This window comes from Amblyomma maculatum, chromosome 9, assembly GCF_055883805.1.
Source record: "Amblyomma maculatum isolate TAMU_Amacu chromosome 9, ASM5588380v1, whole genome shotgun sequence".
Taxonomy (NCBI): Eukaryota; Metazoa; Arthropoda; class Arachnida; order Ixodida; family Ixodidae; genus Amblyomma; species Amblyomma maculatum.
In genome coordinates, this window is record NC_139352.1 from 113,823,212 (window position 1) to 113,967,390 (window position 144,179).

The 144,179-nt window shown below is 45.9% G+C and overlaps 1 long non-coding RNA gene across 2 annotated transcripts; it reads right to left on the reverse strand.

The window, feature by feature from the left end:
• Positions 1 to 11,169: 11,169 nt before the first annotated feature.
• On the reverse strand, positions 11,170 to 105,259 carry LOC146180177 (uncharacterized). 2 transcript variants are annotated; one of them, XR_014700787.1, is made up of 3 exons: positions 105,140 to 105,259; positions 77,352 to 77,577; positions 11,170 to 12,016 (listed from the first exon to the last, which is right to left on the reverse strand). It is a non-coding gene; the product is annotated as an uncharacterized LOC146180177 (long non-coding RNA). The 2 variants fall into 2 exon arrangements; XR_014700786.1 differs by lacking the exon at positions 105,140 to 105,259 and adding an exon at positions 104,989 to 105,103.
• Positions 105,260 to 144,179: the final 38,920 nt, after the last annotated feature.

Consider the following 144,179-nt stretch of genomic DNA (forward strand, 5'->3'; position numbering starts at 1 on the left):
GACTTTCCGCTGAACTAGTAGTGGTTTTGATCAAAAATAAAAAAAAAATAAAAAAAACTATCCACGAGTAAGATACACCACATTTCCGGTTCGCGAGGACTCCTTGCCTTTTCGGGAACCAAAAGAAAAATCTGGGGAGAGGGGGTGGCATCGAGAGTGATAGGAACGGCAGAATAAAGGCAGGAGAAATAATAATGGAGAAATGCGTAGATCACAGCAGATTGTGGCAAGCTCTCCAAGAGATGGGAGTTCCAATTCAGCTCATCTGTCTCCTCAGGAACCTGTATGAAGGGCAAGAGGCCACAGTCAGAACTGGGCATGGTCTTACTGATTGGTTTCCGATCGAGAAAGGAGTGAGGCAAGGCTGCATACTGTCGCCCTGCCTATTTAACCTATATGCAGAGTGCATCATGAGGAAGGCCGGTCTGGACGAGTCTTCAGCTGGAGTGAAGATTGCTGGAAAACGTATCAACAACCTTAGATATGCGGATGATACCACTTTAATGGCAGAAAGTGAAGTGGAACTCAAGAGACTTCTGATGCGCGTACAAGAAGAGAGTGAGAAGTTTGGGCTTAAACTGAACATTAAAAAGACAAAGATCATGGCGTCTTGCCCTATCAAGTCCTGGAGCATCAATGGACAAGAAGTGGAAGCTGTGACAGATTTTCTCTTCTTGGGCTCCAAGATTACCTCGGAAGGAGACTGCAGCCATGAAATTAGGAGACGCTTGCTTCTGGGAAAGAGAGCAATGGTTAGCCTTGACCGTCTAGTAAAGAGCAGAGACATTAGTCTGCCAACCAAGATCCGTATAACTCGTGCTATGGTCTTTCCAGTTGTGATGTATGGATGCGAGAGTTGGACTGTGAAAAAGGCTGACCGCCGAAGAATTGACGCGTTTGAATTGTGGTGCTGGCGAAGAGTCTTGAGAGTTCCTTGGACGGCCAGAAGATCAAATCAGTCGATATTGTCGACCATAAACCCTGACTGCTCATTGGAGGGTCAAATTCTAAAGTTGAAGCTCAGCTACTTTGGTCATCTGATGAGAAGAGAGGAGTCGCTGGAGAAAGATTTGATGTTTGGAAAGATTGAGGGTTGCCGGAGAAGGGGTAGGCAGCGAACGCGATGGTTAGATGGCATCCTCAAGGCACTGCAGATGAAGTTATGTGATGTTAGGAAGATAGTGAGAGACCGGAAAGCGTGGCGTGACATGTTTCATAGGGTCACCAAGAGTCGGATACGACTGAACGGAACTGAACTGAACAGCAATGAAACTATATTCACAACTGCACGCGAGGAGAGGACCATATCAATGCAAAGAAAAATGAAATAAAAATAACCACTCGCGCAGTGTTATTTGCAGTTCTGTCTTGTTTGTATGCATATATCTAAGTTAACGAGATCCCCGTTGCAAAGTTCTAAATGGACATTTCTTCCCTGCATCTTTTTTCACTATTTATGCTGAAGTGTTCGCTTCTAGAACTATAGTATGCATGCTGATGTTTTGCACTTTCTGACCGTAGACTAGCCAGGGATTAAGCCGTTTTCATTTCATTTCATTTCATTTATAGGCCCGAAGGCATTACATAAAGGGGGAGGGGAGGGGGCATATATAGTTTTGGAAATGACGGAAACAATGGAAATAAAGCACACAGTGAAAAGTAAAAAAAAAAAAGGAACTACAAAGTGCAACACACGTGAGAACTATGGTATTCATGTAAGAGTTTAGCAAAGGATTATACAGCGCTATAGCACAAGACTAAAATAAGAAGAAAAAGTATAGTACAGAAAATAGTCGATATCTAAATGAAATGAGCTTTTAATTTTCCGCCGAATGTTTTACGATCAGTGCATGAAGCGATGTCCTTAGGCAACGAATTCCAGAGTACTATTGCATTGGGGTAGAATGAGCTGTTATAAGCAGACGTGTGACCGTTTATACGTGCTATCGGTATATCGTGGCTGAGGCGGGCGGACGTTCTCGGTGGGGCAGCTATAAAGTAGTGGCGTGATTTTGTATTATGATAAAAAATGCGGAATCAACATAGCTGGGAAATGACATGGCGTGACTCTAGTGTCGAGAGATGAAAGGACTGCTTGAGGGAGGGGACACTTGATTTCCGTGAGTAACATGAAGTGATTGCACCGAGCTGCGCGATTTTTGCGCACTCACCTCGTCTTGAGGCCAAGTTGTTTTGGCTAGCCGAGTTTTTTGCCCAAACAAGCGCGCACTTTCAGTGCGCTTTACTCTTCTACTTGCGTCAATATGTTTATCTCGTTTATTTATTCCTCCTTGCGTGGGCTGCAGCGTTCTTCGCGCATTTCTTCCGCTGGCCTCGTCCCTCGTTCTGCCCTAAAGACACGTACCCAGCCGGCTGTAAACTGGCGCAATCTCGCCAAGACGCCGTGTCCCAGGAGGCAAGCGTACAGCGGAAATAGGAGACATGTCATTGGCAAGCGTAAACAACGGCACAGACAACAGAAGAAACAACGACGACGCACCGACAGTAACTGTAGTGAGAGCAACTGCGGTGCACTTAGAAGAGTTTTAAAGAAGACAACGCTTTTCAAAAGCAGATACTTATATTCGTGCCTTAAGCAGCACTGATCAGCATTAACCGGCGTCCTCTGGCAGTCGGAAAAACTTTAGCCGCAGTTCTCTCCGTGCAAATTTATGTCATGGTCTTCGCTTTCGTATGGGCATTTGTCTCCAGCAAGGCCGCTAAAATGGACGACGTGCCGAGAAGGCGCAGATTGGGACGAGTACACGTTGTTTTGGGTGGAAAAAGGCGAGACAGGCGAGGGCAAAGACATCTGGGCCCGCTTGCACAAAACAATCTTAGGACTGTCTTAGCTAAGTCCAGACTTAACTGGAGTCTAAAGATATAGGCCACTAGCATGGCCGCTTAAGACTGGAGTTAAGACTGGGCTTCAGTCCTGACTTGAATAAGTCGCTTGTATGATTACGACTCTAGTGCTGTCTTGGTTAACACACAAGGACGCCAGGTGTCTAAGTAGAGAAATTAGGGAAATACAGGGATGCGCTGGCACTGTCCCTGCTTTAATATGTACACATTCCGTCAATTTTGCGTTGTGTAAAATCCGCGCCATTGCTTTTTGCGGCTTAAGATTGTGTTACGAGGATATATGCCCCAAGTGGTTGCTGAGGCCGTTCTGGGAAGCCACTCTGGTGAACATGAACCCGAAGCGTTCGACGTTCGGAACACGAGCCGTCTTAAATAAGCTTGGTCTTTCTAAAGACACCATTTAAGTCTGGACTTAGCTCGGACTTTATCGTGCAAGCCGGCCCTGGTTTGTGCACAGGGTCGATGTCCAGACGCACGTAGGGTGCCAGTAACAGTATACAACGCTTTGAATTAATAACTTCGTGGGTCTCGCGGCTTTCATCTGTAGAGTATGCGTTTGCGAGCTCAGTCTCGGCCTCAGGTGTCTCACTCCGGGAGAGGATAAACGCAAAAACACCTGTGAGCACTGCCTCAGAAACGAGAGGGATAGTACTCATTCCAGAGTGTTCTACTACGGCGTGCCTCGATGTGCGCACCGTTACTTCGTGGCGATGAAATTCGCCCTCAAGTCAGAGAGCGTTCCACGTTGACCTTCAGCATTGTCATTTGCAGATGAACCCTTACGCATATTTTTCAGGCAGTGCACTTGTTTGGTTTTATACAAAGCCAAATTTCCGACATATAAATTCTGTAGTGGAATATCTTCCACTGCACACGTGTTTAATCGACCGGTCGAAAACTTAACAAACATTTATGCAACGGCTTAGCCACTGTTTGCTACTCCTTAACACGAATCTACAAACTGCGCACTTTACTATTATCGGCACTACTGTTCTTCAATGTTTGTTGCTTCTTTTTATTTCCATCTTTTCAAGTTTTCGTTTTCATCATTTGAACGTTTTCCCTTTATATAAACTTTTACTTACACTTTCTGCCGAGTATTGGCCTCTGCCGCTCAATATCTTAGACTTACGCTTAGCTAGGGCTTTACACGAGCTGATTTATATGTGGGGACTGCTTTTACTGAAGGCCGTCGCAGTTTGACATATTCATAACACTTTTCCACTGAAAAAAAAAGTAATTGGCTAACAGAAGGAAGAGAAATTCTCTCTGTGCCTTTATGCCTATGTGGCTGAGAAATTAAACTGACGACCTATTTTTTGTTTAAACACGGCAGCGTTCCAACTGCAGTGCCAATATTAAAGGAATTAGACGAAATACCCTAGCCATGAGGGCTCTCATAAGTTAAACTATTCCTGTTTTGTTGTACTCCTTCATATATGAACATTGTTCTTCATTATTTGTTCCAGATGGTATGGTATGGTATGGTATGGTATGGTATGGTATGGTATGGTATGGTATGGTATGGTATGGTATGGTATGGTATGGTATGGTATGGTATGGTATGGTATTTTTTTTTAATTTATTTATTTATATGATACTGCAGGCGAAAAGCCCAGGCAGGAGGGGCATACAAGATGTAGAGAACGATGAAATACAAGCACAAGATACATAAACTGAATCAATGGTACGTGATCAGGGCACACAAAAAAGCAAAAAAAAAAACAAAAAAAAAATTGATGAATTGATGCGGTGCTACAAAAACAAAATAATGGTATATGGTGTAATGGTATATGGTGTAATTGACATGGTATAATAATGTTGGCTTGCTGTGGTTTCAGGGCTCCACTTTTTTGGAACACTGTAGTGAAGGAATTGTTGGAGCACTTCAGTGTTTTCATTGCGATGCAAATTAATCGGCGGAATAACTTCGACCGGCTGCGTTTATTCATCAAGCTCTAACATCGCACAGCACAGGGACGTTTCCGTACAAATTCTGCCGTCGTGGTCAAAATACAGTCCCCCCGATCTCGAGGGACGCCGCAAATCGCAGTAGTGGCTGCTGTAACTCAAGTTATTAGTTGTAGTATATGCAAATACATGTAGTAATAGTGGCATAAGCACCCGTAACTATGACCTGTTCAGACAATTGTATTGTTATCTAATATGGATAAAATTTTGAAAGTGTGTGTTTGTATATTTACGTCACAAAAACAACACTAACGGCTCAGAAACTTTAGGGATTAAAGCATCGCATGGAGAAAACGACCATCCCGCGGAATTTCAGCGTTAGGAAACACATTTAAGAAAAATTATCTTTTTTTTTTTTCATGCAAGTCTGTTTTCGCGGATATTCAAGTGCAATGTCCTTTAGTAAAACATTTTTCCACGTGAGGGAAGAAAACATTAGTGTGTTTGCAAGATCCCTAGGTCCTGCGCCATAGAACTTTCCGGCATTCATTTTTATATCTCGAAGAGCGGTTCATTTCGGCACGAATAAAATACTTCTGCCATTCTGTCCAGCAACGGTTTCAAATATAGCTGGCACACTTGACGTCGCGAAGATACCTGTATATGCTTTAAAAAAACTACAAAACGAAGAACTTTGAAAAATCACAATGGCAGATGCTGCGGGATCTCGATCACACAAACCGGACTGATACGATGATTCAGTTCAGAATCATGCGGGCATATTCAACTCTGCTGACTGCTCCTCTCATACGAGGGACTGACATTTCTTTTACATTTCTCTACACTCATCTCGTGCAGTGACGCAGCACGAATCTGTTGACTTCGCAAGTCCTTTCTCAACATCCTGGCAGCAAATCCAATCATCCCACGTACACGTCACATTTCCCTCCTTAACTATGCCTCAATGCTGTTTATCTATAGCGCATCTATAACCACAACATTCCAGCATTTTTTTAAGAGGTTGCGTACAACTGGAATGACTTTCCGACTGAACTGATGACCAAAATTGACTGTTTCAATCCGCTGTCGAGGAAGCGCATTCTTCGATATTAGCTGCGTTTACATGACCTGGTCATAAATCGAGACGTGCCACCTTTTGGAGGCAGAGTTTAAAACCACAGAGAGTATAATCAAGTAGAAGGCTAATGAGGCCTTTGCTTGCGACGCCTTGCAAGATGTCTTTGAGGAATTTTAAATTATTAAATAAAATATTTTTAACCTTGTCTACAGCCGCCCTTCTTCCGTGCCTACGCCTGCATGAGTCCGTCCCAGTCGTCCTTGAACACAGGAATGGTGCCGTGTGCACCGATGGCTCACGTGTCCTTTGCATATGCCCATCGTCTACTCTTTCGTCCATTGTGCGCGCACGGAGGCGATCCATTTGTTCCAGAGCGCAGCCGCCGGATCAGTTGACGCAGAGACGACAGAGGGGCGACTTTCAGCGCGATGCGAGCACGGGAAACCGGAGCATAGCGGCGGACGGCAAAAGTCTGAAGCAATATAGACACAATAAACGCGCCAGAAAGCGCCTATAGCAACAGTACGGGCGTGCTTCGAGCGAAACGGAGGCATATACTGTGCTGCTCGACGGAACTCGCAGGAAGAGAAGATATCGGCGGTGCAGTACTCACACGAACAAAACAGTTTTCCTCTGTATTTGAATCATTTGATCAATCAACAAAACAAGAAAACGATGATGAAAGATTGTGCAATGATTTCATGTTTTTTTTTTTTTTCGTTGAGTTTTTTCATGGACATCGCTACAACCGTAGTTACTCACATTACTCAAAGTAATTGGCCAAACAGCTTTCATACACGCAATATGCATGGTCGACATGGTGTTTTATCTCTACGCAGCAGTGATATCGTTAGTGATTGATCTACACTGGGGAGTGGATGATGTATAAACAAAGGTACTTATCTGGTTCAGTGACAGTTGTACTCCAAGCTCAGTCTATGCGACCTGCACTATTCGCTTGCGCACTTCGAAAAGAAACTTGGTTTATTTAATCATTTGTTATGTTGTGTAAATAGATCATAACACCCAGTCTATTTTCCTGTACGTCGCGTGCTCATGTGGCCTGTGAGGATTTTTCTCTCATAGCTTTCCAATAAAAAGCAGCGCGCCCGAATAAAAAATTTAAATCAAAAGCGGGAAGGGGTGTCACTTCGTCATGCTTTAAGGGCATGACCCAAGACCGCGTTGACTGTCTGCTTCCTTCGGTTCCTGGTTCGTGTACATGCCATTTTCTACATTCATTTAATCAGTAATCTTGAATTTGTACTCCTGTTAACCAACATATACTGACTGGTACACAGTCGCAAGGTATACCACATTATTAAAATGACCAGACGACATGGGTATAAATGCTCGTAAAATGTGCCCAGGGGCACATTCGTGTCCGACACGGGATCCGAGGATCCTGGAAGGCTAGATTTCAATCTCCCCCTTCCGTACATCTCAAAGGCGAAGCCCGAGTTGGCAACGCCTGGCAACCCGGCTATGTTACGTGACCTCGTGATTACACACAACCCGACGGCCAATCAGTGCACGGCCTTGTCACCTGCGAATTCTATCACCTTTGCGTATGGCCTGAGCTGAGGCGCATGACCAAGCATGACGCATGTGTGGCTATGACAAGCATGTAAAGTCCGGACTCGTCACGACTGATTTAGTGATGCGCTGAACTAGTAGCCACTGCTATGTATAAAGGTCATATAGCTGTGTATTGGATATGATCCTTGTGATCACGCAATGTCTACGCGTTCGCTTTTCGTCCCTCACTCGAGGATCTATTAATTACCTAAAAGCTGATAAGATATGAGTGACGAGGCTTTCATGCCTAGCAATAGTAAATTCCTAATGGTGATGACAAGCTTAAAAAATAAGAAAGGTGTTAAGCGCCAAATAATCTGGTATTGCATATCTGGTATTCCAATGTCCATATTTAGAGCAAGGTAGAAAAAGCAAAATAAAATTCTGAATATTTTATTTATTTATTAATACTGCAAGCCTTTTGACACGCCCATACAGAAGTGGGTAAAAAGGTCACAATTTTGCAGACAATTTACAATACACCTAGAAGACAAACAAAAAAGAGAAATCATAACGAAATAACAAGAAACAGTGAACAGAAACGAACATTCTGTACTTCGCTTAATACCGACGATGCATGCACATGAAACACACTCCATGATTTGTTAGAGCCACCCGCATAAATGCCTCTGCTCACATTGTTGCAGTTTGCTGGGCAAAAATATTTCCACCTTGGTGTTGAATGCATCTGCAGATATGGAGGAGACAATGTCGAGTGGCAGATTATTCCAGAATTCTATGACGGACAGGAAGAGGGAATGTTTAAACGTGTTACAGCTGGTGATAAATGGCCTGATCGCCCTGTCATGTTTTGTTCTGGCTGAATGTTTGTATGGTGGTTTTAAGTATTCTTGTTTGTTGATATTAACACAGTTATGATAGAGAAGGTAAAAACATTTTAAAGAGGCAATGTGTCGCCGCCTGTTCAAAGTTTGGACGTCTGCTCTGTTGCGCAGAGTGGTTGCTGAGACATGCCGCGAGTACTGCGAGAAAATAAACCGAAGGGCTTTGTTTTGCTTCGCTTCTAATTTATTGTTAAGGTATGCTTGATGTGGATTCCAAATTATACTGCCGTACTCAAGGATTGGTCGTACGAGGGACTTATAACTTGCTAGTTTTACTTTAGCTGGCGCCCGTGCAAGTTTCCTCTGAAGGAATCCAAACTGTCTGTACGCTTTTGTGCACGTTTCGTTGATACGTACATCCCATTTCATTGTGTTTGTGATGGTAATCCCTAAATATTTAACTGTGTCGACTTCTGCTACTTTTACTCCCATTATATCACAAGTAAACATTAAGGGCACCCGTTTTCGGGTTATGCTCATGGAAGCGGATTTTTTTTTTTTCATGCTTATTTCCATTCCCCATTCTTGGCACCACCTGGAAATGTTAGTTAAGGAAGGACTGAGACGTGTCTGATATGGTGTGCACTGTGGTGTCATCTGCAACTATCCTTACCATTATATTAGGTTCGACATGAGAGTGAATTTCATTAACAAATATTAACAAGAGAATGGGGCCCAGCACTGGCCCCTGTGGAACCCCGGAGTAAGAATCTAATTCTTCAGATTCACATTCACCTATTTTAACACACTGCGTGCGGTTTGAAAGATACGCAGCTATCCAATCTATTATGTCAGTGTCGATACCCGTAGCCTTTAGCCTTTTAATTAGTCTCGAATGGGGCACCCTGTCAAAGGCCTTGGAGAGGTCTATGAATATTGCGTCAGCTTGAAGTCTGGAGTTAATCACTGTAGCAAAGTCAAGCGTTATTTCGAGAAGTTGGGTTACCGTAGAAAGACCTTTGCGAAAACCATGCTGTTTGGAGTAAAATAGATTGTTGTCCTCCAAGTAAGTGATAACTGTCTTGCATATTTTATGCTCGATTATTCTACAGATGCAATTAGTAAGTGAAATTGGCCTGTAATTGTTAACATGTAGCTTGTTGCCTCCTTTGTGAACCGGAAGAACTTTTGCACGAAGCCAGTCGGTTGGCAGCGTGGCTGTTTGGAGTGACGCTGCAAAAATTGTGTGAAGAAAAGGGCTTAACTGCTCGGCGTAACGAGGAGGAAAGCATTTGAAATGTCATCAGGACCTGGCGATTTTTAGCGTCGAGTTGTAGCAGTAGCAAGTTAAATATCCCTTGTAGAGTTATTACTACTGGAGGCATCGATAGTGCAGGATCTCTCAGAGGTTCACATCCTGCGATTGCTGGAGTGCGTGTAAAAACGGACTGAAAGTATCTATTAAATGTGTTGGCGAACGTATGTGTCTCGTCGATTACAGCTTCATTATCCTCAATATGTGTCACTTTGTTTTCAGACCTAGATAGGTAGCGCCAAAACTTTTGTGGGGCCTGTGACATAAAAGTTACAAGTGTCGTTGAAAATAAAACGTTTCTTGCCTGTCGGATAGCAGCTCTCAGCTGCTCAGAAATCTGATGAATATTTTCAGGATTGTGTTTTTTCTTTCACAACCTTTGTAGCTTCCTTTTTAGGTGAATCACGCTGCGTGTGACCCATGGGTTTGTACGTTTTGTAAGTTTCAATCTGGTGGGAACGAACTTTCTTTCACAGTGAGATATTGTGTCTTTTAGTTTCAGCCATAGATCGTTTACTGTACCGTGCGTTTCAATACAGAAATTTTCCAGAGAGTTTTCAGGGTAATCAATAATGCTAACATCATCAGCTTTATTATAATCTTTAGCAGCTAGACGCGACTCGGGAGCCGCGCCTCTAAAATCAATATTCGCGCTAGAAACTTATCATCAGCAGCTTATGATCCGATATGCCTTCTTCTAGCTTGACATCGGCTGTTAAGTTGTTGGAAATAAAAGCTAAGTCCAATATTGAATGTGCCTGCCCTTTAATGCGCGTAGGATCTGTGACAAGTTGAGATAACGAAAAACTAAACGTCATGTTCAAGAGCAGGTCAGAGCTACTAACATCTTGACTACCGATTAACAACGTACTCCAATCAACAGTAGGCAAATTAAAACCACCAGTAAGAATTAGCTTGGTACGATCGTTCAACCTACCGCAAAGAAAATCGTGTATTTTCGTCATGTAATCGTCAGATGCGCTTGGCTTCCTATAAATACCGCCTATCAGTACAGGTGACCCATTGACGTATACCGTGCACCACACACTTTCATGATCTGCAATTCCTGGCTCTTTGCGAAGAGATAACCCATGTTTTATTGCGATAGCGACATCGCCCCCACGACCATCGCGGTCAGAGCGAATGAGAAAGTAAGAGGGTGGAAGTATTTCCGAGTCATGAATGCAGGCGTGTAGCCACGTTTCAGTTGTGACGACTACATCAGGTGAGTGAATTAGGATGATATCTTCTAGCTTTTCTGATTTGTTAACAATACTCCTTGCGTTAAAGCATATAGCACACAAAATGGGTTCACAACGCCCTTCTGTCACGCGCTGCTAGCATTGAACTTCTCGGCGTCGTCGTGATCTACATTCTCCAAAGGCAGTCTGCATTTTTCTACGTCATCCCATACATACAGTTTGTTTATTTTAACTTTGTCTCAAAAGCCAAACTTGGCGTAGCACCCTCGTCTCGTTCTGTTTTACAGGACTGCCAAAGTTTACTGCGTATGTCACGCACCGACGCCGAGAAGTCTTCAGATATAGATATAGAGCTGTTTTTAAGCTTCTTATAGTTACGAAGAATGGTCATTTCTTCTGCGAAGTCGTAAAACCTTATGATTACTGGTCTTATACTATTTTCTTCTTTTTTTTTTTTTTTGCCTATACGGTGGACACGCTCAACGAATCTGGTTTCTACACCAAGTTTCTCTCTAAACACACCTGAAACTACTGCTTGTTCCAGATCTTTACTATTTTCATTGCTCTTGTCTTCCAAACCGTAAACAATAATGTGATTCCTGTGACTTTTATTTTCCGTATCATCCATTCTTTTGCTCAGCCTGCCCACGTTTTTGTTCACTTTGGCAACCTGCTGTTCGCATCTTTCTAGTCTTTATTGGTGCTTGAAGAATGCAAGTGTAGCTTCTATCTCAGCCAGTCTGGATTGAACGCCTTGCAATCCCTCTTCCAGAGCACGCTGTGATGACTTTACTTCCGTAATGCCTTTCAAGATGTTACCCAGTGTATCTGGGCCTAGATTTTCCTTAATGTCGCCACTTGTCAACCACAACATCAGACGGATTAATCGAAATGACTTGCAAAAACAACATCACTAAGAAGATATACTTTTTTAACACTTAGCAAAAGGAAATTTCTTTCTAACCTGCAAAACAAGAAAGTAGTTGCTCATGGTGGTCCGTCAAGGTTCCACCAAGCCACTACAGGGGATCCTTGCTTGCTGCGGCCTTTTATACGCTTCCTCTGACATCACTGATGTCACTGCCTGACCAAAGGGGCGGTGTAGGTTAGGCGATGTAATCTTCGCCGGTGCTCTTTCCGTGGACGGGGAAGTCAGCAGGGTACGAATCATCATGCGGTGTCGCTCTTGATGACGTAGGATCGCCAACGTTCCCGATGCATGGTGCTGTATTATTGAAGGTGGGTCGAAATTTCCAGTGGTACGTGTCAGTCCGAGCAGCATCTGTACAAGAAGAAGAAAGTGTTGCTCATGGTGGTCCATCAAAGTGCCACCAAGCCCACTATGGAAACAGTTTGCTGAGAAGAAAACGTCCATAAAATACAACGATGTTTAAGGTAAAATGAAATAACGTACTATATATAGTCAAGATAAACATAAATATATTTTATTTCATCTAAGCCATTGCAGAAAAAAGTATAATTTACATTTGAAACTACAATGAAGCATTAAATGTAGACCAGATCTATATGGATGTATATGGTATATGGCGCTCGACTGCTGAGGCATAAAAAAAAAGGTGGCATGTAATATCAGTGCAGGTTGATAAAACCTCAGATGGTTTAAATTTCAAGCGCTCTCAATCCCGTCTTTATCACAGCCGATGTCGAGAAATCGCAAAGAAGGGCCGTGAATGGGAGATTGCTTGAAATGTGCGATGGTGTCGAGTAGAGCTAAGAGAGAAAATAAAAAAAGTAAGGTGTGATTGCAACCTACCTCATGCCTGAAGTACATCAATAAGCTATCCAAAATCAATTATTTCGCTTAGAAATCGGCATACAATGCAAGTAACGCAACCCCAAACAAAAAAGCTGCTATTCATATCATTTCATAACGTCTCATTTATAAATTCATATCATTTAAGTTCAGGGATAGCACTCTGGCTTTGAAAAAAAAAATTCAAAGAGTGTAAAGTGTCTATCAACGAAGACTTTTGCAAAGCGATGAGGTCGTCCCGTAAAAAGTTGTACATCTTTGCAAATGCCAGCGGATATAAATTTTCCATACTCCAGAATAAAATTTTTATGAACAGTAAATGTTATGTGTACTATTCAGCTACCGATAGCGTTTGGAACTGCCCTTGAGCAATGACTCCGTTACTTCCCATATGAACTCTGGTTCCGCAACAGCGTCAAATACGTCCTTATCCTAACAAAACGTGTACCCCGAAAGTAGTGGAACGCGACCACTCTTTCTTATTCTCAAACGTCAGAAGTATCGTCAACAAGCGTGTAGCATTATCTGCCGTCCTTGACTCATACTCTGCTGACGTTCCTCTTTTCACTGAAACATGGCTTTCTGGTCATACAGATTGTGCGGAGCATTTTGACTGTGTAAATAAGTATTGTATTTACCGCCGGGACCGCGAAGACAAATGTGGGGGCGGTGTGCTTATCGCCGTAAACTCCGAACTAGTGTCTAGCGCCATTGTAATTGACTCTCCTTTAGAAATTGATTGTGTTCGTGTTTTCCCAGGTCACCAGAGTATGCTGTTCTGCTGTGTCTTCAGACGTTTGTGACCTGATGCATGATATTTTAAATAACTTAGGTCTGCGTTTTCCCCGCTGTCCACTGTTATTGCTTGGCGACTTTAATCTACCGAAAATTGATTGATCATAGCCTACCCCGATAGTTAAAGGCGCATACATCGGGAGTAAATATTTTGTGAATCGATTCCTTGACTTTGGCATAACGCAAATTGTATTGCAGCCTACCGAACTGGTCCAGATTCAGCCAATCTACTTGACCTAATTTTAGCAACTGCCCCCGAACTCGTGCACTCGATGACGTTTTTTTCAGGCTTGAGTGACCACGGATTTTTCCACTTTTTAATGACAGCTAACAGCATACTACGCCCAACTTGTGCATCTAAAATAATCAGAAGCTATGGCAAAGCCAATTATAGTGTAAATTATTAAGGGTTAGACATCTGTGTTGACACATACATACCAGATTTCTTCGATCGTTCAGTGGAAGAAAATTGGACTCTGTTCAAGGACAAAGTTATAGCATTAATGAACAAGTATGTGCCATTACATACACTTTCGAAGAAAAGGCGATCTCCTGTGTTCACAACAGCGCTGAAGAGGCTGTTTAACAAGAAAAAAAGGCTGTTCCGTAAAGCCAAACAGCCCAGCAGGCCACGAAACTGGCTTGCATAACATGACGTCATTTCGAAGTATCATAATGCCTTTAAGCATTCCTCGCGAATACACTTCCCTTTCAAGCAACCCCTCTAAATTTTGGACCGTGATCAATCCGCTCAAGAGCCACACCATATCGCTTGTTGACGACACCGGTCTAGTCATCCCCAATAATCAATGCTGTAACGTATTGACTGATACTTTTACTGGGTCTTTCTAAGATGCCACTACTACTTTAGTACTCGTACTATGCCCTCGCTCATTCTTCCAGATGGACTCTATCGTCATAGATTCAGATGGTGTCACGAAGTTATTACAAGGTTTGGAAATTTTGTCGTCCGGTAGTGTCGATAAAATTAATTTGAGATTTTTGAAAAACACTGAAGTATATTCATCAATCAGTTTGTCAAACCCTTTTATGCAGTCTTTACAGCGCAGCGCACTACCACAGGAGTGGAAGGTGGGCAAGGTAGTACCGCTTTTCAAGTCAGGTAACGCTCATTTTCCCCTTAACTATAGACCAATCGCATTAACTAGTATCCTTTGTAAATTATTAGAGCACATAATATATTCCAACCTCATAGCCTTCCTCGAATCAAATTCATTTTTTAGTCCCTCCCAGCATGTCTTTCGCAAACACTACTCATGTAAAATACAGCTATTAACTCTTACTAACAGCATAGCTTCTTCTCTGGTTTAACAGTAGACTGCACATTCCTCGAATTCGCAAAAGCCTTCGATAAAGTTCCTCATAAGTTACTCATTCTAAAATTACGCATCTTTTACATTGATCCCAGCATTATACAATAGATTGAGTATTTCCTCATTAACCGCTCTCAATTTGTAACAGCTAATACCTTTGTATCATCTACTGCTCCTGTAAAATCTGGTGTTCCATAAGGCTCCGCTTTAGCCCCTTTATTATTCCTAATATATATTAATGACCAGCCTGACTCTTTTTCCTCACCCATCAGGTTTTACGCCGATGTCTGTGTTCTTTATCGTGTAAATAACTAACCCTCATGACAATTTGCTCCTGCAGTCCAATCTTGACGCAATCTCTAGTTGGTGTAACAATTGGCTTATGACCCTAAATGCTAGCAAATGTAAACATATGACAATCTCTCGTAGTACTAACACGCCTCTACCCTTCCGCTACACAATACATAAAGTATCCCTTGAAAAGGTTACTTGCTACAAATATCTTGGAGTCCACATAAGGCAGCGCTGCTGTCTGCAGTATTTGGAAATAAATAAATAAAAATAACTTCTCATGGCATGCTCATGTAAAATATATTACTAACAATGCCAGTTGCACGTTAGGTTACCTCCGTAGAAATTTTTCACAAGCCCCAAAACATCTCAAACTGGCCTTGTATCAAACTTTAATTCGACCTAAGCAGTTCAAAATTCATCAACGCATTTCATTCTTTCTAATTATGCCCGTACCGCGAGTGTTTCGTTAATCAAGTCACAACTTGGTCTTCTAAATCTAAACGTTCGAAGAAAATTCTCCCGTTTGTGCCTATTTCATAACATTCATTTCACTAACCCATTACTAAAACGTGAACTTCATTCTGAAACTACTTACTTGTCAGCATGCGTCGATCATACACATTATGTTCATGCCCCATTCTGTCGTACAAATATTTTTTTTTTATTCTTTCCTGCCAAGAACTGCAAGGGAATGGAACCGCCTGCCCCTTCCAATGCCTGCATCGATGATCCCACGACATTCAAAAATGCGATGAAATATCTCGCTTCTGTATGGCCCGGCCTCTTTTTCTTTTCTTTGTTGTGTTTTTATGTATTTATTTCACGTTTGAAAGGCACGTATTTTTTGTTCGTGTCTCGCAAAAGTCTTTGATGTCGATCCCACGTACGCATCCCCTCTGTAACACCGAAAGGCCATGAGGGTAAATACGTGAATAAATAAATTATTACATAAATAAATAAATATCTTCACTACAGTTTGCGTGACCCTTAAAAGAACCATTCAGTACCGCTAGGACTGCACTTACACATGGCCCATTAAACCCCGCCAAAGACTAATTATGTTACTGCCACGACCATTGTCTTCTACTCGTAGCATTCAGTAAATAAGCTAGTGGATGACTGATGCGAAAACGATATTTTATAGTAGGGTGTGCGATGAAAGTTATTTTTTTTTTTTTTGCCTCGTGGTGAAACGCGGTTCGTTATGAAACTCGTCTTTCAGCCTGAAGCCAAATGGTCTTTACGCTTTTTAATGCTTTGTTTAAATGCGGGAAGCACACAGAGAGAACGAACGAGAACAGGACTCGTGTCTGTGTGTTTCGTGCATTCAGCCAAGATGAACTGTTACCAACTATCCCAACAAAACCTTCTGTTAAGATCAATGCGCGGCTGGCTTCCATGCTAGTTTCCTGCTTCACGAAGTCCGGTCGAAAACTGCGCTTTCAAAAACTAAGATTACTGAATATTAATCTAAGACCTTCCCACTGCTGATTCAAAAAATTTGTCTTTTCGCCATATCGCCAAAGATGCACACGTTTTATCAGTATGATATCCAGATATCGCTGCCCAATGTCCGTTGGCAGAGTACCTCGATGCACGTACTCCCCTCCGCTGCCCATGGCTGCCATTGGAGCGGGAATCGTAATGGCGGACGTCGTAGCAAACGACACAGTTGTCTTCATGTACCCTGCAAAGCGGCGGAGGGGAGAGCGCGCATCGGACGGACGGACGGACGGGATGGATGGATGGATGGATGGATGGATGGATGGATGGATGGATGGATGGATGGATGAATGGATGGATGGATGGATGGATGGATGGATGGATGGATGGATGGATGGATGGATGGATGGATGGATGGATGGATGGATGGATGGATGGATGGATGGATGGATGGATGGATGGATGGATGGATGGATGGATGGACGGACGGACGGACGGACGGACGGACGGACGGACGGACGGACGGACGGACGGACGGACGGACCGATGGATGGACGGATGGACGGATGGACGGATGGACGGATGGACGGATGGATGGATGGATGGATGGATGGATGGATGGATGGATGGATGGATGGATGGATGGATGGATGGATGGATGGATGGATGGATGGATGGATGGATGGATGGATGGATGGATGGATGGATGGATGGATGGATGGATGGATGGATGGATGGATGGATGGATGGATGGATGGATGGATGGATGGATGCTTGTACAGCATGACTTGTAAAGCGCTGTGTAACCGCACAATTCCCGATAGAGTGTCGAACAAGTATAGCTCGAAAATATTCGTGCTTTATTATATAAAGTCCCCAAATACAATGATAAAGCTTACCAACAAAATGTACAACAAAGCCAGCACCAGTCAACTTATACAAGTGACCAATGTGCACAAGTAAAGCAGATCACGCATGCAAATGGGAGACCTAACAAGGTCTGCAAATCCCCGCCAAGGCCGATGCAACATCAAGAGAGGGCAAAACAAAATGCTGCAAAATTTTAAAAAAGGAATTAAGAGTGTTTTATTTGAAATAGCTCCCTTCTTTTACAAAACAAAATATGTAAATGTTTTATTCTTATGTTGGTGCATAGCTTTTTAATTTGCAGTAATCTCTACCATCTGCCATGCTCGTGAGAACAGGACTAACAGACATCGGCAAAATTCCCGAGTTAGGATCTTAGCACTAGCACATCGCAAAATTTCAGGAGCCGGGCAGTTTTATGGTGCCATAAATGCTGCCGAGGAGGCGTTATGCTTCAACCCTGCGTGTGAAGTAATAACTACTGGGCTGCTGAAACCTAAAGCAAAACTACCTGAGTTAACGAACATTGGCGGGGTGACATGCTATGACGTAGTTGTTCCGTGTTCACTAATGCCTTGCGCACAATTTCAGTAAAGAATACCCAAGAAAAAAAATGATGTCCGTACCGTTCGCTCAGGCGGCAAGAGTGCCCTTTACATACGAGACAACCCCATTTCCAGGGTGCCGAACAAAGAAACTAAAAAAGATAACACGTTGGAGGGGTAGGAACACCAAGAAGATATGATGAAAGAAAATTGAGAAAAAGGTGCACCCAAGCGCTCACTGACATCGGCGTCGGTTGCGATCTTGTTGCACAGAGCGCCACAAGGTTACGGTTGCCGCACGCGACGATGCGGTAGCACGCGCGCATCGCTTTCTTAAGGCGCCCGCAGCGTCGCGCATAGTCTGGGCCGATTAAAGAAAAGGCGAACGGTACGCCCCCCGCGTACTTCACGCTCAAAGTACATGAGCCCACCGCCATGCTTGGATTACTGCCGGGAGCGTCCGCGTTACGCAACAACAATTGAACATCGACCCCTCGGCGTCGCGTTATCGCTTGGGCGATACCGCATCGAGAGCCACGAGAGAGCGCTAAGAAAGTGTGTGCTAACTTCTTTAAACTTTTTGACTGCGCTGGTAGCGTGAAAGCATAGTGAAGATTTGCACTGGCCTTCGCAGAAATCGAAATAATATCGCAGAGAACATAGGAAATTGAAATGGGTTGCACCATGCAGAACATGATTGAAAGGAAAGGAAAAGCAAATAAGTACGATGCAAACAACAAAGTAACTCAAGTTAATTTTGTCTAGACAAGGCGGTGCTTACCACTACTCATATAAAAGGATGTCGATAAGGTTTGTGGTTGGCCCTACGGTTGGTGCCAGTTTGAAAGAAGATAACAAAATTTTGAGCCTAGTGGTATTGGGGTGCCCAGAAGAAGATTAGTCCTCTTGTCGAAACGTTGGCTGAGCCTGCGAACTGTAAGAGCTGTCACCCGTCAATAATTTTAATTTATTAACTATGCGCCACTATTGGTGCGCACACTCCCAGACACCCTTAGAGTGAGGGGGAGCAGCTGTTGCGGTCTCAAAGATGTCTTCGACATGCGTGGCAAACTCAACCGAAAGTCAACTACGTGTATTCACAGAAGAGGGTGGAAGTTTGGCGCCCAGCTTTTGCTGGTTCAAGCCAGAGTGAGGGTTGGAGTCAGAAGTAACAAACAAAACAAACTTTATACAGCAAGAGACGGTACAAAGGAATACTAACACGCAGACAAGGGGTTTACAGTAAGGCAATGCAAAGCATGCAACTAAAGTGACTTTCAATAAACGCAGATGTTTTACAACACTAAACAATACAGTAGAGAGTCAAAAAAATTAAGCACCAAATTGTTCACCGGGCAGACCGACGTCTGGAGAGTCATGATGTGGCCGTCCTGTATAGACGAACGCCGCTCACTTGGAGATCTCGCAATCTTGCCGCTTTTCTGGGCCGTGCTCTCTACGATGAAACTGATTGTAGGAATTTGGCAAATGATTTCAAACAACAGCTGCTCACGTGACAGCATTTTTGGAGGTCTGTAAATAGGGCAGCGTAAATCGTAGCGTGATGGAAACAACGTGGTCACATATATTGCCATTTCTGTTCTTTTCATGGATCACTGCCTTGGATCACTGCCTTCATGGATCACTGCCTTGTCGTGGCGGAGGGGCTTGCGAAACTCAATGAAGTCGTGAGCTCTGCTGTGTAGGGCCACCCAAGATAGACAGGTCATGGCAGAGACAAAATGTGATTCACTGGAGAAGGGAATGGCAACCCACTCCAGTATTTCCTGCCAAGAAAACCCTATGGCCAGTCACAATACCATTAATGATATGGCGCCGGAAGATGAGCCCCCTAGGTTGGAAGGCGTCCCACATGTTACTGAGGATGAACAAAGGGCGATTCCTAGTAGCTCAAGGACGAATGAAGCGGCTGGGGTAAAGCCAAGAGGACGCTCAGGTGTGGATGTGTCGGGAAGCGACCGGAAAGTCCGATGTTGCGAGGAGATATATCACATAGCAACATGAAATGTAAGATCTATGACGCAAGGTAAACTGGATGTCGTCAAGCGAGAAATGGACAGATTAAACATTGATATCTTGGGTATCAGCGAGCGCAAGTGGACCGGAATGGGAGAATTTAATTCAGGGGACCATTATGTCTTTTATTGTGGGCACGAATCCAGGAGAAGGAATGGGGGCGCTCTCATAGTAAACAGAAGAATGGGCAAAGCAGTGCCAGGGTACAACCCCAAAAACGACCGAATGATTTCACTTCGGATCCAAGGTCACCCTTTCAACATAACAGTTATCCAATTCTATGCACCAACTACTACTGCTGAAGAAGCTGACGTTCTTTAAAGAACGTCAGCTTTTCAACTTTAAAGACTTTAAAGAACCGAAAAAAAGTATTTCGGTCATGCAACTCTCAATAGCCCGAAGCCGGTTTTATTGGGTTAGGACACTTCGACATCTCTGAAAGCTTGCCAACCTGTATGAGACGCCTCAGTTGCAGCCCTCTCTTGTCAAATATAAACGGCTGAAGAGAAGGCCTTGTTAGCAAAAAAAAAAAAAAAAAAAAGAATATGTTTTCTGTGGTAGTGCATTAGGCTGTGTTTTTCAACGCATAAAGCAGCAGTTGAATTAAATTCCCGAGAAGTGAACTTCTTTTTCATCTGAAAACGCAAGCATGAACTACAAACAGGTATTGATCATTTGCCATGGAGGTTGCATTCCGATATGCTCAATAGGCGACAAAAATATCGCTTATTCCCAATATGAATTATTTCTGAGTGTTTGGCCAGCTATGTCATCTCATTTCCAGACGCCCGCCTGTACTGGCGATGGTTTTTGAAATAAGAATGTATCCAAGTTCGTGCACAGCAGCTACAAAACTAAGCCTTGCCCTTTGGGAGGAATTCAGCGAGGATTTCCCAGGGGCTGCTTTCATTGTGCAAGGCCGGGCGTAGGCACGGGCGCTACGCTCACGGCTCCACCTGACAGGCCTTATCAGCCGGCGCCTGGCCGTCTAAAAACGCCCGGCTTCTCTTCCAAGCGACAAGGACGCCCGCGAGCCACGCGTGGCCGCCTCCCTGACCCCTTCGCAGCTGAATCTGCGAGAAAAACAAAACAAGATCGCAGCACTTCTTTCCAAGTGCTCAAGCAACACGTGTCACAGATGCAAAGTGACACGCGCCTCCGGCAGGCATCGCTTCACATTGCACGCTCACGCGCAAAAGAACATTCTTCTGCCCCGTCTCACTTAAAAGAAACCACCTCCGCAGTGCTGCGAGACCTGTCAAGAGGACTTCGCCGCCTCTCTTCGTCGAGAAAGCAATGTGGTGGATTGTTGGGCTGTAGTTTTTTGTTTGTTCGTTATAGCAACGCGAATTCAGTTTAACCGCCGCATAACCGCACTAACTGCTCTGTACGCGGCTGTCAAAAAGCTGTGGCCGTGTCGTAACGCGACGCATTTTAACAAACGAGCCCACACGGAAGATGCTTGGGAGCCGCAGAGCAGAATTGCATAACGCACCCACACGAGAGGACACCCTGTGCATAATTCATCTATTCGCAAAAACAGTATCCGCGCCTGTATCCTCTGCACTCGTGTGGCAAGCTCCGAAAATTGGTAAACCCAGAACTACTTCAAAGAAAGTCGCATGCATATGTGTTCAGGCAAACAGCGTCAGAAATGCATTGGCCAAACGTACTATGACGACTTCAGCGCGCAGTGATCAAAATGGTTTCGTTTGGTTTGGTTTGATTTATGAGGTATAAAGTCCTAACGTTACTCAGGCTATGAAGGACACCGTAGTGGAGGGCTCCGGATATTTCAACCACATGGGGATTTTTAACGTGCAGTGACGTCGCACAACAAACGGGCGCCTTGCTTTTCGCCTCCATCGAAAAGCGGACGCCGAGGCCGGGATTCGATCCCGCATCCTTGGGTACAGCAGTCGAGTGCCCTAATCAATGCATCACCGCAGCGGGCTGATGATCAGAATGGGAGGAGGAGGAGGTAGACTTTATTAAAGAAGAGGTCGTAGGCGCGGGGTGGGTTGACGTTCCCGTCCCCGCGGTGGGCTCCTCTTCTAGGCCGGACGCCAGGTGGCCGACCGACGATGTCGTTCGGCGACCTCTTCGGCCCGCTCCGTGACTCGGAGTTGAACCTCCGGGTCGGAGCAGAGCAGCGCGGCCTCCCACTGAGATTGGGTAGAGAGCTGCAGACTCTGTGATGGCTTGTCTTGATTACATGAGCATAGGATGCCTTTTGATGTCCACAGAGAGAACAGACAGGGTTGAACTGCTCTGGGAACCATATGGAGTACATGTACGGATTAAAGAAAGTGTCTGTTTGAAGCTGCCGCCAGGTGACTTGTTGTGTTTTACTAGAGATCGATGTGGTTCTGGGAAGATTTGTATTTCTTTCTTAAAGTAGGTAGTAATAACAATGAATAACTAAAGAACAGCGCCATGACGACGGACACGAGGACACGAGAGAAGAGAGACAAGCACGTGTCCTCATGTCCGTCGTCACGGCGCTGTTTTTTAGTTATTCAGTATGTACTAACTCGCTCAGTTTTCGGTTCTTCTGCTGTATAACGGTGAAAAGTAAAAACATCTTGTGTTGCGTTTATATAATCATGTATGGCTGGCATAGCATTAAAAATAAAGAATGCTTGCTGTTAGGAAGAAAGGTTGCGTTGCTACTTTGTCGCTATAGACCCTTTCATAAACAAGTCGTGGGACACCGCCACATCGATTACTATGGACAGGACTATGTGTGCAGTACAGAAATGCGTGAAAGCTAAGCTTCCCAGGTTTTTTTGCGCTCTTTCTTTTGCCTGCTTCCAGTCTCGATCGTTGCCGTCGTTCTTAAGATCCGACGCGGCGGTCTCCGCAGCTCGTCCGATTACAATAGTGTCTCCTTAACAGCCAAACTGCGTACAATCTTAGCAAATAATTCAAATTCATGCTTAAAAGAAGTTTCACTCGTGTAACATCCCCCCCTCCCCCCGCTCGCTATTTTTTTTTTCATGCATTCGTGGGAAACCTATATTTTAAACGTCATCTTCACTAAAAATCACATACCCAATATTTGGTCAGGTTGGAGGAGGACGCGGGTTTGCAGGTTTGCACACTTCACATTACCTAAGCATTGCTTATGACGACATAAGGGACCCTCGACCACATAGTTCGGGAATTCCTTAGATCTCCGGGCGCTAGGGGTAATATTCAATGTAGAGAATCTCAGAGACCTTGCTGCGAAGCGAGATCACTAATGGCCAGCAACGAGCCGTCCGCCTGCCGGCTGAGGCCGCAAAAAAACATTGGATTTTCGCCAGTCTTCAGTCGCGGAGGTGCCTGCCCCCGTTCCTCAGGCCAGCGTGCCAGGAGCGAGGAGCAGGGGCCCCTTAAATCGATGGAAAATAAACTTCTAATCACTCAATCAATCAATGGTTTGGTGGAACAGAAAGGACAACTATACATAAAGAGAAATTGAATTACAAATTTTTTACCATGCCCCACCAAAGTCCGCATGGTTTTCTAATTTCAATGCTGGCTTACTCGTCACTATAAACAATAAAACGCACGAAGAACCTGATTCGTTTGGTTTGGTTTGGTTTGTAACAATAAAACGCACAAAGAACCTGATTCGTTTGGTTTGGTTTGGTTTGTAGGGTTTAAAGACTCCGCCGCGACCCGAGATGCACGATTGCTGTGCCGAAGTACCCGGATTCGACTGCCGGCGGCCACGTTTCGATAAAGGCGAAACGGAGCTGCGTCCATGTGCTGAGCGATGTCAGTGCACGTTAAAGAACCCCAGGTGGTCGAAATTTCCAGAATCCTCCACTGTGGCGTCTTTGATAGTCTTAGACGTTTTGGGACGTTTGGTTTGGTTTAGATTGTTACGTTTAACGTACACGCAGACGCCTCTGTTTCGGCCCCGCCGGGGTGGCGCAGTGGTTACGGCGCTCGACTACTGTTTTCAGGGACGCGGGATCAAATACCGGCCTCGGCGGCCGCTTTTCGATGGAGGCGAAAAGCAAGGTGCCCGTGTGCTGAGCGATGTCAGTGCACGTTAAAAAACCCCAGGTGGTCGAAATTTCCGGAGTCTTCCACTATGGCGTCTCTCATAGCCTGAGTCGTTTTGGGGCCCCACAAACCAACCAACCAGCCTCTCTGTTTCGCCCTCCGTAGGAACGCAACCGCCGGCGGTCGGGTTCGAATACAGGTGCTCAGGCACAGTAGTCGGGCATCTTCACCAATGCGCCACCACGGTGCGATCCCAGCCGGAGCGACCGCGTTTCAGTGTAAGCGAAATACGAAGCGCCTACATTATATATATATGCATACTGCGATGTCAGAGCACGATAAATACGGACATGTGGTTGACATTACCGGAGCACAACAGTACAGCGTCCCTCATAACCGACATCTCTCTGGTTCGTGAAACACCTTCCCAAAGAATGATTTGAAATGATTTCACACATTCGAAGAACCTCGGGCGACCGAAAATATTCGTGAGCCGTCCCCTCCGGCGCCTTTCTTTTCCCTTTATTTTTTAGTTCCGCCTTCATACATTAAATCACGGTCTAACGGAAGCGAAAAATTTACCCCTACTTTTCTTTCCCTATAATTCCACCTCAATATTGAGCACAACTCATTGATAACCAACTCAATTTTACTGATGACTGGAAAGGGAACGATAATGACGGCTCATAATTATGGGCTGCACTGCGCGATGCCATGTACGATGTTCTTGCAGTACTGATCACAGGACAAGTACTGAAGCTTTTGTTTTGTTTTCTTTCACCGCTCGTTCTCGCAACATGCACTTACGAGGCGTTGTAGCCGATGCCACCCACCTTCAGCACACTGCAGTGATCCAACGCAACACCTGACCGCGAATATGGCGACACCCCCGACGTGCGCTGCTTAGAAAGCGTCGAATTTCTTTTCGCGCTGTACGTGGGCACGAATTCTGGAGTGTGCTGTCTTCCTAGCACCCTTCCCCCCTTCCCCTCAGCACTTTTCACGCGAAAGGAGACCGCGAAGCATGCAAAAGAGCGCCAAGTCTGTCTCGTGGGTGTTGACCCCGGGACGCACACTTTCTTCTGGCAGGTCTCCGTGCCTCCGTCGTTCGTTAGCTGTTTGCTGCTTTGTTCACTGAAAGCAAGGGTGAGGGTTACGGTCAGAGGAGGAGGGTCGGGCGCCGAAGACGAGCCACGCTGTCTGTGCGCTCCGTTTCCGGAATCGTTGTGGTGGCGGAGAGAGGCGCGCCAGGAGAAAAGAAAAGCAAGGCGCTAATGAGGACGACGATGTAAAAGACGACGACGAGGCGTTCACACACGCACGTCTCAGAGCGAACGCGGCGACGTTGTCTCCGTGCGGCGACACGACATCGTCCTTGGGGGCTTGCAATTGTTCCCCTTGAACGAGGAATTCCCAGTAAGCGCGAGTCATAAGCTCGCGTTGATTACGTCCCTGCCCTTTGTACACACCGCCCGTCGCTACTACCGATTGAATGATTTAGTGAGGTCTTCGGACCGATGTCCGGCGCGGCCTTTCGGTTGCGCCGGTCTGTTGGAAAGATGACCAAACTTGATCATTTAGAGGAAGTAAAAGTCGTAACAAGGTTTCCGTAGGTGAACCTGCGGAAGGATCATTACCGGACTGTGCTTGTCACGCCCGGCGCCGCCCCCACTTATAAGCGGGGGATGGCCTTTCACCGCGGAGTTGCGAGATTCTGAAGCCGCTTTATCCCTGTCTGAAAAGACTGGGTAACCCGTGGAACTTCTTTCGTGATTGGGATAGGGGCTTGCAATTGTTCCCCTTGAACGAGGAATTCCCAGTAAGCGCGAGTCATAAGCTCGCGTTGATTACGTCCCTGCCCTTTGTACACACCGCCCGTCGCTACTACCGATTGAATGATTTAGTGAGGTCTTCGGACCGATGTCCGGCGCGGCCTTTCGGTTGCGCCGGTCTGTTGGAAAGATGACCAAACTTGATCATTTAGAGGAAGTAAAAGTCGTAACAAGGTTTCCGTAGGTGAACCTGCGGAAGGATCATTACCGGACTGTGCTTGTCACGCCCGGCGCCGCCCCCACTTATAAGCGGGGGATGGCCTTTCACCGCGGAGTTGCGAGATTCTGAAGCCGCTTCTCTGCACAAATTGTTACTCCTCGGGGATGCCGCTAGTGGCATGCCTTTGTCTTTTATTGTATTTGTTTTTGCACGTGTATGCGTGTGTCTCAATGATTTAACCTTGTGCTTGCTTGGATGGGCGTGCAGCCAACCGTATACAGAGCTGGAAAAATACCGGGTTTTGGCCGAAATTTTGATTTCTGGAGAGTGAGCTGTCAATGCCAGGTTACAGTATCCGACACCTCTTGCCGTCTGCATGAAATGATGTGTCAAGGCAAGGTCACGTGACCCACATCACGAACAACTAAACGACTTGAAGGGGTTACGTAACACGATTTATCTGAAAGGGAGTCACATTGTTGGGTCAAGCCACTCCTTATTCTCACTGGTTTGGTTTGGTTTGGTTTGTGAGGTTTAACGTCCCAAAGCAACTCAGGCTATGAGAGACGCCGTAGTAGAGGACTCCGGAAATTTCGACCACCTGGGGTTCCTTAACGTGTACTGACATCGCACAGCACACGGGCACCTTGCTTTTCGCCTCCATCGAAAAGCTGCTGCCGAGGCCGGGATTCGATTATAAGTAGGCCATTGGCCAATAACTAACAAGTCCCATTACCCAGTAATCATTTTACCATTAATGGGTCTGAAGCCCTTTCAACCTATTAATGCATATGCATTGTAGAGCTATGTAGACGGGTTTCACATGAGCGAGCCTTTTCGGAGCTGTAAAAGAGTAACTAGTTGGTATATCGGAAAACAGAATGGTACCATCGGATAGAGCTCCGAGCAAAGGTATGCAAATGACAGATTGGTTGATGTAAATTAATTAGGTAAGTTTAGCCAATTAAGTGTGTAATTGGGAGCCAAGATGGCCGCCAGCCAACTTCCGGTTTCGGTTCTCAGCTTCCAGTCACGTGCCTCAGTGGATTCCACGTGCTGTTGCAACTGTGCGAAGAAGGAAAAGAAAATGTAGGGCCAGCTACTAGCTCTGTAGCTGAACTATCTCCGCTGCCTGTTGCGACTGTAGGAAGAATGAAATGAAAATGCACAGGCCTGCTACTGGCTCTGTAGCTGAGCCCCCTCCGCTGCCTCGTGGAGAGACGGAGGGTGGCTGTTCCTCGCCCTGATGGGGCTGGGACAAGTAGCTCATGCCGCCCATTTGGGTTTGCTCGGTACGGTGGCTCCGCAAGGGACAAAGCAACAGAAGAGACGAAGAAAACGGGCTGTTCCGACTAGCATCTACCGCCCCCAGGAGCCGAGCAGCCTAGCGATTAGCGGCGCATGCTTTTTCAATGGGCGTCACGTTGGACGCGGCACTAGCTTGAGAAAGCCTATAATACTGCTACTACTACTACTAAATAATAATAATAATAATAATAATAATAATAATAATAATAATAATAATAATAATAATAATAATAATAATGATTATTATTATTATTATTATTATTATTATTATTATTATTATTATTATTATTATTATTATTATTATTATTATTATTATTATTATTATTATTATTATACACAGTAATATTTCTCTGCTCATTATTAATATTAATATTATTATTATTATCATTAGTAGTAGTAGTAGTATAGAGGAAGACTCGTTTCACGAAGTGAATTGTCTAGTTAACGGCCGAATTAACTGGCTAAATATTATCTTCACCGTTTTAATTAATAATAATATTATTAATTGGTTCACAGGAAGGGAAAGGCGCAGTATCTGTCACACTTGTGTCTCTGGACACCTGAACTACTCCGTAGCCCTGCGCTACGGCTCCTCTTTCTCTCTTCCTCCCTTGTGTCTGTGGACACCTTACCTTCATCCCTTGGTGTCCACAGACACAAGTGTGGCAGATACTGCGCCTTTCCCTTCCTGTGAACCAATTAATATTATTATCATTGATAATTAAAACTGTGAAGATAATATTTAGCCAGTTATTTTGGCCGTTACCTAGAGACAATTCAGTGCCAACTTAGTGAAACGAGTCTTCCTCTATACTACTACTACTACTACTACTACTACTACTACTACTAATAATAATAATAATAATAATAATAATAATAATAATAATAATAATAATAATAATAATAATAATAATAGTAGTAGTAATAGTTGTAGTAGTAGTATAGGCTTTCTCAAGCTAGTGCCGCGTCCAACATGACGCCCATTGAAAAAGCATGCGCTGCTAATCGCTAGGCTGCTCGGCTCCTGGGCGGTAGATGCTAGTCGGAACAGCCCGCTTTCTTCGTCTCTTCTGTCGTTTTGTCCCTTGCGGGGCCACCGTACCGAGCAAACCCAAATACGCGCGGGGGCTAGCCTGCCACCGAATTTTTATCTGTTGTAGGCCGTCATTGCACCCGCCACCGCTTCGGTGGTGGACGACAGCTGTTGCGGCGCGCGTCTTTCTCTCCCTCTTCTTTTATTGCGAAAGCAATACTAAAGCAATACTAACTCTAATCTCGCCCCGTCGGGGTGGTGCAGTGGTAAGACGCCCGACTACTGTGCCGGAGTACCCGGGTTCGAACCCGACCTCGGCGGCTGCGTTTCGATGGAGGCGAAACGAAGCGGCGTCCATGTGCTGTGCGATGTCAGCGCACGTTAAAGATCCCCAGGTGGTCGAAATTACTCCGTAGCCCTCGACCACGGCTCCTCTTTCTCTCTTTCCACCTTCACCCCCACCTTCCTTCATTCCCTTACGGCGCAGTTGAGGGGTCCACAGGAAACAAGTGAGACAGTTACCACGCCTTCCCTCCCTATAAATCAATCAGCAGTTGATGCAGTGGTAAGACGCCCGACTACTGTGCCGGAGTACCCGGGTTCGAACCCGACCTCGGCGGCTGCGTTTCGATGGAGGCGAAACGAAGCGGCGTCCATGTGCTGTGCGATGTCAGCGCACGTTAAAGATCCCCAGGTGGTCGAAATTACTCCGTAGCCCTCGACCACGGCTCCTCTTTCTCTCTTTCCACCTTCACCCCCACCTTCCTTCATTCCCTTACGGCGCAGTTGAGGGGTCCACAGGAAACAAGTGAGACAGTTACCACGCCTTCCCTCCCTATAAATCAATCAGCAGTTGATGCAGTGGTAAGACGCCCGACTACTGTGCCGGAGTACCCGGGTTCGAACCCGACCTCGGCGGCTGCGTTTCGATAGAGGCGAAACGAAGAGGCGTCCGTGTGCTGTGCGATGTCAGCGCACGTTAAAGATCCCCAGGTGGTCGAAATTACTCCGTAGCCCTCCACTACGGCTCCTCTTTCTCTCTTTCCACTTTCACTCCCACCTTCCTCCCTTCGCTTACGGCGCGGTTGAGGTGCCCACAGAAAACAAGTGAGACAGTTACCGCGCCTTTCCATTCCTATAAATCAATCGTTAACTCTATTCTCGGAGAAGTGCGGGGGCTGCGACGGGCAGGTCACCACCGCTTGCGACGGGGGCTAGCCTGCCACATAATTTTAATCTTTTGTAGGCCGTCATTGCACCCGCCACCGTTTCGGTGGTGGTCGACGGCCGTTGTTGCGGCCGCGTGAGGCAGCCGAGGTGGCTCAGCTACAGAGCCAGTAGCAGGCCCGTGCATTTTATTTTCCTTCTTCCTACAGCCACAACTACTCTAGGTTGCCACGCAGGGTGGTGCAGTGGTAAGACGCTCGACTACTGTGCCGGAGTACCCGGGTATTCGAACCCGACCGCGGCGGCTGCGTTTCGATGGAGGCGAAACGAAGAGGCGTCCGTGTGCTGTGCGATGTCAACGTACCTTAAAGATCCCCAGGTGGTCAAAATTTCCGGAGTCCTCATTGACGAGTTCGTTCTTCCGCGGTTAACCCGAGATAGGTGAAGCCCTTGCTAAGTTCCAGTTCGGGGCATTCCAAATTAGTGAAAATGGGATGATCAACACATGCTTGTTAAATGCGTTGAAGAAATCTTTCTACCACGGCATGGGAAACAATTTTGAACGGCAATTGACAAGAATTGCAAAGGCCGGTAATCGGGATTGGGGTATTAATGAGGCCTGTTGTCTTTTACTGAAGAGCCTTAAAAGAACGGTCAGGCAGAAATCTCAGCCCTGCGCGGGTGAGAAGACGAGGAAGATTACGGTGATATCGTATGTGCATAGGCTTTCTCGTGGCCTAAAGAATGTTAGCAAGAGATATGGTGTTGATGTTGCATTGACCGCCCAACTCAAGATGAAGAAGATTTGCCCGGCTTTTCAAAGGGAACGAAAATCAAAGCAGGAATGTGGGGTTAAACATAAAGACCCATTTGTCAGCTGCAAGACTGGTGTCGTGTACAGTTTTCCACTCTCTTGTGGATACTGGGACACACAGGGCGATGTATTAACAAGAGGCTACAGGAACCCCGAAACAACTTAGAAAGTGGCAAGGACAAAACCTTTCTGGTCTCCCATTGCCCTTCCTGTGAGACAGTGAAGAAGAAGTGTACTCCCCTATTTTACCAGGTTAGAATTTTGTATCGGCACAAAGAAATGCTTACGAGAGAACTGGTTGAAGCATATTTTATATCAAGGGACTATTAAGCGCGTCAGCAAGATTTCTCTTGCTCTTTCAAGCTAAGAGATTTCTTTTTTGATGGACTTTTTGTTTAGGAGATGAACCCAGGGGTGTTTCACGCGAAAGATTCGTTTTCGTCTAATTTGTTTTTGTCTGGGCCTTGGAGTAAAGGCTGAGGCTGAGCTAATAGTCAGCGCCTGTCCTGTAGCTTCCTTTTATCTTGTCTTGTGTCTTCCTGTTCGCGCTGTTTTATTGCGTAAGAAATACAGCGCCAGGTTTCCAGCCTTCACGTATATCCGGCGGACGCCATGCTTGACTTTGAGCCGCAGCTGCGTCGACACCGGAACCGCGCCGTAGGGGAACGGAGGAAGGGGAGAGTGTTAGCATTAGAATTAAAGCTGACGCGCCGCTCTCTCCTGTCCTCTCGCACTTCGCACTCCTAGCGTTCCTCGGATCGCACTCTCTCACCGCATGCGATGCAAGCAAGGTCCACCACCCCGGATGTTTCATGGCCCCGCCGGGGTGGAGCAGTGGTAAGACGCCCGACTACTGTGCCGGAGTACCCGGGCTCGAACCCGACCTCGGCGGCTGCGTTTCGATGGAGGCGAAACGAAGAGGCGTCCGTGTGCTGTGCGATGTCAGCGCACGTTAAAGATCCCCAGGTGGTCGAAATTACTCCGTAGCCCTCCACTACAGCTCCTCTTTATCTCTTTCCACTTTCACTCCCACCTTCCTCCCTTCCCTTACGGCGCGGTTGCGATGTCCACAGAAAACAAGTGAGACAGTTACCGCGCCTTTCCCTTCCTATAAATCAATCAATGTTGCATGCGCGCGTTGATATCCAGGCACGTGCACCAAAGCGATGGTCGGGACCCACCACTCAGGGTCCAAGGGGCGGACGGCCGCCGCCCAGGGTAAGGAATTGCGCAGTAATAAAAAGGCGATCGCTAACAGGAGTGAAAGTGGAAAGAGTTCGCATCGGGGTAAATCAGTTGCTATGCAGTCTTACAAGGAGAAGCATCGGCGATGCTACACTGCATGCCGAACCTTAAGCGCAATATTGCACTATTGCTTGCGCAACTTACCAGATTTAACCAGAGCTATACTACTGCCATTTTTTTATTTACAATGTCTACTAGGGAGCAGGAGCGCACCCGCTGACTCAATAAATCTGCGCATTCCGCAGCTACCGCAGCTGCACTCATTGACCAACAATGTGAAAGGGAGCCTACATGCAGGTTCCCTACCATGCGACTCTTCGCAGCGCCACCGCGGTTGCTCCTCACTTGCTTCGCCGGCACTCGGCGTTCAGTCTCGCTATGTACGATAGACTGGGCACGTCGTCTATTCGATATAGACGCCAGGCCGAGTCTGATCACCGGCGGGATTTCTAATAATCTTGCTTAACCGAGCTTTTGTTCGTACATTATATTTTAAGAATGTGGTTCGTTGACACCTCTGGGTACATTAAAAGTGATGTGAAGGAGGGGGAGCTTGGCAACTAATTATATAAAAAAAAATAGAGGACGCTTAAGCTTCGCCTTTAAGAATGGAATGCGATAGCACAAGAGACACCGTAGTGCGCTCGGCACTGGTAGACACAACCGCTTTCATTACACGTCTGTCAAGAGCGAGCTCATGTTCCGACGCGAGTTCTTGACCCGCGGGATCGTGGAGCGAGCGGACGCATCTCACATGAGCTCCATGCTTTCCCAGCAAAATTCCGTGTTTTTTACCACTTGCGTTCACCAACTTTGCCCTGGACGTTCGTCTATCGCTCCGAACCCGGTGGGGTGATTTCCAGACCAAGGCAAGCAAGGTTTGATTATTTTTCGACCAAATCTTTTTGGCCGCAACAGCTGCGAAAGCTAAGCCTATCAGCTGACTCACGACATCGGCGCGTTCGCGCGCAGCGGCGGTGGCGACGTCGCGTCCCGCCAAGCCCAACACCGCCTTGACTATGCCTTACACTGCAGAAGGCACCGACATTACTGCCGTGGAGTTATCCGATGGCTCATGGACGGCGTTCGAGATGCAACGCCGATACCGAAGACCATCTCCGCCCCAGAAACAACCTGCCGAGGCCCAGACGCCAGCCACGACATCGACTCCACCGAATCCGCGGCCACGCGGACGCCCTCCACCTTTGACCAAAAAGCGTCCTCTGCCCCGCCTGTCCTCGGAACACCTCAAGATCGTCCTCCGTCCACAGGGCACACTGAACCTCCACACCGTAGGCCCCGCACGACTTGCACTTGCTATCTACGCAGCCGCCAACGTCGACCACCGCCTAGCGGTTACTGCCGACCAAGTCCGCATCCACCCCACTAACAACACCATCGCAGTGAGCACGCCCTCAATGCCCGTGCCGTGTCTTACGCCAAGATCGGCACCATCACCATCGACAAAGCAGTAGTCCCGGTTGCCGCCTACCCCCCAGCCCCGGATAATTCCGTACGGCGGATTTTGTACCGAGCCTACAGTTACGAAAATGATACCGAGATCCTGGCTGAGCTACGCGCTCGTAATCCCGATCTCCTCATTGTTGCTGCTCGTCGTATGGGCAAGACACAGCACTCCGTCGTGACGTTCGCCAACACCGAGCTGCCCCGATACGTGCGGTACTTGGGGTTTACTTTCGAAGTCTTCCCTTTGAAGTCTCGCCCGGAGGCGTGCTTCAACTGTCGCAAGCTGGGTCACCGAGCGGACGTGTGCCCCCAACCACGAATACCTACTTGCCGCCGCGGTGGCGTTGCCCACGACTTCCCATCAGCCGGCCAACCACCTACCTGGCAAGCCATGTGCATCTTATGCAAAGGCTCACATCCAACAGGCAGCAGAAGCTGCAAATACCGCTTCGTGTCTAGCCACAGGCCCAAATCCTCACAATCCCCCACGAACACTGCCACTGACCACGGCCGGTCTCGAGGGAGAGCGCGCGCTCTTTCTTACGGCCTTCTCGATCGCCGCGGGAACAATGGGAACTTTTCTCCTTAAGTTGCGCCCTCCGCCGCCGCAAGGGGCGCGACCTGCTCACTGTTCGCTCCGCGTCTGCTTCAGTGGCTGCGGGTGGCTTTTGCCTGGTTTCGCGCTGTCGCTCGCGAGTTTCGTGGTGAGTGCAGCCCCGAAATTAAAGAACACAGAAGGTAGATGCTGCAGCGGCATGTCGTCAACGTACTACACACGTGAACGGATATAAAAAACACTGTCCGTTCAGCAAACGTTCGACAAGCATGGCATACATTGCGGCATGGTAGCTACTTTTGTCCATTATAATCCGAATTTTTCCCAAGCCTGTACAAGAATAGGAACAAAGAAAAAACTGAATGAGCAGTGATCACATCGAAGCTTCTTCAAGGCTAACATGACAGCAACTCGTCTGCAACAGCAAAACCGTCTTTCAGCGCTAGGTGCGAAACCATTCATGTAGCACCGAAGATGAAAATAATTTCAAAAAATATAATGTAAATTGCAAAATGCTTGCATGATATAAAGTATTAGTATAACAGTCAAAGTAAATATTACAATTCATATATTAGCCAATGGTGGTATTATAAACATTATTTTAATTTGGCAAATAAACATTGTTTTAATGAAATTTTTACATGATATTAAGCTTATTATGAAAACAATAAAAAATGGTTTGATATTCATGACAAGACTTGTGCTCGAAGTGGTAAAAAGAGGCCAATAAATTATGAAGGTGATACTCGATGCAGTGACTTACAAATGAGTTCACCTGCTATATCGAAAGTATGCAAGAAACTTCTAAAGCGTTAAAGAAGGCCACTCTCACTGTAGACTCATTTCAAGCCTTATATAGCGACCCATTGAAGCTCCCTTCGGGAAAGTAAGGTTAGTGTGCGGAAGGGAATGACATATGCCAGATGCGAAGGCCGTAACAGCTAGCGGCACATGACTACATGACTACATTGTCAAGACAGACGTTTCATCTGAGAGCAAAATCAAGGCACTGAGGGAAGTGATGGCATCTCCTACCATTCCATTTATCACTGTCACATATTCCGGGTTACCTTACGTCGCTGGATATATCGTTTAGTTAATCAACTTCGGGTGTGGCGCTTGCGCTATTCTTCTTGAAACTAGCGAAAGAAGCAGCCCCATGTAGTACGCTCTTCTACGAGGACAATATTCCAGTGGACTGCATTATCCGAAACCAGAGCTTGTTGCCCTATTGGACAAGCTTTTTTTTTTTTCGAAGAAGCTGCCGTGCACCTACTACACACAAATGTTCTCGAAGTACTTAATTGATTCAGTCAGCATTTCAGAATTCAACACTGAGTTGCCCGAAAGCAATTGACAACAGCTATGTTATTAGGTCCGCTTCTTTGATATTTGAAAAATTTCTCAGAATTCTTCTCAATTAATTACACCAGGAAAGTGACAGAGAAGACCGTGTTTTGTCTAGCTCACAGTCGGCTTCCATCCCAGTGAGTTTTAATGCTCTCTGCTAGCGAGTGACAGTTATTAACTTATTCATCCATATAGGCCAACTCCGTATGTGCACATGCCGTTCAGGAAGATTTTTAGACTGAATTTTCTAGACGCAGGTCGCATTTTGATGAATTGATTAATATATAGTGCAATGTGTAACTTTGAAGGACAATTTTTTTAATTGTTTGCCGTTCTTTTCGATTCTGCTTAACTGTTTATGCCCACTTCCTTGATTAAAAGTAGTCGCGAGACTACATATGCATCTTCGGTCTTTCAACCGACTGATATGTTTTGAACAAAGCTAGAACAGCCCACTCCACTAGACAAGTGAAATTTTTACTATATGAGTAAATTTTTGTTCTTTACTCTGAATCTGAGACGTGTCATGAATTTTTGCCGGCGCCTCTTCTGATCTAAACGGAAACGGTAGCGGTTGACAGAATCTCCACCCAACAGTTCACCATGCACTCACGTCAGGTCACGCTACACCTAATTAAAACATTCAAAGGCACATTGCATAGGCTGGTAAATTTATTTTTGTGCAAAACTTAGGGGTAAAAAATGTTGAAGTGTACCCGAAGTTCCATTCGACCGTGCACGTCCGCACTGACGAAGGAGCGCGCGCGTGAGCGGATTGTTGACTGTATTTTATTCCTCGTACGCGATAAATGTACGATGTTGATTACGGACTTTGTGTAAACCATAAGGGGCGAAATTTCAGGACCTGCCGGTTGCAACTGACGCGGGCGAAGCTAAAAGCGAGCGCGCGTTTCCCTTGCGCGTGAACGGCTGTAGCGGAGGAGCAGCAGTGGGGCGGTGGCGACCCCACCGAGGCGCGGTGGGCGGTGGAAACAGACCCCATTGGAGTGGCCGTAAGAGAAGAGAAGCGCTCTCTCCCTCGAGACCGGCCGTGCACTGACCCAGGCAGTTCGCCAAGCGACCGCCAGTCCCGTCCCCGAGAACGCGGCCACCAACAACCACCCCCAAGAGATGAATCCTTCCCGCCACTGCAAAGCAGCAGTCCCCCAACTGACCCCGCCACAAGCCAACCACTTCAGCCGCAGGAACCAAGAGATGACTCTTTTCCTCCTATACGTGGACGCAGTGGGAGCAGGGATAGGAGCAGGTCGTCGTCACAGAGACGCAGCTCGCGGACAACTCCAACTCCGGAGAAGAAGGACGACCTGCCAGACATGTGGCATGGAAGACGCCACTTACAGACGACAAGCAACGCCGAGCACCCGACCCACAGGTAAGGGAGCTGGCAGAGTTAGTCCGACAACTGCAACAACAGTTAGCTCAGTCTAACGCAAACATCAAACAGCTAGAAACTGCAAATGCGCAATCAAAAAATGAAAAGTCGTCTGTGGCTTGCGCTCGCGTTGAAGTCAGCCGCAATGAGGACATGGAAGTAGATCAAAACCGCCGTAACAAACGAAAGGCACCTTTGGTACCTCGGCCAGATACAGATGACTTATAGAGTAATTATGAAGAGAGATTTGCAAAAATAGACCAAAGACTCGCCAAGGTGGAGGAAACTATCCAGAAATTAATACCACAGCTTAACAAAGTAACTGACACAATGGAAATGTTTCCAACTACTTTTGAAACTGTCCTAGCTAAACTCGACACGCTTACAGCCAGGGTTGACGCACTAGCATCCCCTAGCAACCCGATATCTCCAACGCCAAATGCAGGCTCTCTCCCTCCCACCCATACTGCATTCTCACGCCCAGCCGACGGTGCTTCGGCGCATCCGTCCCCAGCAGCCTTCTCCGGCCCAGCGTATTGCAACCCGCGCGAGCGGAACTTTACCCGATACGCGATGACTAGTACACCTGTTATAGTGTGGCAATGCAACTGCAGGGGATTCCGAGCCAAGCGCAAGGCTCTGGAATATGCAGTTTTGGCCCAAACAAACAGACCGGTTGTCATAGCGCTTCAAGAGACGAATACAGAAGCAAAGCTTGCAGGGTATACAGCATACAATGAGAAAGTGTCGGCTGAGCGCCGGCCGATCACAGCTACATTTGTACACCGTAATCTAACTGCAAACCAACTAGATTTGAAAACACCGGAGGTCTCTCATACATTTATACAAATCCTGCCGAACAAACGAACACAATCTCCCCTTTACATTCTAAACGTATATAGTCCACCTAAAGACAACAGCACGAAAATAGCCACACTCTTCCGTAAGGCGCATGTAGCCGCTCATAATGGAATGTTGCTGACTGTTGGAGACTTTAACGCACCCCATGCAAAATGGGGCTACTCAGTTAACAGTAGAAAGGGAACTAAATTATGGGAGACAGCTCAGGCGCTAGGGCATACCTTACTCGTCGACCCTGATAAACCTACGCGCATTGGTAACAGTGTAACCAGGGATACGTGCCCTGACCTTACCTTTGCCAGAAATATCCCCGATGCGAGATGGGAAAACCTAAATACAAACATAGGAAGCGACCACTTTCCGAGCCACGCATTGCAAAATGCGTCGCTAGGAAGTGAAGCACACGAACTGGGACGCCTTTAGATATGTTCGCTCGCAAAGGCCAGCGGAAGGTATAGTAGATTTAAGACAATGGACGGAGCGTCTGTTGCAAGACGCCGCAAACACTTCAAAAACTGTTACCCTGGAGGACAGCAGTCCCAGCCCGGACGCTAAGCTAGTGCACGATTGAAGCACAAGGAAGTATCCATGCTCGATGGCGAAAAATAAGCAATACTGACGTTTAAAAATTCGGCTAACCCAGCTTGAAAAGGAAATCGAGGCTTACTCGTAGGAACTTAGCCGAGAACAGTGGCATCAGACTTGCTACCGCCTTAATGGGCAACTGGGCAACAAGAACACGTGGTTTTTACTTAGACATTTACTGGATCCTACGAGAACTAAGGCCGAATCCCACAAGAACCTACATAGGATCTCGTAATCTTTCCAAGGCACCGACGAAGAGCTCATGACCTCGTGAAGGCTGCACAACACCATCATCCAGCATCTCCTGAACCTGCGTCTGGATCACTTCTCGTTCTTTGGCAGACACACGATAAGGCTGCTGTCGTATAGGGTGAGCGTCTTCATAAGTAATGATGTGATGTTGCGTGATGGGCGTTTGACGAACCTTCGAGGAAGAAGCAAAACAGTGCTTGAAATCCAGCAACAGTAGCTCCAAGGCCCGCCGTTTCTCCTTCGACAAGTAGCAGTTAATGTTGATGTTTGTCAAGAGATGGCTCATTAGTTTCGACTGCCGTGGATGCAAAACAGACCGGATCGTGCGTAACAGGGTCAGCGAAAGCGATAGCAGTTCCCGGAAACAAGTGCCGGTGCTCATTTGAAAAATTTGTGACAAGGAGTGCAGCCCGGCCATTGTGAAGCAACAATAAACTTCGAGCAGCGCAGATGCCTTGAGCAAGCAGGAGTGAATGGTTCGCTTCCGCTACAGCATCGCCGGCACGGAAATCGTCACAGGTAACTTCCACAAGAACACTGCTTCGCGGCGGCAGCGAGACGCTCTCGGCGGAAACGCGAAGTGCGGCATTGCAAGGACTGCTACTATCTCGTTCGGCAGATTGTCCCATCGAAAATGTGACGCTTCTATTTTGCAGGTCGATAACTGCTCCGTACTCTCGCAGAAAGTCAATGCCGAGGATAAGGTCGCGGGAACAGTCACTCAAAACGACGCAACTAACGACGAACGCATGTCTGTTAATTTGAATACGAGCCGTGCACATCCCCTTTGGAGTAACTATATGACCGCCGGCGGTTCGAAGGTACACACCTGGCCAAGCAGTGAGCACCTTCCTCAAAACAGTCGCCATGCGACCACTCAAAATCGAATAATCCGCACCGGTGTCCACTAATGCATTCACTGTAGTACGACCGTCTAAAATAACAGGAATGTCCAGAGAAACGCTTTTGGCTTCCCTAGGGGACGGTACCAGCAGCTCGCGGTCGGATCGAAACGGCGACGACGGGAGGTCTTCAACGCAGCGACTACCAGCGGCCTCGCCCCTGAAGGTCGCTGTTAATCCGTTTACGGTCGAGGGTGGGTTGCGCACAAGGCCTGCGAACAGTTGCTCTTTCAAACCCTGCATCAAGTGCCTGACCTTTTTGTCCTCGGACATGGCGGGATCGGCTCGCCTGAAGAGGCGCGTCATGTCCTCGACGTACGCTTGGACACTCTCATTCGGCATCTGGATGCGAGAGTGAATGGCACGTTCTGCATGTTCGCGACGATCCGCGTTAGTGTAGGCCTCGAGCAGTTGACGACGGAATTCCCGCCACGATGTTAACATTTGCTCTCGGTTCTCGAACCAGATCCGGGCGCCATCCTCAAGGCTGAAGTAGACGTTCCTTAGTTTGGCAGTATCGTCCCACTGGTTAAAAGCAGCGACACGTTCGAACTGAAGGAACCAGTCCTCCACGTCCTCAAAGAGGTCACCATGGAAAGACTTCGGTACCCGAGGGGCCTGCAAGGTGTAGTTACAGGCCGGTGCGACGCCCGTTACCTGCTGAGCAGAAGCACCAGATGTCATGGCGGCGGGTGATGGCTGAAACTCCGGAAACAGTCCCTGGAGCCGTCGACTGGAGCGATGCACGGGGGTGTCCAATGGCACAGGGCTGGCGCGACGTCTTTCAGATGGAGACTCTTGCATAGGTGATCTTACCCCGCATCTCCACCAGAATGTCACGTACAAGGTGATTGAGGATATCAAGAATAGGGTTAGCTCCGATACAACAGCGGTGAGCAGCACAGACGTAAAACCCGCAAGCGACACTTCGTCGTCCTTCACTCAGTCATGCGCCACCTGGCAACGCTAGGTGGCAATATTAAAAGATAAATACAATAACACCTCCCAGGATATACCCATGCCAGATGGGTACTCAGGATTGGATAATCCTCGCATGGATAGCGTCTTTACCGTAGCAGAGATCAGAGCTGCTCTTGACCAAATTAACACCACCTCGGCACCGGGGGAAGATTGCATCACCAATAACATGTTGCGCAATTTAGAGGACCAGTCAGTAGAGCCTTCTTCAACAGGTACTGGACAGAGGGCAGCGTCCCTGAGGAATGGAAGCACGCTAAAATTATTTTCATACCTAAACCGGGCAAAAGACTCGAGATGGGGAACCTCCGCCCAATCTCGCTAACGTCATGTCTTGGGATGGTAATGGAACACGTTGTCTTAAACAGGCTACTTGATGCGGAAGGCACGTTTCCCCCGTCAATGATTGGGTTTCGAGCAGGTCTTTCGACTCAGGACATTATGTGGCAAATTCAACAAGACATTCTAGATACAAATCGCATAAGAGCCACGCGCACCATCCTGGGACTCGATGTGAGTAAGGCCTTCGACAATGTGTCACACGCTTCCATCCTCACTCACCTCTCACAGTTAAACGTAGGCAAACGGACATACGACTACATCGCTGCCTTTCTGAATGCGCGTACGGCTACGCTCCATTTCCTTGACAAAGTTAGCGACAAAATTACACTAGGGACGAGAGGAACACCGCAAGGCGCCGTACTTTCACCTTTTCTCTTCAACATCGTTAAGAGCGGCCTCCCGCGTCTGTTAGATGATATCCCACACATACATCATTCCATATACGCCGACGACATCACCATATGGACCCATTCTGGCTACGATGGAGATATTACAGAGTCATTACAACGGGCTATAGACACGGTACAGTCGTATGTGCAGGAAAACGGCCTTACCTGTTCACCGGCTAAATCAGAACTATTAGATACAAGGAACAAACAAGCTTCACAGGCAGAACCAGATTCTCGAGAACCTATCCAGTTACACATTGACAACCATCCGATACCCCCGGTAGTCACGATCAGAGTTCTCGGAATGTTGATTCAGAATAATACGCAGAACACAGAAGCTATACGCCGGCTACGCGTCACGGCGCACCAGATAGGTGGGCTGGTGAGACGCATTGCCACAAGTCTCAGGAGTATGAGAGAAGCCGACCTGTGCAGGATCATTCAAGCCTTTATGATAAGCAGAATCATGTACGCTTGCCCGTACTATCATCTGCGTCGTACGCACGAAGATGCACTTAATAGCATAATTAGAACAGCATACAAAGCGGCCCTTGGCTTGCCAGTATACGCTAACTCAGATCGACTACTGCAGTTGGGAATTTTTAACACACAGCACAAGTGACCCGCTTGTCACGCAGCCTTGCGGGACGCGTAATTCTCGACAAACCCCACATACACCCCACTGAGGAGGTGTGCGCAACATCCCATTTATTGGCTGACATAACTAGTAGACTAGTTGTTAAACCAATAGCAAAAAACATGCTACCAGGTAGACATGGTGCCCGCAGGAAGGCAAGGGCACAGACTCTTGAGAAACAGTACGAGGACGATCCACAAGCAGTGTACGTGGATGCAGCTCAACACATCAAAAACGAAGCATACATGGCATGTATGGCCACTCCAAAGTCAACCTCATGCTAGCTCCATATGCGAGGCCGAGGAAGTAGCTATCGCACTGGCATCGCGGATCCCCGCACCAAAACTATTCTAAGCGACTCAAAAAGCGCCGTTCAAAATTTCACCAAAAACTCTGTAAGCGCACTCGCGGCGCGAATTCTGCGCAACCGATCTCTCAATCACAACATTAATCTCGTATGGGTTCTGGCTCACGGGGGTAACTCCGGAAACGAAGGGGTCGACCGTCTAGCCCGAGGCTTAACTAACCTGGAGACGGGAGATCTATCGGGAACGGACGCGCCTGTCAAGGCGCCGCGCACATACGCGGAAATAACAAACTTTTATCGCGAGCTAAGATGCACGTACCCCGCCCCTCACCCCGACCTCGACCGGGCGCAAGCCACGACACTCAAACGCCTACAAACAAAGGCCATTCTTAGCCCCTACCGATTATCGATAATTACGAACGGAGAATTCAACCTGCATGCCGGCACTGCGGTGACGGGACACAGGCCACTCAAGACCATACCTATATATATTATATAGGTACGGTCTTAGGTTATATAGGTATATAATATATATAGGTATGGTACCTATATATATTATATAGGCAGGCCACAGTATATTATTATTATATACTGTGGGAATGCGCCAGCAATCCCCCTCTAAACACACTCTTGCCAGCTCCCTCAGCGGAGGAATGGGACAAGCTGTTGGCCAGCCCAAGAAAAACTACGCAACTGGCCCTCGTCACGCGAGCTCAAGAGGTCGCTCCCGACTGGAGGCCACCCTAGACTCGCCCCAGCCCGAAATAATTCCTTTCTTTTTGTGGCAATAAAAGTTGTTACCACCACCATGTTCCGACGCTTCATCACCGCTAGGGCATGAAGCGTCGGAACATGAGCTCGTGCTTAAGAGACGTGTAATGAAAGCGGTTGCGTCTATCAGTGATGGGCGAACTACGGTGTCTCTTGCGCTATCGCGTTCCATTCTTAAAGGCGAAGCTTAAGCGTCCTCCAATTTTTTTTTTTTTATTAATGCTTCTGGGATTTTTCGCGCACGGCCAACGCCGGACGATGCGGGACGGTGGCCGCCGACGACGACACCGACTTTTCTGCGACACGGGGCCCTTAACGCTGCCGCGTTAAAATAGCTTTAGTAGTTTTTTGCGCTATAGTGATGCCATATTGTTGGACATCAGAAAGCGATAATGTGTTAGCTACGCAGCTAGTTAAGTTTATTATATAGTACCACGGCCGCTCGATACTTACCTTTCAGATTATACATCCGCACTTAGTTGCAGTTAGAGATATGTAGCCGGTCACAAGCAACATTCATATATCAGTTAAAATCTCGAAACTTCAATTTCTCATCGCTCTGTGGCCCGGCGCGGTGGCGCAGTGATGAAGATGCCTGACTAATGTGATGAAGGGGTTGGATTTGATCCCGACACCAGGCGGCTGCGCTTCGATGGAGGCGAAACGAAGAAGCGTCCGTGTGCTGTGCGATGCCAGTGCACGTTAAAGGTCCCCAGGTGTTCGAAATTACTCCGTAGCCCTCCGCTACGGCTCCTCTTTCTCTCTTTCCACTTTCACTCCCACCTTCCTCCCTTCCCTTACGGCGCGGTTGCGGTGTCCAAAGAAAACGTTACAGACACTGCTCATTTCGTTTCCTGACATATTATTATTATTATTATTATTATTATTATTATTATTATTATTATTATTATTATTATTATTATTATTATTATTATTATTATTATTATTATTATTATTATTATTATTATTGTCGTTGTTACTACTATTCGCACCGTGACTCGACCAATTACTGCCGTTCCTGACACGATTCAGAAGTCACGTGCCAGCGATGCGCACTCGGTGACGTGACGCAAAGCGGTAGTGACGTCTAAGCCTGGAGTGCCACGCCTCTGATTGATTTATAGACCAACACCGATCTGTGACGTAAGCACGATGCGGTGGCGCTTCTATCGCCAGCGTGGTCCGACTGGGGCTGAAAAATAGGCATAGCGCCCATAGGAATACATGCAAGCGAAATATTCCAAAGCAGTTTTCTAATTTCACGGGTTATCTGTGATGTCGTCATTCGGTACAGAGAAACCATGAACGCCCTGGAACAGATCGTGGAAGTGTGAAATTTCATTACCAAGACGAAGTATTTTTAAAACACCGCGATACGTATGAGGGTGCGAGTTGAGAGGGCGACCCATAGAAATACAAGTAAACAAAACTTACCGCAACATTTTGCTCGGTTCAGCAGCGTTGAACCCTTCTCATTTTTTGGTGAATGTCTTGTACGACGCCCCGACGTCATGCTGCATGACACACTGCATTCTCTTGCAAGTAATGCAAGTCTGACGACTTGCAGGACCACTCGCAGAACGATAAACTGACCGCGCACAGTTACAGACGGCCATGCACCACCCATTCGGTTCGTTTCATATTTCGGTTCATATTGTCGTATGGCGTTTGACAACTGCTTTTTAAATGTAATTCTGTCTAGCACGTATCACTGGAGCGACAGTATAATCAAGCTTATTTACCCTATGCGGCAGCATATCAGACTGTAAGCAAAACTGCGCGATTCGCTACACCCAGCTTGCCTTTTGGCGGTGTCTGGATTCCTAACGTAGGTATAATCGGGGAGTTATAAAAGTAGACTGCCTCCGTAATGACGCACCATACTCTATCACACACTTCTTCAAAGCGCTGGTCAACGTTTAACGACCGGCCACCACTTCTGATGCTCTGCGAAATGAGGAAAAATGTTCTGGTAAGTTGTGTTTACATGTATTTCTACAGGTCGCCCCAACTCGCACCCCCACGTTTTACGGTATTTTAAAAATACTTCGCATCGGTAATGAGATTTCATATGTTGACGATCTGTTCTAGGATGTTCATAGTTGCTTTGTACCGAATAACAACATCACAGGTGCCCCGCGAAATGAGAAAACTGCTTAGAAATACTTCGGTTACATGTATTCCTATGGGCGCTAACCCTATTTTTCACCCCCAGTCGGCTGCGACGCCGCGAGCGCCCCCTGTTTGTAAACACGGTGTTGGTCTATAGGAAGGGAAAGGCGCGGTAACTGTCTCACTTCTTTTCTGTGGATCTGTGGACACCTCAACCGCACGTAAGGGAAGAGAGGAAGGTGGGAGTGAAAGTGGAAAGAGAGAAATAGGAGCCGTAGTGAAGGGCTACGGAGTAATTTCGACCACCTGGGGATCTTTACGTGCGCTGACATCGCACAGCACACGGACGCCTCTTCGTTTCGCCTCCATCGAAACGCAGCCGCCGAGGTCGGGTTCGAACCCGGGTACTCCGGCACAGTAGTCGGGCGTCTTACCACTGCACCACCCCGGTAGGGCGTGCCACCCCTCAGCTGGAGCTGCCGGCACCTGTGGTTAAAACAGCGGCAGCCGGACAGAGAAGGTCAACTGGCAGGCGGCCGAGCTTTGGCGGGCTTCGCCATGCGGGATGCATATATGCTCGCGATTTTCGAATCACGCCAGAAATTCTAGAAAACGGCTGAGTGAATGTGCGAAGCGCTATTACGTTTTCAAAATTCTGAACGCTGATATGGCTATTTATTTTTATTTATTTATTTACAAAATACTGCGGACACTGAGTCCAGGCAGGGTGGATGAACAAGTCAATCAAGGCACAAAAGAAGACGCAACACTTCAAAAAAAGACAACACAGTATAGCAGCAATTGATTAAAACTCATGGGACAATGGAATAACTAGCTGATTCCAATCTGTTACTGTGCGTGGAAAGAACGAAAATTTGTGTCTGTTCTAGCGAATATAGAGGTTAGGGATTTGGGATGGTGTTGACGAGTTTGTCTGGTTGGTGCCGGCGTTAAGTATGATGACGGATCCAAACCGAGTTTGTTATGTAATAACTGATAAATAAATTCTAATCTAAGCTTTCTTCTTCGATGTTCAAGTAGTTCAATTTTATTTGTCTCCATTAAAGTGGTTGGGGAGTCAGACCTTGCATATTTATTGAAAATAAACCTGACAGCTCTTCTCTGTATTCTTTCCAAATTATTTACGTTAGATTTAGTATACGGGTCCCACACTGTGCATGCATATTCGAGTTTAGGTCTAATTAATGAAGAATAACAAAGTAGCTTAATGTTAGAAGGAGCATTTTTTTAGTTTATGTCTTAAGCAGCACAATTTTCTAAATGCAGCAGAGCAGATATTGTTTATGTGCAAGTTCCACGATAGATTGCTACTTATGGTTACTCCTAGGTATTTGTAGTTGGATACTTGTTGAAGAGGGAGAGAGCCTAATTTATATGTGCAGCTATGACGTATGGTTTTTCGGGTTATCGGCATATAAACACTTTTATCAGCAATCAGAATCATGCCCCATCGGTCGCACCATTCGAAAACGTTGTTCAAGGCACTGTCCAGGTCACATTGATCTTCCCTATTTGTAACTTCTCTCTATAGAGTACAATTGTCAGCAAACAATCGAATATGCACTGGTGGGTTAACAACTTCAACAATATCATTGGCATACAAAAGGAAAAGCAGAGGGCACAGAACGCTTCCTTGGGGAACACCGGATGAAACTGGGAGAGAGCCCGAACGTTGTCCCTCCACTTCAACAAACGTTTTGCGGTCTTTTAAGTGTGCATTAATCTATGTTACTAAAATATCAGGAATGCCAATTTCTTTAATTTTAAAAATTAGTTTATCATGAGGAACTTTGTCAAAACAAATCAGTAGCAACCAATCTACAATTGGAACTATATGCATCTACCTTTAATAGTTAGAGTTATCTATTTTAATCCCTTCACAAGGGCATTTGAGGTATTGAAAAGAAATAGATAAATATATTAGTTTCAAATTCCCCCAAGCTACTGCTTATTCGCACCTGATTTGAGGCGTGCATAATCATGCCTTCTCTGAACCTAATCACAGGTCACGGCTTACACTAAGCAGGATTTATGCGATGAAATAACCGCTCAAGCGCGTACGAACAGACACATAGGGTATGCATGTACTCTGAACTCGCATAATTAGGGGAGCTTAAGATCCGATCAGGAGCACGGGATTACAAAATTCGCTGAGCACGACGAAGTCATTTGCAAGTCTGCCCGGGATTTATTCGCATTAACTTGCGCTTCATTTGCTTAACGACCACGTGCAAGCGGACATTGCGAAACAGGATCTGTTTCTGTAGTCATCAATAAGCAGAAAAAAAAAAAAAAGAAAAACACAGGATTCAGAGGTTGTCGCTGTTCCTTAGCGCCAAATAAAAAGAGAACGGGGAAAAAAACGGGTACGTGCCCAAGAGATAGCTGCATTGATGCCGGAGAAGTCATTTCGGTCCCAAAAGGAGAAATTCGATGACAAAGAAAGACGTACAAAAAAAAAAAAAAAGGACAGGTACAAAGGGAAGCTGAGAATCAGAGTCGGGCTCCATCGTCTATGTCGTCTTAACATTCGTCTGGATGTGCAATCGCACCCCTATTCAACGCGGCTCATTGCGTAACCGTCGAAATGGGGAGAGGACGCCGCATATCTGAGCCGAGCTGCACTATAGCCGGGTTGGGAACGCCTCCTCGGGTCTCGGGTATACGCGCGTCCTTCGATGGCATTCGGAAAAGACGGTCTATTGTGCGCCTCTACGCGCATCTGAATGAAAAAAGGCCCTGAGAAAGCAGCCGACTGGGGGAAATTTAGTCACCAGCGACCTCTTTTGTGAGCAAAGACAATACGCTCGTTCGTGCTTTTGACGGTTGGGTTTGGTACCTGTATATATGCAGTAAATTCAGGCCGCGAGCGTTAACTGGGGCTGTTTTCGACACGGCAGCCACAAAAAGAGTATCGTGGTTATACATGACCCTACCAGACGACGCCACTTATTTCCCTCTCCCTGAAGACAAAAAAAAGAACGGTTAAAAGCCGGTTTTCACAATGGCAGGAATCTTCAAAAGTCTGCAGGTGATATGTTCTGTTTTTCAGCCGCATAATGCAGCATTCACGCTATCCTCGAGAACACAATGGCCTAAAAGTACGAGGGAATGTTTTCATTATGGTACGAAGGTTTGTACACCTTTAAGCTTGATTTAAGGTCTTAGCTCCGGACGTGAAGAACCAGCCATGCGGCTTGGGCATTTTAATCAAGGCTATATATATATGCATAAAACATCGTACTTTTTTCCACGCGGCTCCTCCTCGTAAAGCTGCTGTATTTAGATGCTGCTTTTCACTTAGCATCAGAGGTGGGCAACCTAGTGAGGTTTCGACCTCATGAGGTGGACCTCAACTTCAAAATGACCTCAACGTCACTGAGTGAGGCGAGGTTGAGGTTAAGTCAGCCACATGTGAAAAGTTTTTGAGTTAGGTCAGAAAATTGAACCTCAATCTCGTGCGTGATTTTCAGTTTGAGTGAGGTCTTCCTTCGGTGAGTTCGAGTTTTGCGGTCGAGGCGTTTCGCCGTTGCCACGGTTCGCTCTTTGGGGCATCGTATTGACCAGCGCCGCTTTTTGGGGCTCAGCTGATCCCTTTAGGAAAACCGGGTGCTGCGACCTACTCCAAACTTGGGCGCTACGACCGTCTCCCTTCAGCCCAAGCATCTGAAGGTCTTTGAAGGAGCGCTATCACAAGTCTTTGCATTATGTTCGTTAGCGACTATTGAGTTAGTCAATATAATTAATGCACATGATAATATGCGCTAAGTATACGGACTAACTCAATAGTCGAACATAATGAAAAGATTTGTGAAGACTGGTGACTGGAGATTGGCTAGCGAGCTGCCTTGCGGAGAATATGCCGTATAATTACAGCGTTGACTAAATTTTCTTTTGGCTACACCTCTTGTTCCCTACGAGTGTGGAGTGCACGCTTTCTCTTCCCACTAAGCCACCTCCCAACATAGACGTAGCAGATCGCTTCTTCGAGCACTAATTGTGGTAGGTGACCAACCACATCACTCAGCTATTCGCCAGCTTTTATTTACTATTCGGATCCTATAATAACGAATTAAAAATAAAACTAACAAAAGAAAATGTAATATTTTTTGCTTTCCCGCAACATCATATTGAAAGCTGAAATTAGTTCCTCCTGTGGGATCCTTGAACCACGCCAGCGTCATCATAACCACCATCATGAATATCAAACGCGCAATGCGGTAGCAGCGCATGACTGACCGAAGCATATGCAGGCCGCCCAGCAAAAAATGGACTTGCAGGTTCTTCCATGTACAAATCATGTCCAGCCTGTCAAAAAAATGCACACTTAACCCCATATTTGCACTACGTGTTTTATATACAGAGTATATTTCACGCTATTTGGACCAAGGATTTAACGGACGCGCTACATTGTGGCTGGATGCAATAGAAGACATATTAAGGCGAACGCCTTTATAGGCTCATAGATGTGCACACAAAGTTTTCGTTCGCAGAGGGTGTCACAAAGTCTCTGTCAAAGAATGACGTCATTTATGAGTAAACAGATCCTTTTATGAGTTAGAGGGCGAAAAAAAATGTCCCTTGTACAATACGCTGTCATTGCCGTAATAAGTAGTTATGGACTTACCGTAATCAAATTGGCTGGTAGACAATTCTCTAAAGATGAATTTTAATTAAAACTTTTAGTGTGTAACTTTTTACTGCCTTTCTTGTTTGTTTGTTTTTTCTCTTTGAGGTAGACCCTGCGACCTCAACCGTAGAGTATGAGTTTGAGGCGAGGTTGAGTGAAGTCTCTAGTACTGTCTGGAAAATTGAGGTGAGGTAATCTCAGGAGGCCTCAACCTCAACTGGTGAGAATGAGGTCGAGTGAGGTGATGAAATTTCGTATCATGTTGAGGTGAGGTCGAAGTCTGAGTTCATGTACTAACCTGTGCTTAGCTGTATTCAGAAGAAAAAAAGGAAAGGAATAATGCAGCTCTATAAATCTTCAAGAAGGCTCTCCAAGGGTGGCAAAAACGTAAAGTCAAGTGATTTGGCTTATTTGCGCTTTTCTTTTTGTTTTTGTTTCCCTCTACGGGTGTTTGTTTAATATCCTGCGCACACTTCCAGACAATCCTTTTAATGGCGGAAACTGCAACTGAAGCTGAAAAGTCGGTACTGGCCACCATTGTCTGAAGCCTCAAGAGAACCCGTGGGCTCCCGCGAGAGAGGAGAGGGGCGCTTACTGGGAGACGTTTATCAGGGATGAACGTTGCATGACTAAAAAGAAAAATGAAGAGGATGTGACAACAGATATGCGCGGATGCATTCGATGCTTTCACTGCATTTTATGTACAGTAAGCAACGCGCTTAAGCACACTGAGCACTTAGTATTTCTGAAATCGAAACACGCTAGCTCCGTTGACGCCTGGAGACTACGTTCATTTGCCCCAAAGCAGGGCGAAGGATCTGAAACATTTCGACCTCTGCTCTATGTAATGAAGCTTTGTCTTCAACCTTCTTGTTTTGTGCATCTCTGTAGGTAATTGTATTGCGCTTAGTCATCGGTCCAGTCTTAACTCTAATTCTAGAAAGCCGCGTGGTTTATACTGGGGCAAGTTTTCTTGAAAACAACAGAGCTTTTTCCGACATCCTCTACGGCTTCACTGTTCGCAAAAGCCCAGTGATAGTTTTGGAGCAATCGTCGTGTTTTATTTGCATGTTTTGAAAACAATTTGCAGTTTTACTAAGGCGTCAAAGTGGTGCAAACGGGATGCCCAGCCTCCAGGGGTAGACATGCATGACTGTATAGTCACGTTTCGGGTAAGGAGTCGAAGGCGCCTTGCTGTATCGGCTGTTGTCAGTGGCATCTGGACAATGTTGTTTGTATCGTGAGCCGATCGAGCAACATCGGCAGCTAAGTGACAGAAAAGGAAATATTCCACAGCGCTAACAATACGAACTCACAAATAGACCCAAACAGGACAAGCACTGACTGCAACTATCTGAGCGTGGTAAAAAATGTTTCATTTTTTATCATTTCGAAGAAGTTTCATTTCGGCGTCGTTTCGAAAAAGAAGTTGAAGTCAGCGCTTGTCCTGTTTGTGAGTTTACTAGCGCTGTGGAATCTTTCCTCTCATGTGAAATGCTCCAACTAGCCCAGCAATTGGTTTTACTTGTCCGCTAAGTCGTTGCCAACAATGCCTTTCAGCAAGAGCCAGGCGACCTCTCCCGCTTTGACGCAACGCTGTTGTGCCGCCTGTGGCTGGGAGTGGCGTGCACTAGTGTCTTTCCCATCTCATCGCAGTGCGAATGTGACGAAAAGAACAACCACACATTTTGTGACTGTCCTCGGTTTGAGCGAGAGCATGGCTTCCATGGCTGCTACATTCCGCCGCTTGGACTCTCGTCCCCTTACAGAAGTAGGCTCCGGAGCACCCGCAAAGGAAAACGTTGCCAAGCGCTCCTGAAGTTCTTAAAGGCCTCGAAGCTGAGTTCCCAATCATGAACAATAACGGTGCGTCCTCTGTCCTTTATCCTAGTGGTGTAGGTACACGTGACAGACCCACTTCATTGCCGCTGTTTCTTTCATTCTACTCCCTTTGTTTTCCTCCCCAGGCTTAGGGTAGCCGCGCTTCGCCTAGATAACCTCCCTGCCTTTCTGTTCTTCTCTTTCTCTCTCATTCTCTCTCTCTCTCTCTGAAAACCATAAGATTTCATGTTCCCTTTTCCTTTGATGCGAGAAATTTTGATGCGAGCAGACACTGTTGGTGAAGCTAGAGGATATGGAATTTCGAGCGAGAACATTTTAACCAGCACTTCAAGCAATTATTCTTGTGGTGGTCACGCACCTTCCTCTCAAAAAAAAATATATATATATATATTTTGATCAATTCAGAGGTAAAAAATTTTTCAAATGCGTAATTATTCTAGACCCAAAGTATTTTAAGTTCTGATGTCCCTGTGGGTTCCATTCTGTCCTCTCAACCTTTAACCTATAGTCTATGCTGACGACTTACCCGCAGCAGTGTCCCAGCGCTGCATATTTCACTACGTGGGTGACACTGGGCTTCTCTCGTAATCATTTTTTGTACGAAAGCAATTGCAGGCTTTTAGGAAGACATCGTTTCAGTAGTTGATTGATTTACATACATTTCTATTACTGCTAATGCACAAAAAACAAAGTTCGCTTTCACAGCCCATACAAAAAGCTGACTCGGTTACCTGCGTATTGTTTATGCAGCTATGCACCAGTTCCAAATTCTGAAACGGTAAAATATTAAGGCAAATCCTTTCAGTGGCATGACTGGGAAGATTCGTTTTTAGACGTTTGTGACAAACTTCGCTCAGTGTCTTAAGTGCTATAAGATACATGTTTTTGGTCTTATTATTAACTATAGAAATTGTACTACACACTCTTGTTTATGATGTACTTAGGTATGGAGTTATTACTTGCTATCACTGCTCACCTTCATGGCGATGGAAAGTTTAGATGATCTTATCGAACATTCTACATAACACTGTCCACAACATATCTGTGCCTGCATATAAAAACATATCCGCTCTAAACGTACCATTTTATGCCCTTTTGGGAAATAGTAATAACCAGATCATTATGGTCAAGTGATTTCCTATTTGGTTTTATATCCTAACATGTCAAAGCAGCTTCCAAGATTTTCGGTTTCTCGCTCGTCTTGTCATTGCCCCTGTTTTTTGTGTTGTCCTTTTTTGCGCGTAACCTTGGTGGCTTTACTTGATCCAAGCCAACTAGGCCGACAACAACTCTTGTTGAGGTTCCTAAGCGTTTTACTCATTTTCACTGTTTCGTTATAAATTATGTTTTAGAATTTTCAGCCGCATTCCCAACGATATAGTTAAGCTTAATTAAGCTCTGTCTTTAATGGCACGGGACAGCGTTAACGGCTGCTGTCTGCGGCTTCCCGTGCTTATCCACGTTGGCGTATACTCAGTTGTTACTAGTTTATTCACTAATCCCTTAACTGGTGGCGATATGAACTCATACACATGCGTTAGCACGTTGTCGTGATCTACCATGTGCATCATGTGAAAGTCCACCCGACGTAGATGTAAAGTCTCGCTTAATCAAGGCGTAAGGAGTCACCTATAGCCCTATAAGCCCTATAGGCCATATAGCCCTATAGGCCACCTGCCAAGGCCTATCGGGGTAAAGCGTGTCTGACTTGGAATCCCATGCTTCGATTCCCCTCATCTTCTCATCGGAATTGATAAGCCTGAATTAGCATGTCCTGCCAAATCATCCATGTCAAGTTCATTTTTCAGTCAAATACATGGCTGAAGAGAGCTGGGAAAAAAGCCGCTACTAAGCTTCAAAACCCTATGTTGCTTCGGAGCACTTGGGTGGAAAGAAAAACTGGTAACCCATAAAAAAAAAAAAACCAAAAGCAGATATTGGTCAACAAATGCAACGGTAAGCACTCTTGATTTCCTAAAATACACAGACGGTGTCGCATGACGTAGCGCGACCCAATACGACCAATCAGTTTCCGGCCTTCAGATGGCTGCTACCACAGCAGCTACGGCCGTGATTTTCCGCCCACAACACCGACAACGTCAACGCGGGATTTTATTGACAACGTTGCCGCTTTAATAGACAGTAAAAGCTGATCATTTTCTCTCAAAGCAGTCAAATCTTTCAAGAAAATTCAATCTTCAAAGAGAGAGAGAGAGAGAGAGACAGACATTTATTCGGAGCAGGCGTGAAATATTCGCCCTAGGTGGCCAGCCTCCTCAGTCCGGGAAGCCGTGGACACGAGCCATCTGCCGAGTCGGTTGACTAGACTACTTTGATCATCCAGGCTGGGGCTTAACAGCTGAGTCTCCCACTGCTCTAAAGTTAAGGCTATGGTGGTTATAGTACCATTTGGTTCCTTGCATCCCCACACCTTATGTTGTAGGGCGTTTGGTACGTTGCAAAATGCGCATTCATATCTGTAGGAGAAGGGTGAGATTCTGTGTAGTAAGGTGCCGTTGACGTGGCTGGATGACTGCTTCTTCTCTGGTTAGTTTCTTGTGGGGTGGAGAATTTTTTTCTTCTGTCAAGTCTATAATGCAGGAGGATGTCAGTATATTTCTTGGGTATATCCTGTGTTCTCCGAAATCCCTCTGGAAGTGGTGCCCGGTTAGCATATTCTCTGGCTGAGGCGTTGGCGGCCTCGCTTCCTTCCAAGTGAGTGTGTCCCGGAGTCCATATGATGTAGGTGTCTGGGAGGTGATGAGTTGTGGTGCGACGGAGGATTTGAAGTGCTATGCTGGAAATTATTCCCTTTTGGTAGTTTCTACATGCAGACTGTGAATCAGTGAGAATCTTAACATGTTGTTTTCTCGTCGAGATTGCTAAGGCAATTGCGGCCTCTTCGGCTGCGTCAGTGTCATTTGTTGAAGAAAATTCCAATAAATAACTTAAGGGAATAATTACTCATTAACGTGCACCCAAGAGCAGCCATACGGCTACAAAGGATAAGCTCTGGTACAGCTTTCCTTTGTAGTCGTATGGTTCCGCTTGGGTGGAGTAATAAGGGAATGAGTAATTATTCCCGTATTACAAATCTACTCCACCTTGCGGAATTCTCCATCAACTGGAGTACCTGATTATTTGATGCAGGAACAAAGCCTCAGTTGATGACTTTTAAACCGAGTTAAACATCAGCTGGTTCAAAATGTTAGCATCAATGCACCATTTACAAAACATAGGTCTTTTCGATTGCCTTAAAAATGTTACGCACAACCAAAAAGCTTTCACGTGACTTCGGTGCTATACTTCAGCGTCACAGGACGCGACTGCCAACAATTCACAGTCAGTTGCGCTAGGCTACAGTTAGGTCAGGTCAGGATAGGTTATATAGGTCAGGCGTAAGTTAGACGCTCCGTCTATTTTCTAACTTGATCACCTATAGAGTTAAGAAGCTTTGTTTATGCATAGTGCATCGTGGCATTGTAACCGGCGTGGTAGGTGTAGAGGTGGAAGCACACTGGCGTACAGAGTGCCATTCTACAGACCCGTCGTCAGGTTACTCCTCCATAGACCGTGGCGTACCTCGACCGTCTTCGGTTAGATAATGCTGCGCCAGCTCTGTTTATCACCGCGGCTTCAGCGGCGTATGTGGAATAAAAACAGAAAGACTGGGTAACTGGGTGGCGAGCCATATTTCGCAGACAACTAAGGAAGGAGAAATAGAGACGCAGAGAAGAAAAAAAAAAGAAGCGACAACGGTAGTTCCGAAAACGGTCGATAGGCGCCGTTGCATGCGCTGTACTCTGCATTCGTAATCGACTCTATAAAAGCGGCTGGGTCCCGGACGGGACCTGAGGAGATGAATGAATCGGTTGGGAAACCGCGCGACCCTCGACGAGCATGAGGCGGTGTAGGTGACATTGATCGCTTCGGGACTGCTTAGATAACGATGTAGGCGAGCCCGACGTCAAGCGAGGACCGCTGCACTGCCGGTGCGGTTCTTGTGGCGACACCGAAAAAGCCGAGTGCACGCGTTTATGCACTGCCTCGTTGCGCCAGGAAAGATGATTACGGGGCGAAAGGTGGGCGTGTCATTGCGGGTCCAGCTTACGGATGAACGACTCCCCGTAACGGCTCCCTAGCAATGTGGTTTTAGTTCAGGGCTAATTCGGGAACGGAGGAACATCTCTCAGCACAAATAAATGCAACCGGTAACCAAGCACACATAACGATCTGGCGTAACCAAGATATTCTATGCAAGCGTATAAATTATTACAACGGTTTTTCACGAAGGTAATTGTTTTCGCTTGCAGTAAGATTGCATGAAAACGATCAATATAACAACAATTATCTCATTAGGACTGCAGTTTGCTGCTATATATTAACGCGAAAGCATTTATTGTGTCATTAGTGGTGTCACCAGAGTGTGTTAATTCACAGAGTGAGTGTTCACAGAGCCGGACTTCAGATCCTGTCATCACAACCTGTCCGCACAAACTGGCAATTAAGAAAAATTACCTTGTCCACGCCAGCAATCGAACCATCATCATTGCGTATATCAGCCTAACGCGATAACCACTATTCTACGCCGACCTTTCTGTCTATTTTTCTCTTCTTTTCCTTCCATATTTGTACTTGTGTAGCGTAAGGACGTACATATCGTTTAAGCAACTAAACGAATAAAGCATTCATAAAGAACGAGTGATGAAAGGAATTAAAATGTGAAGTACAATTAAAGAAATATAATTAAAAATACAAATAACACCCAAGGGATTGCGTACTACTGTACCTAAACGGGCTTATGCACCCCAGGAAATTTTTGACACTTAATGGGTTCGGCAGCACTGCCAGAACGCAGTTCACCGACAACCCGTTCTTGTTTCTTGCGCAGCTTTTCTTGGTTCTGCTGGATCATGCCGGCGATCAAATCATCCCTGCAGCTGACTGAGAAAAGGATGGCGCACGGATCCGATACTGTCGATCTGCGTCCTCTAGAACAGATACATGCGCCCATGTGGGATCACCGATGGCTTCAGAAATTAGCGACGGCATGCGCAGACCACATACAAGCATCTCGGACAAGTGGCGACACCACTAGACTGGGCTATAATCGCGGGCGGCGGCCACTGGGCACTGCAGCACTGCCAGAATGTGGTTCACCGACAACCTATTCTTGTTTCTTGTCCAGGTGAGAAAACACTACGGCGTTTGTATTCGCTCCAGCGACCCATTCTTGTTGATGCTGCCGTGTCCACGGCTTTTGTTTGGGGTGACTGTAAGCTTGTGCGAATTGCTATTGTTAGGAGGTGGCATTGAAGCTAATCCTGGACCGTACTTAAACAGTTTCAAGATATTGTCTCTGACGTAAAAGAAATAAAAGAGAAACGTCTGGCGGATATCGACAACAAACTCGATGCTTTGGCGAAACTAGAAAAACAGGTTACTTCTTGCCAGGAATAGGTCGCTCAGATGAGTGAAGTCATAGAAAGGCTAGAGGAAAGAATAGATGGCCTGAACAACAGAAGCAAAAGATCAAATATAATTGTATACATGGCCTGTCTGAGGAAGAGTAAGAGACCAGAAAAACGCTTGAGCAAAGAGTAAACAAAGAAGTTGTTTTTGTTCAGGAACTTGTTCAGGACAAACTTTAAACTCGAAGCAGTGGCTATCGAACGCATCCATCATTTGGTGCAGCCTGCAGAAAGCAAACTTAAGCCTGTTATTTTCAAAGGTTTTAGATTACAGAGACAAAGAGCCAATACTTAAAAGAGGGTTCAAGCTTAAATATTCTGGTCTGTCCATCGGCGAAGATTTCTCGTGGAAAATTAGAAATGTTAGAAAAAAATAAAAGTGTGGGACAACGTGAAGCCGAACAGTGACAATAGTGACAAAGTGGCTATTTCCTTTAATAAATTGTAAATTCAAGGACAAGCGTTTATCTGGGACAGTGACAAGGTGGAAAACGTGTCGGTGAGGAAAAACAACGACAAAACAACTGCCCCGGAAAGGCAAAACGAAAACGTAACCAGCCCCCAATGACGCGCCGAAGAGCACAATAAAAAAATTATCGTTGTTGAACATAAATGTCAGAAGCGTGCTGGATAAAACTAGCCCACTTGAAATCGTATTCATTGACTAAGATCCAGATATTCTGGCCGTCACGGAAACGTAGCGTAGTATAGAAATCTTCCCGCCGTATTACTCAATGATTCATAAAGATCGGCTGTATCGGGGTGGCGGCGTTGCGTTGTTAAGAACCACTTTCCCTTTGTGCTTCTGCCGGACGTTCCGGGCGCAGGGGCAGTGTTTTGCAATATTTAATGTGTTGGCGTGAGAATTGTGGGAAGTGTTTATCGGAGCCCCTCTTCCGGCCATAGTGCTTGAGTGCTGTCCACGATTATATGCAAGAAAATGTGCGTAACTCCAGAATAGTCATTATGGGCGATTTTAACCTTCCGGACACTGACTGGGCTACCATGTGGCACACCACTCCAGCTTCAGATGCACTCATTGATTTAATGCTACATTTCAACTTACACCAGTCTCCCGTCGAACTCGCATACTACAGGCGGATACAGGTCAAGAAAAAAGCGGCATGAAGATCTCGAGGGGCCCCCCTCCAACCAACAGCTGCCGAGCTCTACCATGGCGTCACGGCAGACCGTCTTGCACCTACGAGTAGTGCTTGGAATGTGGTTTCTTCGAGTGAGTCCGAGCTGGCAAATAGTTCGTAAATGCTTCGCGAGTTCCAGCAAAAATACATACATTTACTCATTTCGATCGATAGACATTTTCTCATCAATAAAACAGGTAAAAAGACGAATTCTGATGGTGAATTTCAGCACTGCCGAGTTTTCACGAAACCGCTTTGTTGTCCTGCGCTTCACTGCACCTCTTTTTCGCCATGGAAAGACACCACTGACGACACCGACGGACGGATATGAGACAGACGCGACAACCGGAGGCGGCCATTTTGGTAAAAGACCGCGAGACCGTGAACGAGAAAGAACACATTTTTCTGTTTATTTTTTCTTTTCCCGTGTGTGCCGTGACGTCACACGTTTGGAGCGATGCCACTGGCTGGAGGGGGGTTCTTGAGGGATGTTTGCCGCTTTTTTCTTGACCTGTATCCGACTATAGGCACCGCAAAATCTATTCTCGATCTAATTGTTGTAGCGAGGATTTTCCCCTACACCAGGCTAATCTCTATATATTTGATCGAATTTCTTATCAGAGTATACAAGTCTACGTGTACCACTCAATCTTGCAGTAACAATCAATTCATCCAATCTATTGTAAGTAATTTCATAGAGCTGAAGACGCCAGTGTATTAAACCACCTTGCACGCGAGTTTGATATATTTCCGAAGCAGCATCTGAAGTAGACACGGACGTAAACTCCTCTGGCTTCAGTTCAAGGAAACTATTTTCCACTGTATACGCAGATACGTCCCTTCAAGAAACAAGCGGCCTAAACACGAACATATGGATCACGCGAGAAGTAATTCATGCAAAACGCAGAATGAAAAGGTTACGACGCTCCATTAAGGCCAAAGATACAACCCTGACAGAAGAAAGAACTTTGCCAGCGCTATTGCAAATTTCAAGGATTATTATGAAATCACCTTGAAAATGCCTTAAATCATTTTCCGATATCATCCGATTGCTATTGATTAAGTATAGATTCAATGGTTATTTGCATATGCCCATATAAGGCAGGCACCCGAAACGCGGACACATTTTGCTAACGACGGTATGAGGCATAGGGCTTTCGCCTTAAAATGCAGTGGCAGGCTAGGCTCCGCCGCAAGCGGCAGTGACTATTGTAGTACAGGTGGTGAAGGGTGGCTGTTCCTGGCCCTACGGGGCTGGGACTGGTAGGTCAACTCTGCTTGCGGCGGGGGCTAGCCTGCCACCGAATTTTTATCTGTTGTAGGCCGTCATTGCACCCGCCATCGCTTAGGCGGTGGACGACGGCTGTTGCGGCGCGAGTCTTTCTCTCTCTCTTCTTTTTCTTCCCTTCTCTACTTTCTCTCTTCTGTCCGCATGAGGGAGCGGAGGTTGACACCGCAACCGCGCCGTTAGGGAAGGGAGGAAGGTGGGAGTGAAAGTGGAAAGAGAGAAAGAGGAGCCGTAGTGGAGGGCTACGGAGTAATTTCGACCACCTGGGGATCTTTAATGCCAGCGCACGTTAAAGATCCCCAGGTGGTCGAAATTACTCCGTAGCCCTCCACTACGGCTCCTCTTTCTCTCTTTCCACTTTCACTCCCACCTTCCTCACTTCCTTAACGGCGCGGTTGCGGTGTCCACAGAAAACAAGTGAGGCAGTTACCTCGCCTTTCCCTTCCTATAAATAAATAAAATCAGTTAAAGATGGCTCAGCTACAGAGCCAGTGTATCTTAACCACAGCACCATTGCAGCGGGGCCGGTACAATTTTGAAGGAGTGAATTTTGGATGTTTTCGGGCCGCGTCCTTTCATTTAGTCTTAACAACGTGTTGTAAATATCTTGTTCTGAAATTATGAAACTTGCCGTGCATGGCAAGAAAAAGTAAAAAGAAAATGTACGACAACATTGTCTTTAATAAAAAGATGCAATTCCAAATCAATGTTCCCTGTTGATTTAGGTCAAACGACTCAATTTTGGTTATGGTGACGGCTGAATAAAGTTTGGTAGAACTTTCCTATAGTCGCATTTTTTTCTATGGCTGTCTTAACCTTGGTTTTAAAAGGTAAAATGTGAAACTATGCTGGCACGGCATGAAGCGCTGGAGCAAGACGTTCTCTTTGAATCCCTTTTAGCCACCTGCGCAATTTTAATGTTGCCCTGGAAATCCACAAGTTCTTACGTTTCATGTTCTAAATAATCATTTGTACAAAACGCCTAAAACATTTCACAATGTGCTTAAACATGGTACCAAAGGGCATGCGTGTTATAAGTAATATTGGAGAACCCATCAAACTGAAATAAAGGATATATTGACGCGTCACTTGCTTCAAAAAAGAAAGAGTAAAACTTTTGAAGATCTCATTTGTAAGGGCCCAAAGAACTTTATTCAACACAACAAGCTCCTGATAATAAAGATACAGGAACTACTTCGGTACGTGAGCAGCAATATCTCCGGTAAAAATATCTATGGCAGATTTAAAGGCACCCCTTATATGCTATTGAATGTGCGAAAGGTAAAACATCAGAGACGATATTCGTTTGGATATCAACTGCGGCATCACTGCACTTAAATGCGCAGCATAGGGACAAGCTAACTTTAGGAAAATTAGACCCCTGCCAAAATAATTCCAACACGGAATGTGACGTACGTGTTCACGCCCTTCGTAATTCTTATAGAACAGTTCTGGCAGACGTAGGAGGTCTGTACATTGCGCTCGACAGATATCAAACAACATCATAAAGAGCCTCGCTTAAAGACAGTTCTATGTTAGGTAAGCAGACCATGTAACGTTGGCAAATTTAGACATGTTGTAAGAGTGTACACATGCACATTACACTTTTTCTGCAGCAACTTTTTTCTAAACAGATGAAAGCCAGGCGGGACGAAGTCGCTGCTATGAATTACTTTGATCAATTACATTTTCGTGAGGAAAACAATACCTAGAATATGGTGCAATACGGATCCCTCCAACTCGATAATCTATATACTATATTTCTACAGTCAAAATTGAGAACCTTAACCGAGCCTTTCTTTTGTTTGCTTTGTCAATGTTGCTTTTTCTTTTGTTTTGTACGAGAATATTTTTGAATATTACAATATCAGAATATCAATGAAGAATTTTTTTTTTTCATTCCGATGGAGGCGATAAGCAAGGCGTTCGTGTGCTGTGCGACGTCAATGCACGTTAAAGAACCTCAGGTGGCCAAAATTTCCGGAGCCCTCCACTACGACTTCTCTCATAGCCTGAGCACCTTTCAAATTCAAATTCAGTTTATTTCAGCATCTTTTGCATCAATACTGGGGGCCGCAGACCTTAGGACGCTAACCTCATAAACCTAAACCAGTCCTCGAATCCAACATGACGCCACAAGCAGGTAAAATATATAGCAGCCTAACTTGGCGCTTTTCCATAACTTATTGTTAATATTGCGTATGTCAGGCATCCTTTCGGAAACATCTTCAGACACAGAATATTTCTCCCTTCTATTTGTTACACGCCTTTAGCGTAGTAGTCTATGATAACAATAAGTGTTACTTTTCAATCTTTACACCTAGCCTGTGAACGATTTCAATAGGAAGTTTACGGGCCATCAAGGCGCAAATATTTCCTTCTTGACTGGCTCAGTATTTTTGGTATCAGGCTCGTCTACACTATACACAATCAAGTTGTTTCTCCTTCAGCTGTTTTCAAGCTTATCGACCCTTTCAATCAATAAACTGAGCTGTTTCTTCAATACAGATACCGTTGTTTCAAGGTCATTCACCTTGTTGGCAGCGCTTCAGTCCAGATATAGTTGTCTTAGAAGTCATCTACTTTGTTGACCAGCGCCGCGAGTGTTGATAACTGGTTCTCAACAATTTCGATTCTTATTGTAACGGTGATTTCCTTTTTTCGTGTTTTAGGGTATTTGAGTTCTTCAACAGTTGCCTGTATTTTCTGTTATCGAAAAAGTCCATGCCGCATTTTCGTTTAGGCTGGTCAGCGGTTTCCATCAATATCTCGGCACACTAAAATATCGCTATGCAAGCAAAACGCCCAACTGCAAATTCACCTAACACACACAAGTGCAGCTTTATTGGACAAAAATAGTAATCTTGTGGCGCGTTCAGAATATTATATATTAAGGTACCGCTATAGAAATATTGAAGGAAACTGTTCAATCTTTCGTTGCGCTACAAAATATTTCCTTTAGTTTGTTTTTCGCTCGCATCGAGTAGCTAAGACTGCCATAAAATTCAAGTTCACGTTTTTGAAGATGTTAAAACATCAATAGCAAACCTATGGGAGACCTGCGGATTTATTGATTGTTAAAAGGAAACTTTATGCTGCGTGAGTAAAACTTCTCCTCGCTGCAATGACTGAGTAGTTAGGGAGCTCGACTTCCGAACCCTAATTAAAGGCTCTGGTTCGATACTGGCCACCACGGCCGCGTTTCGGTTGAGGCAGAAAGTAAGCCACCCATGTGCTGTGCGATGTCAGTGCGCGTTAAAAAAAGACCAGGTGGTCGAAATTTGCGGAGCCCTCAACTACGGCGTCTCTCACAGCCTGAGCCGCACCAGCGATAAATTTCATTATAAACAACTTCCGACTGAAAAATGTGCTTGTCCAGAACTTGTGGGTGAGCAGTGTAGTACAGCAAGCTACGCCCATCAACGCGGGAGCAAATTAATTAGTGACCTAAACTGCAAGGCAGAATGTATTTTTCACAGTGTAACCGATAGTGTTGGTGCAATGCCTACAGCTGATAACGGTCTCGCCGCTACTTCTAAGGGAGCAGTGCCACAACGTCTTGCAGGTTGTGCTTCTGCAAATAACGCTGAAGGCAACTTGGTTCACTCGACGGCAATGAACGAACTCGCTCTAAATTGTGCTCTGTTCAAACAGCTTTGTTGTCAATGGACCCTGTCCTGCTCGGCGCTTATGGACCAACTTATGGGCTGAACAGCGAGCTTTAGAATAGACCTGACCCTTTGGGCTAAGTAAATGACGGCGGCAATGAGCATGCGCAGGACGCTATTCGGAAGAGGCTCAAAGCGTGGCTAGGTGCGGTTAGTGTCTCTCTATGCACTCCGGCCCTATTTTAAGACTGTCTAATGTACGCTTTCTTGAAGTACAAGCTCTTCTTTTACTGCGCGAGCAGTCTGAGTGTATATTATTGGGCTAAAATGCCGCAGTGTGTGTCTCCGTGTGACCGCCCAGTGAATAGCCCCGCCCCGTACACTGGTGCGAACGAAAGTTACCACAGAGAAATTGCTGAAAAACATTCACAGGTGATAAACGAGATAACCGTATACACAGCATGCTCCGTGATTATGTTACCGTGAATGTAAAATAAAAATGACAGAAATATTATTGTCGCTTATGAGTCATTAATTGTGCTTTGGCAAGTTCCTTTTAGGTGACTTAGCCACATTGGATAGCCCGTAATGGTAGACCTTTCTTCCAGGTAAATGTTTTGAACTGAGTGGGAATTGTTGAAGCATACTGATCAGAAAAATGAACACTCTCATATCACCTCCGAGAGGCATGCGCTCGTGATTTCGTGATTAGAGGTGACAAGGATTCAAGCGGGGGCTTTAAAGGGCAACTTTGGAGGTTTTTCGACATGTGAATATTCTGGTAAAACTTTTACTGTAGGTTGGCCTCTAAGCCCAGACGCATTCTACCAAATTTGGGCGCCATGCGATAAGTTATTCACTCACAACACTATTTTAAAATGTGCAGTTTTCGTGGCTTCAGTTGAGACGATTTTTGCGGGCAACACTGCGTTTGTGACGTCACAAACAGTACACCCACGTTTCTGGCCACTCCCCGCGCGATCATGAAATTTTTAAGCTTGTATTTGGTTATCTCAGACATTTTATGTGCTCTGTCATGATTTCCATACTTTATTTCCGCGAACCAACGCACGTAAGAGTGTTTTTCTAATACTTAGAGTGACGTCACCATTTCGCCAACTGGGACGTCGTTTCTGGACATGAAAGCAGTTTCGGTTTCGATTTCTGTTTTTCCTTTTTAAAAAACTTCTAATTTGAATTTCGAAAAACGGTTTTTTGTGTTGGAGTCAGGACATGCCGAGGAAAGTAATTCAATCAAAAACACGAAATGACGAAAAAACCACCGGAGTTGCCTTTTAACGTGTGTGTTTGACGTCCATCTGACACCTCACCACGAAAGGTGCTGCCTGAGTTGGCAGCTCTTTCCTAATCAGGTATGACATCCGGTCTCATGACGTCATACAACCTAGTAGCCAATCACACGCTGTGCTACTTATGTGGGTGAAAGAGAAACGCCCTATTGCATCTCCGAGCAGTCAGCGGAATGGTCGAGATTTTTCAAGGTTGTTACGCTTAAAACGGTTGACGCCAAAGCTGGACAATTTTTACCGACATGTGGTCACTAGAGCTCTCGCATTGAAAGCCTGCCAGATGCATGCTCAAGACGTTTCATGGCTGCGAGCCTTCAAACAGGCTACGCCGTTGACTACGCCCGGATAGAACAGTTTTCTGCATGAGGTTACTAACCTTCTTTCGTTAAAACAAAACAACCCTGCCTATATGATGTTACAACAAGAGGCATAGAATTAAATGGCGCACATATGTCTTGCTATTATAGTAGGTACTATATTATATGTTTTAACTAACATTGGAGGAAGGACGAAACCCAGGAGCTAGTTCCATGTTGCATGTTAGAGGCTTTTCCTAAAGTAGTGCGGCGGTGGTGTAGAGCTATAACGTCCGCCTCGCGTGCAAGAGGACCTTAGTTTGAATCCCAGTGCCGCACAATTCTCCATCGGATTAAAAAAAGAATACCGCGTGTCGATGAAATTGCTTAAAGATAGGTTTGGGGTGCGACCTGATGCCATTGAACACCTTCGGAAACACGCTCCCTAATCAGAACAGGATTTGGCCACCCTAGGGTAGTAATTTGCCGCAACCTCCTATGAATACTCTGGCAAACCCCATGCCCTCTGTCCCCAATGGATGCGGAGCGACTGACCATGGTGGCGGTCAGACCTGTAACGCAGCGCAGGGCGCTAAGGCACAGGACTGGATCTGTTGGGGTAATATGGGAGAGATCTTCACCCTGTAGTGGGCCAATCGATAACAGCAGATATTAGCGGCAAATGTGTGTCTCACTGCAGCCGACTACACAAGGCTAGGCGACAGAAGAGAAAAACCTGCGCAACATCACTTTCTTTCACGAGATGAATGCTAGCAATTATTCTGCATTTTAAGATAAAGAATTTGATCGACATACATACACAAAAAAAGAATGGTCTTGACATGCACGTAATGTATGCGTTAAGAGCACTCTTTTTAGCTCAATATACGTCATTCTTTGACTAGAGCTACTGTCCCTTTCACCGTTCCTTGCGCACAGCCACCACCGCTCAGTCCCTCGTAGGGTTGCAAGTTTTGCAGAAGCATCGCCTGAAAAACCATGGTGCACTCCCAACTTCCTCCCCCTCCCCGCCCAAGTTACCACGCTCGTCCTCCTCCTTTCACGCTGACCAATCTTCACATGCTTCCTGAGAAAGTTGCACGTGATAGAAAGAGCATTACAAGCACTACAAGAGAAACAAAGATGAACCACAAAAGAACAGGACGTCTGTTCTTTTGCGGTTCGCCTTGTCTCTGTTCTAGCGCAGTAATGTTCTCCCAATCATGTCCAACTCGGCAGACTCGCTGCTCTACTCAAGCTACACGTGGCATGAATCATCCAGGTGGTCTTCTTTGAGAACATCTTGGCGAGGAGTGTTGTCAGCCAGGCGTGCACCTCAAAAACTCGGAGGATTTTTAAGTCGAAAGCCTTTCTAGAGGCTCGTGGTCAAAGTCTCGCGTTCGTGAGATTTGTTCGCTAGATTAAGCGAGATGTGTCCGCCAGCCGTAGCGGTAGGTTCTGACATGAACATTTCCCCAGACAGGACGTCCCAATGGGTTGTGACATCCACATAACTTTCCCTTTCGGCCAGTTAATCTAGCTATAGTCGTTATAAAAAGCCCCGCGGGGCGGCGTGCAAGTTCAGTCTCGCGTGTCGAGCAGAGGAGTCCTGTAATGCCGATGTCGCTGACAGCTAAACCAAACAAAAGAAAGAAAAAAATGAAATTATAACGAGTACACAAACACGCAATATAGAGGTAGAAGAGCAGGCAGAAAAGAAGGAGCGAAAGCTTTCGCCATTACGCTCTTAGCGAAGCTAAGTGAAATCCTGTAATTTTTCCGGGCGTTTACTGCGATCCAAGCTGCTGAAGGCAGCATCATTTTTTTTTTTTTTACTTATACGTTGTGGAGCAAGTCTAGCACCGCCGGTGCAGTCTAACAGCGCAGATATGTCTTCGAGATACCACCACATAACTGCGACAAGGCGGGCGGTCGCGACAGCTTTTGTGGAAGCCCGACCGATGCGCCGAGTGTTCAGGGACTTAAGACATTTGCGGGCGGGCCTCAAGCAGTCTACTGTATATTGTACCATAGTGTATCTCTCTCTCATTTTTTTTTTACCTACGCTGTCCTTTCTCCCTGTCGTTCACCTCTATGATTTCATACCGCTTCCTCACTATCCCTTTATTTCTGCCGCCCCAGTTCAGGTGCTTCAGATATCAGATAGCAGATACCGGGGCTGGCAAAATCTATTCCTTCCTTAACCACATACTACTACTACTTCCTGCTTGGAGAGAGAAACGCGTAAAGCGACGGCTCGAAGAGGGTTTGACTTGCAGTGGGTATAGCCGTATGACGCTACACTTCTTCCTGAGCTTTTTAATGGGAAAAGCTAGAAGCAGGCTTCAAGAAAATTAATCGAGGCTTATGAGGTATTTGTTTCTTGCAGGTTATCGCCTCAAGAGGACGAGGAGAAAAGGAGGGTGGAAGTCAGGGATGTTAACAAGAAATAATTCCGATTGGCTACTCTGCACTAGGGAAAAGGACTGGGGGGATTAAAGGGGGAGGGTAGAAGTGGAGAGAAGGTGAGAAAATCGCCTTAAGAAAATCAGGCTGTATACGATGCCCTGTGACGATTTATTACCTCGTGAACTTGCGAATTTGGCGCAATCAGTGCACGATGATTTTGCTGACTCGACGATTTTAAATAAGAAATCATTATATCTCTATCGCGACACAAATCGGCGGTGTTCGTTCGGGCTCGCGAGATGGTCATAAAAATTCCCACGATAGAAAGAAACACAGCAGGACGTCATCAAGCGACCGAGGCCACCACCATTTCAGACATTCCTATACTCGTCTATATATTGTCACGTGGTGGTGACCAGGATCGATGACACAAAAGAAGACACAGGATTGATGGTACTGAAATTAATTCATTATTGGGCTGACTTGCGCCCGCAAAAGAACTAAGCAACTCGGCGGCGGCGATAGCAACAAACGTGCTCGTCGATCATCGAACAAAGAATGCCCATCACACTCGTCAACGCTCAATTTAATTGCTGCTCAGAACAATCTAGATAACGTCGCTAACTGCTAGTAGCACAACCTGGAACATTGTAGAAACATACGTGAATGATCGGAATCTTCGAGACAGATCTCGGCGCATCTTGCGCCACAACGAAACTGATAAAGGTGCGCCTCGTGATATCGAGCATTAACAAACAAATAATACAGAACTGATACACAAGCCAGAATCAGAGTGATAAGGCCGCATGCCGGCGGCTGCCAAAAAGCAACAAATACAGTTTTCAAATCAACTTTATTCAGCATTTTTGTCCTGAGGAACAGAAAAGAAATGCTAGGGTAGGAGCAAAAAGCTACAAACGCAGTAGCTTGACGAGGCTCCCACCCCTGATTGACAAGGCCAACAGACTGTTACAATTCATTGCAATTCACAATTCAACGCACAGAAAAAAAAAAAAAAAAAAGAAACATATCTAACAGGAAAACAATAATCGCGCCAGCAGCTCCCAAGGGCAAGATACGATCGGGTGTACACAAGTTCATGTAATAGAAGCAGGAAAATAGAGGATGGCAAAAGGTTGCAATACATCCGCAGTACAAAAGCAATCTGTGTCGGAGAAATGAACATAATTAAACCCATATGTCTTCAAGAATAAGGTATTTCGGCCACTTGTATTTGCTAATGTTATTTATATCTATATTTTTATTTTGTAGGAAATTCAAATATGTATGCATGTGGTATTGCAGCATGTGTCGACTCTGGTTAGTGAGGGTAGAGCGTATAGACCAGTATTCTCTGTTTCTGAATATGTAGGGCACTTCTAAAGGTCGATGTAAATTACATAAGTTGAGGAAAGCATCATTGTTAGTTTGAACACTGTGTTTGTACTTCATGACAAGGTTAAGTTTATGTAACTGGTGTATGGGGAGTACAATAAACAAAGCAAAAAGTTATCTTGTATGGGCGTCATATGAGGCATTTGCTACATGACGAATTGCTTTCTTTTGTAATAGCATTAATTTAGTAAGGTTGGATTGAGTTGTGTCGGTCCATACAAGACTGCAGTAGTTAATATGGGGGAGCAAATACTGAGTTATAAAGAACTAACTTAATTTTAGTCGGAAGCATCATTCTAAACTTACACAGCACGTCACAAGCTCTTGCCAGGTTTCCCGCCACGCGTTCCACGTGGGCATTCCAATTTAGATGTTGACTGAACGTCACACCCAATGTTTTTATTTCTTTAACGACTTGTATTTGTTCGGAACCGAGTTTTATGTCAATATCCCGACAATAACCTTCTGCGCAGGAGAAAATAATATGGCTTTCTGTTTTAGCAACGTTAATTTGTAGTCTATTTATCTGAGTCCATTGAGAGAATTTTGCAAGTGTAACATTTACGAAATCAGTGAGCTCTTCAATACTAGCTGACTGGAAAAAAATGCTTGTGTCATCCGCATAAATTATGCAAGATGCAAGTGTGCTGGTGTTTACTATATCATTTATGTAGATATTAAATAAAACCGGTCCGAGTATGCTGCCTTGCGGCACACCTGAAGTGATATTTAATAGAGAAGAGTGAGCTTCGTTAATCACGACGCATTGCTTAAGAAGGTTTCCAGAAACTCCACGAAACCCATAATGCTCTAATTTTGTAGACAAAATATTGTGGTCAATTCTGTCGAATGCTTTCGAGAAATCTATCAGAATACCTAGGGTCAATTTATTATTTTCAAACCCTCTAAGCATTAATTCCTTCTTCGTTAAGCTAACTCAGTGGACATGCCTCGACGGAACCCAAATTGCTGTGGAGATAAAAGCTCGTGCTTATCACAGAAACTGGTGATTCGCCTGCATATTATTTTTTCTAGATCTTTGGAAAAAACGGGTAATATTGAAATCGGTCGATAATTTGAAAAGTTATTTTTATCGCCTGATTTATATATAACTCCTCGTGCACACTGCATAATATCTAAAAAGGTACCAGTATGTAAACACGTATTGTAAATGTGACAAAGAGCTGGAGTCAGCAGGTCTAAGACGTATTTAATGGGTTTAATTTCAAGGTCATCAATGTCCCGGGCTTTACTATTATTTAAGGACATAAAGATAGAGTAAATTTCTTCATCAGCTGTCGGTTCAAAAAAGGCAGATTTAGGATTAGGTGCACCTAAATATTTTTTAATTTCAGCGCTGTCTTGTATAGGTGTTCCTGAGGAAAGATTTATAAAGTATTTGTTAAATTCGTCCGCGGCAATATACTCATCTATTGTAGGTTTCGCGGCAATATACTCATCTATATATAGTCGCCCACTTCCATGTGGCGCCAGGTTTCCCGACATTCACATTAAAATGTTTTCACTATCGATTGCCATACAGGTTTTCGGCTGGTGTATAGCGTACATCAGCTAGCCAAGCTGGGGACTAGATTGATTCGAACCGGCGACATATCTACCTCCAATTATATGCATTCAGGCCTACGTTTCTGCACTTGCGGCTGCAAGACGCCGCGTGAAACAGACTAGTCTGCGTCGAATATGCAACCACACAAACGAATACAATGCCACCAAGAAGAAACTTTATCATATGTCTAAAACCTCACTCGAAAACATTTCGCACGCAGGACCTTATCATTTCTCATTCATACATGTAGCAGGCTTAATTGTGTGTCTGCCGAATTTTTTCTTCATCAAGACTTCCCGTGTGTCGTTTTGATTTGTTAACTTGAACTCTGGGGTGTGCGTCCGAAAGACGCGACAGTGATCGTAATCTTACAGATAAAGAAGAAAAGGAGTCAATATAGTACGCAGCTTGAGTATTCTATCGCAACTGGTAGTTTTCGCTTCAGCCACCCCTAACGATGTAAACGTTTCACTGCTGGTGGAGCGATGAGATTTTCACAAAGCGACAAGACAAGAAATCATTGTATGCCGCATTAACCCGAATTTAACAGGACCACCTGACGTTTTGAAAAGCGGGAGGATATGGGTGTTCTCATGAAACCGGAGTGGGTTCCTTTTTATATATTACACATCCATACAGGAACACACGCAGTAAGGTGGGCGAGCTGTTAAGCTTCCCTGACATCTAATAATATCGTGCGAGCGTCGACTCCACGGCGCCGTGTCGCCGGAGGGCAAAAAAGAGGAGAAGTATCGCCAGGGCATGCTGCTGAGGTGAACGTTGTCTGATATGGTGTTCTGATTATTGCAAATCAACCGCAAAGAACCCCAAGAATTTGCGACGGATGATTTCGCCTTCCACATATTGTTCTTGTGATGCCGAGAAAGGACTGCAAAGTTATACGTCATTACGCATAGACTGAGCGTTGCAATAAAAATTCATTCTCATGTGGGATTAGAACCCGGCATCATCACCTGCTCGGGGAAGTCGCTATACCTACTGGGCTAACCAAGGAAGTTAGCAAGTCATGTTGCTTTGCGAGAGTAAACGGACCAAGAAATGCGAATGGTATTACTCCCATTATGGGGCAATCCCAGCCGCCAGTTGGTCAAATGGAGCAAGAAGATTCTGAAGACGCGAAGTAAAAAAAGAAGAATGAGCGCATGCGCAGTTGTGGCATGCGCCCGGCATGGCCAGTGCCCTTGACTTTACATGGCGTAGTGAAGCTTATCCTTCAATAAAAAGGGAGAGCACAAGACACACGCGCAAAGTTCATTTTTGATTTTGTCGAAGAGGAAAATCAAATTTAGTATTAAGTTTATGCTTCTGTCGTTCGTTCTGCATTTTACTAGATCACCTCTACGTTAAGGTCTGACAGCGCTACGTTTCGGCTCTACCTGTTGCGTGTTTGGGGCTCAGGATTAGATTAATGAAAACGTGTAACGTTGCGAGCACGACAGCATCATCCGGCTGTGGGTAGCCTCCCCAGGGCGTTTGTTTTAATCGTGCTTATTGTGCTTAAGACAATGCATAAGTAGTGCCAAGGGGCATAGGCAAGAGTTGATATCAATGATCGCCTGACTGGACCAATGTGCCTGCAAGAACTCGCAGCACAACAGCACAACACTGCATATAAAGCAAGCTTACACATGAACAGAGGTAATTTGTCGATTTGAAAGGAAATAATAAAAAAAAGATCAGCGTTGAAACCAGCATTATAGGTAATCAAGTAATAGAATTATGTAACAACCTGAGTACAGAACAGATTAACAGTATTAGTTGAATAATAGAATACAAAACCAATCAGTGGGAATATTTCGTGCAGTGGAAAATGATAAAATCACATGACAACACCTGATTACGATATGCGATTCATAAGCAGCATCACCGACAAAAGCCTATAGCTATGTTTACAAACATACTATGCAAAAAATAACGTTTCACCCTTTTCCTGAAGGAAAGCAGGGAAGAAAAACAATCAATGATTTTGATTAAAGGCAGGAAAAGATTCAAGCACCTAGGAATTTACCAGTTGAGCAGTTGCATACCATAATTCGTTCTAATAAAAGGTTTCAAGGAGTGGTGTCTGAACGTGTAATTCTTATTGTAGGTAGAAAAGAAAAGTTCGCTATTTGCTTTCACCTCTAGATAGGTTTTGGTTTGGTTTGTGGGGCTTAACGTTCCAAAGCAACTCAGGCTATGAGAGACGCCGTAATGGAGGACTCCGGAAATTTAGACCACCTGGGGTTCTTTAACGTGCGCTGACATCGCACAGCACACGGACGCCTTACTTTTCGCCTCCAACGAAAAGCTGCCGCCGAGGCCGGGATTCGTTCCCGCGTCATGGGAACAGTAGTCGAGCGCCGTAACCACAGCGCCACCCCGGCGGGGTGCACCTCTAGATAGATATATTCGGTAAGCCGCTGGCGATACGAGGTTTCAATTTGCAATATACCATCTTTTACAAAGTATTCAGACGTGCGTTAATAAGACGATACGCCATGAATGAACCTTAAACCATTCTTGTGCATCAGGTATAACCTATTGTGATTTCATTTTGAAGTAACACTCCAATCAAATGGACATTCAGTCAACCGGGAATGAATTACGGCGAAATATAGCTGGCGTTTTAGGTTCTTCGAAAGGTAAGGTTGAATTGTGTTCAGCAATCCTAGCATTTGAGCATTACTATATTTTTTACTGAATTCACATGTTCTGACCAGCGAAGGTTTTCATAAAATTTAACCCCAAAGAATTTATGCTCTGATGATCCTTATAAAGTCAGCAGGTTAAATTTCAGTGTACACGCAAGGATGGTCAGTTTGTTTCTAGGACCAAATAAAATACTTTTTTGTTTGTTTGTTTGTTTTTGTAATTTATTTTTTCACAATTAGGTTAAGTTTATTAGCATGCACCCGCTTATCCGGATTCTGAAGCACAGATTTGCGGTTGCGCAAAGGGATGTTAAATCATCAGAAGAAATACCCCCTTCATTTTTTAGATATTCCATTATGCCCTGAGGCAAAAAACAACCTTATAAAAAAAAAGAAAATATATGTGTCATCCGCTTGGAGAATAATATCCTGGGTGTTGGAAAGTCATTTATGTATAAGAGAAAAATTACAGGACCTAGAATGGAGCCTTGCGGGACACAGAATTTTATGGATCCGGTTTTTGAGACGATACTGTTTATAGCGACATATTGCTTACGATCTAATAAGTAACTGCGTATCAATTTAAGTGGAAGGCCTCTTATTCATAATGAGGTAATTTGGTGTATAAGATGTCATGCTTTATGGAATCAAATGTCTTTCTAAAGTCTAAAAATATACCTATGGTGTATAATTGTTGCTCAATATTATTAACAACAATTTTATTTCGGATTTTCAGCAGTGCGAACTCAGTGGATTTACCTTTCTGCAATCCATACTGGATCTCAGATGGTAAACTGTGATTATTTAGATTATTAATTAATTAGGTGACAATAGCTTTCTCTACTATCTTTGAGAACAGTGGCGAAATTGATATAAACTTCAGTGAAACGGCGAGTTGAGCGAGTTGGTACATAATTAAATTAAAAAAAAACAGTGCAACAACGGAGACAAGAGAGACGAAAGAAGACGGAACCAGCGCTGACTAGGAACTGAAGATTTTATTGAAAAGAACGCAAATATATATATATATATATATATATATATATATATATATATATATATATATATATATATATATATATATATATATATATATATATATATATATATATATATATATATATATATATATCAGGTATCAGTGCTGTTAGCATTGTTCATGCGTCCTCTTGGTTTCAATAAAATCTTCAGTTGCTAGTCTGCTCTGGTCCCGTCTTCTTTCTTCTCTCTTGTCTCCGTTGTTGCGATGTTCTTTTTTTTTTTTAATTAAAACTTGATATAGACTATAGCTACCTATATCGTTCAGAGCTCCTCCTTTGTGTAAAACAGAGGCTTTTGATATTTTCAGTTTTTCAAGAATAATGCCCGTCGCAAACACCAGATTAATTAATCGACACAGCACAACACATGTAAGATCTGCTGCGGCCTTTATTTATCTCGTCAAAGTTAGACGGGGAGCTATTCTTAATATCGTTGATTATGCTGACAATTTCCACGAGAGTAGCAGGTTTTAAGAACATGGTGTTCTGAATACTGTGTTTAAGTACCTTGTAGAGAGCATGTTGAGTTGGTGGCACCATAATTCAAGAAATGCAGATTAAACTCATTTGCCACTGAAATTGCTCATGTAACTTCATTTCATTAGGTACGCAATTAATAGGTTGTCTAAATAAGCTCTTTATTGTGCGCTATGTTTTTTTTTTTGTTTTTGCGGATCAAAGTGAATACTGACAAATTTATCAATGTAGTAGAGCGTACGAGACTTCTTTAAATCCATCCCTAACTTATTAATTCGAAATCATTACTTCGCTATGTTCACAGATCTCTGTTCGCAGACCGCGTCAGCAAGATCGTGTCCATAGCAGTTGTGAGTAATTAAGAAGTGGTAGATGTTAATGAGTGGTATCAATCGATAGAGGGTGACGTTATGTTATCGGCGAGAAAATAATTAGGCTAATATGTTAATTAGGTAATTGATACAAGCGGGAAATGCAAAAGTTGTCAGCAGCAGTTGTAATTGAGAAGAGGTCGAGGTTAATGTGTGGTTTCATTCGATAGAAGGATGATGTAATGTTGTGTTGAAAACATAATTAGGCCAAACAGTTATATAGGTGATTAATTAGAGCTAGAAAATTTAAATGTAAAGGCGGAAATAGTCTCATTGGGCTTAGCCAATGGCTTGGCGCCACGTTTGAATGTATGAAATACTAAAATAGCTAATTAAATCAGTCCATTAGGGTGACGTCAAGGATGTGACGTCACGCAACCTGAAGTCGAGCCAAAAGAGGGCATAGGAAGGGATTGGCGCGCAATTTGGAAGTACCAAAGACTAATGTAGTTAATTAAGGCAGTCAGTTAGGGTGACGTCAAGGATGTGACGTCATGCAACCGGAAGTAGAACCGAAAAAGGGCATAGGAAGGAATTGGCGCGCAATTTGAAAGTACCGAAGACTAAAATGGGTAAGTGAAATAATGTGACGTCAAATTTGTGACGTCACGCAATCGAAAGTAGAGTCGAAAAACAGCATAAGAAGGGAATGGCGCGCAATTCTAAAGTCCCAAAGACTAAAATGGGTAAACAAGAAGGGAATTAAGCAACTAGAACCAACCAGAAGCAACCAACAGCAGCATCCGTGCTTTCGCATTACTCCGATGAAGATACTGAAGGGCTCTTTGGTGGTTTTCTTTTTCTGAATTTCTTTTTCAATATCTCTATGTCTCTTGATGATATGAACCTTTCAAAGAGTTCATTACGGGCTTTTATTCGGCGCAGCAGGTCTTGAGTTATCCACGGCTTTCTTTCTTTCTTGCTCTTTTTGGCAATACCAAAGGAAACCCCGTGTCATAAAGTTTAATCATCGGTTCAAGGAACGGGTTATAAAACGAAATCGGATCTTCCAAACTTATAATATTGCTCCAGTCTGCCGATGCTACCAACTGGCGAAAGTAAGTAATGTTGTTTTTCGTATAATGCTCCACCTGAAAATAACTGGATCGGCTGCCGAGTTTCGGCGTGAGGAAAAATTCAGGAGAAAACAAAACTTCGCCATATGATCACTGATAACACTCGTTAAAACACCAGCTTCTATTTCTTTCTTTTTTTTTTGCATAAAGTTAAACGTAAGTCAATTCACGTTTCAGTAGATGCTGTAATTCTAGTGCGAACCTCAATGATGTTATTACAACCACAAGATGCTAAATGATCCGTGAATTCCCAGGCACGATCAGACACTTGAAAAAGATTGATATTAAAGTCACCCAAGATTACAACAGGCATGTTCAGCGTTACCATCTGATCCTCAGTTCAGTTCAGTCGTTCAGTCGTGTCCGACTCTTCGTGACCCTACGGACCATGTCACGCCACGCTTTCCGGTCTCTCACTATCTTCCTAACATCACATAACTTCATCTGCAGTGCCTCGAGGATGCCATCTATAACCATCGCATTCGCTGCCTACCCCTTCTCCGGAGACCCTCAACCTTTCCCAACATCAAATCTTTCTCCAGCGACTCCTCTCTTCTCATCAGATGACCAAAGTAGCTGAGTTTTAACTTTAGAATTTGACCCTCCAATGAGCAGTCAGGGTTTATGGTCAACAATATCGACTCATATGGTCTTCTGGCAGTCCAAGGAACTCTCAAGAGTCTTCGCCAGCACCACAATTCAAACGCGTCAATTCTTCGGCGGTCCGCCTTTTTCACAGTCCAACTCTCGCATCCATACATCAAACTGGAAAGACCATAGCATAGTTAAAAAGATGACTGAAATCATCAAACTCACCGGACGGAGAGCGATAAAGTACACCAAGTATGAAAGCATGGCGTACGTTTGATGAAAAGGGACTCAAAGCAATAGCTGTGCTCTGACATGGCCTTATAATATAGGTTATTCTTAACAGAAAGGGGCAACATCTCCTCCTTTCTTCATTTGTTCTGCAAACTGTTTCACATGAATACCCGTCAAAATCTATTACGTGACGGCTGCTATAGTGAGGCATATCTCGCTGAAGGCTAAGATGTCGAAGTCGTTGCTCAACGAAGCCAGTTGTAAGCCTAATTGATCCTTTATGCTACCAAAATTGTGTGCGTTTAAATGATAGAAGGAATAAAAACGAGACCTTTCCTTTTTTTAACTGCAATATCGAATGATATGGCATCATGATAAGAACGTTGCGGCAATGACGTTTCCATCTTGACGTGGCGGGCGCATAAGCGATTATAGCTTCTGTTCGCACCAGTTTTCCGAGATTCACTTTGAGTGCAAATCTAAATGACACTGGCACTTCATTTTTTCGCACAAGCACATGTCCATTCCTTTGACATGTGAAGCGATAGGTTTTTTCTTCATTTTTTGCTCGTGCTAGCCACAAAAGACGTTTATTGATCGCCGTAAGGTTGTCTAAAAACCATTTTTGTCTGAAGCTGAACGATCTGAACGATTTTGTCTGAGTCTGAAACCAACTTCGCGTCCATTTGTCTTTCAGATTGCTCGATGAAAACCGCGCAGTCACAAGTCTTCACCCCGACCTTACTTGCGCGCGGTGCAGACTCTAAATTAGAATCCGTTAGTTCAGGAAGCTCCAGTTTACGGGCTAGCTAGGTCATTCAACTTTTCAAAGAGGTTTTCATTATCTTTCATGACTATGCCGTGACTTTCAAAGACGGCAGCTGTATTGCTCCAGATCGTTTACCTGAAGAGAGAGAGAGAGAATAAACTTTATTTATACAAAGTAATTACGCGGGAGTTCACCCAGGTCCGGGAAACCATTGGCGAGTACGGTCCTCCAGGCCTGACCGATCAGCTGGCGCTGAATGTGCCAGCTCTGTGTGAGCCAGCTTCGCCTCCCACTACTCATGGCTAATTTTCTGAAGCTTCATTTCTTTGACGCAAGGGAAGCGGCCATACTCGACTGCTTCAACTAATTTTTTTTTTTTTTTTTTTTTTCACGGCAACATCCTCCTAGTGAGCGCCCTTAAGCTTTTCCAGAAGTTTGTCATGCTTCCCAGACACAAGTTGGATTGACGCCTCAATTCCATCTACCTTAGATATCAGTTCAGAAAGCGCTTCAACCTTCGCCACTTGTGGAACAAGCAATGAAAGCTTCTCATTTATGCCGTTCAGCTTGTATTCAAAGTTAGAGTTTTTCGGCGTTGTGGAAGTCGATCCACTCCGTTTCTTAGCGCTTTCACAAGTCTTACAGTTCCAGTTAGCCTTTAAAGAGTCGGCCTTCTTGCTATATTGACTAGAACTGACTCCTGCACATTCACCAATATGATATTCATATTGGCATGGCATGTATGTAATAGACACTCCATCGCTAGGTATCTCTTCATGGCATGGAAAACATTCCAATATTGGCAACATACCAGTGCAGCAACAGCAACAGCAGTGGAGGCACCAAAGTTGTTGATGAATAAAGCACAGACTCTACCAACCTGCAAATTCGATGGAAGGCAGTTACTGACGGCACTTAGATCCGTTCGCTGCTGCTGCTGCGTGCAAGTTGCGATGTCGTCCGCTGCGTTCTTCTTATAACTCGACCACCCGTCGCTGGATTAGCTGACAAGGAGTTCAGTGATAGGCCGGCAATCTTGATACGCTCCCAGGTGATGTGAAGCAGCACCGTTGATGCGAGGCTTGGCACGATCGGCGAAATGCCACCTACAAGTTCGATGGAAGGCAGTTACTGACGGCACTTAGATCCGTCCGCTGCTGCGTGCAAGTAAAATTACCTAATTGAATTATTGCTAACTGTACCGTTATTACAAATGTGTGCCCCGCGGTTAAACCACGAGGAAATAGGTTCCGAAACGTCGGGTGTCTGTAAGAATTTGATTGTCGTTATATTTTTAGCGCTTCCTTAGCCATGATACACTTCTGACGAATGCCTTTCTGTTTCGCCGAGGCATGAGTTACTTCTAATACTCCCAACAAACGCAGATCCTTTCCAGTGACCTTGCCCATATTATAGCATGAGCTCTGCTCTTCGCATTGACTCTCAAGGTCATGTGATGCTGCAAATTTGATGCTGAGCCGAGAGACGCCATAGCGGAGGGCTCCGAAAATTTATATCGCATTGGTTCAAGGTCATTATTCACTTGCGCTTCACCTTGAGCCGAGACACGGTAGTGGAATGCGCCGGAATATTCATCCACCTGAAGTTCTTTAATGTGAACTGACCACGTTACTATGCGCTGGCGCTACTTGGTCCGTGGCCACGGCAGTCGATCACCTTTAGGGCATACATGGCACTGTTTAGTTTTCTAACAGTCACCGGCTTCTGTGACAAACTCTGACTGTACTCCGCATCCCTTTTCTCTTCCCCTCTTTAATCCCCTTTTCCCCAGTGTAGGATATAGCCAACCTGAGGCCTTTCTGGTTAACATCCCTGCCTTCCATCCTCATTCCTATCTATCTATCGCCGGCGCTTGGCTACTCAGTCTCGCTATGGGTGGGGTGCGTTCCGGTCCAAGTGCTTCGACGCAGGTCTCATGTGTAGTCATGCTTAACAGAGCTCACTCTGGGATAACTAAGTTTAACCGGAATGAACCTCCACAACGTTTTATTTTACATTCCTTTCTTTCATACGCAGAGTGCCACTAAGCGGAAGCTTTAATCAAATACTTCGCAGGGGCGTTCGCTGCCCATTGATTCAAACTTATTCTGCTTTCTCTTCTGCTGCCTAATCTCTCGTCTATTTCCGCCACCACTGCCTCTTGGAATGGCAACAAGGGGCTTCTCGGATTCCCGCTCAACTTGAAAGTGTCGTAACAAGGCGCACTTATCAATTCACCGTCTTTTTTTCTGAACGCTATGCGGACACAACGCGCTCGACAGTATGCCGCCCAAGCTGCCTTCCAGTTGCGGCACCGCAGCCCGTAAAGCCGCGGGAATATACGATAAGAGCAACGGCAGCGAAGTGAAAACAGATGTGGTACTTTCCCAGTTCCAGCGACTTCAGACACAATTATCTCATAAAATATAGAAGAAACAAAAAGAAATGAAAGAATGCATAAGTGAACTGTTGAAAAGAAAAGGGGGCGTATTGAAATACAGGCTGACGCTATTGAAGTGAACTGAATACTAGCATTGATTGTCTTGAGTGCGTGACGCAATGCCGTCTTGTGGCAAAGGGCGCCATATAGCCCGCTCTCTACAATTTATTATGTTTCATCCCTTACTAGTGTTTTAAACATGCGGGAGGCCGTTGACATGCTTTGCGGGGGGCCTTTGATGGGAGGCAAATCGACAGCACAATGTGAGAGTCGCTACTGCAAACGAGGCTTAATCTGACAATGGTCAAAGCATTACAAAGCAGCTGAAGTCCGAACGATACATGCATTCCGTTTTGGTAGGAATCAGGACTCAGGAACGCTGAAAAGCAAGAAGCCTGCTGGATGAGTACGAAGTTTCGAAAGATGATGCAAGTTGCGCCCTTATTTCAAGGCATGTGCATGATATGTAGCAGGAGCTCCTTATTTGTTCGCGAAACATGAAACACACTTAACAGCGCCAAGTTAATGGTTGCTACGGGAACGTCAAAGGTGCGAAAACAGCTGGAAAAGTCCGCTGATCTTTCCCATCAGTGCGCGAGTTTCTTCGTCAGAAAGTTTTTGCGCGCATTACGATGAGACTATGACTCCCCGCTGTCACTAAACACGGCTTTTTAAGTCGAAGTGTCGAGTCTTTCTAGCATACAATGTTTTTATATCGAGTACTGACAGCGAGAGATTAAACGACGGGCAGCCGCACCGACCTTCACTGCTGCACAGAAAATAGTGTCATCAACGCGATTCAGATGGCGCCACCTTCGCCTTCACTAGCAGCACGGCGGCCGGCAGAGAGCAGACGACACTGACGGTTCCGCGACCGGGGAGGAGAAGAGAAGCAGCAACAGGTCCGCGATCGCGCTGGCGACCGACGACGGCCACGCCACAACAAAGACCGGCTCCCGTTCAGGCCATCGCTCGAAACTAAAACCTCTACAGCGGCGTATCCCTCTGAACAACGTAGCCTCCTCTGCTTTTGCCGTTACTGCTTTCGCGATCACGATCCTGTCGCCGACAAGCAGCAGCGCATATCGTGCAAGTAGGCTTGTGGCGAGCAGTAGCGACGGAGGCAGCGATCGGCTGCTGATGTATTGACTACGCGACCGTTGGTCCTCGCCTCTGCCATATATACTGCATGTGTTCTGTCTCCCAAGCAAAAATAGGAAAAACAAATAGGAGAGGCGAGCGTGATGCTGCTGCCGGAGGCCCCAGCGACCGATCGCTCTCAAAAACGGGTTTTGCTCTCCGCGGCGTTGCCTCCGCAGAGACCAGTGACCCGACCGGACTTGGGCGAACGACAAAACAAACTTGCAACCAGCTGTTACTCACTGCTGCTGAAGCGTCAGCAGCCGAAGCGGAAGCGTATCTTCGCGCAGCTAGATGAGAGCAGAAAAACGGGCATGGGACAGGGCGAACGAACAGGGATGCTGCCGCTATCCCAGCGCAGCGCTACCGTCGGCGCTGTGCTCACATTGCATGAGCGTGCGCCGGGTGCATCGGGTGCACGTGAAAGGAGCTCGTCTCCATGGGTTTTTTTTTTTTTTTTTCCTCCATACTCGTCTCCCCTCTTGCGTCAATTTTGCCGTCGCTCTTTCGGGGCAAATGATTGCCCAATCTCGTCGCCGCCAGCGCGCGCGCGTGCGAACTTTTGCGGACGAAAGAGAGAAGCCAGACAAGGGTAGAGGAGGAGAAAGAAGGAGGAACGTGAGTCTTCTCTCCTCCAGAAGCAGCAGTGTTCCGGCTGCTCCGACGATGCCAGCGCAGCTCGCCGCCACAAACGGTGGCCTTTCTTTCTCCAGCGGCGGCAGCTCCGTTCACGCGGCTCACTGCTCTTTTGAAGCGTCGCCGTCGTTTTGGCAGCCGCTCAGATGCGCTCAGCTCCGTCTGCCCTCTCCATACCTGCTAATTCACCCTTAGCTCCCTTCCCTTTTGCTTGTGCCCCACGGCGACATTTCCTCGCGTCGCTCGCATCCATGCCGTACCGGAAAGGCAAGGGAAAGTGCATAGCGCGGAGCCTGACCCGAACACTGGCTCCACCAACGCCGCCTCTGGCGGCACGTGACGATGTTTGTCCGCCGTAGCAGCAACGCTGTCAATTCTGATTATGTGTCGCGCTTGTCTCCATTCGACCCTTCCTTCCAACAGCACACCCACAGACAATAATAGAACGTGCGTTGTCCCGACCCAGCGGGGACAACGCACTCACGGCGCTCTGTGAAGCGTCTCCTTTTCAAGCTTGCGGTCCCTATTTCAAGATAAACAGCTTCCTAGCTGTTTATCTATGCGCTGTAGTTGATCGTTCAAATTGCAGCTGTGTCCCATGCACTTCAAACTGTTGCTCAAAAGCCGTAACAAATGCCTTTTTGGAGTGGCGCGAGCGCTAGTTTACGGCATGTCGCTGTCCCGCCAAGCTTAGAGACGTGTTTATCGACTGTAAAACGCCGCTAACTGTTACTAACAGGCGACGCTCGGTTGGCCTGGTGTTTTAGCCTCAAGTCACGGCATTGACCCATGGTTCAGAGTCGAGTTCGCAATGATGGTGATGATTGGATTTTACTGAGACAAGGTTTGATTATTCACTGAGTTGGGGGGGTTCATGGCTGACGTATGCAGAATAAAGGCTCGAGGACGAAAAAGAAAAGCACTTCTGCGCGTTAAGCAAAAGCAAGAGGTGAATGGAAAGCGTGACAGCAAGACATCCGCTGGAACCAATATGAGCTGACTGATTAGCGAATCAACACTGTTTTCTTTCTCTGTGAATTTTCATTCCACAAACGTGTGTCTTGCCAGCATGATATAATTTCTCTCAATTCTTTCGGGTGTTCTCGGCGGACGGCATCTTGCTCGACCTCGACCTTGCAATCAATGACGGAGTGGAAATAGAGTATTGCTAAATATGCGGCTCAGTTCAGTTCAGTCGTGTCCGACTCTTCGTGACCCTATTGACCATGTCACGCCACGCTTTCCGGTCTCTCACTATCTTCCTAACATCACATAACTTCATCTGCAATGCCTCGAGAATGCCATCTAACCATCGCGTTCGCTGCCTACCCCTTCTCCGGCAACCCTCAACCTTTCCAAACATCAAATCTTTCTCCAGCGACTCCTCTCTTCTCATCAGATGACCAAAGTAGCTGAGCTTTAACTTTAGAATTTGACCCTCCAATGAGCAGTCAGGGTTTATGGTCGACAATATTGACTGATTTGATCTTCTGGCAGTCCAAGGAACTCTCAAGAGTCTTCGCCAGCACCACAATTCAAACGCGTCAATTCTTCGGCGGTCAGCCTTTTTCACAGTCCAACTCTCGCATTCATACATCACAACTGGAAAGACCATAGCACGAGTTATACGGATCTTGGTTGGCAGACTAATGTCTCTGCTCTTTACTAGGCGGTCAAGGCTAACCATTGCTCTCTTTCCCAGAAGCAGGCGTCTCCTAATTTCATGGCTGCAGTCTCCTTCTGAGGTAATCTTGGAGCCCAAGAAGAGAAAATCTGTCACAGCTTCCACTTCTTGTCCCTTGATGCTCCAGGACTTGATAGGGCAAGACGCCATGATCTTTGTCTTTTTAATGTTCAGTTTAAGCCCAAACTTCTCACTCTCTTCTTGTACGCGCATCAGAAGTCTCTTGAGTTCCGCTTCACTTTCTGCCATTAAAGTGGTATCATCCGCATATCTAAGGTTGTTGATACGTTTTCCAGCAATCTTCACTCCAGCTGAAAACTCGTCCAGACCAGCCAAAAATATGCGGCTAGATGTCTTAAATAACGTTGACGGGTGTAATAGACGGACGGACGGACGGACGGACGGACGGACGGACGGACGGACGGAGGGAGGGAGGGAGGGAGGGAGGGAGGGAGGGAGGGAGGGAGGGAGGGAGGGAGGGACGGACGGACGGACGGATGGACGGACGGAATGGGTTGGGGTATTGTAGGTAGGTACGCGCGAGCGGATGCCTGAATGTGTAGGTGGGTGGATGCAGTAATAGGTACGTGCGAGCGGGTGGCTGGATGTCTGAATGAGTGGGTGGGTGTGAGAATGTCTGAGTGAATAGGTGGATGTATTGATAGGTTGGTGTGACAAAGTCTGAGGGAGTTGGTGCGTGGATGCATTGATAGGTGGTAGATGGGTGTGAGTGAAACGTTTGCCCATTGATTGGCTGGATACTATATCGTCCTCTCAACACTGGGCTTTGGAGTGAAGGTTCCAGAAGCGCGTAGATTACGCCGAACACGATGTGCTAGTTCGGTTTCGAGTCAAGGTCGAATATACAAGGTCGCCACCCCAGCAAGAGGTCAGCACAGCTTTCGCAACGTTGGGCGCACATTTCTCATACATTTCTCAGGTCTTGCGTGGCGCATTGCCACACAGTCGAGAAACGGCACAATTAAGCGACTGGATGAGCGCAAGACGCGACCACGACACGCACCACCCCTCAGTCTCGAAGCCGCTGGTTCGCACGCACTGCTGCCCTGGCGCCGAGCTGGGACCGTTGTGTCTGAAGGGGCCTTAGTTGCGTCAGAGGCCGAAGAACCGCCGGCATCTTCCTCCCCAGAAAGCTGTTGCGAAACTCTTGGTACATCCTCAGAAGAAAGCGAATTAGATGCCGGCAGCAACTGCAATTCTGTGCAGCTTGCCCAAGCCGCAGCTGAGCTGGGTTGCAATTCATACTAGCGGAGAGGTTGTGATTGCTTGCTAACTTGGTTGGGGAGACTCAGGCTACGAAAAGCGCCGTAGTGGAGAGTCCCGAAAATTTAAACCACCTAGGATTCTTAAACGTGCACTGACATCGCATAGCACACATGGGCGCATTTGCATTTCGCCTCCGTCGAAACACGGCCGCCGCGGCATGGATCGAACCGGGTTCGATCAGTTCAGTTCACTTGATACTATACAGTGAGCCAACACCTGGGGTATGTGAAACGTTCATATGGATGTAAAAATCCAAAGTGGAGCACCACGCTTGCATGTACAGCAGCCTGGAATGACGACGTGTGATGAATGCCATGCAATGGCAGTTCCTGTATAAACTGCCGTCTAATTTTGTATGGTGTTCTGTTCCTTTTGGTTGCCTGATTTCTCGCGGCAACCTGGAAGTGCGCTGACAACGTCTCCGAAATACATTGGTAATTCGTCGAAATACGGTCACCGCGGGCCGGTGACAAACCATGCTATCTTTGGAACAGCAGCCCAGCGCAAAATCCACTTCGCATAATAAATGCAGGAACCAGGAACCGTTCAAAGAATAACGCATAAAAATTAAGAAAAATAAAGAAAGGTTTAACACAGCTAAACCAAAGTAGGCAGAGCGAAAGCGCGCGAAGATCTAGTCGGGGAGTTCTCAGGCAGGGGACCGGAATGCTGTGAGGCACTGTCCAAGGGAATGTTGTATATCTGTGTAGATATGTATCGGTACTTATGTAGTTTACCAGTTGTGTGGTGAAGAAGAAGCAGTAGAAGAAGCGAAGCAGCAGAAGAGGAAGAAGCTAGCGCCGCCGCCGTCTCCGCGTGCCGCACTTGGTGAGAAGCGGCTGCGCGGAGGCCTCGCGCCGCTAGGCATGCTCAAGGCGATGCGGAACACACGCCAGCCAAGCTACGGCAGATCGTAGCGAAGCTTTCGCTTTAGAAAGAACAACGCGTGCCACATGTAGACTGCAGCACAGCAAGCATCACGTGCGCCTATGTGCACATGTGTACGATTTACAGCTGTTCTGCACACAGTGTTCAGTTTTCAGATCACATATAGTGCACGATGCCCCGTTACATACCGGCTGAAAAGCCTTATACGCCCTGTTTATTCACAGTATTCACTTATTTATATTTTTACTGCTCAGTTCACTCTTTCGCTTATTAATTCGTATGCTATTTTCATCAGTCAGTTGATACTTTTGTCTGTCAGTCCATCTAACTGTCCGTCTCTTTGTCACTTCGTTTGTTTGTAGTTCTTGCTGCTTGGTTGCTTATGGCGTGTGTCATGGCTACGGTCTTCGAAGCGGGCGATACAGCTCAGAATGACCGCCCGACTGTTAAAATCATGCGCAATCCCTTTTCTGGTCCCTGCAGTGGAGACCACAGTGGGTACGTCTAAAATAAGATACAATAATATTTACTGAACTTTGGCCCCTGCCCGACGCTTTTCAGTACTGTAGTCGTCTTGCCCGCCACATTACGGGGTTCAGCTTGGAGGACGAGCCATTCTTCGAGTGAAGCAGGAGTATGAAGAGTTTGGTGCACAGTGCTTAGCACATATGTACGCAATTTTTGGGTTGGCGACCCGTTTCCAAGGGGTATGGGTGCGGTTGAGGAAACGGGGGTGACGGCGCTCCCTGTAAATGTCTTCTTCCCGCCAGCGTTTTTGGGGTGATGTTCCATGATGGAAAGCCCAGCATGCGTCTTCGTCTACGTGTACTCTGGAGCGTTATCGGGTTGGTGTAATAGCATCGTAACGGTTTCCATGATTTCACTCTCCAGGTTATAATTGCTGAAACCGCGCGAACTCCCGAATGGCAGCCTCTTCAGTGGCAACCGCATTGCATCCAACTGCGTGACGAAGTGTACCCGAGTGGTCGTCGTCGGCGCGAACCCTATAGGTTACGAGTGCTACCAGGCTCGACAGCAGCAAGAGCCCTCTTTCAGCCTCCCTTCGTGTTGTCTCTTTTGTCTTCGGGCGAAGAGAGACGACGACCGAGACTCAACAGAGGGGTCGTAAATCAGGGGTTCCCTGCTCTGCTGTCACCGCGAGTTCTATCTTTCCGCTGTAAGAGCGGCCCCCTCTCTGCTGATGCAGCGCTTGATACGCTTCTCGCCAATATTCTTTGCTATACCGCGTGAGGCGGTGTGGAGGTCGCTTCGAGATGAGCTATACTGACGTCCAACATAGTCTTCTCGAGTTTATCGAGTTAAATCACAGTGTAAACAAGTCAACTTTAGCCCATATAATACTCGTGACGGGCCTACACCTGAGTCCTTGCGAGCATCACTATGTACGATCTGTTTTCGCTAACACATGTCGTTAAAATCACGAGACACTTTGGCGACTAAAGTGGTGAAAGGCGACAGCCTGAGAGCCGCATTCTGCTACGTATTTGTTGCGAATGTGGCGGTGAATGATGCTTCGAGTAAAAAGGGTGACTGCTGAATCACATTCCTCCCATCCTTTACGACATGGTACATATGTACGCCTTTGTTGTCTCTGCGGGAGTTTTAAAGCGACGAGGCCAGTCAAACACTGACTGATCATGGCATTCACTCATGTACATTGTCTTGTGTGTCTTTTTTCATGTTTCGATGGAATTTTCCTTTTACGTCATGTCGTGTGCCAAAGCCAGGAAGTAAAGAAAAAAAAATCCGGGGCGTGGCGCAGTGGTAAAGCGCTGGGCTGGGGATCCAAGGGATGGAGGTTCTATTGTTCAGTGGAAGACAAGAATTATTATTTCATTTTTTAAGCCTCCGCAAAACCGTGACACTTTTCCTGACGACAACGATGAGCCAATAAATGCTTTCGCCCTAATATGACGTTTGAAATATGCCTTGCACTAAAGAGCGTTCTGCAAAATTTCGTTTTTGGCTTTATTTTGGTTACTCGAACTTCGCGTTGATGCTTTTTTTTTTTTTTAATCTTCAGATCTTTTAATTTCATCTGTTTTAATTTGTTCATTACCCACCGAAGGCTAGAATAAAATGATCGTCAGGAGAAGGAGGTGGAGGAACAGTTTTGTGCAATACGGAGACTTCAGCATTAAACCTACCGGGGAACTTCCCCGTTTTCTTTATTTTTGCTGCTTACAATCATACACAACAGCATTTAAATCACTGTAAGGAAATTTTATACGGACTTATATTACATTTCATGGTAAATTTTACTGTAAATAATTACATTTCAACACTAGTAGCCTAGTGATATAATTAATTACCTCGGTGTAATAATATGGCAGCAAAAGTAATTGTTCCTAAATTACGTTCACTAAGATGCACCACTGCCATTTCCGTCGCTAGTAGCTCATTTGCTGGATCTAGTTTTGTAGAAACGGAGCGACGTATAAGCGAGCCTCTTCTTTTCCATTGTTCCTGTATTGTTTTGACCGAAATCTGACAACTGTGGCTTGTAGTATATATTTTTTGCTTGTTTTTTTTTCCTCGTAAATCTAGCTTTCGTGGTCGGATTTCAAACACTATTTCGAACTCGACGCCAAATTAAGCCGCGATGAGGAAATTTACGCTCAGCGGGTTCTAATTAAAATACTGCGTTCACGCAGAGAGGTTTCGAGAAACTTGCTAACCGACCTAAGGAGAAGTTCACATTTTCTAAATACACAGGGGACATGTAGGGCACCGCAGAGGAATTTAGATATCATATAGGTTTATCCAACGACGTCAAAGGGTCCATGAAAAGCTGTTTACTAATACCGGAAAACGAGCGCGAGCAATCGGTATTTGCCATAAATCCTCCCTACAACGCAAGAATTTCAAGCCAACTTTTTAAACAAAATTAAACGCAAATGGAAGGTCAAACGCCAAAGACACTCAACCACCGCTGCGCGCAGTTTTGCTTGGGAAGGTATAGATTCACTATCGGCAAAGCCAAGGTCTCCATGCGCAGGAATACGACCTTCATGTGAGCCAGAGGTCAAACCACGAAACACTTGTGGTATAGCCACCCATGCATGGTAACAAAGGTCAAAGCTATGAACTATAGATTGTTCGATGTTACGTGATAATTGACGTCATATTGTGACTGAGTGTATATAAACAGGAGCGGTCAAAGCGCCAGGCCATTGCTACAGCATGGAGCCCGAGGAGAAGGACGCGAATGAAGCTATTGCGTGCACACTATAGTTTAACTGTAGCTAAACCACCATCAATTTCTTTAACCGTGCGCTATTCCCCTGGGTCGAGAAGCGCACTTTTTTGTTTTAGGTACGCTGTAACTGCAAACTATAAGGGGAGCGCTGTACACAAGGCTACGATTTTGCGTCTAGTACGGTCTAGCATCTTGTCCGAGAAACCGGCTTCGTGTTTTTTTTCCCTTTTTTTTTTTTTAGTTCAACTTGCAGCTCTATAACACTACTGTGACTAATGGAGGCGATTGTGTCATTTTGCACTGTTCATAATTTGTTAACCGCGTTGTTAAATCACGGCCGCAGCCTTCACTTGTAGAGCAGTTTCCTTTTCACGGAAACCATTGCCTGATTTTCACAAAACGTAATGACTGTTTTATGCAGTCTGAATCAGAAATTCCACGTTTCTTTTCGGAATTCTGACCCCTATTCGGATGTCAAAAAGAACAACCAATATTAGAGCAATTATATTTATATTGTGTATAACTTGCAAGGTAATTAAAGCACTTTTTGGAGCAGTAGTTAGTATTAATATTTAATTATAATCCCAGGGCTTTTTTTTAAGTAATTAGTGATGTAATGCTATTAATTTCATAAATCGCCATGCTTGTCCACAACGGACCTAATGCCCATGGTGGCTTCTACTGGACACGACGCGTTCTCAATTAACTTTCCTTAGGGTGGCCTTTCCTTAACAACTTTCCTTAGGGTGATTTCTATGACAATGTTTTTGTTTTGTTCAAGTGGCAAACACAATTATGTATGAAATTTAGTGTTGATCTCAGTGTTTGATGTGTTCTTTTTCTGTTACAAGTTTGATATCCGCTCGTAATAGCCCGCCCAGGGCTGACAGTATGAATAAATGAAATGAATGAATGAATGAATGAATGAATGAATGAATGAATGAATGAATGAATGAATGAATGAATGAATGAATGAATGAATGAATGAATACCTGGCGAACCTCCGAGCTCTTTTCTGTTTTGTTCATGGCTGCACATCACTGCATTGTTTGTTGTGCCTTGTGATAGCGCGTGTCCTGTGTCTTCTTCTCTTGTGTGTGTCTTCCTGTGCGCTTTATCTTCAGTCAAGTTGCTATGCACCATCTAGCCCAACTTCAAGTTTTGTTAAACTACCGTTGTGCCTTATTTTTACTCATTACACAAAGTGTATACATAGTCTTCTGCTGAACTGCATTAAAAGGCATTAAAAACTACAGCGTTCACACTGCAACGCGGATACGTCAAGGGTATCCATGTGGTCAAGGAAACCGAAAGAAGCCGACGCGCGAGACAAGGTCCTTGAAGAGAATATGGCTGCTTGACAGGCTGCGGCTCAACGTCCCAACGGAGTGAGAGCCATCTCACTAAATCTGTGCAGCGTTTCCGGAAAGTAGGTATGGCTCATAATAGAAACCAGCCAAAAGACGATAAACAGAAAAAGGTGCACACAGGACGAAGGCTGGACTAACAACTGATATTTTATTGAAGGAAAGGGATAAAAGAAGACTCACACAAAGGTGCGCGCGCACATGACCCCCAAGCAGTGAGAGGGCGGACATCAAAAACATCGTTCACCGTTGCTCTAACACTAGATCTAAGAATGCAGCTTCTTTCTTGTGAAGATTAGCCGACGGCTTCGTTACACACGTGTCTTTCGCTTTACTGATATAGTAAGCCTGAACATGTAGGTATGGCGTTAGGTTAACAGGAACTCTATTTCTAAAGCTGTTATCACGCAGGAATAAGCCTGAATGATTACACAGGGCACTTTGACAGGCCAATCACAGCTACCAACGACACTATAGAAAGGACTGAAACCAATCACTAGCCGTGAGCAAACGCTGCAATGCCTTAGTTTATCAACTTCCACAATACTGCACCGTTTTAACGAGATTGCTTAGGGCGGTGTCCTCGGTCAAGGGCAGGATCAGTGTTCGGGGAGAGTGTGGCGTAGTATTGCGATGACAACATCGCTCAAAGGCGAAGCTGCAGCTGACTCTGTGCCACGTGAGAAAGAGGGCAACACGCGGTCGGCCATGCGTTTCCTGCCTTCGCGGTGCCTCCCCATTCGCCGCCTGTCGCTGGCACCGCGGCTCGCATGCACGCATGCACACACCGCCAGGAAAGAGCCTCCGCTATCTGCCAAGCTTGCTGGCTGACGCGCTAACACAACAGCTGCAGCGCCCATTGGCCCCTGTATAAAGTCGAGGTGCCGGTTCGCCACAGCCTCAGTCAGTCGTCGATGGTGGTCCGTGCTCTGCATAACTGATGCAGTGTGTTTCGTTCTCCTCCCGCGACGATCAGTGCCGCCCGCGAAAACAGCTTGCGCAGTGACGTATGCGTTCCGCTTAGCGGTCTGTGCAACGGCGATTCCTCTAATTGGACGCGTAAATACGAGCGGCGACGAAAGCGCTTTTGTGCCGTCGGGAGTGGCGCGATAAATGAGATCGCCTGTTGGCAGGTTAGAACACATTTCGTTGCTTATCTTTTCTGACGCCGCCGTTTCATTGTCCCCGCACCCCTGCGAGCGCTGGAATCTGCTGGTAAGGGCGCCGGACTATAAAAGCGGAATAGCGCCATAGAAATTATTTCGATGCAATACGCACTTTGGTCCCGTACTAGTTGTGGTGTAAGGTGACAACTCTGCGTAACCCTTCCTCTGGGACGACGCACCGACTGCTCCAGCTGCCAAAACGGGCGCTTTCAGAAATGCAAGGAGTGCGTATTTCAGACTGGCCTTTTGTATAAACAAGCAGTTCCACTCATAGTGTAAATTACAAGACGCAGCGATCGCAAACTAGACAGAAAAATGAATAATGGGAAGAACAGACACCATGTAGCGGAGTTTCATTTCGGAATACATTCTTTTGTCCCCCTGACAGTGGCTGATGACTGTCGTGTATGATGTGCGCATCTGATCGCAAGCAGCTTCATTTGAATGCTTGGCCGTATAGAGGGAGGGGGGGGGGGGGGGGGGGTCACGGATGTCTAAAGATAAAGTGATGAGTGCTCTCATAACGACACTAGTACTCGGATGCAATGCTCACGAGCTTCTCTGGACCTAGTGCTCGGAAAATGGGCTCTTCTTCGATCTTTTATCACTCAAGTGATATCAATGGGATTTTTTTATCACTCAAGCCACCTTCCCCCATATTGCCCATGTTTCATGCTGGCAAAGGAATCAGCAGCTGTTTCCTGATGTCCCGAGTGGACTTCTGTGTTAGCTTGAATTCGAATTCGCACAAAGTTGCTTCTAGCGAGCCCTTTGTAAACAAGTTGCTCAAGCTCCAAATTAAATGTATGAGTACAGCCATGCCTCGTTGGACACCTAGGTTTCTGAGCGAAATTGCCGCAAAGCCAGTCATCCGTGATGATGACGAGCAGCAGGAAAGAAAAATATTTCAAAAAATAACACGCTATGAATAGTTCTTACCTGGTGGTATTCAACGAAGTTGAAGTTCGGCAGCTGTGGACGTTTACAATCCTATTGCCCCCGACGTCATTAATTATGTGGTACAACTCTGCGCGTCTAGTGGTCTATGATAGCTTAATGGCTTGTCGTGGATAAATATGTTCACTTCAACAGCTGTCGAACAGTTCAAGTTAACAACACAAAATGTTAACTTCAACAACAGCCCTCAGTCGGCTGAAAGCGATTAATTTAGTTTTCTACTTTGCACAAGCTGCAAAAAGCGTCTCCTCTGTGCTCACCCATTCAATACGGAAATGGTAAGGTGCATCGGTTCAGAAATTTAGCTCTGTAAAACACACATCCACATAAGGGTAATAACTTAGAAAATAGTTACACTTTTAATTGCGTCCTCAACTGACCTGAACTAAACGTGCAGCAAATCAAATACCTGCTTGGGATGCTGCTCTCATCAATGCCCGTATCAACGCGCCAAAAATACATGCGCCCTAGTAGATTCTGTGCATTTCCTTTCTTTGCCCGTTGTCCTGACAGCATGTTCCCATACAGCTTCTTATCTGCATCAGTGTTTTTGTTGTTGTTGTTGTTGTTGTCTGTTTTTTTTTTTTTTTTTTTTTGCTTTTATTGAGTGACACTGCCTGTAGCTATAGTTTGAGAGTTCTTGTTACTTGTTCATCTTTCCTAATTCTACCTTTTCCTGTGCTTCTATCGTCAAATAGTCTGCCACTTACGCTTGTAATCTTTTTTTTTTCTTGCTACTGTTAGTATCTTATTATGCGATTTCTGTATTGTCAACACCATTTTGATTCATAAGTTACAATGTAATGTACTCCTGTTCTTCCCTACCCTACTCTGTTTTTTCTCCTTTATATCAAACTCTACTCCCCTCTATAATGCCCCCTGGGCCTAGAGAATAATTGTAATAAATAAATTAATTAACGAATATAAAGAATTGTGATCCCCAGAAGATCTGTCCATAATTCGAGTCATCCATATAGATGAGGTCTGTTTAACGAGGCACGACAGTATTTACATAGGATTCTTCCTATCAGCTGTACTTTTGTCTTAAATGCACTGCGAAATGCAAGAGCAATAACTAAGATTTCAAGTTCATGCAAATAGATGCATACTTTCTCTGTAACAGAAAATAAAATAAACATTAAGCTTCGCTCGCTATTTCCATGTGTTAGCGGCCTTAAATTAAACATAAGCAAAATTGATCTCTGCTTGCATCCTGCAGAAAAAAAAAAAGATAATACTTTCATTTAATAGTCCTCATTAGTGAAAGAAAAAATTGTGTCTGCTATTTTTTCCTCCACATACAGCACGAATAGATTTGTATAGTTTGAGATTCATACTACTGAAAACAAATTGTAATATAATCTGGAAAACTTTCTAAGCTGTTGAATCAGCCGTTTTGTAGAAAAAGAAATACATTATAGGAAAAACTTTGCAGTCATTTTAACAAAACTGCAGTTTTATGTTTCTATATTTTCACAATAAAATACATTCTATACATTTACATGTTCTATTTACAGCGCCGATTGAAAAGGCGTTATAGAATAAAAGCATTTTCAGGTTTACCTAATCTTCCGCTTCAAACTTTTCTTGCGTTTCGATGGAGGCGAAACGGAGTGGCGCCCGTGTGCTGTGCGATGTCAGTGCACGTTAAAGAACCCCAGGTGGTCTAAATTTCCGGAGTCCTCCACTACGGCGTCTCTCATAGCCTGAGTCGCTTTGGGACGTTAAACCCCACAAACCAACCAACCAACCAACCAACCTTTAAGACCGAATCTGGCGTTTTTGTTTTGTAGCGAGAGCTACATTGGTCACAGTCTCGCCATTTCGCCGTGTCTGTCCGAAGAGCATGTGCCTGTCAAGAAGAAGATGAAGAGAAGAAGACAGATAACTCGGTAGTTGGTAAAGGCGAACGACAACAGCAAGTTGCTAGGACAGAAGGTTCGTTCGAACGTTGTGATGGCGGTGTACCCCAGAGTTCGACGTAGAGACAATGCCATACCCCCAGGAGTCTTCTACACCCGAATGAGAATTGTCAACGGCGAGACGCAAGGGAGGCTCATACGTGAAGTGATTTCCCTATGGCATAAATAAAGATGAAACAATGAGTAAACTACTATGTGCAAAAGCCATGTATTTACTTTCAAGCCGAAGCTAAGCGTAGCGTTATTCCAGGTTTAACCACACGCTAAACCCCATCTAATTTTTCTGCCTCCTCCTAATTTAATAAAATTTTCACCGCTAGTTCTCTGTCGCCTTGGTTCTTTGCTTCAAATTATATCGAGGAACAATGTTTTCTTTCAGCGGAAATAATTTTTATAATTTGCTATATGTTGTCCTTGGTAACCCGTCGTTCACCACAAGTTATTCCACAGCGATCGAGACGAGGGGATTATCCGTCGTTACTGAAATATGGCGACTACTATACCCACATAGAATGGCAATGGCTCGAGTGGTGTGACTTCGAAGAAGGGCGTTCACAGATCTTCCCAATGCCATCCGCCCGGCCAAAGACATCGACTGGGCCCATCTTCCACTGTCCCTCGACAGCGGGGCCTTCGCTATGCTCTTGGCAAAGCTCGGAGATTTGTCGGTCCCAAGAACCAAGATTTACGGCAGTCGACGCCAACGAACTAACACCCGCCTCGGCCACAGGGACTGCAGTGGTGCCAGATGCCCGCATAGACGCCTAGACCAAAGTGCACAGGTAATAGAATACATGTTTCGTGCATATTCTGATGTCACATTTCCAGCTCCCCAAGTGTCGAAACGGTGGTGTTGAGATGGACGTCCACTTTTCTAAGCAGACTCCACGCGATCACCTCTCACTTCGTGACGCTAGAACCACCAAGAACGCAGCGGCGTGGTTTCGCATGTCGGCAGCGACGCCAGTGGCTGCTCCAGCTAACATCCGGGGGCCCAGGTGCGCTACCGAATTCGTCGGAGCTGACGCGCCTGTGTTTGTAAACCGGGCGTAGCAGTGCCTGCATTGAAGTCTGCAAAGGCGCCTTTGGTGCTAAGGACACGTCGAGAGCTCGTGGAAGGACCGCAGCATGGTCTTGCATCGCACACGAAGGCTGCCGTCTCGCGTGAACGTACATGGAACAAACCCAACGTACACTGCGGACAACTTTGCGTGAGTGACGTCCGCCATATTCGCTCTAATTTTGCTAAAATAAAATTTGCAGCTTACTTTCAGCCTTGACGGAAGGTAATTGCGCACACGAAGACACACACACACACCCGAGAAAGAACGACACGCGCTAACTCACATCTGTTTTATTTACAGCGACAGCAGCAAATATATGCGGCAAGGGAGACATGCGCAGTACATGTCAATAACGGAAAGACCGAGACATAACAAGAACACAAATAAAATATTACAAAGCACGCGCTATTACCTTTCGTCAAGTTGCAATGCACCATCTAGCCCATCTTCAAGTTTTGTTAAATTACTTTGTCATTTCGGACAAATATAATAACCAAGCCGTCATCAGCCGTCGCCAGTTTAGACAAACAATGCGAACACAATAGGTTCCGTGACAGTATCTGTGACGTCATTAAACGGTAAATTGTATCGACAAAGACAGGGACGAAAAATATATATCAGACACATTATATCCTGTTTATATTCCACGTCCCTGTCTTTATTGCACTAATAAAAACTCTTTTTGGACCAGCCAGAGGGGAAGCCAATGAATGTGATTTGAACATTACTCTACAGTGTTAAAAAAATAAAAAAGCGCCGAAGTTCGCCTATAACGTTTTGCTTTCTCCTTTTTAGCTGTGAAGCTCTGCGTTGTCTTAGTCATGATGGTTGAAAAATGGCGAAGCTGTTATGATGCGAAATGTCGGAAAAGCAATTATTAAGGCGAAAGCATTGCTTGGCTATATATGTCTGCGAAAACGTGTCAGCAAAACATGGAAACAAAATGTAACGTGTGTTAATTAAGATAAGACTGGTAGTCATTAATGTGTATGTAATGTAAAGTGGTATATGAATCTCGAGCTATGCTTATAGTCATGCCATGTGAGGTATTATAGGTTTAGTCATGAGTCATAGTCACTTGTCACGTGTCAGTCAGATAGGAGATCCAATGTGCATGACTATGGAGTCCATGCCTTGCGTAAGTCAGTAAAATTCATGAACATGACTAGTGTAGAGTCATGACTCAAAAGTGCTGAGTGACGACTCTCAAAAAGAGCTGAATCATGACACGCAAAAGTACAGAGTCAGGACACTTTAAGAGCTACTACAGAGCAGCCAGCGCACATAGTTTCGCATTTTTTCAATGTAGATTTCTGCAGTGCTCTCAAAGGTTCGATGTGATTATTGCAGTCATACAGAGCACTACAAGTGGCAACCGTTTTCACGGTGCCGTCCGAACAGATGCTTCAAGCCTGGGGCAGCAGGTCAGCCTTCGTTTCGTTCCCTGCATCCTAGTAGCTGAAGGCCTGGCAGCAGCGACAAGTACAACACTCGCCTCACTGCCTTTGGAGGAGGCTCTTTCAATGGGGATTATGCCCTTATCGAGACCACGATTACGCTCTCCTCGTGATTTGGCTCCTCGCTCCTTTGTTTGCCGCGGAGCTTGTCCTTCTTCATTCGCTTGGCAACCGTTTTAGCCAAGATGGAGAAATAACTTCAGAAATCGAGAACACACAATGCGAAAGGTATGAACAACAGCGTGGATGGGCAAATTTGCAGTGCGTAGTACTGCGCAGCTTACTGAATAATATTTTCAGGCCAATCAGTTTTCTTGAGGAAACAAATATACGCGCGAAAAGAAATGGAAACAAAACTCATTCATTTTGTCGTTTTGGAATCTCGGGGTTCGCGAAATTTGGCGCCATTTGTAAACGACTTGGAGCACTCAGCACACGTCGGTGCACGGGTTTGCAATTTCCATTGTATTTGTGTGCGTGCGTGCGTGTGTGTGTGTGTGTGTGTGTGTGTGTGTGTGTGTGTGTGTGTGTGTGTGTGTGTGTGTGTGTGTGTGTGTGTGTGTGTGTGTGTGTGTGTGTGTGTGTGTGTGTGTGTGTGTGTGTGTGTGTGTGCGTGTGTGTGTGTGTGTGTGTGTGTGTGCGTGCGTGTGTGTGTGTGTGTGTGTGTGTGTGTGTGTGTGTGTGTGTGTGTGTGTGTGTGTGTGTGTGTGTGTGTGTGTGTGTGTGTGTGTGTGTGTGTGTGTGTGTGTGTGTGTGTGTGTGTGTGTGTGTGTGTGTGTGTGTGTGTGTGTGAGAGAGAGAGAGAGAGAGAGATGAAAAATACTATTTTTGTATCGCTTTCTGTTAAATATTTAGCCTTAAAGTCCCGGTAAGAAAATGCATTATGGAAGAAATTTTCTATCACGTCATCACTACTGAGTCATCTACCCTGTGCTGAAAATCCATCAAACAGGCGTAACTGTCAAAGAGGGCATAAATGTCTGAATCCTAGATGATTACGAAGCAATATGGGCTCCGTCTGCCGTTTCTATTTTTCTTATGCAGTAAGTTTGAGTTGGTAAAGGCAAAGCTAATAAAAACCCATGTTTTATTTCTTTTTTTTTATTTTGAAGATAATGCGAGCGTTGCTCCAAGGACAACTATAAACTAGTAGGCGCTTCAATTGCAGACTTGAACACACTCCGAAAAGAGGGTGTCATAAATTTACCAGTGGCGCTGTTTTGCAAGCTGAAGACAGATACTGCCAAATGGGTTCGCATCGCTTGCTTCCCCAGTATTGGCTAACTAAAACGCGCGCAAACGTCATTCGTTTTCCAATAGTAACGAAACAACGAGCAGGGGTAAAGCTGCAACCTGTATTTAGCACATACGCTTTGACGCAGTCACACGGCCAAGTGCTGAACGGTTTCCTCACGCTCGCCAAGGCGGCTGGTTAGAAGCAAGTTTGCGGAAACCGTAGAACAGCTGCCATCGGTTGTTGCATAATTGGATGAGGCAACTGCAATGATCGTCAAAAGACCTAAAAGATCTATAACTTGGACGCAGTCGATTCTCTGAAAATTTCCATGCCTAGAAACAAAATGCAGTACAGTTCACACACACACACACACACACACACACACACACACACACACACACACACACACACACACACACACACACACACACACACACACACACACACACACACACACACACACACACACACACACACACACACACACACACACACACACACACACACACACACACACACACACACACACACACACACACACACACACACACACACACACACACACACACACACACACACACACACACACACACACACACACACACACACACACACACACACACACACACACACACACACACACACACACACACACACACACACACACACACACACACACACACACACACACACACACACACACACACACACACACACACACACACACACACACACACACACACACACACACACACACACACACACACACACACACACACACACACACACACACACACACACACACACACACACACACACACACACACACACACACACACACACACACATACACACACACACACACACACACACACACACACACATATATATATATATATATGAAATCTTGGCCACGGTCAATAGTAGTGAAAAATGAAGACCAGCCTTCGTCAGGATGTGACATTCTGACGAAGGCTGTTCCACAGCCGAAACGTCAATAAATTGTTTCACATGTTGGTCTTCATTTTTCACTATATATATATAGGCAGAATGGGCCGTTGGATTCTACGCCTGCAAGAATACCATTTCGACGTCGTTTATAATTTGGGCCGCCAACACCAAGACGCCGACGCTCTTTCTCGCTGCCCGGTTTCGGAATCAGCCTGCTGTTTTTCTTCACAATGCATTTCCACCTCTGACCACAGCCGATCATCGCTTCCACCGACGCATATCACTGCAGTTTCTTTTGACGACTCTGAGAACAAGCACGCTCTCCGCTCACAGCAATTAGCTGATGCCTACTGTCGGCCTATCATCGACCGCCTTATCGGCGCTTCGAGCCCACCCAACGCTAGGCTTCGCCGACAGCTTCGCAATTTCAAGCTTGAAGATGGCATACTACGCCGCTACGTGTATTATCCTGATGGAACTCGCTGGCTCCCAGTCGTACCGCGTGTGCTTCGCCCACGTATACTAGCGGCTTTCCACGATGACGCTACTGCAGGTCGCCTTGGTTTTAACAAAACATACGACCGCGTGAAAAGACGATTCTTTTGGCCTGGCTTGTCCTGGCTACCACCGTAGCTAAATACGTTGCTTCCTGCCACCTGTGCCAACGTCGCGAGCGGCCGACTTCTTCCCCCGCTGGTCTCCTACAGCCCCTTTCCTGTCCCGCCACACCATTCGACGTAGTCGGCATCGACTTATATGGTCCCCTACCTCTCTCCAATGGGGGTAACCATTGGATTATAACCGCTGTCGACCACCTTACACGCTATGCTGAGACGGCCCCTGTACCGACTGGTTCCGCTGAAGAGATGGCTAATTTCTTTTTGCGGTCAATTGTATTGCGTCATGGCGCTCCTCGGGTGCTTCTAAGTGACCGCGGGACGGCCTTCTTATCGACAGTCGTATCCGAAGTTCCTCGTGCGTCATCCACCCTCCATAAGACAACCTCAAGCTACCATCCCCAGACTAACGGTCTGACTGAGAGATTTCACCGCACCCTATCGGATATGCTATCCATGTACATCACACCGGATCATCGAAATTGGGATACTGTTCTACTATTCGTCACATTCGCCTATAATACTGCAGTACAGCGGACTACCGGTTACTCCCCGTTTTTCCTCGTTTTCGGCCGTCCTCCCACTAGAATCCTCGACACTTCCTTCTTCTCTACGCCCGACTATTCCTCATCATTACCAGCCCAGTTCTTATCCCGTGTGGCCAGATGCCGTTATCTTGCCCGCCTCAACACAGAAGCGTGCTAGCAAGACCGCAAGAGTCGCTACGATTCGAAGCATCGCGTGGTCTCTTTTCGTCCTGGTGACGAAGTACTGCTCTATACACCACTGCGCACCCCTGGCCTTAGTGATAAATTTCAGCACCGCTATCTTGGTCCCTACAAGGTAATCAACCAAACTTCCCCAGTAAACTACCAAGTCACCGACGCCACCGTGGAACTGAAATTGTTCATGTATCTCGCTTGAAGCCGTTTGTTCGCCGCGGTACATCGGTTGGTTAGGAGCGGCCAGGCTGGCCGCTTCCGACCCCCCGGGCAGATTGTGTGAGCCCTCCACGGATCTTCTTTCATTTGTACATACCATGATCGTCTTCCTCTTGTACATACCATCATCATCGTCCCGCGGCGCCGGCTCCGGCACGCGTTTGGGTTTTCTTTTTTTTTTTTTTTTTTTTTGTTGTACGCAAACTTGCCATAAGACATATTATATAAACTCATGTAAATGGTTTTCCGTGAGGAACCGGAGCAGGCTCCCGCTCTTAGCGTTGTCGGTGAGCCATTTAGAAAAGTCATCTTCCCTTGTTGTGGTTAGACCCACTTCGCGCAGAATCTTTGTCCTTGATTCCCTTGTCCCTGCACAAGTCCATAGCAGGTGACGAACATCCACTTCTGCAGCTGGTGTGGAACACTTTGGGCATGTTGTTGGTCCGATTTCAGCTTGCGATTCCCATCGGCATTTTACCGACGGGGTAAGGGCCGCCCCAGCTCTTATCCTTCTAAGGGAAACCTCCTCCAATCTCGTTAAGTTACGAGGGAGTGGGAATGTACACGGGGGAATGAGGGCACGTGTACTTTTCCTTAAAGAGGATGCTAAAATGGAAACAGCGGAGCTGGCATCGAAAGGGAGCCTGGTGGGGGGCGCATTAGTGTGTGGAACTTCGTGTGTGAGGTGGTCAACTTTTCTCTGCTCAGCGTTCTCAGCATTGTCTTGTGTCCAATGTATCTGGATGCTTATCTTTGTTTTTTTATTGAGTGCGTGGATTTCCTGGGTAACAAATAGCGTCTTCGTCACTTTCTTTAGTTGTTTTATGGCGGCTAAGGAGTCTGTATAGATGTGGGCTTCTGTTATCGAATCTATTTTATTTATCGCCTCCATAGCATCGCGGATTGCATAGAGTTCCATCACAAGCGGGTCCGGGTATTCTAAAAGATATTCTTTATGTACCTTTAGTTCGCTGTGTGTTGGACTAGTAGCTGCTGTTCTACCGCCAATTTCTATAATTGATGCGTCCGTATATGCAATTAAGGTACCTGGAAGTGCATCAACCAGAGGTCGAGATGCCAGCTTTTCTTTGCGACGAAGCCGAGTGGTCTTGTTTGTCGTGATAGTAGTGAATTCCCAAGGAGGGGGGTCAGCCATTGGTGGTGTTCGAACTGCCACTTCGTTGTACAAGGATGCTATGGGCGTAACGTACTTTCGCTTCATATCAGATTAAACGCTGACACGGCATGCCTTGCCTTCACGACCTTGCCGTCTGGACCTGGCCTTCTTTCACAAGATATATATATATACACACTCTGAGAAGCATATATTAGCTTCTATTTCTTTCTATTATGGTATGTGCTTAAACAATGAGTGCTTGGGACATTTCTTTATGTGAAATAACGAGTATTATCAGCATCTGCCCGCGGTTAGGTCCACTGCAGTACAAACGCCTATACCACTGGTCTCCGATTGGCATTGCCTAAGGGTAACTCACCCCCATCGCAGCCGCTCCATTCGCCTAATACTTAAGCACAGCTACATTCGTACCTCGTCTCTTTCTCTTTAATTCATTTCCCCGCTGTCACCCTGCCAAACCGAAGGTTGCAGTTCTTAGCATTATTACTTGTCCTTTCCAGGTGTGGCGGTTTCGACCCCACTGGGGACCGTACGGGTACGGCACTGTGAGGGTTCGAAGGGCTTGAAAAAGGTTAAAAGATGAGGTCAGGGAATGGATCGAGACGCATTTCAACTATGCCTCCGGTCCACAGCGGGGAGAATGAGAGTCCTGCTTTTAACAAAGATAGCTATTAAGTCACGTTCTCTGAGTTTACGGCTTTGGCGTGCATGTGCAGTAAGGCTGCGGCACGCTCGTTGGGCACCATGCTGCGGGCATGACATTGGAGGCTTTGCTTTACACCACACGGAGTGGTCCGAACATAGTGACGCCACAAGTTGCAGCATGTTGGTATCACGCACATTTTACCAAGAAGAGGCATAATGATTAATATGAAGTAATTAATAAGCAAGTTGTTACCGCTACTAGACTTCGCCGATTCTCGCGCTACATGATGCTAACAGTGATGGCAATTCTTCCGTTAATTTTGTTTTAGAGGACCTATTAAACGAAAAAGTGTCCGGTGTTTGCCGAATACTCTCCTGAGTCTGGACCTGGAAGGTGAATGTCCTAACTATGAGCGCCCAGCCACATACCAATTTTCACTTTCTAAATGCATTCACCCACCTCCATCCTGATTCAGAAAGGCTGTGCCCGCCACCCAGCCGGACACGCCTAGTAGCATTATAATTTTTTCTAACACCCATCCATGATTGTTATTTCTATACTATAGTGCCACAGCGCTGAGGGCTCTTGCGCTGTCCTTGGCCCTGTCCTTCTGGATTGCCGTCTCGGGTCGCCAAAAGAACCTGTGACATTTTGGTAGAGGTGCTGGGTGAATGCAGCGCAGTCCCTCAACGCTCGCTGCTTTGAGTCCGCTCCCAAGTTTCAGCCGGTGGTGGCGAAAACATAGGCTGTACAGTGGACACCGCCCCTTCGACGAGGAGGCCGAATATACGTGCCAGTCGGCGGCTTCAAGGGCTCGCTCCCGAATCCGGTCTGTTGCCGAACTCCAGAAGCAGCGGTTCGCCACGGCTTATACAATTCCCAGAGTACCACCACCCAATGTTAGCAGACGGACTCTTTACTCGCACCGTCCGTGGTCTGTCTACCGATGACTCCTCGCACGGCTGCTACGTTCCATGGCGATACCTCCGAAGATGTATAGGACTAGCTGGAGCCAAGCAAAGCGGCGGTGGCCCAAAACCACGCGCACTTCGTGCGATCTTCCTCTTTCTCTTTATCACCGATCCGCCCCATGCAGGCAGCAGCAACTATTGTTACCACGGGTGATAATATGACGTTGTTAGCAATCGGAACATGACAAAATATCGCCTGTCTATTCATGCCGGACCGGTCATTCCATAGCGGTATATCCACTGTGCACGGGCACATCTTCATTCTTCTTTGAAGCGATATCTTCACTGCGCTAGGTGAAGCCGGGTTTCGCTGTGCGTTTCGTGTTTCCCAGATCACCATGAGTTTCTTCCTGAACCACAGTCAAGTTAAATGTTAAAGGTCAAAGTCAAAGGCCAAAGTGTGAGTGTGAGTTCACGCAAGAAGTTCAACAAAGATTCAACCTCGACGTATCACTGCACCAGCCCATGTTTAGGACACAGTGGGGATCGTGTATAGACTTGGTGTTACAAAGAGAGCCAATCCAGTCATCACTGCGTGTGATCAAAACTGATGCCAAGAACAAGCGACCGCAGAAGCCTCTTTATAGCAGTTTCTAAGCAAATGAAAGAATAATATGAAGCCGTTTCTGGTTTGTGACATGGCCTTTCAATCAAAGCTTTATCAAGTATAACCGTATTGCATAACTCAACGCTTTATTTGGCGTGAAGCTATCTCGACACAATTTAACCGAAGCTAAACCACGGCCATTTTTCTTTCACTTACATCGAAGAACTGGAATGACTGCCTGAAGGCGTTGTGCCCCACTCCTACTCCAGTTGGATAAGTTTCAAGATTGCTATTGAAAGACTTCCTGTTGTGGAGCCCCTACTCAGGGGCCTTTGAGGTATGAATAAACAAATACCACAAGCCTGTGCTGAAAGAAAATTCAAAGGCACAAATGGGTTGCCTAACAGGTGAAGCTGTGTACACGGGACGGCCAGCAGACTATAATGCTAACGTTTAGATCGTCTCGCGAATCGCGTTGGTCGCCTGCAATTTCTTGCCCTCTTATCACTAACCTAAGCGCGAACGCCAGACCACCAAGACCGTGTGTCTGTTTTGACTGCGCCGCATTGCCGAGGCGTTATAAAACCGCCGAGAGAGGGCGTAGGCAGGAGAGCGCAACTCTCGCACTGCTATATACGCCGTTGTTGATTTATGTGGCGGCTCGGTCGCGTAACGGGTCGGACCACGCGTGATTTATCGGTCTCCCATCGGCTCTGCAGGAGCGCTGAAGTCTTCCTCCAAGACACGCCTCGGCTCCTTCTTGTTATTCTTTCCTCATTGCGACGTTTCTAAAAGCGCACTGTCCCAAGTGTCCGTCCATCGGCAGTCGCAGTGACAGGGGGCCACTTTGTAATCAGCGGTCAACGGGTCCGTTGCAAGCGCGCTAAAGGCGGCACGCGTTGGAATAGACTAACGCAAATAGCGAAAGGAAACGCGCTGGCAAGCGCAAGGAAAGAACTGAGTACTGGACACTGGACGTGGGTAGTTGAAATTTCGGGCCACACTGCTTGCTCAAGAAGGCAGCATAAATATCCCTGCCGTTGTTTAACCGACAGTAAGGGATGGCGAAAGGGGAAAGCAGCGGATAGGCATCGATATGCATGGGCAACAACAACAACAACAACAAAAAGAATAAATAAATAGATAAACCTGTGATTTTATTTTTTCTTCGCAAAATCGAGAATTTCGTTATGTACAGAGAGAGCTTGTTTCTGCGGCAGTTTGCGGGTTAATTGTGGCTTCGCCGCCGAAAACATACGCCCTGTTTGGAAGATGCAGCATCAAGGCATTACCTTTATTCGCACGTATAATATTAATGTCTTCTATAGAGTGCAGTTTTTTTCCATTACATTGTTAAACCTTATGTAATTTAATGCACATTATATTTTATTTCAAATTATCGCAGATTGTGCAAGTAGCGCTTTATCTTCCGGTGACAAAAACCAATGAATTAGTCCAGTTCTTCACTAACTGCATGAGCAACGCTTTCTTCGCAAAGAGGCGGGTAATTCGCGATTGCCGGTTCGTGAACTGTAAACATGAACGCGAACGTTCTTTTCTCTTCTGTTCATTACTTGTGGCAATACTTGAGGCTGTTTTCTTCCCCGCAGCCAAGCGCGGCTCGTCACCACCACCTTAAACTTGACCATGGTCATCGTGACTACAATACTACGAGGTGAACAAACTCGAGTGCAAGGCTAAGGAATTCGCAAATGGCTGTCAGTTATGCCTAGCCTTGTCCCGTCCACTGCCAGATTATTCCGGCGAATTTCCAACATTCGATCCTAACTCCATCCGTCTTTCCATCGTTTTTATCTATACTATTGCTCCCTCTGACCAGCTATAGACTGCGCTGTCTGTCAGTTCCGCACAATATAAACTTGTGTCCGAATCCATATACTCTTCTTCATTTCAGTTAAAACACTGCAATACATCTTGTTTGCACAAAAACATAAAACGCTGTCTGCATTTTTCGAGGAATGGAGTCTCCTTTATATAAGAAGGCGTTCTAACTAAAACATTCACTCCCTTTTCTCCGCTCAGAAAATTGTTTTCGACCTCTCTTCTACCGACACTCCGAATAGGACGATATCATAGAACAATCCTGCAATTATTTATTGTAACTGGGTGTTTCGAGTTTGAAGGCCACGACAAAATCCGGGATCAATCGGTAATACTGTTACGGTGCCTTTTGCCGAGGGGGGTAGTGTTACCGGGAAAGGACCAAAGTGCTGTACTCACTGACAAAGACGACGATCGAGGAACGCGGGCACGACGAAAAAGAGAACGACGCTGAGAGAGTGGATTACCGAAGTTAGCGTCGAGTTCAGCCCATCGCAGTGCCGTCACGTTAAGTACATCCCCGTAACAATACTAAAGAGAAAACACTTACCTTCTTTTTTCTTTTCTACAAATAGCCTCCTGTCTGCCTATAACAATGTCGCTAACAAAACAATCACACCGAGCAATACTCTCTCAGTCAGTAAACGGTGTTACCCTCCGCGCTACTGTATACCTGCGCAGAATACAAGGACGCAGCGTGCTCACAGGCGTCATTCATTCTCCTGATGCCCTCCCCCCCCCCCCCCCCCCTTCCTCCGCCATTTCTCAGTTTTTCTTCTCTGTCTTGATCGATCGCCTCAACTAAACTACGGGTCTCCGTCTCGCATCGGCGCATGAAGGCACGCGCTAATGACGTACCGCACGAGTGGTCTGCCAAAAATCGTGACGTCATACCGCTCCGCCGACACGCTTCTGTGACGCCGGTGACCGCACGTGCGAGTCTTTCTACTTGTTCTCCTTTCATTTTAAGCGCTGCTTGTCGCAAATAGAGATCAGACGGAGCTGCGTAGAGGCTGAGGTTAATTGCGATGTAGACTCGCATTGCTCTAAGCGTGCCTCAGCAAAAGAAAAAAAAAGACTTAGAAAGAAGTAGCGACATTTTAGAAGCCTATACTTGCGACCATCAGGTGGTTTCAATATTATATTTCAATTGTATCAACACTGCTCCTTTTCTTCAGCTGTTGTCATGACCTACCATTGAGCGGAAAGAACAGAACAGATTGAACAGGTATGACTAAAGAAAAAGAAGCGTTTTATTGTACCTACCCTGGGGAATATTTTATTTTACGGGTTATTTTCAAGGGAGAAATAAGCGAGATGAAGTTACGCTTGTCACACCGAGTGAAGTGAATAGAGCTTTTTCATCTTGTCGTCTTTCCTTGAATGTCAGACTTTCGGTAGTCTTGAAACACGCGCAATCCTTATACAAAAGGGGCACAAGACTTACTGGAAGAAAATGTAGGCGATCAATTTGAATTGATGTTGAGGAGGCTCGATATTATTTTTTTCTACCGTATTTATTTGTTGTGCCACACATGTAGAGCACACATGTAGAGCATGCATGCCGTATACCACCACCGTGTACTTGTAACTTCAATAAACCATTATCATCCCTCTAACCAATGCTATGTCACTTAATTGCCACTAAACTGTTATTGCCAAGTTGATATAGGCATTGTAGTCGGTGTCTTAGTATAGCCACCGTTTCTTTTTTCTTTTCTTTTCTCTCTTTTTTTTTTTTTTTTTTTTTTTTTTGAAGATGATATTTCGTTCTAGCCGGTTTTCGTTCATCCTGTGTTTCATTATCGACCCGATGCTTCAGACAGACGACAACACCGACTTCCCCACCCGCCATCGTGACAGGTGGGACGAGATTAATCCCCGTAAAGACCATCTGTTATTTGCCAAAGGTTGGCAAGTCACATACATGCCCGCGCCAGACAGTTTTCGCAAGAAGGCGAAAACTGTGAGGCAAAAAAGCTGGGAAAAAGCTTTCTGGCTTTTATTTATTTAGTTAGTTAGCTAGCTAATTAAGTATTTAGTTTGTTTTTTTTATTACTTTCCCTCCAGGCCGAATGCATTGAAGAGGGTAGCGCATGGTTGCAGACACTTTGAGTACAAGCTGGTTAGAATCGCAATTATACAGTTTTAGCTAATCAAAGTAGAGCAATAACTATGACGATTGGAGCTTGAGGCAGTAGGCCGGGGAATGTGATTCCAGTCCTTTCTGCTCGTGTAATAAAGGAATACTCCGCAAATTTCGTTTTAAAGAGGAAAATAAAATGGGGATGCTCAGTTGCTGATGAGGCATATGATGAAGGAGTATACAAGATCGCTAAGCAGTCTGGGAGATTAAGTTTCGAAACAAAATAAATAAACAAAGTCAAGCTACCTTGAAATAATTCGAATTCGCCGATCAGATTATCCTCGCCGAGATCCCAAATGAATATCACGTATTCTAACTTCAAACTAACGCTTCATAGAAGAGAAGTTTCATCGAGCTACAAGCAGAGGAAAAGTTACGACTGAGGTAACTAAGGGTGCAGTGGGGATTGTTAATTATGAAATTTAAAGACCATGTTAGATCACTTGTTACGTGAACAACTAGACAGCGAACCATCTAACTTAGTTAATAAGCGGGATGGGTAGAAACACTCGAGACAAGCAATGCTTTATATTTTAATGAAATTTCATTTCATTGATCACGTGCCGCTAATGCCATCAAGTTCTTTTTTTTTTTTTGCAAGATGATAGCGTTATTATAGCATTGAAGAAGTGTAGCTTGTTGGACCAGTCGGTATACATGATACATGAAAAAAAAATGCGGAAAGGACGCGTTTAAAAGCGTCGTCTTACGTCATCCTGTGGATTTCTCCTTGTGAACGCGTTACAAGCGTCGTCCTACGTCATCCCGTGGATTTCTCCTTGTGAACGCGTCCTTTCCGCCGGGTTTTTGCCCGTGCGTTATTATAGGATCGTTAATTTAAGAAATATTACTCAGTCATCTGAAGATGAATGAATATTAGAAGATCGGCAGGTAGGGGGCACATTAATGTACATAAAGGACAAAAGGATGCCTAAGACGGGCCCCAGGGGCACCCCGTCCAGAGCGGTTGACAGTGAATGAGGAATGAAGGCTACTTGCTACTGCAGATTGAGTTCGATTGGAAAAGAAATGTTCAAGTCATATTAAAGCACTGCCATGAAAGTTCAGTTTGCTAAGTTTAAAAAGTGGTAGTTTGTGCTGTTTACGATAAATTGTCTCAAAAGCCTTGGAAAAGTCCAGGAAGAGAGAAGCCACGTATGTCAGGCCTCGTGCGTGGTTCACTCGCATCTCATTTTAAAATCACATGCTGCAGCTTATTCCATGCAGGAGCGTGTTTGATTATGGGAGCACGTGTGTGTAATTGCAACTTAGGAGACATTTAAACAAATCATGTAAATGCCCCTTGGTGCCGCTCGATATATTTGCACCAACCAGCGGCGACGGCTTTTCTTGAGAATACTTACATGCGAAAGCAAAACTAATGATAAAAATAAACACCTTGGGCGTAATTTTTGCGCCAGGGTGCATTTAATTTATCCAAGAGTAAAAGCAAACAGTTCGTATTTATGAAATTGTGTAGCCGCAAAGAATCCAGCCGCAATGACTGTAAATTTATCAATTAATTTCTTTCCTATCCAGCTGGGGATGGGGGCAACAGTGCAAGAGTATCACATTACAACATAGCGTAAAGTGAAAGCGATAACAGCCCAATTACAAATATAACGGTGCAATCATTACAACATGACATGTTCGATACAAAGCTATGTAGGAATCGTGACAAAGTTGACCGGTTCTTTCCTGGCTATATGGTAGTGATCTGGTCAATATTCACTACTATGCATTCAATGCTTGTTATTACATAATTTATAGCACCAGGCGACCAGCTCCGCTCCTTTTGTCTGTGTGGAAAACATGAGTCTATAAAGGGTTGAGCTTTTGCATGGTGTGAACGGACTCAGCACTTGGCGATGCCTTGTTGTATTGGTGCAGAAAGATGCCTAAGGTAGGATTCAAGACTCATTGAAAAGCTTACAGTCAGGCAAATATAATGCCTGACGTGATGCCAATGTCCATTTTCTTAGGCGCCCGAAATACAAATGTGTAGCCCCGTTTTAGGGGCTGTTTTACAATAGCAATAGAACGCCCTAACCGATCGGAAGAGCGGACGACACGAAAGGACTGAACGGTCGTGATCAGTTCTTGCACGCCAAACGTCTTTGCAAATCCCTGCCCAGCGCAAAAGAGAGAGAGAGCAAGAAATGGCGCATAGTCTCTTACGGCAGAAAGGCGGGTTCCCTTTTTGAAACTCGCGAGTTAAATGTCGTGTGTAACTAGAAACTCAGACGGGCTGCCATTTTGGCAACCGCCTACTTATCTCTTATTCCATCGAATTCGTGCCTTTTTTTTTTTTATGTTCAGGGCACAAACGTGCTAAGAATTCGAGTCTTCTTGGAGCGCTGTGCTCTGCCTCCATGGAAGACCACGAACTCCTCGTTCTATGCATTTCGAAATCGCTGCTCGGTTGTTTTTTTCTTTTTTTTTTTTTTCCTATCCCAGACAAGCGGACCCTTTGTTCTGGCCCGCATAGGTGGGTCTTGTTTCAATATTTATTCATAGCCCCCGGAGCCGTCGTCCACCGTATCGTCGATAAATTGACCCCTTCATCTAGCTTCCTGCAATGTTTAAGGAGTGTATTTTCGAAAGAAAGAAAGAAAGAAAGAAAGAAAGAAAGAAAGAAAGAAAGAAAGAAAGAAAGAAAGAAAGAAAGAAAGAAAGAAAGAAAGAAAGAAAGAAAGAAAAAAAAAAGAAAGAAAGAAAGAAAGAAAGAAAGAAAGAAAGAAAGAAAGAAAGAAAGAAAGAAAGAAAGAAAGAAAGAAAGAAAGAAAGAAAGAAAGAAAGAAAGAAAGCGCAAGGATGTTTCGTTCAGCAATTCTAAGAACTTCCACACTTACGCAAAAATTCTTTGGAGCGGCAGCAATTAAGAAAAGAAAAAAAGGTCTTAACCACTCTTAAACTTCACTACAGTGTGGTAACTGTGTCATGACACCCATCCCACTGTGCACATGCACAGGCACCTAAAAAAAAGGAACACATTTGTCTGCAACTTGCTGCAATATTTTTCTTTCGAACGAGTTCCAAGGTAGACGCCAGCCATTCTTGCTCTGTTTCGTTTTTCTTTTCCCCTTTCCTTGAACAATTCATCTCTGACTGTTAGCTCTTGAAGTCTTGCATCTCGTCGACCTCCAAGGACGTTTTCGGCTCACTACAAATGCACTGGCGATAATTCTAAAAACACGGAAGAAATCTATCCTCTTTCCTCGGCTCCGCGATTCGAGGCAGTAAGTGACAGAGACAACAGAGGAGGGGGGTGTTGAAACTTCTTGTTTATTCGTCTCCGTTGTCTCTTACGCTAGCGAATGCCTCGTATAAGAGTGGACACCTATTCGTACATACGTGCGTTTCTAGGCGGTCACAAATCTTCGAGTAACCGCGCACTCGAGTGCTGAGCGACAAATGTGAAAGGGAGAAGGTAAAGACAAGGGGAAGGGCATGCGACTCTTGACTCGCGAAAATAGCGCACCCACACCAAAACCCAAGTACACGGCGAGCGCTAGGGAACGCAAGAGGAGCTTCTGTAAGCTAAAGCGTGTCTCGCAGTGACGTCAGTGAAACGTGAGAGCCAACGTCACAACTGGTAACCATGAGAATGCCTTCCGCAATCACTTGGCAACGAAGTGCTGCGAGCTTTCGCCTATCATTTATTGTGATGGCTACCAGATGAGGTTATGTTCGGCGTTGATCGGGATTCACACTTGGCTATTCTCTTTTTTATTTTTTTTTAAACTGTCAAGGGCTTGTACTAAACTGTGGTGAGTATATTCATAACGGGCTCAATTTTTTTAGAATTCTCCAGCTTGAGGAACCATCCATGTCGCACTCACATCATGCATCCTGGTCTTAATCGATATCAGCATCATCACTGTCAGCCTTGTTCGACAAAGGCGTATCTTCCACACCACTTTAATTATTCCTGTCCTGTGCGAGTTGTCGAAGGAACGACTGTTCGTTGAAAAGGTGGTCGGACTCGAGCCAGTCACAAGACCACAGAGATATAGGAGTTCATGACCATGCGTTGTGTAACCATACCTGCACTCAAGGGCTCTGACTCGCTCTTTCCCTTACTCAATCAGTCAGCCTATATCTCACTTGATTGGTCATTCAGGCGATCAACCTCAAAAATAAGGATTCGGTTTCTTGTTCAAACCGAAAAAAAAAAAAACGAAAATTATTTTGAAATCCGTATTCGAAATTCAGTCCTCACTGAAAAAGGTAAAAAGTTCAGCATCTCCGACATACGCACTAAAGCTTGCTTAATCATGAGGGGGGTTTACACTCACTATTTCAGATGAGAAACTAACAAGTTGTAGAAGCCAGGGGTGCGTTCAGGTGGTGTCACCGCTGGATCTACTGGATTAAACATCCCAGTTTTGGCCTTTGAGGCACTGAGACCTTTACAATATTTCGCAGACCGAGAAGCTGCTCACTTCGCCTAGGACTTCTTGCTGGTTAAATGCAGTTTACTGTCTTATAACGCCAGGTGCAGCTACCTTATAAAGTAGGTTTCTCCACTGTAATGTAAACGTCATTCACAAGCGCCACAAAATGGTGTCATGCCGCAGCAGTTCAGCGGCAGTTTTATACATTGTTGCAACTATTATGCAGACTATGCGTTACGTCCCACGCTCACATTTAACCAAGTGGAAAAGCTGAATGATAAAGCGGCAACATGGTTGCTAAACATAGGCTTCGATTTGCGTTTCAAAGCTCAACTCTCATATGCGCCCGTTTGGCGCGGTTGCCGCTGTAACCGAGCCAAAGAGAGCCACGAGCCAAAGGCAGTTTCTCAGAAGAGGAGTTAAAGACACGAACTCTACGCCGCTCGCTCGTGTCTCGATCCTCTTCTAAGAAATCCTCTTCGGCTCGTGAGGAAAATAAGGAGTGCTTTATAACTGCACATACAAGAAAAACTCAAATTATTTGCCTAAAAACACAGTTCACCTCGGATATATCGAATTATTGCTTATATCGAATTCTCACAATATTTACTTGAAAATCCCACATATAAGTATTGGAGGGGTTCTTGCCTTTATCCAACTCCTGTTCAGCGGAACGTTCGATATATTGAACTGCGCGCCGTGCCCATGCAATGGCCGCATCTCCTTATGGTGGCCTCACTTTCCGCACGCGAATGGCTTCGATAACGCTGTAGCCCCATGAGAGACTGAAAGTGGCCTTCCGTCTGCCATGACTATTTTTAACACGACATTGCTTTCATGCGGAGAAGTCGAAGTTCGATGCACTGGTTGTCGTGCAGCGAAGCTAGCTTACGCAGTTTTTGCGTGGCCTGCTTCGCTGCTGAAGGAGAAGAAATAACTTGTGCCGTATTCGAGCGGAGTTGTTACGCTTATAGTGTGCCAGTAACAAAATTAGACCTCTTATGATTAGCACAGGTTTTTCCTGAACCACCGTTCACAGCAGCTTTGACGTAAACCCCAACGCCGAAGGCACTTGAACCACGCGGTGCAAGACATGAGTCCTGACACCCCGACTTGTCCCAATGAAATGTGGAGATCTCACGCTCGAGGAACGGTACGCTGAGGCCGGTGCGGCCCTTTTTTCTGACACTTGGCGCGTAGGGACTCTCGACACGGGTGCGCGCGCGTGCAACTCGCGAGAAGCTGTACCCGAAGCGAGCAGTGCATGGGTCGTGGAAGCACGTCTCTTTCGTGGGTACACCGTATGCACGCTTCTGGGTTACTAAGAGCCTCATCTGCTGGCATCTTTTATATATCGAATTATCGATACATTTTTCAGTTAGCGACCTCCTTGGGTTTCTATATATCCGGGATCGACTGTATCGCAAAACCGCTTATATAACTGAGTTCATATTTCACATCAGGGGTACCGTAATTATCATTACAATTTTTTTTATCTGAGCGTTTCATCATCAAATTCAAAATCTTTAAAGGCGATATCATTTTGTCCGGCAAGCACATCTCTATATATGACCACAGACAAATTGATTTCATGAATCAGGGGCTCATGCTCAAAAATAACAAAACACGTTTGAATATATATTTGACCACATAAGAAGTTCATTGTGTCACGACTAAATAATAGTTAATTAGTACGGAGGCGAGCAGTGACATATTTAAAACTGTTTATGTGTCCGTATGCTTTAGATGTTTGTATGGGCGGTACCTTAGAGTTGGCCGATGTGTTTTTCCTGCTTCGTGGTAAAACTGTCCACAAATTGTGTAGGCGACGATTCTGTCCAATTATGTAACCTTAGAACCGTCGTTTCATCAGACCTGTAGTGCGAAAAATAATGGAAAGAGGCTGAGGGGGAATAAAGCAGAGAGAGAAATCCTTGAAATATGCTGCCCTTCGCGGAAGTCGCCAAGACGGATCGCTTGAGTTGAGTGTACGCTTGGGCGCAGAGGGAAAGAATTGCGAGTAACGATGGGATCAATTGTGGGTCAGCCCTGGAGCCTTAGGATCGGTAATTACTTCAGTTAATTACACATTGCTTAAAAGAGAGCCCCTATCAGCCACCTGCAGTTTGCTGTTCATTAATATCGGTTAGCCGCCTCGTTCATGGCGTTACCTCCATTATTAATTAATGGAACGCAGATGGAACCGCAGTCGAAAGCCATGTGCTGTGCAGAAACGTCGCCTGGCTGTCCCGAAAACTTTGGGCCCATGACGAGTGCTCGGCGGCTGTGTTACCCCTTCGCAATTGTACGGAAAGGCATTAGCTTTTCGCTGGCAATGCGGAAATGAACATTTCCATTTCGCTTCTTTATAATTAAATAGGCCTGCAAGCCTGTGTCGTTATGCCTTATGCTCGTGGTGAGCAGCTACGTGGTGCAACAACGTCGTGGTGGTAGTGGTGGTGGAGGCAGGAAGAGTGTAATGCAGAACACAGTGTATCGGAACACTTCTTCATTTCGCTATCCTGTTTGCTTAATTACTTCACATTCACACTACCTCCTTTCGCTACTACACATTACAGCACCTGAGTCGGCCTCCGCATCAGCATGTGTGGTCTCGAATCGTTACCTAATAAAAAAGCCACCGACCGACTTTGTTATCAGGCCGGAGATCATTAGCTATCACCACTCATGGAGTGCTGGAGGCTTCCATTCCCGATATTATGTCAACGAGCAGCACAATGATCGAAATGATTAGGAAACATGCGAACCTAGCAACCAATGTATTGACCTCACATAAAAGATCACTTGATCGTCAATCAGCATCATGCTCGCTAGACTTTTGCCGCCGGAAATATCTTTCCAACTTCAATACCCTCCCAAGCAAGTTAATAACGCGTGTGTGCATCATTATAGTCTGATATATATCTGGAGCCAACACAGAAGCAGCGACTGGCCCTAAAAAGGATGCCCTCCAGTCAATAGTGCCGACCAAATCTCACGACTTCATCAATATAATCACCATGAACCTGCTATCGTGTAGATAGATTAAAGGGGATTCACAGCGGCTTAATCCGTCTATGCGCGGATCATGAAAATCGGAGGACGCCATTGGTAGAATGGTTCCCTTTGAGGGGTTCTGGCGTTTTTGTTTTTGTTTCTTGAGCTGTGTTCGATTGTAGTATAACCTCACAGAGACACATTATTTTATGTTTTTTTTTTTGGAGGGGGGAGGGGGGGTAGCCTCACCATAATGTATGTAGTATAACATCAGTCATGCTAAAACGTCGCTCGGCCGGTATTCGTGAACGCCCACAATATCAGACGCCAAGCAGAACGAGACGTCAAGCGCAACCGAGGGTCAGAGCCAAGCTTAGCGGGGCCACGCAGGCTGCAACACTGCCGCAACGTGCGTGTGACCTCACAAAACGTCCGCACCCTGCTTACGGCGCAAACCCCCCCACGCGCCCTCCGTACCGTTGAGGACCCACAGCTCCAGCCTTCCTGCCGAAGGCGTCCAGCGCAGAAGGCGGGAGCTGCAAAGGAGAAGGGGATGAGGTGATCCTCTCCACAGTTACCGAGTTCAGGCGCAAGGAGCCGGCAAGCAACGCCAGCGCTGACGTGCTACTTGCAGGGCCGAAGAAAGAACGATGGCCTAGCCCGCACTGCCGAGGACGCACTCCGGACGTAACGGGAAGGCGTAAGCACCAGGGGGCGGCAAGGGTGCTCTTCCTGTCTGTCTAAGTTGAGGCCAATTCTCGTTTTCACGGGCGACCGTTAGCACGGTCGTCTTTTAGGCGTCGTCTTCGGAAGCCAGAGTTCGGTCGCTTTCTAGCCCCGCCACAACCTCTGCCGCGTCTAGCGCACGCATGTACCTGGCCCGTAGCCAAGGACGTAGTTTTCGCGGGAGCTCGGGCTCTTCTGACGTTCGCGAAGCAGTCAAAGGGGCGGCGTGGAAGGGGAGGGAGTCGTTTTTCTTTGGCTGCAGCCGCGTCTGCTTCGGGAAGCGCGAAAACAGATCTCGGGGAGAGGTGTAGAAACAAAGTTAGACGAGCGGCGGTGGATCCAGCGAGAGGGAAGAGGAGTGCTGACGAGGCTTTCTACCCTTCCCCGTCTGCATCTCTGGGTCGGCACGAGCAGCGCGGGACGTGCTTCTTGGCGCGTTTCCTGGATGCACGCACATTAACCGCGTAGTTAGCAGGGCTGTATTTCTGTGGTGCAGTGCTGCTGCACCCATTCAGAGTTCGGTACACATCACGTGGTACGGGCGTCGCAGCCGTTCGTAAGTGGCTCGAAACGACGAATGAGACCTGTGTTTCTTATTCCCAGCTCCTGGTACATTCGAGCGTTCGCCTGTTTGCTAATATAGTGCTTGAGCAACAAGACGGAGTGGTGGGATACTTGGCACTGCTTCACAGTTGCATATGAGAACAGAGGAAGAGGAAACCATGCACACAATAGCGAGCAGTGTTTGTTGGTCGGCCGTGTCCTGGCACCACATGCTTAGTAATGATTCATTTCCAGACCTCGTCTTCTGTGGCTTTCTCATGGGCAGTTGCCGCCTGTGACGTCATGATTGATAGCCAGAAAGCAACTCGATTCTCTCGCCGTGGTAACAGAGGCACAAATGGCGGATGGAAACCGGAGAAAAAAAACGAAATAAAGGTTTTTACAAAGTATAGTAATTTGTTCACTATAAATTCTTTGTGTGCCATGAGCCGTCCACCTAAAATTTGCTCAGTTCACTGCTGAGTCCTAGCTGCAATCTTCACCTTCACAATTCTGATATATCGCTCTCGGATAAAAAAAAAAAAAAAGACATCGAGGTCAACCGCCAAGTGTGGAGCACGGATCAGTAGGCCTCGCGCTAATCTTTTCAGAGAAACGCTGGCGCGGTAATGTTAACATCGACTTGCATAGACGGAATAAAAGCTGAAAGCGCCATTCAGGACCTGTGGCACTGAGAAATTAGGCGGCTTTGTGGATCTCATCGTTAAGCAGACACTCGTCCTCTAGAAAAGTGCGGAAATCGAACAATGCACGTTCAGCCGACTGTGTTAGTCTTTAGAGCGAAATAGCAACGGTGGGAAGACACGGATGGTAAATTCCCATGCAGGTGCTTATCCCCGAGTCTTCGCACTTGCCTTCAAAACGCCCCTTATCACAAGGACCGGAAAATGAAAGCTATCTGGAAGAACCTGTTCCACACGGTAGCCGTATGCCTTCTATGTTGTCAGCTACTACGTTATACGGGTTTGTGGAAGTCGCATGCCTCTTACTGAAAAAAAAAAAAAAAAAAGAAAGGAAAGAGCAAAATAATTATTGTCGAGAGCACACATTTCCTCTAGAAGCAATTCTACAACATTCGCAGTAAACTTAAACGAAAAGGTTTGTTCCGGCCATCAAAATAACAAAAGGTAAAGGGACATTACGGCCACTTAAGACAGCCGAAACGTTTTGTTAAAGTAGATAAACGCATTCTGTCAAGGAGAATAAAAGTTTATCATGATCCACTAGGGTAAGGCTGTTCGATAAACTGAAGGAGTACGAAAAGTAAGGGATCGCGGGCTTCTCTTCGTCCGGGGAAGACGAATAGAATATAAAGCGGTCTCCATTTTAGAAAATAGCCACCGCAGGATAGTCAAGTGCAGAACCCGACGACCACACTGTATAAGAAAAGCTTTTTATTCGTTGCAGCGCTTTTCTTTCAAACCGGAACATCTCTTCTAAACACAAGCTTCCAGCATCAGCAGACAGGCGAAGCAGGAAGAGGTTGCTTGAACTCTTGCCGACACGACAATGTCGCAAGGCTGCCAGTTTCGCAAGCTATTCAGGCGTCGCCTCACGCGTTGGATGCTGTCCAACCTCCATCGTTTCATCCTGATAGCGCACGTGAGGTAGCAATTGCATCTTCCGCGCGGTCTGGCAAGCATGAAACATGGCAGACGAGGCGTGACACTGCCAGTAGTTCTGGACATTGTCCCATCACTGTACCACGCGGTGCTGTTTAGTGGCGACACCTGCGAAAGTCTAGGAGAACCATCTTAGATGGGGAATTGCTCCCAGACGTTTCATCGAAAGATTTGGTGCCGTGCATTAACGGTAACGACTGCCGAGAACGATGGCGGCTCTTGAGCTATATCTGGCTGTCGCTGGTGTTGTTCTTGGTACGGATACCGTTTGGCAGCATTGAATGACATGTAAACTAAATATCATTGCATGCTAAATGTTAGGCAGTGTAAGGTTCAGAATGGCGGTACCATGGCGTTGCAGGTTCATTTCGATCCCTTTCGTCTATCGCTAGTCAAGTGTTTTCTGTAAGGTCCTCGCTACGTCCCGAACTCAAACTCGCATGCCGAATAACTCGTGATGTTCCTGTGAAGTTCCAAACTAGCTTGACTACCCGGCAATGGTAGTTTAGTCAACCGCATCGACCACTGGTTGAGCTGTAAAGGAAGCCACAACGAGTAGTGACGAAATTGAGGAAAGTGGAGTACTGGGCCAGTTGGTAGGTCATTATGTACAGGGAGGCTTAGCGCGAGACAGACGAGGGCAAGAGAGGCACACAAGACAGGCACACAAAATAGTGACGAGCGCTGACAATGAAAAGAGGGCAAAGATGACTGCACGACGTCCAAAATGACGTCTGCTCACAAAACGCTGAAGCCTGATTGCGTTTCCTTAGAAGAGGATAACTCCATTTTATTATATATATGAGACAGAAAGCGTGCAGAGTGGGTGAGGGAAATAACTCAAGTTTCTTTAAATGAAGCGTACCCCCTTCGCTCTATAGTTCTTTTTTTTTTTTTTTAGCGGCCAAGTAAGTAATGTTCACGCATCCATATATATATATATATATATATATATATATATTCAAACAGGATGTAACACAACTTTCCCGATTATCTATTTTATTCCGACAGTTAGGTAGAATTCTACCTCGAAGAAGGACGGTCCACCTCCCGAAACTGTTGGTTTAAAATAGATAATCGGGAAAGTTGTGTTACATCCTGTTTGAATATATATATATATATATATATATATATATATATATATATATATATATATATATATATATATATATATATATATATATATATATATATATATATATATATAAAGGTGCATGTCCGGCCGCATATAAGGCCAGACATGCACCTTCTTTCTCGCTATTGAATCAGTGCTTCCAGTCTGCAGAATGCGCAGAAATGGCTACCAATGACTCGTTGTCGAAACATCGTCTACCTTTACTGGATACGGCAAAAGTCTCGCCGCCGAGGGATCACTAATCAGCCCTGTCGTGAGCAGGTTACACCCACCATATATCCCGCCCACAAATCGCTTTATCTAAGTGCCATATCTGCACGCCGGCCTTTCAGCTCCGTCTACATTTTACTTTGCTGAAGTTCATTGCGCGTCCGGTCATCCCTTCTCTGACTTGTACTTCCCCTTCTTGATGTACGTTGGGATTCGATTAAAACCAGTATGTCTTCTACAGACACACTCGTTTTAGCCCTGTTCGGTAATCGGATAATAAAGCAATGAAAAAAAAAAATTACTAACCCAGTCATTGTCCAGGGGTGTACGCTTCTTGGCCTAAACAAACATAAATGTCTCTCCTTCCATATCTCAGCGCACTATAAATTTAAGCGATGTCTTCTTAGTCGGGCTATAACTGCAGGGCTCTGGCAGGTCGATCAGCTGAATCAAGACGGCAGACTGCTTACAATGATTAAAAAACAAACAAACTAAATAATCAGGATAGCAAATGCATGGTTTCTCAGGGTTGTAACCATTTGTAACGTTGTCGATCGTTTTATTCCCGAGTCTAAAATAATTAGGGGCAGTGTCCCGGGGTGAGTACTGTTGTGTATATTATTTAATTATTTGGAAACAATTCACAGTAGTTATAGTTTTTCAATATACTATGACAACACTACTATGCTTTTCTGTGCGTCTAATACAAGCAGACTTATTTTCCAAAGTGAAACCCGCGCTACTGTCATTAACCCCGTGGACTATAAGGCAAATTTCCTCACGCTGATAAAACAAATACTGTCCTGTTCGCATCCAAAACAGCCCAGCACACAGACAAAGTTCGATGAAGTAAAGTGAATAGAATGTCCCCATTGCTGTCGATTTATGCCTTGGTGCCTTGTTCGAATAACATCTTCGTATCTTCGTATCTCTATACCTCGCATCGTACAAGTCTGTCCGAAAACCTTGCCTACTAAACTGTGCTAAGCTTGTGATATTTCTACGAAGACAACGAAGCAACCTCATGACCGCTCGAGCGAATACAATTTTATATTTCATTTATTTCCCTTTTTGTTTACTTTCCTCCACCCCTCAAATCACTTTTTTTATTATTATTATTACATGAAAGTATACTTCAAAACATTTCTTTGTTACCCAAATTCTTGGCCGATCCCCCTCTGTGGGTGTGTGCCATAGGTTATTTGGTTAACGACAACAGCAACAACAGCCCCCCCCGCTCAAGCTGTCCGGCGTGTCCTTCCTTGGGCCTTGGCCTTCGGCAAATGGTCAACATTGAACCTGATGCTCCGGGTGCAAGTATTCATACCATCTTCGCATTCATTGTGGTGGCAAGCGTTTCATCTCCTCATCATGTGTTCATCGTCACACCATGCATTGGATTTCTAGCAATCGATCGGGATGATCGCCCGGTGGCCCCGGGTCATGCTACGAAGACGACGAAGCAGGCAGTGGTGCGGGCGAAGCACTCGCGCCAGGCCCACTGGTCAAAACAAGCACATCGCATGCTTATGTCGTCACGTCGTTCTGTTTCGATCGTGTCGTCGGGTTTCATCGTTTGCCATATGCTACCACTAGCAATATATAATTATTTGCTTCTATTTTACACTGTTTTGTGGGCTCCACGGAGTGAAATGGAGGCCCAACAACTGCGACTAATGATAGCCTTATATTGAAGGACATCCTGAATGCTATATATATATATATATATATATATATATATATATATATATATATATATTGTAGGGGTGTGTTTATTCGGTGAACCCAGATGATTCCAGCCGCTCAGGGGAGACTCGCAGCGAAGCGTCAGGCGTGGCGAAAGAGCAAGGCAGCGAACAACTTCTTCGTCCTTGAGAGCGGCAGCACGCGACGCATGTCAGTGGTTATATCGATGAAGATTACCACACTACAGTTTCCCCCCGGGCAGAGAAGGAGCCATCCTGGCGACTCATGGTGCCGAAAGGACAGACGGATCGTAGTAGGGCTTGATTCGGTCCACATGAACTATTTCGCGTCCACGGCGACGCAAGTCCGCAGATGGCATAACGGGCTCAACTACGTAGTTCACAGGAGATGTTTTTTGAAGGACTCGGTATGGACCGTGATACCGAGCAAGAAGCTTCTTTGACAGGCCGGCGGTTGTGGCAGGAACCCAGAGCCACACCAGGGAGTTGGGCGCATATGAAGGCGCCTCACCAGTGTCACGATGGTGTTTTTGTTGCCACTGATTTTCCTTTGTGAGTGAACGAGCGAGCTGACGGCATTCTTCTGCATACTGGGCGGCGTCCGAGAGTGGCGTCGATTCAGAAACATCAGGGCGGTAGGGAAAAAGCGCGTCCATTGTGCAGGTTGGCTCGCGCCCGTAAAGAAGAAAAAAGGGAGAGAATCCAGTGGTGGTCTGTATCGCAGTGTTGTACGCGTAGGTTACGAAGGGAAGAACGTGGTCCCAGTTGGAATGAGCGTCGTTGACGTACATGGCCAGCATGTCACTCAGAGTACGGTTGAAGCGTTCTGTCAGGCCATTCGTCTGAGGGTGGTAAGAAGTAGCGGTGCGATGAATGATGCGACATTCTTTCAGTAGGGCCTCGAGAGCGTCGCACAAGAAAACGCGTCCGCGGTCACTGAGCAGTTCCTTCGGAGTCCCGTGGCGAAGAATCAAGTTGTTGAGAATGAACAAAGCAACGTCTCTTGCAGAGGCAGAGGGTAACGGTGATGTTTCAGTGTAGCGAGTCAGATGGTCTACTGCCACAATAATCCACCGGTTTCCAGCAGGAGTAGTCGGAAGAGGGCCATAGAGATCTATGCCAACGCGGTCAAACGGACGAGCAGGGCAGGGTAACGGCTGCAACGAAACAGAGGACTTCTGAGGAGTTTTTCGGCGTTGACAAGATTCGCAAGCGCGCACGAAATGTCTTACGAAGCGGTACATTCCACGCCAGTAAAATCGCAGACGTAGGCGCGTGTAGGTTTTCAATACGCCACCGTGAGCACATTGTGGGTCACCATGGTACGCAGCACAAATGTCGGCGCGGAGATGACGCGGGATGACTAGAAGCCACTTCCGTCCATCAAGCAAATAATTGCGGCGATAGAGAAGACCGTCACGAATGGAGAAGTGGTGGGCTTGGCGGACGAGCGCTTTGGATGAATGACCGGGAGTAGGACTTGAGAGAAAATTCAAAAGTGCATTGATCCAGGGGTCATTCCGCTGCTCGGTAGCCATGTCGATAGTTGTAAGAGTCGACAAATCGTAGGCACAGACGTGCTCAGACGAATTATCTCTAGGCAATGGCGAGCGGGAAAGAGCATCCGCGTCCGTATGCTTCAGGCCTGATCGATAAATGACATGAATGTCAAACTTCTGGAGACGAAGAGCCCAGCGAGCAAGGCGACCGGATGGGTCTTTCAGAGAGGCAAGCCAGCACAAAGCGTGGTGATCGGTCACAACGTAAAACGGTCGACCATACACATAAGGACGAAATTTTCCGATAGCCCAAATAATGGCCAAACATTCCCTTTCTGTGACTGAATAATTAGATTCTGCCTTTGTCAATGTTCGGCTGGCGTATGCCACAACATACTCGCTGTAACCAGGCTTACGTTGGGTAAGGACGGCACCAAGCCCAATACCGCTGGCATCAGTGTGGATCTCCGTAGGCGCAGCCGGATCAAAGTGGCGTAGAATGGGCGGCGAAACCAAAAGGCGGCGTGAAGTGTCGAAGGCTTTATCGCAGGCTGGAGTCCAGGCGGAAAGGTCGGAGCTGCCGGCAAGGAGCTGGGTCAGAGGAGCGATGATAGAGGCGAAGTTCAAGATGAAACGTCGAAAGTAGGAGCAGAGGCCGATAAAGCTCCGAAGCTGCTTCAGGGAGGTTGGCTTCGGGAACTCTGCAACTGCGCGAAGTTTGGTGGGGTCGGGAAGAATGCCGTCCTTAGAAACTACGTGGCCTAAAATTGTGAGTTTTCGAGCGGCAAAGTGGCACTTCTTCAAATTCAACTGAAGCCCAGCGCCGGCGAGACACGTGAGGACATCCTTTAGGCGGAGAAGGTGAGAAGAAAAGTCGGCAGAAAAAACTACGATGTCGTCCAGATAACAAAGACAGGTCTGCCACTTGAGTCCACGAAGAACAGTGTCCATCAGGCGCTCGAAAGTAGCCGGGGCATTGCAGAGGCCAAAGGGCATAACGTTGAACTCGTATAATCCATCCGGTGTTATAAAGGCAGTTTTCGAGCGGTCATTATCAGCCATCGGTACCTGCCAGTAGCCGGAGCGCAAATCCAAAGAGGAGAAATACTCGGCTCCCTGTAAACAGTCCAAGGCGTCGTCGATTCGCGGCAAAGGATAGACATCTTTGCGCGTGATTTTGTTAAGCCTACGGTAATCGACGCAAAACCGGATGGAACCATCTTTCTTGGTGACCAAAACAACCGGAGAAGCCCATGGACTGTTAGATGGCTGTATGACGCCCCGGCGAAGCATGTCGTCCACGTTGTCAGCAATGACTTGGCGCTCAGAGGCCGACACGCGATAAGGACGCTGTCGTAAAGGTGCGTTTGTACCAGTGTCGATTGCGTGCGTAACGACAGACGTGCGACCCAGAGCAGTGTGAGGAAGGTCGAAGGCAGAAGTGAAGTTCTGTAGAAGAGCAGCGAGTTGATCGCGTTGTGCGGTTGGGAGATCTGCGTCAATAGCTTGTTGAAGAACATCGGGTGGTGTCGAAGCGGTCGCTGTATCGCAAGAGCTGAGCACATTAACGTCTAATGAAGTAGGCGTTGCAGGAAGAGTATTTACAAGCGCGGGATCAAGTTCTTCAATACGACCGAGACACTCGCCGCGTAGCAGGACGGACGGGCACGAAAATGGATTTGAGACGTACATTGCACTAAGGCCATCTTCGAACTTGAGGACCGCAAATGGAAGCAGGAGGCAGGGATGGCGTGAAGCGGCGTCGGAAGGTGTGAAGAAGACAGTCGAACTAATAACGCTTTCACAGGAGAGTGGAACGAGGGCAGCAGAAAATGGAGGAATGTCTGTGTCACTGGCGACGAGGAGTTTTGCAGGCCGGGTAGGGACGTCACACAAGACGGTATCACAAAGAGGTAAAAAGGAAACTTCCGCGCGGGCGCAGTCAATAACGGCATGATGAGTGGAAAGGAAATCGTAGCCCAGGATGATGTCGTGTGAGCAGCGAGACAGTACAATAAACTCGATGGTGTATAAGACGTCTTCGATGAGAACACGGGCCGTGCACGCCGCTGAGGGTTGAATGCGCTGTGATGAGGCGGTGCGAAGCGAAAAGTCGGAAAGTGCGGTGGTCACCTTACGAAGACGACGGCAAAGAGCTTCACTGATGACTGATACGGCAGCGCCCGTGTCGACTAGAGCGAGTACTGCGACGCCGTCGACAAACACTTGAATTACGTTAGTGGGAGAACACCGAGGACTTGAAGAGTTCGAACCAAGCGCAGTTCTTGCCCCGGGAACTGCGACTGTTAGTTTCCCTCAACGGTGCCGGTAGAACGTCGGAGTGGGGACGGGGAACGGCGACGAGGGGAAGGTGATCGGCGAGTTGTGTACGTTTGATTGTCACGAGATACAAATTCGGAACTGGGCGGATTTCTCGGCGAGGGCTGGTCTGTATTGTAGGAGTAGTTCCATAGTTCAGGTCGAGAAGGTGGAAGGCGTTGGCGGCAAAGGCGTGCGACATGGCCCGGCAGCCCGCAAGAGTAGCAGATTGGTCGGTTGTCCGCGGTACGCCAAGGGTTCGTAGGGCGTTGGCGTACCCTTGGAATAGGGACATGGAATGCAGACCCAGGCAAAGGCGAAGGAAGGTTGGAAGGAGCGGCCTGGTAGGAAAGAGATGCTGATGGCATGAGCGGCCTGGCTGCAACTTGGGCGTAAGTCAGTGGTGCCGTTACTTGCGCTGGCACGGGGCTGGGCGGCAGCACAGGGCTGGGCGGGAGCATGGAGCTGGGAGGAAGGACGTCAGCGATGTGATCTTGAACGGCACGCCGTATGGTAGGGGCCAAAGACGGAGCCATGTCAGGAACAAGGCGGCCACTATCCTGTAACTGAGGGACCAGCGATAGCTGGCGGGCGACCTCTTCTCGAACGAAGGCTTTGATTTGCTGAAGTAAAGGGCTGTCCTCTGATGGGGTAGAACCGCCCAGCGCAAGTGTAGAGATGGCGTCGTCTCTAACACCGGACCGCCTGGTAGAAGCGCGCTTCTTACGAAGCACGTCGTAGCTCTGGCAAAGCTTGATCACGTCACTCACCGTGGCAGGATTTTTTACCCAGAGCATTTGGCACGCGTCGTCAGAGATGCCTTTCATGATGTTCTCGATCTTATCCGCTTCAGTCATTAGCGGATCGACACGCTTGCATAGGTCCACGATGTCCTCTATATAACTAGTGAACGACTCATCGACTTGCTGAGTGCGCTCACGCAAGCGTTGTTCTGCCCGGAGCTTGCGAACTGCAGGGCGGCCGAACACTTCTGCAAAATTCTTTTTAAATGCAGACCAAGATGGCAGGTCTGCCTCATGGTTGCGAAACCAGAGGTTCGCCACGTCAGTCAGATAAAAGATTACATTGCTTAGCTTGATAGCGTCGTCCCATCTGTTGTAGCTACTGACGCGCTCATATGCCGCCAACCAATCGTCGACGTCCTGGTCGGCTGTGCCACTGAAGAAGCACGGATCACGCTGCCGTAGAGCTCCAGAACACAGCACGGTGGTTGGGAGGGGCGACGATGTCGTGGCAGTGTCGTCCGGCATGCTGGAAGCAGAGGGTAACGTGCGGCTTCTTAGTTCCAGGGTGGACGGGAACGTACCCAGCAGCACCTGCACCAATTGTAGGGGTGTGTTTATTCGGTGAACCCAGATGATTCCAGCCGCTCAGGGGAGACTCGCAGCGAAGCGTCAGGCGTGGCGAAAGAGCAAGGCAGCGAACAACTTCTTCGTCCTTGAGAGCGGCAGCACGCGACGCATGTCAGTGGTTATATCGATGAAGATTACCACACTACAATATATATATATATATATATATATATATATATATACCGGACCGTTTGTTGTGTTAGAACGCATCAGTGCCCTGAATTACGTCATAGCACGCATAAGTGCGAATGGTCGACAGTCACGGCAGTCTCAGGTGGGGCATGTAGCCCGCCTCAAGCAATTTCATTCCAGAGGATCTCTGTAACTCGCCCGACGGGCTTCGTCTGCGAGGAGGGAAATGTCACGCGCCTTCGCAGAACGTCGGCGGAAGATGAAGAAGAACGGTCGGGTAGATCGGCGAAGAAAAAAGAAGAGCAAGGGCAGAGGGACGTTTGTACGCTTCGCGCAGTCCTGTTTGGATCGATCCCTGTAAATAAACCCATATATATATATATATATATATATATATATATATATATATATATATATATATATATATATATATATATATATATATATATATATATATATATATATATATATATATATATGGCTCTCATTTATAAATTAGTAAGTATCGGCGTCCCTAACTACCTTGTTAATTGGATTAATGCTTACATACAGGAAACAATACGTAGAAGTTAATGGTTTCAAATCAAACGAGCTTCCAGTCACATCAGGTGTACCCCAAGGGAGCGTGTTAGAACCGCTGCTTTTCATGATTTATATTAATGATCTGTCTGTTTCTCTTCCTGATAATGTCTCTTTAAGGCTTTTTGCAGATGACTGCATACTTTTTAAGACCATAAGTGAGCCCAACGATCACTACACCTTGCAAAATTCGCTATTAGCTATTCACCAATGGTGTCTTAAATGGGACATGAAATTAAACCTCGACAAAACATTCCTATTGCAAATTTCACGTAAAAAACATATCAGTCATTTCTCTTACACCCTGCTTAATCATTTAATTGAAAAAGACTACACATTATAAATATTTAGGGGTAACCTTAACTCATGATTTAACTTGGTCTCCTCATATTTCCGACATTTGTTCCTCCGCATTTTCCAAGCAGTGCTACTTGAGGCGGAAACTTAATGATGCTCCAAGTAAACTCAAACTTCTTGCATACACATCATTTATTAGGTCTAAATTAGAGTATGCTTCAGTTTTATGGGATCCTTATATAAAAAAAGACATACATAATATAGAGATGGTGCAAAGGAAAGCGGTTAGGTTCATTTACAGTAAATACAAGAGGTCAGACTCACCTACTACACTAATGAAAGCTAACCATATTCCACTACTTGAACTACGTAGAAAAATGTCCCGTTTATTGTTTATGCACAACCTCTTAACACACAAATGAAACATACCTCGCCCTGAAAGTCTTCAACAATTGTCGCGCAGGACAAATCATTCAAGAAGTAACCTGCTCGAACCCATTTTTGCAAGGACTAACTCTTTCAAGCACAGTTATTTTCCACGGACCATTTCCGACTGGAACTGTCTTCCTGAGGACATTGTCCAGTCTTCCAATTTCATTAAAGCTCTAGAGTTGCATTTTTTGAATGATACAGTGTTGTATTTTGTTGACTTGTTCATTTACTCTAATCGCGTGCTTTGATTTTTATTTTTATTTGTTGTTTTAATGCCTTGTATATCCACTCCTGCCTGGGCCAAAATATTGGCCTGCAGTATTTTTAAGTAAATAAATAAATGAACAAATAGATAAATATATATATATATATATATATATATATATATATATATATATATATATATATATATATATATATATATATATATATATATTACATGGAAATCTACATCCATCACCTGATCTGAACTTGCGCTCAACGACCAACCATAATCCATGCAGAGGGCCTGACATTAAAAAGCGACTGTCATTGCAAATCTCAGCATCCTATGTTGCGCGGATATAGTGGCCTAAGCCATCATCTGCTCCGTCCTAAATTAATTCAGTGGGCTATCCCATTTCCGCATGTACGGTTTATTTGTTTTATGCCTTGAGATAATGGTCAGCGTAGATATCAGGTGTTCTAGCTAAATGAGAACCAAGCTTTTCTAGAAAAAATACACGAAATGTACAACCGACCAGCTCAACGTACGGAGTGTACGGCGTGTACAGAGACGCGATCTCTCAGCACAATCAACCGAGGGCTGTTTAGAGTTGCCTGGCCTAAATTGCAGCGTTCTTTTTTTGTTGTTGTTAGCCAAAGTTAATTTGTTAGTGCTGGCTAATCTTAAGACAGAACGAGGAGGGAACAGATGATTGTGGCCTAGTTTCTAGAGAGGTTATTGGAAGATGGTGGGGGTAGCAACATCTGAGAATTAAATAATGTTGACAACATTGTTTTTAATGTCCTGCTCGTTACCACACACGCTGAATCGAAAGCGCGTATGTGCTTTCGCGTTTCCTCGGCGTCCAATTCATTGACTTTCTCGAAATGTATGTTAAGCATCCCAGCTGTCACAGATGTTTTCGTTATCACATGGGTAAAAACACCTGGTTATCTGGCAAAAGAAGCTTCCGCCGTTGCTATCGCAATTCAACTAGGGTTAACCAGAGTTGAACCACAACTAATGTTTTTTTCTACCTTCCGCTACGGTCATGTGTCTTTGATGTATGGCTACTGGAATCAAAGGAATGGGAGTGATCGAACTCGAAGGAGACAAAGACGCCGGTGTCATGTGCGAAGTCAGCGTGGTAATTGTATTCTTTGGTATTTACGTTGAATAAACTACTTCTGCTTCTTCTTCCTCGTCCTCCTCCTCCTCGGTTCATATGGCACATACCCACATTGGGGGATTGGCCAGAGTTCATTTCAGGTGTAAGAATACAATTCATGATGTCGATTTAGACTGTATGATAGAAACTTACTAATTAAGAATGAATGTTGCTAAAATTGGAAAACTTTTGAGGTCATAGGAATAGTAATCAATGAAAGAAGAATTTAAAAACAATGTAATTTAAATTTGTAAGTACAATCCACACAGATTAGCGCTAACAAACAAATCTTCCATCGTTCATCGCATCGAACAGCGCGCTCGTCCTGTGTCGTCCTTTCTTCTGTCCCCGCGTTTTCTCACAGTGTTCGGTACCATTAATCATTACCAATTCTCCCAAATCGCTCTATTTCTAAAACACCTGTTCATTTCTGAAGCACAACAAACGGCACATTCAGCCTAAGAAGCGCGCGGAGGTTAGGTTTCTGTTATGTGAAACGAAATAACTATCCCGCGAGCCCCGCGCTACTTTTTTCCATGCGGGTCTCTTCTCTCCTTCTTTGAGGAGGAGCACGCCACGTGGAATCCGAAATGTCTATGCCCCTTGACGCAGTGCTGCCAGTATGCCTGGCGGCTACGAGCTGCCAAGGTCAGCGGGTCCAGCCCACAGTGCTTTTTTGGTGTGATCGAACTTTTTCACAAAGGCCCCCGTGCCCAGCGTTGTAACAGTCAGCGGTGGAAATAAATCCGAAACTCCGAATTGCTTGTGTGCCGCGTCTTTACCGTATCACACCATATCAATACCATGTCACACCATGTCTTTCCAAGCTATACCGTATGCGATACCATATCTCGTGCTCCATGCTGTACCGTAATAACTGTATTTCTGTCGTGATGTGGCACCACATCGATGAAGACGGGGTCGAAGAAAGAGAAAACTATCAACTGACAAAATTTATTGGGTCGCGCAATATATTGTCACGCTACTGACGACGATGAAGGATTGTGATGGTGTGGCAGAAGAGGAGGAAGAAGCGTTGGTTTCTGGGCGCTAGTAGGCTTCATCTTGTTCCGCTACATCAGCATTGTAAATAAACACCCCTTCTTATTACATCGTAACAATCTATATAAAAAAGGAGAAAACAAAACCGAATGAAAAAAAAAAAGCATATGACATGCGCAGTCAAATTCATAATTACAACGCTAAATCAAAAAAAAAAAAAAGAAGAAGAAGAGACGCATGGAATAACTTCGAACCCTATACATATCACAGAAGGAAAGTGCGTCTTCTACCCTAATTTACTACCGTTTTTTTATTTCTTCCTCATATTAGTCCATCTGAACCTACCGCCAGTGTCTTTTGTAAGGAAGACAGACTCCCTCATGCACCGTTCCCCAGAAAATTCGTCGTCGGCTTTGGGATTTGCAAAAACCCGATTTATGCCTCCTGCCGGCGGTAGGGTTGCAGGTGACAAGAGCGGCAATTGATTGGTCGATTGATTGATTGATTGATTAAAACTTTAATTTCCACCGATTTAGGAGGCCCCCTACTCCCCGCTCCTGGCACGCAGGCCTGAGGAACGGGGGCTGGAACCTCCGCGACTAAGGACTGGCGAATATACATTGGTTATTCGCGGCCTCAGCCGCCAGGCGGACGGCTTTCTGCTGGTCAGCGGGGACGTCGCTTCGCAGCAGGGTTACCCAGGCTTCTCTACTTTTAATGTTGTCCCTAGCGCCCGGAGACTTAGGGCATTCCCAAATTATATGGTCGAGGGTCCCCCTCGCTTCGCAGGCTTTACATTTATCGTTTTTTCTCTCCTCTATCTGGGTGTGAAACAACCAGACAGGGTTCGGGAAATTTCCGGCTTGTAATCGCCGCCAGGATATGGCTAGGATCCGGTGGCGGCATCAGACGTCTTCCTAATCTATAATTTTCGATTATTTCTTTATAGGTTTGCAAACGTTCGTCCATCGCCTGGCAGTCGGGCGGCTCCGCGTTTGCCCGGAAGTAGAGATCTCGGGCTAAATCATGGGCCGCCTCGTTGCCGGGGACGGACGTGTGTGCTGGGACCCAAATTAGGGTGATTTTGCGATCAATTTTAGTTGCAGCTTTTAGAATTCGGGCGGCTTCTTGTGAGACCCTGCCTTTTCCGATATTCCAGAGAGCAGTTTTACTGTCGCTAAAGATCAATCTAGCCTTCGTTCCGACGCAAGCGAGCGCTATTGCGACCTCTTCAGCCGTGTCTATGTTTCTACTTCGGATGGTGGCGGAGACGACTGGTGCGCCGCTACCATCGACTACCGCGGCGACTGCCGCCCCTGATAGGCCGCTTGCAGCGTCTACGTAGGCAACTTCTTTTACTCTGAATTCTTTTGCACTTTTAACCAGTGCTTCTGCTCTCTTCTCCCGTCTCTCCTTGTGGTATTCTGGGTGCATGTTGCGGGGGAGAGGACGGACAATGATGTTCTCGCGACATTGTGGTGGTAGGAAAACCTTGTCGGCTGTGCCCCTATCTATTTTTCGACCCACCCATTCTAAGATGGTTCGACCCGTGCTCGACCTACTTAATCTTTCATGTTGGGCGATTCTTACCGCTTCAGCAAGTTCCGTCCAGCTATTATGCACTCCCATTTCTATCAGGCGTTCCGTAGAAGAGGAGATGGGTAGACCCAGCGCCCTCTTGACGCAACGCCTGATGAGTGCGTCTATCTTTTCTTTTTCATTGGTCCTGATGTTGAGGAACGGTGTGGCATAGCATATTCGACTTATTATGTACGCCTGCATCAGTCTCAAGAGGCTTCTCTCTTTGAGGCCTCTGCCTTTGAATGCAATCCTCCTAAATATTCCTGTTACCTGCGTCGCGTAGGTAGTGAGTTTTTTTATCGTTCCGTCATTATACCCGTCCTCTTGAATAAAAAGTCCGAGGATTCTGATTTGCTGGACTCTTGGTACGGTTTTGCCGTCGACCTTTATTTCTACGTTAAAGTCGCCCTTGCACCTCATTGATTTTGGATTATATATGAAAAGTTCGGATTTTTGCGGAGAGCACGAAAGACCCCTTTCGGCCGCGTAGGACACAATGGTGTCCGCCGCCGCCTGTAGGTGTTCCTCTATGCTGCCATCGCTGCCGTTGTTCATCCAGAGATTAACGTCGTCCGCGTAAATGCTGAACTTCAGGTCTTTTATGACTTTAAGAGCGGCAGGAAGGCCTCTCATCACCACGTTAAAAAGGAAGGGGGAGAGCACTGAGCCTTGCGGAGTTCCTTTACTTCCCAGGTGGACAGTGGGGGATTCAAGGTCCTGAAACTTTAGTTTCAACGTCCTGTTTGTCAGGAAATCCATTACGTAATTATATGTCCTCTCGCCGACTCCTAATTCCTGTAGTCCCGCGAGAATTGCCTGGTGTTTTATGTTGTCAAATGCTTTTGTTAGATCTAGTGCTAGAACTACCTTCGCGTCTCTGGATTTCGAGTCAATTATGTCATGTTGTAATCGGAGCATTACATCCTGTGTGCACAGGCCCGGTCGGAACCCGACCATCTCATGCGGCCACAGGTCGTTTTTCTCCATGAAATTAGTTAGCCTTGTTTGGATTACGCGTTCCATAAGCTTTCCAATGCATGAGGTTAGAGAAATAGGTCTGAGGTTTTCCAATTTCGGGGGCTTGCCAGGTTTTGGAATTAGCACAACGTTTGCAGTTTTCCACTGCTGGGGAAGACGACCGCTACTCCATACTTCTTGCATGTAGTTGGTGAGTGCCGTTATGGAAGCGTCGTCTAGGTTTCGTAGCATTTTATTTGTTATTCCATCGGGGCCGGGAGCTGATCGCGTCTTTAAGCTAAGGATTTCGGCTCTAACTTCCGCTTCTGAGATGGGCGCGTCGAGGGCCTCGTTCGGTGGGCCTGCGTATTGCCTAAGAGGGAGGGATGTTGTATCGCCGACGTATGTGTCTACGAGTTTAGTTATTAGTTCCGCGTCAGTCCCCTCGAACGCGTGTCTTGCCTTTGCTATTGTTGTGTTTGACTGTGTTTTCGAACTGTCGGGATTAAGAAGATATCGTAGCAGGCTCCACGTCTTTGAAAGGCTCATGTTGCCCTCCATTTCATCGCACCTGTTACACCAGTTTTGCTCGCAGAGTTTAATTGCATAATCCTCAATTTCCTTATTGTGCCTGGCTATTTTTCGCCTTAGGTTTCGGTTCCATCTCTGACACCGGAGGCGTCTTTCCATACCTTTTTTTGCTTCCCACATGTGTAGGAGTTTCCTGTCGACTGTTTTCGGTGCATCGTCCCCCTCTAGGGTAATTGGTAGCGGATTTAACGTGGTGCATGAGGGTTTCTGCCCAATCATCGATATTTTCAATATTTTGGTCCATGTTGGCAGATTCCCTAATTTGTCTGAATTTCTCCCATTCGATTGCGCTGATGATCTTTTCTCGTCTTACTTTGACTCCCCGTTTAAGCGTTATTTCGAGGACGTAATGATCGCTTCCAAAGTTGATTGGTCGGCGAGTTAGGTGACATCACCAGAACACAGCATGGCCGAGTTGGCAAGAGCTGCCATTTCGGGTAGCCCTCTCTGAGAAGGGAGAGAATCGGCGCCTTAGAGACTGGCGGATTTGAACGTGCATGACTCTCGGATAAGTCATGCACGTTCACACAGGCTAGTTACGTGAGTAGAGTTGACATTTTCAGTGTTGTCTTTTTCGCTTCATTCGAAAGCTCTATCCCAGAATTAACGAATATCCGGCGGTGAAACTGAGATACAAGGCAGAACCATTTGGAATTTGATTTTTTTTTTCCATGCTATTGTCTCCTTTTTTCAGTGGTATATAGTCTGAGTCTGCAAACACTGACGTCGTGGACACAGTTAGTATAGTAGCTCTATGCAGCTCTATTAAGACAGCGTCTGCTGCTCCGCTTAGGTCGTGTCAAGAACGTGTCATTATCTAAGATGCACAGACTTTATTAAAACTATAATTTAGAGTACTAAAATAGCCTTAAATAGAATAGATGAACAACGCAGATACAAAACACCGCTTCTGCCTGTAGCAGCGCTGCTACAAGCTACAAGTGTGGAGGCGCCTTTAGTTGCATGATTTTGTTTTGAATGCATTTTAAAAGCGAATCAAGCAAGATCAGAAAATAAAACGAAAGGACACACCATGGCGCCACCAGCTATTTTCATGGTCAATTTAAAATATAAATTTCAGGTTAAACAGCGAGTTCTTCCCTCGATACTACGACCAAGCTTCGAGATGTACCAGAATATGCAAATAATTTTACACTTGACTCAGGCAGCAAACTGTCCCCTTAAACTAAATTTATCGTCGGCGTCGAGCGATTTTTCACATAACGGGGTAGATTACGGCTAATGAGTAACGGAGGCGCAAGATTATGGATCAATGATTGAGGTCAGAAGCAAAGTGCATGTGGTACATGGACGAGGATCCGCAAGAAGAGCCGCTGACGAAAGTAACTCACGGCGTGACGTCATATCCTCAAAGGCAGAGCGTGCGAACACTTTGTCCTTTCGATTTTGGAAAAAAACGAAAAGGCATATTACGCACCTTTCGCAGGGAAATTTGCTCACGTTTATAAGAAAGAAGACGTTTCCATTCTAAAGTAGGCGCTGAAGAGAGTGTTGCAACCTGACTGCTTCACTCTCCCGCATCACATTTGACAGTTTATTCTTCCCCGCAGCTTGCCGTGCCGACCCCACACTATGGCAACAGTGCCTCACGCGTGCTGTCTGGAAACAAACGCGCGAATATAAAGACGTGGGGGGGCGTATAAACACAAGACGCTAAAAGAATAAACGACGGAGCAAGACCAAGATTCAGAGCGAGAGCCAGAGGCAAGACGCGTGGGATGTATCCCCCCCCCCAGCCTTTTTTCTTTTTATGCGAGCAACAGGAAACAAAAACAAAGCGCACACAGACTACCCTGAGCTGGTGGAGGGGAAGCCAGAGCCGGTGGAGAGGAGGTAGGGTGTGTGTGTGTGGGGGGGGGGGGGGGGGGAGGGGGCTTGGACTTACGGTGGCAAGCGAAGCTCATTTTCACAGTCTCCCTGCAGTATACCCGAACTGTTTCGTTGCCACAGAGCGAAACACACTCTCTGGGTGGCTTCGAGCCAGTCTGCATGCATGCCCCCAGTGACGGAAGGCTGGAGCTAGTGGTGCTAAGGCTTTCACAACTTTATTTTTTCTTTTTACCGACCACTGGCGCCCGGTTTCAAGGTGAGCTTAAAGCGTGGATCCAAGCCCTGTATATAGTAAGTGGAGCTCGGCAGCTGCAGCCCGCCTGCTGCTGCCTGGGTTTCGAAAGCAGTGCAAAGAAGAGAAGAGTTGTGCACGCAGGGAAAGCAAAGAAAAAAAAATGGAATGAATGAACGAACGACAAAAGGAGGTTCCGCAACCGTGGTAAACGCACAGGTGAGACGTATACGAGAGTCCGGTGCTCAAAGCGGTCGCGCAAGCGAATCCGCAGCGCGCGACTGCAGTGCTAGGCGAAGCGTGAAATAAAAACAGAAACGCCAGCGTCAGTGATGCAACTCGCCAGAACGTGAAAAACGGGGGAAGTCAATGTCAAGGTTGCCCCTGCCAGACAGAGTGGTGTGCGTGTCTATATACTTAGCCCACTTGAAAGTCACCGGTTAAGTGGGAGCAGAGCGATGACAAAACGATCCCTCGCTACTCAGCTGAGTCCCGATAAGTCTTGCAGTTTGCTAGAAAGAAAACCCAAAGACGAGCCGACTATAACCGGTAAATGTTATCTAGAATGAGCATTGTTACTACTTGAAGGCTGATTCAGGATGTGGCCAATTGGATGTTTGTGACGTTAGATTTAGACATGTGTGAACTAAATGGCGATGGTTGTGGCGGTGATGACGGTGGACGGTTAGCTCTTTCGGAACCATGCTGCTCCATACGATCAGTGTTGCTTCATAGATGCTTCTCTGTCAGGTTGCCTGCGAGTCTCAATGAAAATAAAGTCATTAGTGGTGCAAAGCAAGTGATGTCTGACGAGGATGCACGTCGCCAAGCACAGCCTTGTCTGTGGCACTGTCGAAGGACACGCAACTGCAATGCAAGCAGAGAAGGGACCAGCAAAATTTACGAGTTCTCGGAGCCGTCCATGCAGTAAACGCCTGCCGCTGGGGCATAACGGTTCGCTTTACGCAACCACGGCACGCCAGCAAAGACAAAGTAGCTTTTGAAAGCCAAGGTCGTGGAGAGCGCGGTGGGCGTTGCGTGGAGGCGATATTTAACTGCAGACCGTGCCTGGTCCACGAGTTTCAGTTGCCTGCTCGGGAATTGGGGTTGACTTCTTTGCTATATACTCTTTGTACCTATCCTGTGATCGCAAACCGTTTTCGCGGGGTTCAACTGATTGCATACTCATTGTAACAGCGCAGCCTTAACATCCTGGCAATTTTTTTATTTTTTAACTAGATATCGTCAAAGGCTCGATTCTATAAAATTCGCCGTTGTCGTCTCTTTGAGCGAAAATTAACGGGCATTGCTATGGCTGGTGATGGCTGGCTGGTTGTATGGCCGAGCACTGATTGTTCGATGGGTTACGTGACGTAACGTTACCCCATGCTGTTAATAAGTTAAGGGCCAACTCCGATTGCTTACTTAATGGATTGAGGGATAGGGCTCCTTATTGATTCAGGGTAACGCACACTATATACTCCTCGGCGACGCAAGCAGCTGCTTAAAGCGGCGCTTCATATCTAGTCGAGTCGTCACTTGGCAGTTTTTATTGACCGTATTCCACTCGAAATAAAAAAAAAAAAAAAACAAATCAGTGTTTTCTTCTGTTAATATCGGCTCGTCAGTAGAGATGGTAAGGCCCAGGAAAAAAAAAACGGAAAATTTTGGGGAAAAGGTTTTTTTCTCGTTCTCGTAAGGCACAGGAAAAAAAAAAAACATACAGTATGGCACTCTTAAAAAATAAAGATTGAAAATTTGCGCTAATCCTTAACTTTCACAGGTTTCTACTTGTAAATAACGTTTAGAAAGTTGCAGAACACTATTTTTATGCACTGTTACTTCTTTTTGAGTGCACAATTTAGGCTTAGTTGTGAAGCTCCGTGATGAATGCTGCTTAACGTACCGATGCCTAAATGGTGCATTTGGGTTTTTCCCTCTTCCACTGAGTGTCGAAATGTCAAGATGTGAAATTTAGTCTCGTTTCGCTTATTTGTATTTCCAATAAACTAGAGAGAGAAGCAAGTCAGATCGTATTCTCATCTGCGGCAATGTTTATCTCGAACGCCGATGCCGGTGCATCAACGGCAACGCCTGCCGTGTATTTCCAATAAACTAGAGAGAGAAGCAAGTCAGATCGTATTCTCATCTGCGGCAATGTTTATCTCGAACGCCGATGCCGGTGCATCAACGGCAACGCCTGCCGATCAGCCCACCGACCGCCGATTTTAGATTATTTTGCATCATGCAGGCCATCTATTCATGCGGAGTTTGTAATTTGTTTCTTTGTTTTTTTTTTTTGTTTTTTTTTTCATATAGTTTTTCAGGGTCAAAGAAGCCTACCAGTGGGAAGGAAAAAAAGGAGACTTGCCCCGAATGGGCGTGGATGACATGTTACCATGCTAAATAACATAACGAAATCAGCTCTCATATAGAATCAACTTCGATATGCAAGCGAATGCTGTCGCGATGACGAAGAGTGGCTGCTTCGCTGTTCGTGAGCCTATTGAATCAAAATAAGTAAATAATAAATACAGGGATGAATAAGTGTGAATGTAAAGCCAGAGCTAGCATGGCTAGAATGGTTACGACGGCAAGTGTGAAGATATGAAATTTATTCTCGTCTTCCTTGTTAGCACCGAGAAAACTGATTTTTTAAGGTTTCTACAAGTCAAATCAATGCAGTTTAATACAACGCCCGACTTTCCTTTTTGGCAATAAAAAGCCTCTGCTTTCTCAAAATTAAAAAAGGCCTGTTTTGAACCGAAATTCCTCCCTACTGACTGGACAGTGGGTGACGACTTACTAAGCAAAAAATAAAAATAATAAAAGATAGAGAGAGAGAGAGAGAGAAAACTTAATTGAGCCAGAATTTGCCCCTACGGACTATACACCGGGCACGGACTATAGCCCTGAGGTTACGGGAGATTATTGCACATCACATCTAACTTGCAAATAACAAATTACAACCGAAAACGAAAACGCGATAGCGAGGAGGCATGAAAACAAGGGCAACGCTCGAATTGGTCCCAATTGCGGCTGCTATCATTTCCGGCGCTGCTCACCAAACTAGAGGCTTTAAGGTGTGGGAAAAATGAAAACCACCTTCTCTACTCTATGCACCTCGAGCCTATGCCTGCTCTTGGGTATGCACAACCAAAATTTGACAACTTCCTCTCACATACTGTGAGGCTGCAACAGATATGACAGCAACCTCCTACTTGAGCAGCGAGCCACAAGGAAAAAAGGAAAAAAAAAAGGCTGTTTGTAACTCCAATTCATCTGTGCATCCGGAATAATATAAATAGTTTGTTTTCAATATTTTTTTCAATATTTTTTTGGAAAACCAAACAAAAAAACTTGCCCACCATGGTGGCGCCGTCCTATAACATGATCATGTCCAGCGGTATAGCCCATCGACCCAGAATGGCTTTCAGGCATGCTGACGTTGATGCGAGGAAAATACGACAGTATTTTCGTGAAGCCGTTGCGAGTGTTATTGAAGTTTTCAAGACTCAAGACGAAGTGCCTGAGCGGCTTCCGAGAATGGAAGTGTTGCTGCAAATGGGGGGCCTGGTTTGTAATGGATCACGCAGCCCAAATCGCGTGGTTTTAACCCATGTTGTGTGTTCGTCGCGTAATATTCTGTGTGTTCGTCGCGTAATATTCTGTGTGTGTGTGTGTGTGTGTGTGTGTGTGTGTGTGTGTGTGTGTGTGTGTGTGTGTGTGTGTGTGTGTGTGTGTGTGTGTGTGTGTGTGTGTGTGTGTGTGTGTGTGTGTGTGTGTGTGTGTGTGTGTGTGTGTGTGTGTGTGTGTGTGTGTGTGTGTGTGTGTGTGTGTGTGTGTGTGTGTGTGTGTGTGTGTGTGTGTGTGTGTGTGTGTGTGTGTGTGTGTGTGTGTGTGTGTGTGTGTGTGTGTGTGTGTGTGTGTGTGTGTGTGTGTGTGTGTGTGTGTGTGTGTGTGTGTGTGTGTGTGTGTGTGTGTGTGTGTGTGTGTGTGTGTGTGTGTGTGTGTGTGTGTGTGTGTGTGTGTGTGTGTGTGTGTGTGTGTGTGTGTGTGTGTGTGTGTGTGTGTGTGTGTGTGTGTGTGTGTGTGTGTGTGTGTGTGTGTGTGTGTGTGTGTGTGTGTGTGTGTGTGTGTGTGTGTGTGTGTGTGTGTGTGTGTGTGTGTGTGTGTGTGTGTGTGTGTGTGTGTGTGTGTGTGTGTGTGTGTGTGTGTGTGTGTGTGTGTGTGTGTGTGTGTGTGTGTGTGTGTGTGTGTGTGTGTGTGTGTGTGTGTGTGTGTGTGTGTGTGTGTGTGTGTGTGTGTGTGTGTGTGTGTGTGTGTGTGTGAAATCTCATTATAAATTTGGCAATAAATAAAAAAAAGCTGTGGTGGCGCAGTGGTTACCACGCTCGACTATACTGTTTTCAATGGAGGCGAAAAGCAAGGCGCCCGTGTGCTGTGCGATGTCAGTGCACGTTAAAGAACCCCAGGTGGTCGAAATAAATCTGCAGCGCTTCACTACATAGTCTCTCTCATAGCATGAGTCGCTTTGGGACGTTAAACTCCCTATACCAAACCTAACACAGTTATTTTTTTTTTTCATTGTTTTCTTTATTTTGCCTTCAAGATTTTCGTAAATTTTATATCCCTACTCGTCAGTATACTTCTTTGACATCTTAGTCGCCTGAAAATATTCGCACTGAAGGCATTCCCAATGCATCGGCAGGCCTGGGTTGCAGAATGCGTGATTCACCTGTTGGAAGCATTGTACAGATAGTAGATAGATGGGTTTATTGAAAGGAAAGGCAGAGAGATAATTCGAAAACTCAAGCTCAGTATCCCCTTGGGCTTCTTACCGTGTTTAATTACATACTTTAGGAATGATTTCTGCTACCTATCAAGCAGTTTCTTCGAGTACTGACATGCAGGTCCGCTTGCCAAGCTATCGCCGATATCTGTGATCGCATTCAGACGGGGATATGCGTCACCTATAAAGACACGTCCCGACATGCAAAGACTGATTTTTCTATATAGTCAACCAGCGAGACACGAAAACACGAGAAGAGAATTACACGGGACTTGTTCACTTCTTTCTTTCTTTCTTTCTTTCTTTCTTTCTTTCTTTCTTTCTTTCTTTCTTTCTTTCTTTCTTTCTTTCTTTCTTTCTTTCTTTCTTTCTTTCTTTCTTTCTTTCTTCTCTCTCCTTCTTTCTTTCTTTCTTTCTACCTTTCTTTCTTTTTTGATTTCTTTCCTTTTTTTCTTACCTTCTTTCCTCCCTTCTTTCTTTCTTATGTAAATAAACTATCGAGTGCCTCTCGAATGTTTCCCTCCTTTACACTCTCGAAGAATGGTAAACATACAGTAAACAAGGACGTGTTACACTCTTGTGGGAGGGACTTTAAGATAGATTACCACATTAAAGTTGCCGTCTACAGTTTCAAAGCGCACTTTTAAGGGTTTCAGTTCTATGCAACGAATTCCATGTGGTCCTACACTACCATACCGACTGTGTTCTAAACACAACCTAAGTCCGCCACATGGCCAAGTATAGTATGTCGTGCAGGCGGTGACAGCCGAGCAACCTGGCCTTCCCGATGGTTGCGTCACTCCATCTCAGTCATGCACCTTCACTCACGCTTGCTAACTATATTTCACTTACAATGTATCTTATCTTATTCAAACATTACGTCTGATATTCACAGCGTCGTCACGCTTTAAACATATTCCCCGATTTGTTTAGCTCCGATAGGCGCGGCTCGTTTATTTATTTATTTATCCACAGCACAGCGGCATTACAGGAAGAGAGGGGGGGGGGGGGGGGGGGGTATACCTCAAACAAAGCGTTAAATAAACAGTGTCAGCATCGAAACCAGGAAAACATCGTATCAAAAGCGAAGACAAAACACAACAGAAATAAAAATCTCAGGACCACAAAAACTGAAATGGTCATTATAAAGTAAAAAGATAATATCATTAGACATAATGCAAGCAGTGCCTGCAGGCAATTTGTTTCAATCGCGCATTGAATAGCACTGCTCAACCTAGCCGCAGACTCACGTACAGCCTTTGTCAAAAATATACGGCCTATGGTGTTCGCTTCAAAGTGCTCTAAGCCCCTGGAAGCAATACTGGAATATATAGGTAAGCATAGAGAAAAATGGTGACTAGATTTGTTGTCTACTAGATTTTGAGTGGTGTAGATGCGTACTGAGCTCCGTTACGGGGCTCAGAAGCAAAACCCTTGGGCTTTATATTTTTAACAAAGACTGTACCTCCTAGAAAGTATGTCGTCGACGATCACTGCACCCTTCCAGAGACTCACCGCTAATAACTACTAGCTCAGAGCGCGAGGTAATTATCTTGTCGTTGCTCATATCGTGCACAAAGGGGTCGCGCACTCATCGTAAAGGCTGTGACGGGCACATTAATTTTACAAAAATAACTGAAAAGAAAGCTCGCGATTTTCACGTTCTTTTTTCTTTTTTTGGTCTTGGGGGATTGGAGGGGAGGGGGGAGAGGGGGGGGGCGTAGGCGGAAGATAGAATTACTCACCTCCATCGACGCTAAAACCGCGGACGTCAAGCGCTGACGTCCGGCGACGCTTTCGGCCCTGCTCGGTAGAGCAAAAAACGAGCAGGCAAGAACCAGAAAAACCAAGCAAAGATAAAGAACAGAGACAGGAGAGAAATGAATTTGACCCACTTCCCAACAGAGTAGTGGGCAGCAGTCGTCTGCATGCTTTTCTTTAATGTTTTTCTTTCATTCAAGCATTTTCCTTTATTGCCACAAAAATGCCTGACTACTCTCTTTCTGTAGTCGCTGTTTCCATTCATTTAGCAGTTTTCTGCTTTTTTTTTTTTTTTTTTTTTTTTTGCGGGAGTGTTCCGCCTGAACGAGGCGAAACTATTGGCGCGAAGAAAACAAATAGTACACAGAAGAGCACGGCACGTGTTGAGGAACCACCGCCGCTGTAGTCTGTGTCTTTTGTTTCGAAAAAACTGAAGCAATAATTTATCTTCTCTTTTCTTTCCTTCTCTTCTCTTCCCTCCCCGCTCCATACCCCCCAAAACACACACACGCACAAGCACGCCGTTTTCGAACCAGCGATTTCGTTTCTTTCCGTGTCACTTTTTCTAGTTTTGTTTCGCTTTCGTCTGCGTTCCTGCAATGCGCGGTGTCGTCTGCTGCGTGCACCTTTCTACCTGTCGATGTATATTTTCTAGAGAACTTCGCGGCTACGTTCCAGACTTTAAGGCGCCCTCTAGACTTCTCCGCTTTCACAACTCCGTTCATCTTGCGCGTTTTGAGCGACAAAAAAAAAAAAAGAAAGAAAGAAAATTTGCCGCGTGGGTTCCCCTCGTGTAACAAGAACACGCAGAAATTACAAACAACAGAGCAAGCAACATGTCATGTCTCGAGTTTTCTGCGAAATACCGGAAAGGTGTCTGCCACCCGGCGAGCAACCGAACGGCGTCCTTCAGCGCCCAAATGAGGAAGCGACGGCTCTTTTCTTCATTCAATCTTTCTTGCTTCGAGTTATTTCAGAGCAGGCGTTCGCGACGCCCTCTCTCGAAAGATGGTCGTCTGAGCCGCCCGCGTTTTTTGAGGCGTGCAGTGTGCGTGTGTGTACAAAGTATCCTTTAGTAACGAGTTCCACAGATAAGGTGCGTTAGCGCCTACGTCAGGCTTTATGCTCTTGACGTTGGTCGTGATGTCTAGTGTTTACATAAAAAGAAAATTTAAAACGTGCCGAGTGTAGACCGTAGGAAAAATATGACCCTGTTTTGCATGCGTCGGGCATTCCGCGCGTGACAGCCATATTTTTCTTTGCTGTACCTCGAAATGCAAACCAGCGTGTGTATCGGCATTCGCATTGCAGTTCAGGCGCTGTGAGGCTGATTCGTGACATTCCCGTGTCTCCGCGGTAAATGTACGTGAAGACAAAGACCTAAAAGCACTCGCGATCCGGAAAAGTGAAACTTTGGCTTTTGACTGCGTTCTCACCGGAGTTCTCGCTAGTTAAACTGAGATTACGCTGCGGTACATTTAGTTAGGCAGCCCCTTTGACAAAGACAGCAGTTAAACGAGCATTCCACATGGCAAGGCGATTCTGTTCGTTTTGTGATTCTGGTTATTATTAGTATCCTATACACAAATCGCGCATGAACGAACCTTTGGCTTGTCGCCGGCGTGTCACTACAAGCCTCGTCCCTTTAGCAGAACCGCGCACAACGGGCGAAGTAAGGGTCATACAAAAGGTCGGTTCCACTTCACATACCACCCGCGGGCTGTACCTTTGCCCTGATCGATGTCTTTCTGTTAAAGCGCTGCACTTCAAAGAGGCGGAATAATTTTGAACACGCGCCGCACGCTCAAGCACAGAATGGCATAAATTCTAGACCGGTGCACCTGACATGGGCATTACGGTGTAACCGAGGCTTCCTAGAGACGGAACCGCCACGCATACCAAAACTGCACCAGGAGTCGTATGACATTTTCCGATATGGTTACGAAGGTATATGGTCAATCGTAGCCATACGCACTTTCTAGAATGTATAGTCCGAAAGAAAACTAAAAAGCAAAGTCGCGTCTATACACCGCAGACGTCCTGAGGGCTTGACTGCGGATCGAGGGGTTGCGAATGTGAGTTTTATCGTCTCCTGTAGGTTCCGTTTTCTCTCTCTCTTTTTAAATCGCTGTCTGTATTTTGTCGTCCTCTGCAACGTCGCGAACGCTTTCTTGTTTTTCTTTCGTCTGCGACGTCTGTATTTGCGTGTGCGCGCCTGTTAGCTTTATTCTTTCTAAACCTGGGTGACGTCATACAGCTCTCCAAGGTGCTGTCACCACGAACGAGGCCTCGATGTTTGTGAAGCGTCGAAGTGCAGGTTTTTTTTGTTTTTTTTTCTTCGTATATGTAAAGGGAAATCGCGTCGTCAGGTCAGGTTGCGTAAGGTGGCGCCCTCTGGAGCCGCTCCTACTCCTCTCGACCAAGAGTCAACAGAGCTCTCCGCGCCTAAACGAGAGCTCTGACCGTGTAACACACCAAAAGAGCGCTGTGCACCCCTTCCCTTTCTCTATTCTTGCCTCACCCTCCACGTCATTTACCTCTTCAAAGCAGACGAAGCGTACGCTTGCACGCACGTATGCTCTCCAAGCTGGCTGCGCGTTGTCTCCGTGCCTGGGGTGTTGAGTAACCTTACCGCTGCCCCTTGAAGCGCGCTACAGTCTCGACCGTCGCTCCTTCCACGGAGCTCTCTTTCTTGCTTGTTTGTAGGCTCGCTGGTTCGCCGAACGGCACACCGTATCTATTGCTTTTCCTCCGTGGCCGCTATTTCACTCGGCATCGGCTTACGATTGCTCTTATCTTTAGATCGGCTCTTTCGTTTTTCTCGCTCGCTCTGTGTATCGGGTTTTCAGTTTTATGTTGTGCACGAAGTGTCCCAGCGTTGAGAAATAACAGCCTCTCTTACGGTGGCCCGGTGCAGTGAGCCCAATGACCTCGCAGTCTGCGAGGGGTGCCTGCCCTGTTCCTTACTAGAGCGTTAAGCGAGCACAGCATGTGTGTAGGCCTCTGGGAAACGTCAGTGTACTTTGTCTCACTCCTACTAGTGTTAGTGCGCACGGTCCTGCGCGGATCAGCGATAATTTAGTTAGGGTGCACTAATTGAACTTGCGTGTCCGGCGGATGCGCTTTAGTTGTTACGGCACAGGGCATTTCGACAGTGTGGTAGAGGTACCAGTGTTTTCGCGCGCCAAGGCCATTACAGTGCACCAGGGTTAGTTCGTATAAGCAAGCTTGCCAGTCCTGTGCAGTTGTTTCTTTTCTATAGGAATGTAACATGACACCAAGTGTTTTTCACTCTGGAGGACAGGCTCATGGCTTG